Source organism: Crocodylus siamensis, chromosome 12 (assembly GCF_052110815.1).
Source record: "Crocodylus siamensis isolate JL-2025a chromosome 12, ASM5211081v1, whole genome shotgun sequence".
NCBI lineage: Eukaryota > Metazoa > Chordata > Crocodylia > Crocodylidae > Crocodylus > Crocodylus siamensis.
Genome location: NC_143406.1, coordinates 21348080 through 21489479, shown reverse-complemented (window position 1 = coordinate 21489479; position 141400 = coordinate 21348080). Strand labels below are relative to the sequence as shown.

Genomic DNA, 141400 nt, shown 5'->3' with positions numbered 1-141400 from the left:
ATCTCTAGAAGCCTTTAACAAAGTTAATATAAAAGCGACCCTTAGGTAAACATTCCGAGAGATCGAAACCTAGGGGCTTTTGGAAAGGGGTTGGCAAGAGGTCACAGCAGTGGTGTGGAAAATTTCCCAAAGACAACCCAGGAAAGGACTCTGGTGGGTAAAAGATACGAGCCCAAATTTGGGAGTAGTGACAGGTTTGGGTAGGAGAGGCCCAAGACGGCAACTCACCCAACAAAAACTGTAACCTACAGTCCCAATTTGGAAGTAATCTCACTTGCAGAACACTGAAGGAAGAATCGCAAGTGTAGGCCAGATCAGACTGATCACCTGCACCACCCTCTCCATGAACAAGAACTCCTGCTCACGCTGAAGCTGCGGAGCACCCAAGTGGGACTGAAGGAAGGGGACTTGTTCCTATCACTGCTGAGACCAACCCTAAAACCATAACTAAAGAATGAAACTATACCTGGGGATTTGGTTTCTAGGAATTCTACGATTCATAGTTTCATAGTTTCTAGGGTCGGAAGGGACCTGAGTAGATCATCTAGTCCAACTCCCCACTGTGGCAGGAAATAACACTGAGGTCAAACAACCCCAGCAAGATGTTCATCCAACCTCCTCTCATGGTAAGTATACCATGAGACATAACCTTTACTTGTAATTGTAGTTGTTTTTGTAATACTAATTCTTATAGCATTGTTCGGGAAGAATTTCTTAAACCTAAGCAGTGTTATATGTGTAGCAAGGAATTTTAAAATAAAATTCTATTGTATGAATTAAGCGTGCAATCATTGTGAAATCGTGCAATCGACCAAATACTCCCCCAGCCAGGCGCATCAAACGAATCAGTAAATTGTGTGGGATCTTTCTCTGTTCCATAACCCATTAGAGATATCCTGGTAGGAGTGAAGTGAGAAGAAGAAAGCCTGCTCAAGAGTAGAGGCTGAGAGGAGCCTCTAGCACAAGGAAGCTGAACTCCTGCTAAGGAGGAGGGGGTGACACTCCATGCAGAACCCAGAGGGATGTTGCCTGACCCAGGGAAACAATGCAAGCTCTAATTGTGAGTCTGTTCTGGAAAGTGGAAGTTTGGGGCTTTGTATCAATTGTAATGTTGTTAAGTGTAAATAGAATTAAAATATGGCTAGGTTAGCCCTGCTGGGCACTAATAAAAGCCCCATAGGCCGTGAATTAAGGGGTAGAAACCCTAACTACTGAGGCTGAGAAGATGCAAAACTTATAATTAGATACAGGGGCCAGAGAATGGGCCTGATGCCTCCCAGCTGTGTTAGAGTAAAAAATGACCTGCATGCCCAGTGCAGAGTCCAGGCACAGATGTTCAGCCAGACATAGCAATGGACAGGACAGGAAGGGGAGAGACTCTCCCCAACATAATTAGAGACTACTAACTGGGATCAAGTCCGGCCAATTGAGGGGCTGGCTGATGGTACCGTGTTTTCACCTGATAGCCAGCAGCCTGGCAATGGAGTAAGAGCTGGTTGGTGTAAGGATGGGGTTTAAGGGGAGGCAGAGCCCCAAGGACCAGTAATGTAGGCCACTTGTATAGGCAAGCGTTATCGATCAAGTATCCTCCTCTCTTCTTAATCAGAAGACCTGCCAGGTGGGACGGAGGGTGTGGCAGAAAGCCAGCTTGGTTTCTCCCCAAAATCTCTGTCCTGTGACAATGTGATAAAATCTCTGTGCTGTGACCATTTGAGTAGGGTGGGCTCACCAGAGGAGACCACACCCTTACCCTGTCTCTTTAGGTAACTTGAGCTGGCTGCATTCCTGAGGGAGGGGGAAAACCTGCTCCCTCTGCCTATGCGACTGGTACCTGGGTGAGGGGCATCTACCTGGTGGGCTGGAATCTGCCTGGTAACAGATGATGTATTTCAAATTGGTTGGCTGAGAGCCAACCGGGGCTGGCCTCCACTGGACCAGGTGAATGAGGTCACAAGGGCTGTATAAGTTAGGATGGGCGAGGAGGCGGTCTCTTTGGCCATGAGGTGAGGCTGGAGCCATGAGGGGGGGACTCAGAGGAGCATAAACATCTGAAAGGGCCCTCTCCCACAAAAACTCATGAACCAGGAACAGTCGGATGCTAGAAAGGATCTCACCAGCTTCTGGATGAAATGTGTGAGTAAGCTACTCGAGATCTGATAGATATCTAGCTGGCAGTAACTCAGATGCGTGATCAAAAGGCTACCACAGCCAGACTGAGCAACATCCTAGAAATCCTAAAGAGCAAACAATCTTGTACCCTATTTTCACCCTACCCCCGTAATCAATAAAGTCCTCCTTTGTGACCAGTGTGGGAGACTTATTGAGGGGTGGGTCTAAATTATGCCTAAGAGACCCCTTAGGTCTGCGGACTAAGGGAGACTGTACTTTTTGCCCCCGGACTTGAGGAAGTGCCCCAAGTGCCTGTACTGGGTCGAGCACCCATAGGACATTAGGCCTGTGTTTCCCCAAAGACACAGGGCCGGGAGTGAGTCCATTCTTGGGGTGGTGGCAGCAACGTTACCCCCAGGCTAGCATATGTGCTCCAGGAAGGAGTCGGGCCGGACATAAGGCGCCCTTAGGGAGGCATTCGGAGCCTGGCAGGTGGTCGGGCGCAGAGAGGTGGGCAGCTCAACACAGGAGCGCCCCCTACTGGCCTGCCACAGAGGGTGTGCCCTGTTAAGGAGTGAATTTAAGCCAAGCTGTCTGGTCCCAAGAGCTGGCACTCAGTGAAAAGGAGTGCCAGATCTCAGCAGCAGAATCAAGTCATGCATTGCCATCTACACCAACCCACTGCTGCCACTCTGAAGGCCGGAAGGAGGCAGGCTTTCAGAGGTCGTGTGTCATCAGACCAGGTAGGCTCTGTGCTTCCACCTCCATGGGGCTCCCAGCACTCCATCTGGGAGCCCCATGTGGAGGCACTGAGCTTGATGGTGTGCAACTGGACAGCTGGTGGGTGGGGAGGGGGCTTTCCCACTATACACTCCTCCTCCCCCACATAGCCCTCACTAGTACATAGCCCTCACTAGTAGCAGCAGCAGCTGGCAGTAGGTCCTTGGGTCACTCATGGCCCATGATAGGCAGAACACGCTAGCACTGTGCAGCTCCAGCTAAATTCTGGGAACTGCACATGGCAGCATGGAACCAGCTCAGCCCAATAGCTGGCATGCACTTTTGAGCTCAACTGGGCTGGCTCCATGCCAGCACATGGTGCACAGCTCCCACCTGCAGTGCTGGAAGCCCTATCAGGCCAGCCCAGCTTTGTGCCTCCACATGGGGCTTCCAGCACTCCAGTGGAAAACTGCATGTGGAGGCATGGAGCCCACTTGTCCTGAAGGTGCACAGACTGGAAGACTTGGTGAGTCACATGCCATCAGGCCAGCTGGCTCTATGCCTTTACGTGCAGATCCCTGCTTGAATGCTGAAAGCCTCACATGGAGGCATGGAGCAGGGTCAGCTTGGCTGAATGGCATGTGGCTCCAGCTGAGTCCCAGGAGTTGTACATGGCAACACAGAGCCAGCCCAGTCGGGCCAGAAGGTGCATACCAGCTGGCTAGGTCAGGCTGACTTTGCACTGCCACATGCAGTTCCCAGGACTCAGTTGGAGACACCCCCCCCCCCCAAAGGGCTCTGCCTGCTGTGGGCCATGAGCACTCCAAGGGCCCACAACCTGCTGCCGCCTCTGCTGCAGCCAATAGCAGGGGCTGTTCACCAGGGGGGAGGAGGGTATATAGCAGAGGGGCCCATACCCACCCACATACACTCTACAGACCTCCCTCACAAACCCCCCAGCCCTGCACACCCTCCTCACAAACCCCACACACCTCTTCACAAACCTCCTTCATAACCCTCCCCCCCAAATAATAGAGTAAGACTTTTTTTGAGCCATTATGAAATCACCTATATACACATTATGCAAATGCATGTAAATCAGGACAAATATTTTTAAAAATAAAATTTAAATTAGGTGTGCACCAGTAGCTGATTTTTATCAGCCCCAAAAATCTCTATCGGTAAGGAGGCATATTGGCTGATACTGATCTGATTTCTGATACAGCATGGAGAGCTGCACAGCTGGTAAGTCTGTTGTGCTGGAAGGGAGGGGAAGGGAAGGGGTGTGGTGGGGTGAGAAGGTCAATACAGCACAGTGGACTGGAGCTGGAGGGCCCAGCAAAAGAAAAATGGCGAAGGCTGAGAAGTCCAAAGCCCTGACAAGGGAGCAACTGTACAGTAACACCTGTGCAGTATGAACTTGGCTGTAGGGGAGGTTGGAGACTGTGAGTAGCTCTTAAGGCTACAGGTGCCCTGGGGGGAACAGATGGGTCAGGACTGCAAGCTTCACTTGAGAAGGGCAGAATGGTGGGAACCAGGTGGGACCTGCTTACAGCCAGAACTGGGGCTTGTTCTATGACCCTTAGGCAGCCTCCCTTTTGATCAAACCATTGCATCAAAGTGTAGCAGACAAGGAGAAGGGGAGGATCCTAGAGCTGGAGTGAGGGGGGATAAGGGTTGTATAGTCACCAGGGGGTGTTACAGCCACCCCAAAGCCCAAACTTGCTACAACACACACACCTGTGATCCCAGCCCTGGTCCTGGCCATCCCACTCCCAGACGCCACTGCCTACGAACAACGTGTGCCCCCAGAAGCTGGGGGGCACGGCGACCATCCACAAGCAGCAGTGGCAGCAGCAGGGAGCTCCTGCAAGCAGCTACGGTGGTGTCGGCGGCAAGGCAGACTAAGCAGGGAGCTCCCACAGGCAGCCGTGGCTGCGTCAGTGGCAGGGGCAGGGGAGGTGCTCAGTGACAACTGCTCGCAGGTGCCGCTGGCAGCATTAACAATGCTTTTTGCAAGGGGTGCACATGCACCTGCCTGCACCCACTACACACCACCAATGCCACTGCCCACCCACCTGTGGCCCCTTGGATGGGCTGGTGTCCATGGAGATGCTGCTTATTCTGTCCAGTGCCCCCAGCAGTGGGTATGGGTAGGCAGGCCTGGGACTTGACAGAATCAATTTCCCTACCCCCTGTGGAGAAAAAAAAAATCAAACTTCGCGTTGTGGTTGAATCAGAACTGACAGAGCCAGCTTTTCTTTATTTCGGGCTATACTGTGATCACAGGGAGAATTCCATACAGCAAGGGGAATCATCCACTTATCTGTTTCAAAGGATTTCTCAGACTCTAAGTTTACAAGCGTATTTATACTTAAGACAGAGAAAAAGATAAAAAAATACAACCTTGGAGAAACAAAACAATAGTAAATTACACAGAAATTTAGGAAGTTTACGTAAACTTCCTATCTATACACAGGGCAATATATCAAGATAACCTAAGTGTTAGAAATATTATTAAAAATGCATTATGAACAGTGTTGTTAGAACAGCACAGCTGCCAGCTCTCCCTGGTGGGAGGAGGAGGTAGAGAAGAAACACCACCAAGGACATCTTGCTAATTTACTATCTCTTTGTAACACTAAATCACACATACCTTCAAACTCCTCTGCCTCTACTCTTGTAAACTACAAAGGCTGTGATTTAATTGGCTGTGTCCTTGGGAAGAAGGGGGGGGGGTTGAACTTTTGGTAACCTGAAGAGCTTTCTGAGCAGGCGTAATTAGCTAATGCATATAAGCCTATCCGCCCCGCATACTTAAGTAGTCAATTATAATACACATGCGACGGATGACGTGACGTCATTTCATATATGTTTGTATGAACCGGAAATGAGTTGTAAGAGTTCCTGCTTTTGCACACGTGCCCAGGAGAGAGGGGATAAAGCCCGCTGAGAAGTTTCCCTCGCGGGTAGAGTGTGGTCTTTTGTCTTCGCTCTGACCCTATTTGCAAATATACCTTTTGTATTGCTAATAGCGTGTGTCTGAGAGTTCTTTGCCTCCCGAGAAATGAACTGTAGCAATTTCTGCAACAAATCTGGCGACTCCGCCGGGACCTTCTCGTGGACTACCCCGAAATCCAGCAGCGGAGCGCCTCCGGTACCAGGGGAAGTGCGCACCGAGCCGACTTTTTGGACTCGCCCCTGGGATCTGAGGCATGAGTCAGGATTTTCGGGAAGTTAAAGGATCCCGTGCAAATTTTCAGTTTTTGGAGAGGCCAGACACACTTTGGTATTTGGATTGAGATCTCTGGGGTATCTGAGTGAGTATACGAATTCCCTTTGCCCAATTTGGTTCTGGATCCAAAACAAGGGGGGTAGAACGATCACTGGGAAATTTCTGGCTCAGCTTTCAGTAAACCTTCTGTTACAATGACCTTTTGGTATTTGGCGTGCCTTGGGCGCACTCTTGTGGGCAAAATGGGTACGGTTAGCTCCCGTGTAGAAAATTCGGATACTCCTCTAAAATTTATATTACGTCATTTTAATAAATTTGCAAAGCCGGCCGATTACGGAGTAAAAATGAAAAAAGGTGATTTAATTAAGTTTTGTCAACTCGAGTGGCCAACATTTGGGGTCCACTGGACCCCGAAAGGATCCTTTGTGCTAAAAAGAAGTGATAGCTATCCATGAAATTGTTATGCAGAACGGGTATTGGAATCAGTTTCCTTATATTGATTGTTGGTTGTGGGTGGTTCAAAATCAGCCACCTTGGATTAAGAATTACTTAGCAAAGTCTCATGTGATGGTTGTTAAGGAAAAGACTCGAGAGGGACCGCCTGTACTCCCTGAGTCTAATGAGGGAGGAGATCCTGAATTGGCTGAGTATCGGACCCGCGCTCCGGTTGCCCTGTCAGGTAGCGAAGATGAGTCAGACGCCTCCTCGGGATCCAGTCCCTCTGCACCACCGCCCCCTCCCTCATGGAGACCACCACCGGCGTATCAAAGCATACCTAATGATTTAGAGCGTGAGCCTCAGCCAAGTGCCTCATCTGAATCGGGGAATAAGGGTTATTATTTGCGCAAGCCTGTAGAGTTACAGCCGGTGCTGAACTGCCTGATGCGAGAGGTTATTGGGGAAGGGGGCAATGCAACTTTTGTCTACACCCCATTTAGCACTTCACGAAAAGAGGGGCTCTGATTCTTCCAGTTAAATAAATCTGAAGACCCTGAAAAGATGAGGGACCTGTTTCGATCTATTGGGCAGACTCATCGACCCACTTGGACTGATGTCCAGATGATGCTCCAGACCCTCCTAAACCCGGAGGAGAGGAGATTAGTGTTGGGAACAGCAGAACGTATTGCAGCAGCCAGAGTTGAGTCAGAGGGTGCTGCTGGTCGTACTCTGCGTGATACCTGCCCTGTTGAGAAGCCGAGATGGGATAATCATACTGCAGAGGGAAGAGAGCTGAGTGCACGGTATCTGGGAATTATAGTGGAAGCAATGGGAAAGGCAGTGCCTCGGGTTACTAATCTGTCTAAGTTGTATGAAGTGAGACAGGGAAGAGAGGAGGATCCCTCAGCTTTCCTTGGGAGGCTGTATGAGGCGTTTCGCAGGTTTTCGGATCTGGATCCAGAAGCCCCAGATAACCAGCGCATGGTAAATCTTATGTTTATTGGTCAATCTGCTGCTGATATCAGTAAGAAGTTACAGAAAACTGAGGGAGGTGCTGGGAAACCGATTTCAGAGCTGGTGGAAATTGCATATAAGGTGTATGGGAATCGTGAGCAAGTGCAGGAGCGCAAGGAAGATAAAAAGGCTCAGCGACAGATGGCAGCACTAGCAGCTGCTATAACTGGAGGTAACCCTGGAAAGGCTGGGATACAGAAGGGGAAAGGAGAAAGAGTGGGAGCAGACGTTTGTGCTTATTGCAAAGAGAAAGGACACTGGAAGAGGGAATGCCCAAAGTTGAAGGAGAAGAGAGAGAGGGAACCGAGAGGTCACCTCATGCGGGCAGAAGACAAGGGTGAGGACTCAGAATGAAGGGGACGGGGATCTAAGACCACTACCCTTCGGGTTGGAGCCCGAGAAGATCCCATGGTAACCATTAGGGTTGGTGGCAAAAACTTTGAAGCCTTGGTGGATACTGGGGCTACATTTTCAATGATTCCAGAAAAAAAACCCTGTGCAGGAACTAGTGAACAGCATGTACTTGTGGAAGGGATTGAGGGAACGCAATCCCGACACCCTGTTTGTAAACCACTCCTCACCAAAGTGGGGGACCATTTGCTCGAGCACTCCTTTGTGTATTCTCCAAGTTGCCCGGTTGCACTCCTTGGGCGGGACTTACTCACAAAATTGCAAGCTGAGATCTTTTTCAGAGACGACCAGATGGTGGTCCAGCTACCTGTCAAGCAGAGCTCGAACTATCAGATGGCTCTCCTGGAGGACCGATGCCCTGCAGTAAGTCCAGAAGATCACATGATTGGAGTAGACCCCTCGGTATGGGCTGATGGAACCCCTGCGCGAGCTAAGTCCGTCTCCCCGGTAAGGATCGTACTCAAGGATGGGGAGGGGCCCGTTCGGGTAAAGCAGTACTCACTCAGCCGAGCGGCCAGAGCTGGACTCAAGCCGTTAATAGAGAAATACAAGAGGTGCGGATGGCTAGTGGAAGGGTCCTCACCCTATAACACCCCTATCCTTGGAGTGCCGAAGGCAGATGGGGTCTCATACAGACTGGTCCAAGACTTACGGGCAGTAAATAAGAAGGTCCTTTCAGACCATCCTGTAGTCCCGAACCCTCACACAATTTTGACACAAGTACCGGGGGAAGCTGAAATATTTTCAGTGCTAGATTTGAAAGATGCTTTCTTCTCTATTCCCCTTCACCGAGAGAGTCAAAAATTGTTTGCTTTTGAATGGGAGGATCGAGATACTTTCCATAAAGCCCAACTCATGTGGACAGTTCTCCCACAAGGATTCGTAGCAGCCCCCCATATTTTCGGACTTGCCCTTCAGAAGGACTTGGAGGAGTGGAAGGGATCACACCCCACAGTGACTCTCCTCCAGTATGTGGATGACCTCCTAGTTGCAAGCCCAAACTTGCAGCTCTGCGAGGAAGCCACCAGGTCACTGCTAAACACTCTGGGGGAAAAAGGATATAAAGTCTCTAGAGAGAAAGCCCAAATATGTCAGCCTGAAGTCACATTTTTGGGATATAAACTCTCAAAAGGAGTCAGAGCCCTGAGTGCAGATCGCATACAGGCAATCCAAGGTCTAACCCCACCTAAGTCACCCAAGGAGCTGCGGGCATTCCTAGGGCTAACTGGGTTCTGTCGATTATGGATACCAGATTACGGTGGGAAGGCTAGACCACTGTATGACTCACTGACTAAGGAGAGTCTCACTAAATGGAAATGGAATAAAGAAATGCAGCATGCCTTTGATCTGCTGAAGGCAGCATTAATTCAGCCCCCTGCCCTGGCCATCCCAAATAGTAAAAAGCCATATCGATTGTATGTTCATGAGAATTGAGGGGTTGCATCAGGGGTGCTGACACAGCCATCGGGCCCGACCTGGAGACCTGTGGGATATTACTCAAAGGTTCTAGATCCAGTTGCACTCGGGTGGCCAGCCTGTCTTCGGGCTGTGGCAGCCACAGCAGTGGTTGTTGAAGAAGCCCAGAAGATAGTCATGGGTGCGGATATGGAAATACTCACTCCTCATGGAGTTCCCCAGATCCTAGGGACTGAGGGAGGGAAATTTCTTAACCCCTCCAGACAATCACGGTATGAGATATTTTTGCTCTCTAATCCAGGACTTACTTTCAAACATACTACAGCCTTAAACCCTGCAACCTTGCTGCCGGAGCCAGGGAAACCGACGCATGACTGCCTTGAGGTCCTGAACCAAACCACGCAGGTGCGACCTGACCTTGCTGAGGACCCAATTGAAGGTCCAGATGTTGAATACTTCGTAGACGGCTCCAGCTCTGTCATCGATGGAAAAAGACAAACAGGATGTGCAGTGGTAACCTTGGATAAGTTGTATGGAGGGAGTCATTGCCGAGCTAATACCTTTTGTATTTCTAATAGCGTGTGTCTGAGAGTTCTTTGCCTCCCGAGAAACGAACCGTAGCAATTTCTGCAACATAAGGATAACCCAAGGCATGGAGGATTCCTTATCTCAGAACATTTAACTGAATTAAGCAGTATCAGCACTTCTGGTCTTTGTCTGTTTTTCTAGTCAAGTAAGCCAACTACTCTTACACCCCCCACCAGGCTTGCCTGGGTCAGCAGACAATTCCCCTCCCCCCCACATGCCCAAATAATTGCCCATCCCTGCTATATATATTAACTTAACGCAGACCATAAGAGTACACTGAAGGTTTGATCCAGAACTCCCTAAAGTCAGTGGAAAGAATCCTACCAACTTCCGTTTACAATGGATCAGACCTGTGCTTGAAGCTGGTGGGCTGGTGAAACCAAGGGAGCAGGAAACCCAGGGAAAGGGACACCACACGAGGAAAGGGTGAAACAACAGCAAAAGGTGAGGAAGAAGGAGAAAGGGGGAGTGGAGGGATCTGCTGGAGCTGGTCCTCTCACTGTCATGGGGCATTTTCATTTGGTCTTGCTCTATGGGGGTTTAGTTGTGCCTTTGGGTTTCCAGCTTTGGGCCTATTTGTTCATGTTTGTCTGCCTGCCAATCTAGTCTATACTTCCCCCTTTCCAACCATGGTGTCAACTCTCTGTAGATTTCCGGCCCTTTCTGCTCATGTTGTATGGAACTGGTTCAAAAGACAAGTCCTTTTCTCTGCAATTCAAACAGAGACTGAAGTAACTTACCATGCCAGGAAATGCTGCTATGAAGTGCACTGCACTGCCCTGGCTGAGCTGCCTGCTTGAAAGTAGAAGCAGCATAGCTACATCTGGATAGTGCTGCAATCAGGCTAATAGGCACTACTGAGTTGTTAGGTCACTGGCATGACAACTTGTTTCATGAATGACAGAAAGGCTTTATTTACTACAAGTATTCACTGTTAAATGAATCTGAAGCAGAGCAAAGTCCAGTATTTAGCTGTATAAGTGATAATTTCTCACCAATACAGGCAAAGAGGCAGTCTGTCGGTCTTGTCAGCTTTTCTAAGGTGTGGATCCGATCACCCACAGATCAGCTGGGCACAGCAGCCATTCTTGTCAGAATGGATTTTCATTCTTGAAGTGCATGCTGTCAGCCATCTCACTTCTCTTTTATACCCTATGTGACAGAGGGTAAGCTTGGGGCTGAATCATATGCTAGCCTGCCCACCTGTCTCTGTGGGGCAGCCCACTCTGTCTTGCCTGCCGCAACTTTGCTGTTCCCGAAACTGGTGGTAAATGTGGGAGACTGCCCATTACATGCCTTGATGCCAGGGGGCACTATCTGCAGCTCCAAACCTTTCCTACACTGCAGCCCATGCCTCACAGATGGCATCCATGGTGTCATTATACTCCCAGCCTAGAGCCAGGCCAAGCTTAGCCCTCACTGTCAGGCCTCTTTCACATGCACATTCACACCACCCTCCTCTCACCAGGGCCTCTTGCACTCCACCCCCTCTCGCAGTCTCCCTCTCACATTGAGAACTTGTTCTGGCCTGCTCCCCTAGGTCATAGGCTTTATCTGACTTACACCTTGGGTGGCAGACAGTCTCTCGGGCCTCTCCTATGACCCTCACCTGAGTAGCCCCCAGTCAAGGTCCTGACCTGAGCCAAGCTTGCCCTGGCCCCTCCTGGGGCAGCTTCACATAAACATATACAAACATATTCTGGGCCCCTGGCAGCACATACTAGACTCCCAGCCCTCTGTTCCTCTTTCCTGGGGCTCCACACTTCCCTCAACTTGCTCTCCAGGGGTTGGCCCATGTGCTGCCCTTCAGGCTGTCCCACAGCCCTACTCACCACACCCACATATAGTGCCCTTAAGGCTGATCCTCAGCCCTACTCAACCCTCTTCCAGGCCCTCACTACCACCCCTTCTCTGGGGTTACACATCTACCCTCTCCTTTAGGGCTCTGGGGCTTCCCTCCCCTGTGGGCACCACCTGGGTCTTATACCCTCGTTGGGCTCAGGTGGCCATAGCCAGGTCTGGCCCCCTCATACCCAGTGTTGTGGGCTAGGGTTTAAGGTGCTGTGACCTGCCTTTCACCAGGATGATAACTAGCCTGGCATTTCCTGGGGACTCCCACACCGCCATGATGCAAAAAGCAGTTCGTTTCTTTGGAGGCTTGCAAAGAATCTCAGACACACACTTATTAGCAGCACAAAAGGTGTATTTGCAAATAGGGTCAGAGCAGAGTCAAAGACTCAGATTACTCCGAACCCCTGAGGAATTTTTCAGCCGGTATTTATCCTTTTGCTCCTGGGCACATGTGCAGAAACAGGAACTCTTACAGCTCATTTCCATTTCATACAAACATGTGTGGTTACATCACTTCATCCATCGCATGTACATTATGATTAACTACTTAAGTATGCAGGGCGGAGAAGTAAATATGCATCAGCTAATTGCACATGCTCAGAAAGTTCTTTAGGTCACCAAGAGTTTAAATCCCCCCCCTTTCAAGGACACAGTCAGTTGAATTCCAGCTTCTGTAATCTGCATGAGAAAAGCTAGGGGGAGGCTGGGGGAGAGTGTGATTTAGTATAAGAAGAACTGTGGCAAGGCTGGCCAAGAAAAAAAAGTCCTTGGCAGTGTTTTTTCTTATCAGGTACGAGATGCAAACTGTGCATTTCTAACAACCAGGAGCCCCACCAAGACACCCATCCCCAACAGGGTGCAGTTTTAGGTCATACCCAGGACCAGGAGCCTCCAAATCATCCCCATAAGCTCCCACCCTTACCACCAAGATGTTTCATACAGCCTTTCAACCAAATAATATTTCTACCCAGCTACCAATAGTAAACTGCTGCATTTATATAGGCAGCCAGTGTTTTAAAATGGCTGCTGCAATCAAGCACCTGCTGGCTACTTGACTCCACCCTTAAAGAGGCAGGCACTGCAAGTTCACTGCTATACCCTTTACCTCAGTGTCTTCACAGCATTCTTGTAGTAAACCAAGAGCGTCCCAATAACCAACAGGAAAATTCTGTTAATCAAACTGCTCATTGTTGGTTATCAGAAAGTCCCAATTTAAATAAATTACCTTCCTCAGTGACAAGAGGTTATCCATTTCTACTAAGTTTGGAACATATCAGGAAATTGATTAACAACCTGGAAAAATACAAGATTTTTGAGGAGTCATCCTTGGGAGCCACTAAAGCAAAACAAGAATAAATTAGGAGACATCTATCACATATAGAGAATGACTCTTCCTGCACATAAACATGAATTAATTGCAAAATAAATGATTACCATACTAATTAATCAAGGATAGACATTTCGTACAGTTACATACCAGACAACCCAGAAGCCTGCTTAAAATCATCATGAATATAGTAAGATAAGCTGAAGTGATGCCTCATCATTTCTTTTCAGAAGAACCAGCTGCAAAACTCACATCCTCTTGCACTATGCAATTGTCATTAGTATTTTGTATTTTAACTTTTGCGAGTAAGCCGAAGCTCAGACTGAGTTTCACAGCCATCAGTGATGAGGCCAACTAGCCTATCCGCCTGCTAATTAACTCATAGTGCTGTGTGGACGCAGTTATATTAGTGTAGGTGAGCCAACATACTCTGCAAAGCAGGTTCCTGATGAGGTTATGTGGGTCCTCTGAGGGCAGTTAGCAGGTGTCTATGATTCCCAAGTGCCTGTCTGTTTAGAGCTTTACCCTCAGAGTCTCCTGAAGCAAGTGACTATGATGAGCTTGTATATGAAGCAGGCAGACCCTTGGCAGAATGTGGACGGTGTGTGATGACTCTTTCTGTGACAATGGCCATCTGGGTTGCTGCTCCTGTACCAGTGAGCTGTGCTGCATGGAAGGTTGTTGGTTGTGCCCCAAGCCAGACCAGTGCTAGCAGGAAGCCATTGGCTTGGATCAGGAAGCAGGCAGACCCACGTTCCTGCAAAGCTCATCTGGGCTCCCACATAAGTCAAGCTGAGCAGAGATGTTTCTAGTGTTCCAGTAAAACCAGCCAGGCTGACTCAGAGCCGGGGAGAGAGGTGTCCTAGTGCTTTTACAAACAGGAGCAGTCTGATCTCTGCCCCTCCCCTAGCCCTGCTCCTGCTCCCTGTTAGTAGGGCCTCTGCTCCAGCCTGATTTGCTCCTGAAGTAAGAACTACTCCTGTGCTAACCTTGGCTCCTTGGGAATGCTGATGGAGTCTGCAGATCCTGTCTGTTTTTAGGCCAACCCACAGACTCTGTTTAGCAAAGGAATGTGAGACCTTAGTATCAAAGGAAGAAAGCCAGTGAGCAGCCACAGAGACTAGAGAAAGCCAGAGAGAGAGAAGTGAAGAACTCTTCTTGAGACCTACCAAGCAGCTTCATGAGGTCTGCTCTCTGTTTCAGAATGAGCTGGGTGAGGAGGATGCTGTCCTTTTGCTTTCTTCTGGCTGTTGCCTGTCTGCAGGGAAGCTTGCTGCTGGAGGCTGGACCAGGGGAGCCGCGAAAGCCCTTCTTTGAGCGGTTTAGGAGACTCGAGGAGCAGGTGATTACACAGCTCTTTTGAAATGTCTTTACTGGAGAGGCAAAGCCAGTTCCATTGACCTCAGTGGGGCACTTACTCCCAATGGTCTGTATTTTGTCACCCTGATGTCAGGCTGTACAGCCATGCATTTCTACAGTATCTACCTAGGGAGTTGCTCCAGCTCTGTAATACATGTATGTATGGATACATATAGTCTCACAGTTTTTACTTAGGCAAAACTTCTATGAAGTTTCCCTGAGCCATGGGATGTAGCTGTGTACCCACATCCCTTGAGGGTGATGTATGTGTATCTGTGTAGATGGATGGATGGGTAGCTGCTGTTTATATCCATCAGAGACACCCAGCCTGCATTCTCCATGGCAGACCAATGGAAGTTGCTTTAGGCCAGGCTTGTCCAACATGTGGCCCATGGGCCACCATGCAGCCCGCCAAGCCATTTTCTGATGCCCAAGGTCCTCCGCTCGGGCCAGGCTGGTGGGGGAGGGGAGGGGAGCTGTTCACCCACGCAGGGGCCAGGCTTGTCATGTGAGCCGGGTCCTGCTGCCACTGCCGCCCCAAGGGCTGCATGGCACGGGGCTACCCCAGCCACGCCTGATGGGACGAGCTGGGGACAGTGCTTGCTTTTAGTTCTCTTCGGTTTGGCCCCTTGCCCTTGGTGTCCTGCCCACCTCCCGGGACCTGCCAGGCTCGGCAGCTGCGACGCGGTCGCGGGATGGGGATGGGGATCTATTTATTTCTCCCCATCAGTCTCTGGGGCAGCAGCTGGCTGGATGCAGAATGGGTCTCTCTTGCCTCTGCCCACCAGCAGCTACCATGAACCTTGCAATAACAGGCAGGTGCAGTAGGGCTGCACAGGCAGGGTCTCTCTGGCCCAGGACAGAGAGTGTTTGAATATGGCTCGCCAGACCACTGAGTGATAAAAAGTTCATGATCCAGCCCCACGTTCAAAAAGGTTGGACGGCCCTGCTTTAGGCACAGCACCTCTGAAGATGCAACTGTCTCTTGAGGTGCCTGGGTAAGGATAGACTTTAAAGACTCTTTTTTGAATGTTTGTACCATTTGTGTAGGGCACGGGTGGGTAAAATGCGGGCCGGATGTGGCCCACCAGGCCATTCTATCCAGCCCACAGGGCCCCTAAAAAATTTAGAAAAGTAATATTTATCTGCCCCTGGCTGCCTGTCATGCGGCCCTCAATGGCTTGCCAAAACTCAGAAAGCGGCCCTCCACCTGAAATAATTGCCCACCCCTGATGTAGAAGAAAGTGAGTGCAAATGTCCAGGTTAGAGCACTTTGAGATCCTAGTAATTAGAAGTGGGATTAGAATAGCTAACTCAATGAATCCAGTTCCCAGCAAAGGCAGGAGCGAGCCTTGCTGCACAGCTGTCTGGGTCTTTGGTAACTGGCTGGCTTATCTGCCCACCAGTTAGAACCAGCAGTGCTGACCTGTTGAGCCATTCTTTGGGGTGGGCGGTATAGGGGACTATCCAGGGCGCTGTGGTCAGGGGGGCCCCCAGACACCCTCCCACATGCGCACACATGCACAGGCACAGGCCATGCTCTGCCACTCATGGCAGGTGTAAGCTACTGGGGGACTTCAGTGGCAACTAATCCTGGGGCTCGGCAGTGAGGCCTGCCTCTCCTGGCTACACCTGGAGCTGACTGGAGCCAGCTGGGGCAGCAGGATACAAAGCCCCCTGGGTGGCAGTGGTGAGGAGGGGCTGCTCTTGGCGCTTGTCTTGCTCAGCCTGTTGGGGTTGTGCCCAAGCCCAGCCCCTGCCCCCCCCACTATTGGTTCACTTGTATACAGGGTGGCTCCCGCCAGGCTCCAGAGAACCCCAAGTGCCCAGGGACCTGCTGGGCCCCCATATCCAAATGCATGCCTGGCTGCTGCATGTCATGGCCAGGTAGGCGGCCAGGGTACCATGAAGACTGCTGCCCTCCTCACTCGCTGATGGGGACAGCAAAGCTGGCAGCAGCCTGGAGGTACCCAGTCACCTCCACCCACAGCAGGAGCCCAAGCCTGGCAGAGCTTTGGTGGCAGTGGCAGGCTCAGACCACAAGACTGGTTGGGAGGGGGGCATCAAAAGCTGGGCCAAAGGCAAGGCAGCAGTGCACAGCGAGAAGGTGGTGGGGCTGGGCAGCCCTGGCTTGAGTGCCAAGGGCGTCACTATCACCCACCTGCTGGGGTTGGAGACTGAGCTGCAGCTGCTGCTGCTCCCCTCTTCCCTTCTGCCACTGCCACCAGTGTAGTGGGTGCAGGCACTGGGCAGTAGTGCCCCACTGGTGGGCTGGGCTTCCTGTGCAAGCAGCCCTGCCTGCTGCCCCCACACCCTACAACACACCACTCCTTAACCCCCCCACACACATTCCCACACACCCCAAGGACACACCCAACACACACAGTGATGTGGGGAGAGAGGGACAGTGATGGGGGAGAGACGGGAGAGCAAAATACAAGTTTGCCCAGGACTCCATTTTCCCTAAAGCTGGCTCTGCTGACTTGAGTTCTGTTATATTTTGGTCATCTTGTGTGTTTCAGCTGTTGCCCTGTGGAGTCAGGCCAACTCTCAGGATCAGAATATTGCCCTGTTAGAAGGGAGGGGGTGACACAATTGCATATATACAAACACAAGTCAATTAGGTGCATACACACATACATATTACCAACTCAGGCGTATACACATCCAAACCAGCCTAGACACATGCATACTTATCACCAAGTCAAGCACACTACACACCAAAAATTAGACAACAATCAGTTGTGAATACTCACATGCAGTTGTGAGTACACATACACAGATCACTAATTCATATGTCACGCACATGATGACATATACACGTGTATGCGTATATTTACCAGTTCACACATACAACCCACCTACACACACACAGGTGAGTTCCTAACTTGGATGGTACGGTATGTATGTGTGTGTTTGGGGTACTTGGGATACCTGGTGGAAAGTTAAGGTGAGAGAGAAAGTGTACGGACTGAAAGTTGCTGGAACTGGGATTAGAACCAGTAGACTAGAGAGAAACTGGCTTAGGAAATGAGGCTTGGGGTTACTTAAGGTCAAGTGGCCCCAGGCTTACTTGGGGTCACCTGGTGCCAGGGTGGAAGCAAGGGAAAAAGCTCAGTAGCAGGGAGGAAACAGCCAGGAGACAGAGGCAGAAAGCTTGGAGATCAGGGGAAAAGGCAGTAGGGACAAGGCAATAACAGTGGCAGAGATCAGGAGAAAAGGCAGTGGAGATGAGACCGTGGCAAAGAAACAGGGGTTTGCAGGCAAAGAGGAGCTCAGGACAGCTGGAGCCACAGGAGCATGGGACAGGTGTTGGAGGTAGCAGTGAGCCAGAAGCAGGAGAGGGAGAAATGAGACAGAAGTTAGAGCAGAGATTGGAGCAGGGCCGGAACCATAGTAAAGCAAAACCCAACTCAGGGGTCCAAATAACAGTTTTATTAAATGAACACTGTACTGGACAGCTTGGTTCCTATACACACTCCCACACACACAGACACAGAAGCACTCACAATGGCAGCAGGAGAAAGAGACTCAATGGAAGGGTTGGAGTCCAGGTAGGGAAGAGAAACAGAGTCCGAGTCCCTGGTTGAAGAGGGTGGGGGTGATAGCTACCTATCCAGGCTGAAAAAGGGGTCTTTGTCCAGCAGATGTTGTCCAGAGGGGCATTGCCAGCAGGGCCTCTGGGTGGATACGTGGTGTGGCATGGTGCTGGTCCAGATGGAGAGGGTGTCCCAAGGAGTCAGTCTTCACTACCCCTTTTTATGGGGCAGACTACCTCTAATCTCCTGTGGGGAGGGCATGTCCAGGCAATCTCAGTCCTATTCCAAAGGATTCCAGGTGTTCTTACTGAGCATGTACAGCCTTGGCACATTGGTGGGTTGCCTCATTTTTGTTTCTTGAATGCTGAGGGTGGTTCCAAGGGCTGGGTTGTTGGTCCAAGTATTGGTTTTGATGGTTTGGTCATTCAGAGGGAGCTATGTTTATACCTACTGCCATTGTCTCTCAAGCACCCTCATTTATCCCCATTCATGCAGGAACCAAGTTACATAGGAGGGGTAGGTGTGAGTCATAAGTTACACAAAAGGGCATGGGGACAAGATGGAGACTTGACAAACAAAGAAGAAATTTGACATGACTTATGCTAACTTACGTATATAGGCCTAAATCATATAGTATCAGTAGAACAGTAATATAGAACAGTAAAAATCAATATAAACATAATAATTATACAATATAAAGAAGGAGAAAAAACAAAACAAATACAACTTGCTACCAAAATACAATGCTGAAGCTTATCCTATGTCTTAGCTCACTTACACTTCTCTATAGGGAATAGAGAGGGAGAGAAAAAGTGAGAAATGTTTTTTATTACGTTCCCTCCCCTTACACAACCAAAACAAAAACTGGGAGTTTTGCTACATATTCCCCCCTTGACATCAACCTTACACAAGGGTGATGTTACTATACTGTTTGGGTTATTGAACACCGTGGTCCAGCTATATAGAAAGGAGGTGTGTCATCTTCAGCTGGTTTGAAGTTAAAACAAAATTAAGGCAGTTAAAAGAAATTAAAAGAGAAAAACCTTGGGGGGGGTGGAAGAGAGGAAAAAACCATAATAAGGTTGCTTTAAACAGTTACAATGGTATAGTTATCTCTTCACTTATTAAAATAATGTTGAATTAAATATGACTTTAAATGCAGTTTCTTTTTACATGCATCTTGTTATACTGATATCCTAAATAGCATTTAAATCCTTGAGAGAAGTAAAAGAAAAGAAAACAAAACAAAACATGTTATCAGATAGTTTAGAGAAGAGGGGAGAAAGAGAAAAAAACAAAGCAAAACAAAATACACATAACCTTTAATAAATATCATTTTGGTAATCAAATGGAATTTAAAACTTTATATGAATTGCTGCCCTTGTTTTAAATATTAGAACAACTTTCCAGTCCAATCGGATGAAAGTGTTCTGGTCTGGGATCTACAGACAGATTCAATTTTTAGAGGGTGTATTTCCAATTATTTTTATCGTATCTTTATGATATTCATATGTATTTAAACTGACAATTTAAAACAGACCAAACAAACACTGAACATATAACAAGACAACACAAACAGACAGGACAATTTTTTGTAATTTTTGCCATGGCTTAGATGAGGAAGACGCTGGTGGTGGTAATAAGGCCTCCTGGTCTATCAGTCACCTTTGATTACACTGTGGTTTCTGCAGAAGAAAACAAACATACACAAACCTGCCAAGGAAAAATCCTTGCAGTGGCTGATAATTCATATTTACAAATGTACAATGCTGATGTGCAGTGGCAGTGCATACATCATTGCCATTCTTGGGGTGCTTTTCTTCTATACTGAAAAAGTGGAGCAGTTACCTACAGGAGGGTGGCCCTCATAAGTTGAGGATTTTTATGGCCTTTTCCTGCCTCCACATTCCGGTGGCCACTGATCAGCTCATTCCATGTGTATTTTCTAACAGCTCAGAGCCATTACTTCCTGCTAGCCAGGAAGGGTGGCTGGCAGGATAGAGAAGACTGTTTACCCTATTCCTTGAGAGTCAGGTGATTTATTGAACAAGGGGGCTCCCAAAATTAATTGTTCAGTGGAGCCCTGGCGTTGCTGTAAATGTGAGATTGAGGGATGCCAATACCCTTGTTACAATTAAACCAAGTTGTCATTTTAAAGATGAGTTTTTCCTTTAGCGGGACAATTTCTCCCTCAGAATGTTTGCTTAGAAAGACTTTTCCATGTTCTTTTTGCTGGGCATTGTGAAATCTTTAGGATACTTGGGGTAACACGATACTGTTGTTCCTTGAATATACATTTAAAATTATACCAGCACTTTTATACCAGGGAGATAGAAAACAAAACAAACAAAAATAAAACCTGCATTAGCCAAATTTAATACTGAAAACCATTTAGCCCTCCTGATAAAGCTGCTATGATTGCAGGGTACTTCGTCTTTCAGAAGAGACCAGATTTCAGATCAGGGAGTCTCACACACTAAGCATTTGTACTATCATTTTCTGACTTAACAAACTACTTACTATGAGCTATAATCTTATTTCAGTTTCCAGTGATTATTTACACTGCATTGATGGGGGAGGGTTTGGTCCTTCAATTAAGATGCATGCCTGTATTTTGCCACATTTTAACCTTTTTTTCTGTGGGAACTTTAGGAAATGCCTTCATTCCATTTTCTGGGTTAACCCCATCATTCACTCAATCACAGCAAAACCTTAACAGCTGCTAACACCTTTCTTTCTAGGGTACCTATATTATACCAACACTATTTCTAGATACATCTCACCCCCATTACCAATAAGAGTCTACTTTTATGCTTCTAGCAGTCTCTGCCTTGCAACACAGGCGCAAAGCAAACACACAACACTTTTGCACAAACACCTCAACAATCTCTGCAATCTCTTGGCTTTACTTGTGTTACAAACATTCACAGTTTCTAGCACAGAACTTAGTCTTCTCTACTACTGACTTCTTATCGGACCAGCAATATAAGTTGTTGTACTTAACCCAAACAGACCACAGCATGATCTTAGGGACCTATGAGATCAGGACACAACTTTTTCTTAAAGCAACTTCATTTTTTCCCTGCTCTAGAGCAGTCATCCCTAAAATTGCATTCTTACTTTGCTCCTACCTGCTCTAGCATTCAAACTTTGTTAATCTTTTATTCTCTCCTCTCTTTCTAAACACTTTTCACATCTCTCTCTTTAACAGCTGCCTCACAGCCTGTTTTCCCACTTCCCTCTATCTTTTTCCTTTCCCTCTATCTATTACAGCTCCTTGCTTTCTGAATCTCTCTACGTAAGGAAACAAACCTTGAATGAGTGATCCATGCATCTTTCCTAGTGAAATTTTCTTTAACTCCCTCACATAGGGCTGTAACAATACAGGCACCAGCTGTGGGGGGCAGTTTCAATCATAATGGTTTTCAACCTGTCCAGACCCAGCACTTTCAAGAACTGGATCTCCCTTATGTCCCAAATCTGGCACAAAAGAGGGAAGTCAGAAAACCAGGTTGCTACCCTTTCTACTCAGGTCTAAATACTGGACTATACTAGCTCTTCACAGAAAAAAAAAAAACAGTGTCTGACACCAAACACTAACTTACAGCCAGCAATAAACTCAAAACTCAAAATCTCAGAAACATCAAAGCTCAAGACACAAAATCTCAGAAGCCTCAAGACAAAACAATCTTACAACCATTTCTGCTGGAGAGGACCTGCCTCCTCTTTCACCCAGTTAGCCCTATGATCACTTATGCCTGGTGTTGGGGTCATCTGCCTGAACATACTGGTTCCTGGACTTCTGTGCCCTACAACAACAACAACCACAACGATAACAACAAAAGTTGGATCACTAATTTGTATACATATATATATATGTCATCATGTGCATGATATACAATTTAGTGATCTGTGTACGTGTACGGAGTGTGTGGGTATTGACAACTGATTGTTGTCTAATTTTTGGCGTGTAGTGTGCTTGACTTGGTGATAAGTATGCATGTGTCTAGGCTGGTTTGGATGTGTATGTGCCTGAGCTGGTAGTGTGTGTATGCACCTAATCGATTTGTGTGTTTGTATATGTGCAATTGTGTCACACCCTCCCATCTAACAGTGCAATATTGAGATCCTGAGATTTGGTCTGACCCCACAGGGCAACATAGCAAGTATTGTGTCTGATGCAAGGTATCCCACTCTTGGTCACCTGGATTTGCCAGCATAGGTCACCCACAAGGGGAGTTAGAATTGGGGAAACACCACATGAAGTCTTGTTGATTTTTCAGCATTGGATCACATGTCAAATTTGCCTAGTCTGTGTAAAGCCATTGGCTTTTTATGCAGCTCTGTGTCTTCATGGATGTCTCATGAGGTGCTGCATATATCCATAGCATGGTATAAAAAATATCAACCAGTGCCAAGTGCTATAAATCAGTGACAGACTGCACAGACTGCTGATGTCCAGCTGGAGAGATCTGAGGAAGTTACTGGAGGGCTCAGCACCAGGAGTACTGTATTTTAGTTTTAGCTCTGCTGCTGCCTCACTGAGTGGCCCTGGCCAGATCACTTTGGCACACAATGTGTCAGCTTTAGGATGCCCAGACTGACAAACCTTGGGGTTGGCTAAAATTAGTGGGAGCTACTAGTATCTGACACTGGGCAACTTGAAGCCAAGGAAGCCAAAGTGTGACCCTAACTAAGGTGACTTAGTTTGCCCTAGGACACTCACAGAATGGTTAAAGCATCTCATCCAGCTCTGGGCTTGTGGTGAAGTCCATAGTGACCCAGGTCTGCAAGGCCCCTGGTCATCTAGGCTGGGGAGTCTAAAGTGTCTGAATGTGATGCTGGTCATGTTGCTGCTTGTGTGCTGCTGGCTGTAGAAACCAGTTTGCCTTAATCACATGAGCCCAGTGGGCTGTTATGTTTGGATGGACCTTCCAGAAGGGATAAAAATGATTGTTCAAGTGCCTGGGAACTGGTGGGGTGTACAAGCTAGAGTTGGTGATGTCCTGTCTGGACACAGCTCCCTTGTGCAGTGCAATGACTTCTGCAGTTGCCTTGGTGTCTTGCAGTTCCGCCGGTTCCAGGAGGTGACCCTGATGCGTCTCCAGGGCATTGCAGGGAACTACAACATTTCCTACAACATCGACACCCGGTTCCAGCACTTGGCAAAGCAGTACAGCGGGATGGTGTCTGCCCTCAATGAGTCCCACACTGCTCTGCAGGGAGACCTGGACCACTTGAAAATCTGGATGAAGAAGCTGCAAAAGAAAACCAGAAAACTGGATTTGAAGATCTCATCCCTGGAAGAATCTGTGAGCAAACAAAGCCAGCAGAGGACTGGGGAGAAGCAGCAGCAGGTTGCCCACCTGACCAACCTCACACTGCAGGTCACAGGCCACAAGGAGGCCATCAGCTCTCTGCATGCCAGCAGCAGCAGCCTGCAGAAAGAGCTGGTGAACCTCCAGGAAGCCAGTCAGAGCCAGGCAACCAAACTGGGTGCTTTGGAGCATCTGCTGCAAAGCACAGCACACAAGGAGGCACTTTCCCCTCAGCACCTGCCTGCCACTCAGCTCCTGAACCAGGCTCCCCAGGGCAAGCAGCTGGAGGCAGAAGGAAGCCAGACACAGAGCCTGAAGAAGTTACACACCAAGCACAGACAGAGAAAGAAGCTGCAAGAGGAGAGGCAGCAGCTTCTGGCCCAGTCCGCAGGCACAGGGCTGCAAAGCAGCCTACTCCATGAACATGCAACCCCCCTGCAACCAAAGGAACCAGAGCCACTGACCAGAAGAGAGCCACAGGCTGCCAGGAAGCAGCTCTCCAGTATAGTCAAGGTCTCACAAGAGCAGAAGCGGCCATCAGCCCCCAAGAAGCCAGGGACAGGTATGTAGTGGTGTTTTTATTTTGTCCCCTGGGGATACCCACGTCAGAGGTGATCACAGGGAGGAATGACCCCAATATTAAGATTACCTAATGCTCTCTTCCTCCTTGTATCTTTTCTTCGATACGAGAAGCTCACGCCTCTATCTTCAGCAGGTCTCTGATATGCAGAAGGGAAGAACCCCTCAACCCACAGAGTGGTTTTTCCTTGTTTGTAAAATCTGATCCACTGTAGCCATAGGACCGACTACGTGAGGTACCAATGGCCCTGGCCCCCCTTTAACCATGCCTAATTGGGTGGAACAGTTCCAAAATGGGAACATCAAGTCTCAGTCCTGGGTTGCATGACTCTGGGACAGCATTTATTTTGGATTCCCAGCATCGTGCAGGGATCCAGATTTTCTGTTCACTTGGCTCTGCTCCAGCTGTGCCATGGGGGGAGGGGCATATCTTAGCACCTCCCCCGTTCCCACCCCTGCAAAAATAAAAGTCAGGGCCTATGACTGTAGCTGAAGTGCACAGTTAAAAATCACCGTTATCTGAACTTGTCTCTCTTATGGGGCTGCCAGCTTTGCCTGCCAAGCTATGTCAGCAGGCCCCCTAGTGGAGACACATCACTGAGCGGGTGGCTGTGGAGGAACAATAAAGGAAGATGCAGGTCTCCCTGTAACCCCCCTCCCACCCCATCCCCTTGCCCAGACACTGCATGTAATCCAAGCAATGCATTTTCACTACCTGAGGTATAACATACGGTGATTAACCATTTGGACACAAAACATCAAGGCAGGAGCCCATCTGAACTTCCTCCCTCCCTGATGTATGGTTCCAGTAACCCATTCCCTTTTCATGCTAACAGCTAACGTATTTAGCCCCATGTGTCACTAGCTGTCAGCCTCCTCCAGTGCTAATGGTTTAGGTTCAAACCAGCTGACAGTGATGGGGAGATTTTTATAGTTGCAGGTAACAAAATTTGGTTTTATTTTGTTTTTTAAACAACCTAGGAAGTTTCATACTAAAACAGCTGCATTGGAACAAGCTTGTTTAGGTTGCAAAATCCAGCCTTAAAAGCTTGGAGGTGCCAGATTTACAGGTAGCCTGCCTCATAATTTTTAATTACACGGTCACATGCTATTTTTCCACAGGTCCCTTCTACCCTCCCTGTGCAGATTGGAATTTGAGCAGAAGTTGTGTGAGCAACTGTCAATTTGGCATGTCATAATTTTCACGTGCTGGAGTCTGCTAAATAACAGCCTTCTAATGTAGCAGTTTCAAAAGATACAGGTGGAGAGAGTTATGGGGCATGTACATGCACAGCATGATAGCAGGTGCCTGAGAGCACCTTCAAGCATGGATGTCAATATATGATGCTAAATCCTGATTTTCATCTGCTGGTAATTTTGTCAAACACGTTCCTTTGGGCTGAAATGTTCCCTGGCTAGATGCAAATTCCCCTTTCTGTTCAGGTCCTCCTGCCTGGCTCCAGCACCAGTGAAAATGCAGTTTTTTCCCACCTGCTGGTGGAGAGGTTGAGCTAAACCTTAGCATCACACAGGATTTGAGCCACTTCCTTAGCCCCGGGCTTCTGGAAAGCATCAGCTACTGCTGCCTTGCTCAAAACAACTGCCATAAAGAAATCACTTTCCTCATACATTCCCACCGGCTATTTGAAATACACATGGCCCCGAACAAGAGTTTGGCTTCTTTCCTAGATCTTGTGGGGATTTAGAGAATAAGTAAAGAATATGAGGAATTGGCTGGGAGATGTCCACACTGCTGGGTTTTGCAGACACATGCAGCAGGATTTTCTGTTAGGCTTCTAGTAGGGCTGTATGAAATTTCACCAACTGTTTTGTTTCAAAGGTGTTTCAACATGTTTTGAGCTCGAAACAGTAAAATTGAAACAAAACAAAAAGCACTGAAATAGCTTCTAAACGAAATGAGGCCACTCGAAACATTTTGAAAATTTCAAAACATTTCAAGTTTCGAAGCAGCCAGGTGGTGGGATGCAGGGGCAGCTCCGCGGCCTCATACGGCTCAGCCCTGGCTCTACCCGTCTCCCGCTGCCAGGCTGTGCTCCGATCGGCCCTGCCAGCCCCATGGAGCTCAGCTTGGCAGTAGGAGGCAGAGTGCAGTGCCGGCTCTGCCCGCCTCCCACCACCAGGCTGCGCTCGGTGAACGGAGGGCACCACCAGCTCTGTCCGCCTTCCGCCACCGGGCTGTGCTCTGATTGGCTCTGCCAGCCCTCCATCTCCCCTGCCCAGCCCTGGGTTCCATGGAGCTCAGCCCAGCAGTGGGAGACCGAGTGCAGCCCAGGCTCAGCCGGGCTGCAGGAGATGAGGCTGGAACACAGACGACCTTGGTTCTGGTCTCAGCCCTGGTGCAGATCAGTACCTTGTGCTTGATTCTCCAGGGTGCTGAGCAATGCATCATGGGAGCAGCAAGCGCTTGGCAGTCTGGAAATGAGGCCCTTTTCCCTCTGTCCCCTAGGTCTGTACCTGAAGAATAGGGAGTATAGCACTGAACTCCATGCCAGCTAGGTGCAAGACATTGTGGAAGGGTTGACAGTCTAGTTTTAGTAATAATAAGTTGTCTAACTTATTTGGATTTGTATAAGATGGTTTGGATAAGGATGATCCTGCCTTCCAGCCCTACTTTTCTATGAATCTATGATCTCTCATGTCATACTTGTGGAGTGCTTGTGCTCCCCAGTGGAGGTGCTAGAGAGGAACAGGGGGATTTCTCCTTGGAGAGGCTTAGTTGTGGGCAGATCTTTTCAGCATGCTTGGTGAAAGGGGTGAGTGAACAATTGTGCAAGCAAATAAGCACCCTGCAAGAGTGTCACAGGAGCACTGAGGTGCCCTGTTCCTAGAAGTGGAGAATGGAGCTGCCAATCTCCAGGGGCAGCTCAGGTGCCGGTTGCTGTGGCAACCAGGCAGGCCATGTGACCGGAAGGGGGCAGGGCCGGGCCTTTATAAGCAGCCCAGGCCTGAACCTAGGTGGCAGTTCCCTTCTAGCAGGAGCAGGAGAGGCTATGGCATGGTTAGAGAGCCAAGGAAGCATAGGCCATATGTTATAAGGCAGGAAGCTTCTTGGTGTTATGTTGCAGCTGTTTGGCTCATGGTTTAGTTATCGTTAGACTGGTGGACCGGGTGAGGCTATGAGGGGCGGAGGAGGCCTCATAGGGACCCCGCAGTAGCGTGGGAAGGGGTCCTGGCTCTGTAGAGGGCGCAGCTTTGATAGGGGGCAGCAGGAAGCCCTGGAGTGAGAAACCGGAGGACCGGGTGAGGCTGTAGGGGTGTGAGGAGGCCTCATAGGAGCTCCCCAATAATCTGGGGGTTCCTGGTGCCCAGTAAGGGCACAGCAAGCGGTGCCAGGGTGGCACAGTGATTGCCGGCATAGTTGGCACAGTGAGCGAGCGCCAGAGAGGCGCAGTGTGTGGGGTGTAGAGACCCCAGCCCGTGAGGGCGGTGTTTTGCCCAGTGGGGTGAACGACCCTGAAAAAGGTTAGGGGGCCAGGCACGGCTACGGGCCACCTGAGCCCCAAGCGTGGGAGGAGCGCGAGCTAGGCCTGAGAAGGCAGGTTTGGGGGCCAGGCAGGGCTATGGCCACCTGAACCCAAACTTGGGAAGCCCGAGTGAGGGCGAGAAGCGTGGGCAGCGTGGCATAGGCCCCAGAGAGGGGCACCGAAGGGTAAGGACCGGATAACATCCAGGAAGAGCTGCGAGGCTTGGGGCGTGCTAAAGGGGAGGTAGGAGGCATAAGGCAGGGGTGCATTGAGGCACCCCGCTCGGAACGGGGAATAGTATTAGCGCGGTGTCCAGGGTGATAAGAGGCAGCCTCCCATATTAAACCTCATAACATCGAAGATGTGCCGGGCGAGTAGAGGATGCTGGATCACCTAATTGACATGGCAGGGGGCGCTAGTGAGCTCACGGCCGCTCATAGGCCCCACCTGTGACAGAGACAGGGGTGGGGGTGGTCTCTGCTGGTATCCTCAGGGAATGGGGGCTGGAAGGGCAGGAGACAAGTCCTCACAGGACAGGGTTCCCCAGAAGAGGTGATGATTGCATCTTTCTCTCTCTCTCTTTCTGTCTAGTCTGCAATGTGGGTTCAATGCTGCTTTTCCCCAACGTTTCCACTGAAAACTTTGCCACCTTGACCCCAGGCTTCAAGGCCAGCCTGTATGAACTATCCCTTTGCAGCTGGGTGAGCACCCCCTCTTCCTACCTGGGCACTATTCTGTCTTATGCAATGGAGGAGAATGACAATAAGCTGGTTTTGCATGGCAGGAATGCCAGGGTCCATGGCTCCATCCACTTCGTCATTGGAGACCCAGCTTTCCGGGAGCTACCTGTGGGACAGTTGTTGGACAGCAGGTGGCACCACCTGTGCATCATCTGGTCCTCTGTGCAGGGCCAGTACTGGTTTTACGTGAACAGGAGGCTGGTATCCATGGGCTCCAAATTCCAGAAGGGCTACGTGATTCCTCCTGGTGGCTCACTCATCCTGGGCCAGGAGCAAGATGTAGTGGGTGGGGGGTTTGACCCCTCAGAAGCCTTTGTAGGACATTTGGCTGGCTTGGCCATCTGGAACCGTGCACTATCACCTGGGGAGGTCTCTGGCATTGCCACAGGAAAGGGCCTGCCCCGTGGCGTCATCTTGACGCTAGCTGACATCTCTCTGCATGGAGGAGTGCAGAAGGTGAACTGCACTTGCCTGGAGCATTGCTTGTAAACAAAGCCCTCCCTGCCCCAGGCTGTACCTAACATACATGAATCGCATGCAGCCCAGGATGCCCACCACCAGGTAGTTACTGACACTGGTTTGTAGTGCCAGGAAAACTCTGACTAACCTGCTGGGCCATTTCTTTCATGAGGTAGGGAGTGGGACCAGGCTCATTGTGACTCAGCCACAGGGCTGCCAACTCAAGTGTTTTTACTGACACTCTGCAAACTTTTTATTAACAAACTTTTTTACTGACTGCTGTTTTATATAATAAAAATGTAACCTTTCTGCCAGGCCCTGGGCAGCAATAACAAGGGGGTTCAAATTTGGGGGTTTAACACCAACTTTCTAAACTTGGCTCAAGGTCCCACCCAGAAACTTGGTAAAATAAATTTTTTAACTATGTTCTAAAGTGAGAAAAGTCCCTATTTGCAACAGACTTTCAGCTAAAACAGGGTTTTACTGCAGCGGAAAAAGAGAGAACCTTAACCATTAAACATTAAGTGAAAACCAAACAGTTAATCAAGGGAGCAGGCACCCAGGACTGCCTCACTGCTGACGTGGCCCCACCTATGTCTGTTCACAGAGGGCTCTGCCCCATGTGCTCAGCATCTACCATCCCATACCATGCAGACTCCACTACCTACCTATACTCACTCCTTGTTCATCAGCAGCACACTGGAGTCCCAGAGGCTCCCTGCCAGTGACATCAGGCCTCTCTGAATCTCTGGCTCTGCAACAGAGCTGTCTCTGAGCTGGTCATGCTACCTGGCACCAGGTCCTGCTCAGCTGCCTTTGTCATTGTGGCAAGCAGTCATTGGGTCTGTAAACAAGTGTTACAGTACCACTGTCAGGATCAGGGTGTGTGGTCTTGTGGCTGCAGAGGCCCTGGTTAGTCCTGGCAGTCCTGGGGCAGGTGGGACTGGGCAACATGAGCCCGCATTGCCACCCAGCCTGGTCAGGCCTGTGTTGCCCTTGAACAGCTGGCAGGAAGCTTCCACCTCCTGCATGCATGCCCTCATTTGGTGCCCACACCTGCAGTCCTGTTCCTGGGGACTTCATGGGCACCTCCCTATCATTGGGGAAGCAGGTATAGAGTGATTCAATCCAGAAGGGCTTAAACTCCAGTCCTGGGGATCATCCAGGCCCCCCTCTTCTACCAGCACAATACCAGGGCTCTGGCCCCCAGCAGCACTTCAGGCCCCAGCACCAGCTGCTCCAGGAGCTGGCACTCAGGAACAGGTATAAATATGGCAGCAGACACCTGAGTCATAAGTACCAGCCTGTACCAACATCCCCATCTCCCCAGGCTGGATGTACCCGCTGGTCCAGCCCCATACAGTCCTGTGTCAGCACTGTGCATTTCCCATGCCCTAGTACTGCAGGGGTCTGGGTCAGATCCACATGCTTCTGCCCCTCTCACTCCCCCAGGATCTGGGGCTGGAGTTTGGCTGTTATTGCAGGGTTTCCTGTAACATGGAGTTTCACTCCTGCTGTCTCCAGAGGACACCAGAGTCACATGTTTCCACAGGTGGGTGTGCTCAAGCCGCATGCCATGGGTGCTCTACACGGGGTCAGCCAGGCAGGGGGCTGGAGGGCTGCTGGGTTATGGCAGAGGTTCCCTGGTGGCATTAGCCAGTCAGCAGCCACAATGTCAGTGTGAGTGCTGGGCCTCCATGTGGCTGCATGGACCTCCCTGAGTCCTGGCTGAGTTAGGTGGTGGACCTGATTTTGCATCAGAGTGGTGCAGGGAGCACAGAGCACTCCAGCAAGGCCTTGGGGCATTGGATCATTGTGATAGCCAAAACCAAAGAAATTAATAAGCAATACATATGTGCTTCTTGGAGGCATTTGGAACTTTTGTTTAATATGAAGCTTGTATTTTTGTAACCCGCAAATGTAACTTGTAACTGTTCGTGGAACTGACTAGGGGCACAAAAAGACAAAGCTATAGCTGTGAAATAAGCTGTCCTAATAGTTCTTTCTTGCTCAGAATTTAGCCTTGATGATGATAAAAACTGGATTCAACTGCCTAGCTTGTTATTTCTTGAAATGTACTGGATATCTCAAAAAAGCATAGTCAGAGAGTTTTGAAGGGGCTGCTGGATTTAGGCAGGCTAATGTTAATTTCAAACCTGAAGATGATGTGTTGCAATTTGTTTATTGGATAAACCCAAGCTTGGGCAGTAACTTATTATAATAATTTCTAACACATTTTAACCCCAAAGGATAACAGCTATAAAGCAATATTATGAATGGCTACATAACTAAAAAAAATAGCATAATTAGAATATAAAAGAACACACACGTCATAGTAACCCTCGGAAAGGACAGAACAGAAGGGTCATCACTGTCCCATACCCCCACGGATCTCTCTTACTCCTTGTGAGAGTGAGGACCAGATCCTGACTGAGGGGCTTCCACAGGTTCTCCTTCGGGCAGCCCAGTTCAGAGATGTCTGACTTCGCTGATTCAACTTGACGTGCATCTTCTAACCGAGGGACTATCGATAAAGAAATTAACCAAGAGTTCCCACTTGGTTAGTAACTTATCTGTTTTATTATCACTGTCAATTTTAATCTGTATTGTTGTTTGTTTATTAGCTTAACCTTTTTATTAACTATTATATATGCAAACTATATCTTTTGTTGTCATAAGTAAAATTTATTCCTTTTTGTAAGTGAAACTTGTCATTACTTTCTTTTCCAACATAACCTCCTTGATCCCGAACCAAAAAGTCCAGTGGCTAATAAAGTTGCAGTGCTCAGTCAGTCTGCAACTAAACTGATATACTCACAATGCCCAGCTGGCCTGTTACAGATCTTTCCTGTAGTGCTTGACAGAGCCAACAAACACTGTCTAGATGGACAGGGCTGCTGTGCCCAGGAAGATGCCAGCCCTGCCCTTCTCTTTCCCCCCTGCCCACAGCACACATCCTTTCCCCCACCCTGACTTGCCTGCTGTCAGGCTTTTTTGACAGAGGCAAATCCTGAAACAGCCCCTGATCCAGAGCTGAAAGTCCCTGCCTGGAGTATCCCACCAGTGGTTCCATTTCTGCCTTTGTCAGCTCCCTGGTCTTCAGCACCTTCCAAGTGTCCATCTGCCACAGCTGCATCATGTCTGTCAGGGTCTTTCTAGCCTGTATGTGTGGGGTTGAGGGGCGGGGTAAGAACAACCCGTGTAACATGTCTGAGATGCACTCTGGGGCAGTGGGTGCAAACACATGCGATGGCATGAACCTCACTCTCCGGAGCAGAACTGGAGAAGTTCTTGGCTATCATCTCCAAACCGATCATGCTGCCCAGCACAGAATCCTACTTGTTAGGCCATGGCCTTGAACCCAGAGCCCTAGCCTGCCCAGCACAGCTGCTCATCCTGGTCTACCAACTCCTCAATAGACCACTGGTATAAACACAGGTGGCTAGAACCCTTGATCTGGACCTAGCCACACACCCACTTGCTGCCACTGCAGTGGCCAGCCAAGGTCAGCTGACCCTCATCCCTTCCAATATAAACCCCTAACCTGGAAAATAAAGTGGCCAGGTAATAAGGTTTAATCTTGTACCTAGGCTGTTGCACCCTTGGCTTGGCACTCTGCTGGATTCTCTGGATACCTGACCTGGCTTGCCCACGGATCCTGAGTTTGGCCTGACCTTTTGGTGGGCCGAGTGGGTGAAAGGCAGCAGAGAGCTGGAGCCAGAGCCACAAGTTGGGGCAGGAGCTGCCTGGCTGAAGCTGCCTCCTGGAACACCATAGTAGAAGCAGAAGGAGGAGCCAAGCTGCTGCTGGAGGCAAAGGGAGTGCAGCACGGGAGTGTCTAGGCTCTGCTGCATGTGCCCCCTGCCCCTTCCTCACCCCTGGACAGCTCCCAGGACCTAGCACCCAGGCAGCCCTCCCACCCCCTCCTCATACACCCACCCTTCTGCACACACCCAACACTGCCCCTGCAGGGTAGAGGCCATGATCCTGGCCTTGCCTGCCTGTCTCGTTCCTGAACACTGCTCACTATCTGCCCATAGTCCCACCCCATATAGGGAGGTTTTGTGAGTTGTGCAGGTGCAGGGTGTTGACCCTGCTTGTGACAACTCGTCAAAACTCCCCATGTGGATCCTGGGCCCAAATAATTACCCACCCCAGATTTAAATCCTGCTTATAAGCTTGAGGATCATTTTTTCCCTAAAATCAAAGGGTTAGTCAGAAGTACATTCCAGCCCCAGGGCAGTGCAGTCATGGTTTCTTTCCACACCCTAAAGGTCCCATCCTGATGGTGCTGAGTCTCTAACTCCCACTGATACCAGTAGGGATTGAATGCATCTGACACCTTGACTAATTACTCAGTGGCTTGAAGGCTGGAACCCTAAGCCCTGTCACTGGCAGATGCTTATCAAGTGCTCCTGAGTCAGAAGGACTGTGAGGATGGAAACATCAGTGACTGCAAAGGAACCACAGAACCCAAGGCCTTTATTTTCCCTTCCTCCCTTCCCTGTGTCTGCAGCTATCTCCTAATTCTTTTCTTTTCTCCTGGCTGAGCTCCTACAACAGCTGCTCTGCTCTAGTGACTGTCTCATCCTGCTGACCCCATGGTGGGGTGCACTCCTTAGTTTATGCTGTTCTCACTGTGTTAGGATTGCTGCCAAAATTCAGAACCTGGCAGCAACAGCTCTGATCAGTGGGACCTTTGCCACCTCTCTATACCCCATTTCTAGGTACCTCACTCTGTGGGTTCCTGTCCAGTTCTGTGTCTCCAGAATGGCTAAGACAGCTTGAGGTACACTAGAAAAGGTCCCTGAAACCTCAGCATTGATTTTCTTTGTAAGATCTGATCCCATCCATGAAGTTCTGAGGGATTGGGAGCAAATGCCAGCCTGCTGCTTCTTGGCTACCTCCACTAGGAAATCCCTTTTGGGCTGGTCCCCTTCACAAACCAGGTTCTTGACAAGACAAACCAAAGGACTTGGGTCCTTCTGCTCCCTAGGAAGTTTTTGATTATTAAGAAAGTGGGGCGGTACCATGTCCTCTGCTGGCTGAGAGTGACAGTACTGTACTTCCTGGTGGGAGATGCATGATTCAGCTTCCGACAGAGCCTGCATTCTCTGGGAATGGGGAAGGAAAGCCTCCAACACATAGTCACCTTTTGTAAAGTGATGTATATGAGGAACAAAATTAGTTGAAAACAACATTCCTTCAGCTTGCTTTCATAAATTGCTCTACCTATAGCACCCAAATGACCTTTAGGTCAGGTACCAGGCAAAAAACTAGTTGTTCTACATGTAGTGGGCCCCTCTATCCATCGTGGGGGGACTTCTATTTTATAGTGGGTCAAGGCCAACTGTCATTGTATAAGGAACAGCCCTGTCCTTGCCGCGGCAGCACATTGACGGTGCCTTCATCCCCTGTTCCACCTGTGGCAAGTTAAAGAAGTTTTTGATATTTCAGGCATCGTAGGTGCATGTGAGGGCTGTTCCTGGGGACTCTAAGAACAGTTTAAGCCAGTGATTCACAAGTGAGGATTCCACAAGATCCTTGTAAGAGTGCCATAGACATACCTCCCTATGCAAGGAGGTGTTTGCAACTTCATCTTCTAAGTGGCCTATGCCCGCTTCAGGATCCCACAGGCAAGCAGCACCTGCAACTGCTTATCTGATGACGACTCCTGTCTCTTGTTCCCTGCTGGGGGGGCAGCACGCTCTGCTGTTGGTGGTCTGTGCACTGATGCTTTTCACCCTGGCTAATTCCCCTGCTCTTCCATGAGGCTGAAATTCGCTCCTTATTACCAGTTACTCCTGGTTCCTTTTTCAATGATAATCTTTATAAAATTTAAGGTTGTCAATAATGAATTATACATTTTAAAGAGTTAGAATTTCATCAAAAGTGTATATTTACTAATAAAAATATAAAATATCATGTATCAATGTGTATAGTTCTTAATAAAGAGCTGAGATTAGACTGGGATTATTGGACAAAATCCTTTTGATTATGGGGCAAAATCCCCAAACCACGCACCTTTCCCCAAACCACACGCCTCCACTACCAGAGAGTATTTCTGAAGAATTCTGGGCAAGGCAGTACCCAGCCTGAAGCTCAGTTTTCATGTACCAGCCTGCCAACTGACAGTCCCCAGACCTGTGTGCAATGAATGTTGCCTTAAATAAGGAGTTGAGTTTGGGCCAAAATTATGAGGCAAAACCCATTTCTGGTCACCACAAATTATATGTCTCTGTGCCCAGGGGACTCTCCTGAAGGATTATGAGAAGGTCCCAGCCTGATCCAAAGCTTGGTTTTTGAGTACCAGTCTGCCAACCAATGGCTCCCCAGGCCTGTGTGCCATGTTCATTGCACTGAATAAGGAGCCGTGTTTGTGCTAGGATTATGATAAACATCTTTTTAAGATCACGCCAAACCACACATCTCTGCCACTGCAAGACTCCCCTGAAGAAGTCTGGTCAGGTTACTGCCTAACCTGAAGCTCAGTTTTTGTGCCAGCACCAGGCTGTCTACTGACAGACCTATGCCAGACCCCTCTCCACCATATGAGGTCCACCATTTCTTTCCCGTCATCCTCTTTTGTCTTCCTGTAGTGCCAATATATTTCACTTAGTTCCATTTTAATATAGTCCTTGACTGTGGGGTCAGAATGTCTGTTTATGAGCAGGTTCCTGGCTTTCCACAGTGCAGACCTGAAGTAGGATACGAACGGGTCGAAGCGAGCTGTCTGGTCAGGTGCCCATAGAGAACTGCTTTCCTGGTCAGGTCACAGAAACTTGCCACCACCAGGAAGAGCGCATGGATTTTCTTCCACACCTCTGTGGTATATGGGAAGTCCCAGAAGAGGTGGTTAATTGTTTCTGCCTGCCAGTGGCAGGTCTGTCACAGGCAGTTGGATGGACCTCTGTGCCTTGTGCTGTTTCTCCATGCCTGTACAGGGAGTGCCCAGTGGGCTGCCTGCCAATTCAGGTCTCTGGGCTCTTTCTGTAGGTCCTTGGGGAAGATTCACTCCCACAATGGCCTGGCAGCTGTCACCAGGTAGTAAGTCTACAGGCAATATGGTGTCCCTTACCACCTCCTGCATCTTGCAGTTCTTCACCAGGGTCACAAGGGGAGCATTGTGCAGCTTGTATTTCTCTCTAAAGCACTTCAGAATCTCATAAAACCATGGGGAAACCATGGTCCACAGGCTCTCATTGGTTGTCGTGTGCACCTGCCACTGTCACAGAAGCTGCTCTGCAAAATACTTAACAAAGCTGGCTGTTTTAGATTCCACCCCTGTTGCCAGTTTGCAAACCTGGCTCATGTATTTGGCCCAAAAGAGAAGGATGTCTGGCATTCCCTCTGCCTTTGGACTGTTTCTCTTCGTACAGCTTGGTCCTCACCGCTTTCTCCCAAGTGGAGTTCCAAAAGAAAATGCACATGGCTCTTTGGATTCTGTGAACGACTTGTTCAGGGGCAGCCTCTCTGAGGGCAGTGGGTGGGGGTACAAGTATAGAGATAGATGCGTGGATACGTGGTGCAAACTGTGTAATGGGTTTTTAATGGTTTAACTGTCAAAGTGTGCTTTGATCTGCTAAGTGAACCATAAGGGCTGCTTGGCGGAGTGTTGGAGGTAAAGTTATATAACTTTTGGGGGGAAAAAAAGGCTGTCCACCAACAGGCCTGGAGGCCTGTGTGCTATGTACAATTGCCCTGGATAAGGAGCCGAGTTTGGGCTTGGATTATTGGGCAAAATCTCTCTCAGATCAATCCAAATCACATCTCTCCACCACCGGGGACTCTGCTGAAAAAGACTGGGCAGGCAGGCCCCTGCATGACCTGAAGTTCAATTTTTACATGCCAGCCTGCCAATTCATGGCCCCACAGGCCTGTGCGCTAAGTGCATTGCCATGATCAAGAAATTGAATTTGGGCTGGGATTATATATCAAAATAATTTTTGGGTCGCATCTCCGCCACTGGGATAACCTCCTGAAGAAGTCTGGACTAGTCCTTGTCTGACCTGAAGCTTGGTTTTCATATCTGACACCTGACTGACTGACACCCCTCCACCCAGACCTGTGCTAAACACATAGCCCCAAATCAGGAGCTGAGTTTGGGTTGGGATTACTGGGCAAAATCCTTTTTGGATCAACTCAAACAACACATCATGCTTCACTTCTCTCCTGAAGAAGTTTTGGCAGGTACCTGCTTGATCTGAAGCTCAGTTTTCGAGTGCCAGACTGCCAGTTAACACCCACCCTGTAAAGCTTGTGTGTTATTTTTCTGCCAGGCACTGGACAGCAGTAAGAATAGCTGCATACAAATATAGGGGTTTTAACACCAATTTTTCAAATTTACCTTGAGCCTCCATTTTACTTGGTAAAGTAAATTTGAATTGGGTGTTCTAATATGAACCAACCTACCCACTTGCAAGCAAAGGTTAAATTAAAACAGGTTTATTACAAGGGGAAAAGGAAGCAAGGGGACACCTGAAGCAAGACCATAACTATTTAATCTTTAATGATAGCTCAAAATTGATCACAGTCATAGTCAGCAGCAAATCAACCTAGGGGGTTACCACCTAGCCCAGTCACTGCCAGGGCTGCCATTCAGGAGCTCTGCCACCTGCACCAGTTTAGCAGTAAGTTCTGGGTAAGAGGGTCCACCCTGGAGGCGCTATTGCTTCCTACTGCCAGGGATTTGCTGCCCTTCTCCTGGGGCTGTACTGCCTATGCCAGCCAAAGTAGAAAGGGCTGGATAGGGAGGCCCAGGAGTTACTGTCACTGATGCTGTAGAGCAGTGCTAGTGTGTGATGCTAGGGAGGGCCGCTGTGGATGCTTTTTCCAGGGGTCTCAATTGGTCTGCTGGGGGTCTTCTCCGCTCCTCCATGTCACCAGGCCTCTCCATCCCTCTGCCGGGGGGGTCTCTGTGGCAGGCCAGTAGGGGGTGCTCCTGTGCTAAGCCATCCACTTCACTGCGCCTGACCACCTTCCAAGCTCTGAACATCTCCCTGGGGGCACCTCACGTCTAGCTGACCCCCTTCCTGGAGCACACCTGCAAGCCTTAGGGTAACGTTGCCACCACTCATGAGTCTTGGTCTGTTAGTGGCTGTGTGCCTCGTGAGGTACATGGACTTTACAGACCTGAAGGGGGTACTTTACCCACTGCAAGAACTTGAGGTGCCTCCCTTAGTGTGAAGCACAAATAGTGGTCTCCCTTAGTCAGCCAAACCAAGGCCCCCCAGGCATAATCTAGACTTTCTCCCAGTAAGTCTCCCATGCTAGGTACAGAGGAGAATGTTACTGATTACAGGGAGTAGGTTTGGAATAGGATACACGGTAGAGCAATCTCAGAGAAATACCTTAGATCAAACAGTGGCATGGTAACCTTTGATCATGCATCTGATTTTCTGTAGCCTATATATCTAGGTAGATTTCAGGGAGCTTACTCACAAGTATCATCTAGAGGCTAATAGAGCTTTCCTCTGGAGGCAGGGAGTTCATAGGGTATCCATGTGTTTCAAGAGATAGACAGCTGCTGAGGCTCAGCTACTCTCAGTGTCTTCATTATGGCTGCCATCCCTCCTCCTGGGCAGTCTTCAACTTATACAGACTTTATGATCTCACTCTGGGGTCCAATGGAGACTAGCTGAAGTTGGCTACAAGCCAATCAAGTGGAAATGCATCACTGGTTACCAGGTAGAGGGACAGTGGCTTTTGCCTCCCCTCCTAGCCTCTAGGTCATTGCTTAGAACCATGGAGAGTTTAAGCACCTACCCCCAGATGTGTGAGGCCAGTTACTAGGCAAAGGGAGTAGGTTCCCCCTCTCCCTCAGGAATGTATCCAGCTCAGGTTACAACTCAGGGTTACCTGAAGCAGATGGGGGCAGGGGTGTCTGCCTTCTGCAGTGACCGTGGTAACCAAGTTGTCAGATAGGTAATAAACAGCTGACTGGCTACAGATGCAGGCTAATTCCCTCCTTAGGCCTGCTGCCACAGTAACCTTCACCTGTGGGTTCCTGCCTGACTGCTAGGGCCCTCTCTCTAGGGAGTTTCTGCCCTTAAAGGAGCAGACACCTTAGTGCCCTGTGACAACCCCTTTGAGGTTAAGATGGGAGTTAAGCAAATCTGCATAATCACTCCAATGTTCTTCCTGATATTCCTTACCGCAATGCTACATCTGACCACTAACATGCTACCAGTCAGAGGAGCTAAACTACCAAATAGATGGTAAGCTGTTTAATCTCAGCTGACTCCAAGCCAAAACAAGACTACTCTGTCTTCAATCACTGAGCTCCAGTATGCTGATGATGCTGGCACTGGCGAAAATGGGACTCGCGCTTAACATTCAGAAGACTAAGGCTGTCCATCAACAAGCTCTTAATAAGCAGTCCCCAGCTCCAGAAATTCAGATTTATGGTGAGACTCTGAAGAATGTTGAGTATTTTCCTGTACCTGGGAAACCCTCTCTTGCAGAAGGCTAACATCAACAAAGAAATGCAACATCGCCTCAAATGTTCAAATACAGCCTTCAGATGTGAGGAAATAGGTGTTCAAAAATTGTGCCACCAGATTCCAAACCAAGCTCATGGTTTATTAAGCAGTCATTATCCCTACCTCATTGTACATGGCTAAGTTGTGGACAGCTGTTACAGAGAGCTTGGGGCACTATGTCACTTTAAGACAAATAGGGCATAACTGCAACTGGATCCCCATGGAGACCAGGCTCAGCAGATGCTGCTGGGCGGGGGGTGATCCCCACTCCCCCACGCTGCATGGGGGGGTCTGCATGAGCCCTGAATCACACCCGCTGCTCCCTCAGCGACAAACACCTGGCTGATTCCATCTGATCTGTTGCTGCTGCCTCCAGGGAGCAGGGCATGGGGGATCATCGCTTCTCCCTGCTCTATCCCCTGTGTCCGCACCATCATGGTGGTGGGCTGCCTTCTGTCAGAGCATAGATAAAGCATTACGGACAGACAGACATTTAGGCTTTTATGATGTTAGACTAATATTAAAAATACATTTTTGATGAAATTCTAATTCTTCAGCATGTCAAATTCATTAAGAACTTTAAATTGTGTAAAGATTAGCATTGAAAAGGAAACCAGGAATAATGAACTGAGAATTGGGGATTAGGAACTATGAATAAACAGCCTCCTTGTTCCTCCCACGCTCTTGCAACTTGCAGGGAGGGCAGATGACTGGCTGCTGGGTTGCAAATCCCTGGAGAAGTAGCTGCAGTCACATTAGTCCCCTTTAGTACAGTGAGACGAGAGAGGGGGCAGACAGCAGAAAGAGCCAGGCACTGAAGAGCGAAAGGATTTGCATTTGTGGTCATTGAACCCTGACTTCCACTACATAAAGGGAAGGAGTGCAGCTTTGTACATTAACCTCTGCCTGTGCCACTGTGGAGGGGTTTTTCTAGGCTGTGGAGGCCCAGAGGGAAGTAGCTTTATACATTTCGGAAAAAGAGACATAGCACATGTAGTCTTTACACATACTAAATTCTGAGCCTTGTCATTTACCTGCTGCCCCTGCCACCCTCACCTATATCTCCAGTAGTAATGCCATCCCCTTTCACCTCCTGCAGGTTCAGCTGCTAAGCAGCTCTTGCCAACACCAGACACCACTCCCTGCCTGCCTGTTGTTGCCTGCCCTGCCACTGTGATGTCCATCCAAGGGTGCAAGAAGGAATAAGAAAAAAAAATGTAAGAATTAAATATCTGAAAGGGGTACCACTGAATGCAGGCAAGTCATGGGGGGTGCCTCAAGTCCAAAAAGGCTGAGGTCACTGGATTAGACAAACTAGGCTTAGGCCAGGATCCTGACTGGAGCAGGGGTTGGAGAGAGATCTCAGGATGCCCCTTCTCCAGCTCTGCTTTCTTGTGACTGTGCCTGATCAAGCCCTCAGTGCCGGGGCAAGCGGAGGCCCAGGGTTACAGCATGGGAGAGCTCCTTGGAGGGACCTCCTGCCTCAGCACCGCGATCCCTGGCGCGGGGCATGAGAGACGCCGTTCGAGACGCCAGCAGCAGGGCTGGCCGCGCTCTCCCGGCAGGAGGAGCCGCTCCGCAGAGCAGAGGCTTGGGGTCAAGCCCGTTTTTTGAGAGATTTCACCGAAAAAACCCAGCCCTGCTGGCGCCCCGCTCCGCCTCGGCCAGCAGCTGCCAATCCCGAGTCCGAGGCTCAGCGCCGCAGCCGCCGCGGGCGAGGGGGCGGGTCGGAACTACGTCTCCCAGGATGCCGCGCGGGCCACGAGCGCCGCCGAGTCACGTGGCGGCCGGGCCGGGCCGGGTCACATGACGCCGATGCGAGCGGCAGACACTGAGCTGCGCGCCGCCCGGCCCCGCATGGCCAACGTCGCCAAGAAAGTGTCGTGGTCCGGCCGCGCCCGCGACGACCCAGAGCCCGAGCCCGAGCCCGAGCCCGAGCCGGGCGAGGCTACCCCTCTGCTCAACGGCGCGGGCCCGGGCCGCCCCCGGCGCTCGCGGCAGGTGGGCGATCGTGCTCGCGGGCTTGGTCCGGCCGCGCCCCCGCCCCCCACTTCGACTGTTCGTGGGTCTTCGCCAGGCCGGGGCCGGGGACAGCGAGGGCGGTATGAGGCCCGGGCTGAGCGGAAGCGACGGCTCGGGCGCAGCTGCCCAGCAGCGCCTCCGCGGCCTGGGCGGCTGCACCTGCGCGGCTCGGGGCTCCGCGGGGCTCTACCCTGTGGCTGTAGGCCGGGGCCGCGACGTTGCGTTGCGCCGCGCCCCGCGTAGGGGCAGCCGTGGAGCTCGGAAGGGGGCGGCCTGCTGCTTGTGTGCCGACCTCCGGACGCTGCTTCCCGGAGGAACTCTGGTCCCGCCCCGCGACCTCCAGCCCCACTGGGGAAGGGTGTTTGCTAAGGGTGGAGTTGCGGGCACTTGGGCTTTGTATTCAGGTCCCTGAGCTCTAGGGAGCCTCCAGTGGGGCAGCATGTGGCACAGTGGTGGGTAGGGGAGAGGGGATGGCAGTTCTGCTGGTCTCTTCCTCTGGCTGAGGAGATACTTTGTGTTCCCAGTTGTAGTCCAAGTTCCCCCAGACGCTGATTCAGTGGGGGAAAGCTGTTCTTTCTGTGTCCAAGTTGGCTGAGCTGGAAACGCTGACTAAAAAGCAGAACCTTGGTGGTAATGAGATGGCTGGGCTCAGATTTCCTATGGCAAGAGAGAGGCTAACAGAGCTGGAATTCATGTACAGATAGCCAGGTCCCTTGTAAGGGAGGGACAATGCTGCATGAGGATCTGATTCATACAGCCTGGTTTTCACTTTGTTCTGACAAGCGTCTAGCTTGGGGGTGTCAAACATCCAGCACACCAGTAGTCCAGCAGGCTACTGAAGGTGCATCTCCTCGGCTCTGTGCTGCTGCATGCCCCTGGCAGCACAGGCCTGCCAGAGCTCCATGCCACCATACAGCAGCAGGGAGCGGAGGGTGTGCATCTGCACAGAACCACATTCAGGTAGTATTACAGAACTGTGGCTGGCTGGCAATGCCAGTGCCATGGCATGTAGCTGTACTGAGCTACATTTGGGTGGTGCTGGGGAACTATGGCCTGTAGTCCTGGTGTGCAGCTCTGTACCAGTGCTCAAATGCACCTCTGTCCTGCAGCAGGCCCCTGGCTTCTCACTGCTGCATTCCCCCAGCTCTGTGCTGCCTGACTCAGTGCAGCTGCCTGGCCTCAGCCGACACTGTAGCCTCAATGTGGCCTCATGGTTCCAGCCCAGGAGGAACCCCTGTGGTCTGGATCTGTTCTGGGGCCTGGGGTGATTTGACACCTGGTTTAGTTGATGTTGATTCTTTACTAATACTGTTGATATGTTTGTAGTGTTGTCATTAGCATGACAAGGCTACTAGTGTAGAAATAAAACAGACTGGACAGATACTAGACGAGCACTTGCAGTTGCTACCACCCATTTCTTATGGTGTCTATTTAATAATATGTACAAAAGAAATCTTCAAATTATTTTCCATGCCAGAAGATGACCAGCAGGTCCCTGAACCATCATAGTATGACTTAAGGTAGAGGGCTGTCCAACTTCAGAGTAGCCAGTGGTTGTACGGTGCACTGGTCATAGGCCCTAGGTTGCACGCCATGTAGACCATGCCCATTGGTGCTACACAGGCTCCTTGAGAGCCCTGCTGTATGCAGCTTCCCTCCCCCCCCCCCACTTGTTTGAGTCCCACTACTGCCACCTGTACTTAGGTGAGAACCCCCCCCCCTTCACTGTACTTAAGTTGACACCCCCCCCCACTGCAGTGCAGGCCTTCCCCTCCACCTCCTGCTGGTGCTGCCCAGTAGCTAACAAGCTTGCCAGACCTGCCATCCCCCATAGTGGCAGAAACAATGAGGGGAGGGCACATAGTAGCCTGCTGGCGATGTGTGAACTGCTTCCTGGCCGGATGCTGCCCACAGGTCACCAGTTGAACAGTCCTGACTTACAGTATAGCTAATAAGAAATTGGTCTTATAAACACAGAGAACAGGGTAATTGTAAGAAATGTTTGGGCTTCTTGTCCTCCTGTTTTCCAGACGTACCTGCCAGATTTTCTTGGCATTTGCAGCTTGTGTCCAGAGCACAAAACTGTGGATGCTATCCTAATTTGTCAAAACACATTTTTGTGTGAACCCGGAAGACTGTTACTGGGTCTCTTTCTTCAGCATGAGGCAGTGACTTGAGTGTATAAAACACTTACTGTACACCACACTACCTGTTAGAGTATCCAGAGGGGGTCCTCCAAGTAGGAAGACCTTTTTCATCACACTCAGTGCAGGTAACAAGTTTCATCCCAGTAAAAGTTTTTTTGTAGTTGTAACATTGGTATGTTTTCAGATGGGGTACCAGGAGGCAGATGGGCAAATCGGAGTGGCTTTCTTGAATTTCCAGAAAAGTTTTATCTCAGGTGGCCATGACTTTTGGTTTTATGTGAGAAGAGCGCCCCTTGCCACCCATTATCATGGGCATCTTGTCTTGTGTAATACTGTGTTTCATCTGGCTGAGAATGCCTTATGCAAGTTAGAACACTGAGCAAGATAGATGGAGAGGAACCTTGGGCTGTTGAATAGGGAAGCTTCTAAACAGATGAAAGAATAAGATCACAGGATGCTGAACAGGCATGATTATTCCTGCCTAGTCGGTCTCTGTTGAGCTTCAGCTGTTGCCATAAAATGCAAAAGGAAAAAACTGCAGACTTACGCATGTACAATCTTTAAAGGATCTGTACTAGAGGACTAGGTCAGCTACTTAGACAATGGAATGAATTCTGTGGTGAAATCCCTGGTGAACGTAGTAATGAGAAATAAGAAAAACATCTCTACCTGTGGCTTTCTGGATTATCAATAAGGGTATCTCAAAACAGGCTTGGCATGCAGGTGCTGCCAGCCCTGTCTGTGCTGCCATGTGGTTGTGTTTATCTACTTGTACACTCCCCTTTGCATCAGGGAGTAATTCAGGCCTCAGATCCTGTTGTCCTGGTTATACCCTTTGGGAAAGCACTAAATCAGGCTTGTCCAACATATGGCCCATGGACCGCCATGCGGCCCGCCAAGCCATTTTCTGAGGCCCAAGGTCCCTTGCTTGGGACAGGCAGGTGGGGGAGAGGAGGGGAGCTGCTCAGGCTGGGCTCATCATGTGAGCCGGGTCCTGCCACTGCTGCCCCAAGGGAGACGGATACTTTGAACTCATCTGACACTTGAAAGTGGCGCTGACTATTGCTTACTAGGGCTGTGCGAAGCTTCGGTCCCTGATTCAATTTGGTGGAGATTCAGCCTCATTTGGTGGCCAAATCTCTGAATCTGAATCAAATCAGAGGACCCTTTAATCTTTCTGAATGGAATCAGAACCCTCCAAATCGATTTGGAGAGATTCAGAAAGATTTGGCAATTTGGACATAGAGACAGCTTTAAATGCTTTTTCTACATACCTCTAAGTAGCAGGTGGCTTGTGAATGCTGCAGTGCTGGGGCACAGGCCCATGGAGCATCCCACAGAAGCGCAGGGGGCTCCCCAGTGCACTTAGCAGCAGAACTGGAAGTGGACCAGAAGCACTTCCAGCCCCACCCCAGCTCAGCGACTGGTGCCTCCTGTGTTGTGGGGCAGGACCCACTCTCTGGTGGACCTGGAAGTGGACTGGAGGTGTTTGCAGTCCACTTCTGGGTTCGCTGCCAAGCACGTGGAGGGTCCCCCTGCACTCCTGTGGGACGCTCCGTGCGCCCCAGCATTTCAGTGTTCACTAGCCACACTGGTACCTCAAGGTATGTAGAAAAAACATTTAAAGCTGTGCCTGTGTCCGAATCACTGATTCTCCAGATCAGCATCAGATCTTCAAATTACTGAATTGATTACTGAATCACTGTCCGTGATTTGGGCCGAATCGGAATCGAATAGGGCCTGCTTTGCACATCCCTATTGCTTACTGCTGAGATGGTTTAATTCGCACTACAGTGGAGTTGCATCTTACATGGAGGTTAGGTTCTAAAGTCAGCACATAAGGCAAAAATTGCGTATAGTCAAAATTACTCTTGGGCTTGCCCAGTGGTACAGTCCACTCCCTCCCCCATCCAGTGGTACAGTCCCTCCTTGCTCAGGGCAGCCTGCACCAAACTCCTGCTGGGCCAGTGTGCACAGCTTCCCAGCGGGGCTGCTCCCAGTGTAGCTGCTTGGCCCCATGCACAGCACTGTGGGGGGCTTCTGTGGGCTGAATCCACACAATTGGCACTCCGGGGCATGCGTGTATGATGCGACTCCATTGTATTGACCTAGAACTGTGATGATTTTGTATCCTACTGCCAATCACTTCAGTCTCATCACTATTAAAACACCATAACTGCAAAAGGCAACAGAGTCAGTGTTTGACAAATTGTATGTCCAACTAGACATTCCACAGCCCAAAGGAAACTGTTACTGGGGCAGCTGTAACAGACAACAGGCAAGCATAAAAAAATAGCTAAACTAAGGAGAGACCAAAGAAGATGAGGGCTGCTCACAGATGAGTAGGTTTAGGGGTTACGATAAAAAGATACAGCTTTGTCCTTTCTTATGAAATGTGCATTCAAAGAAGTGGAAGTCAGCCAATTTGTAAAAAGGAAATAGTAGGTTTGGTGGGAGCAGGTTCCATGGGTTCACATTGGGTTTAACAAAGAGAGAGGGGGTGGGGATGTGTGCACCTTCATGTGCATGCATATGTATGTGTTTGTAATATCCATAATGTATGGATAAGTATATTTGTAGTTGCACAAGCTGCCCGTAAGGGAGATGAAGATTTCTGCTTTAGGACAGAAGCTATCTTCTGATTTGCTGACTTGCCTAGATCTGACTTGGAGTCTATGGACAGTTCTGAAGCTACTGTAGGGAGTTTTTCAAAAGTGATATTAACAAGACCCTAGTCATTTTCACTTCAGCCTTGTAAGCAGCTGTGAAACCAATTACAACCATTTCTCTATAGCAAGAGTGCAAGACTGAACTCTAAGAGGCAGACAACTGGGTTTTTCAGGGGACAGGAACCCAAAAAAATGGTAGAGGTAGCATTTCGGGTAACTGAGCTTCGCCCCATGACTGTCTGTGGCTGTGGAACTGAAGGTACGAAGAGTGAGAACTTCCCTGAGCTGGTAGTCATGTTTATCAGCTGTTTAGTGCTCAAAAACTGGTTCCAAAGATACAAGTCCCTTAGCATGGTCAGTGGACAAACCTTAGAAAAAAATTCAGACACTCCTCTGCTCTGAACAGCCTGGGGATATCAGGGTCTCTGTCATCCAAGGAGACTGGGTTGAAAAGAGGGTATCTTGCTTTCCTGTTGGCCTGCAGCCAGTAAGTGAAATCTGCAAGTCAGATGTCTCTTAATCTCTCCTTGTGTTGGTGTTTGATACACACTTTGAAGCCCACTCAGGGCTGGATTATGACATGCTGGGGCCCTAAATTATGTCAAGCTTAAGAGGCCCCATAGCATTACCAAAAAACATGAAACACTCACAAAATCTGGCACTTTCCCTGCCGCTTTGGGACCGGCTGCCACTTCCCCCCTGCCGGCCCAGAAGTGGCGGGGGAAGCTTGCACATGGCTGCTGCCACCTTCATTAAGCACCCTGTGCCGCTGCTCTGCGTGTGGCTGGTGCTCTGGGACCAGCCACCGCTACCCCCCCCCCCAAACCTCCCCAGTTCTGTGTCCAGCTGCAGTGCCAGTTTAAAAAAATTGGCATTTTCAAATTTCCAGCATGTGCTTGGTCCTGAGCACACCGGATTTGTAAGGTTTTACTGTTTGGTTTTTTTTCATATTTAGAGGCACCTCATAATGTGAGGCCCTAAGCTGTAGCTTACTTAGCTTGTGCCTGAATCCAGCGCTGGGCCTGATGGAGCTGTGCTTGTTTGTAAGAGAAGGGGACTAACAAATAAAATAAGGGACCTTGTCACCTGTCCATTCGGTGTTGGTGTAATACATTTTCTTTTGAAGGTAACAGTTGTACATCAGTGCATCTTTGCAAACTAGAGGTCATTTTACTTTCAGAGTCCTCTGATGAGATGTTACAGGCCAGAGGTGTCAAATTCATTTGATTTTGCAGGCTAGATATGGATGCCGCAGTGGTAGGGTGAGTAGTAGTGCAGGGGGTTATGCAGCTGTCATTCCTCCCCAGTAGGGATCTAGATTTTGCCAGCAGGCCCCACCACTTAATGCCCAGTCTGTCTGGATCTCTATAGACCATACATTTGACACCTTTCTTAGCTGGCTATGACTCAAATGGTCCTGAAGACTGTGGCAGACAAGGTTTTTGGGTAAATATGATATCTTTTTATTAGACCAGCTACATAGTTGGAAAAACAGTCTTTGCAAGCTTTCAAGCACAAACACTTCCTGAGGACTGTGACCATTTACCAAAACTCTTACTTTCCTCTTGGTTCTTATACAATATGCCTGTTGGACAGGTCTTCTTGGTGTGATTTATCATATTGCTGGCCTGTGCCACTGAGACAGTTTCCTTTTAACATGAAAACAGTACATGTCTTCAAACCCAGACTCTTGGTATGTGATGAAAGAGAGACATTTTGGAGGGTGATTTGATTTCTGAGGAAGGGTCACAGGTAGGAGCACCATTTTGTTTCAACTTCCATTTCACCATTTTAATGGGACAGTGTTTTGTTTTGTTTCAAAGGCAGTAGTCCGTTTCATTTCGTTGAAACGGTTTTGGTGTTTTGCCCATAGGCTATAATGGGGAAGTATGAAACTGTCTATAACTTTTTCATTTCTTGCCTAATTCGGATGAAACTTTCAGGGATGATAGCAGGCTTCATGGCTTCTGAAGGAGCTAAGTTTCAAGGAGGTAGGTGCAGTGGTTTCTGGGAAACTGCACCTCAAGCTGCTGACAAGCAAAACTCATGATGTGTGTGTGTTAAAGTGCAGCGGTTTTTCCGTCCCTCCCCCAGAGCACTGGGTTTGGAAGCGACCTCAGGGAAGGTTCACAGTCACTGGTCAGCTATACAGTCAATATCAGAGCACTCTTCCTCCTCCCTCTCCTTAATTTCTACTTCCCTGCAAGCGGGTCCAGCTTCACATTTGAAACTCAAAATGTTTCAAAACTTTTGAAACATTTTGAGTGCCCTCATTTCATTTTGAAGCTGTTTCAAAGTCTTTTGTTTTGTTTTGATTTCACTCTTTTGAGCTGGAAACAAGTTGAAACGGTGTCAAAAGGAACACCCTGCAAAATTTTGCACAGCCCTAGTTGCAGGGCATTTGTTACAGTAAGCCCCTGGTAATGGCCTTGTTTACTCATTTACATAAAGGCTCCCTGGTTAAGTCAAGTCAAATGCTTCTTGTTTATGGCTCTTCAGGGTGAGGTTAGGAGGCAATGAAAAGTTGCTGTGTACACAGTTGTGTTGCTTGTTCTGTAAATGTTTTGGGTGGTTTGTCCTAATTGGAGTCATTCTGTTGGTGGCATGTGGGGGTCACTGCCAGTCAGGCAGGATGATAAAATGCTGATCTGGTCCTAACTGTATACAACAGCATACGTTACGAAGCTTGGATGAACACAGACCAGATGCTTCAGCATGAATCAAACCCTGTGGATTCTAATTGTCAGTGGTTATAATCTTCTTCAGAGAAGATTCTTGTCCAGCAATGATCCTGCGCTGAGGGCAGGGAATTGGTTGTACACAAGTGCCTGTTGAGCAAAACCAATATTTTAATTGTGCTGTGGTATTGATCCCTGTGGTGCTCCAACTGTCTGTCTCTGGTTAGCTGACCTCTACTCGAGATCATGTGGGGTAAGAAGTGATTTGAAGGGCAGTTTACTGTAGCTAATGAGCTTCAGCCAAATGCCTCTTTCTGATTAGAGGTGTACCTATAGATTTGTTGTAGGTTCTTTTAGAAATGTTTTTATAGCGGTCAGCTGTTGGACTAAATCCCCAAGCAATGTGACCCAAGTCACCTGCAACTAGCAATAAATTGGCCATTTGCACTGGAAATCAACACATTATGAGGTGCCTCTAAATAAAAAAAATAATAATAATAATGCCATTATCACATGGGGTAAGAAGTGATTTGAAGGGCATTTTTTTAAAATCAGTACTGCAGCTGGTCACAGAGCTGGGGAGGGGTGTGTGGGGGGATAGTGGTGGCTGGTCCCAGAGCATCAGCCGCACATAGTGCCCCTCACTCCTGGCCTGCTGCCCAGTGCCCCTCTCTCCTGGCCTGCTGCCCCCACACCCAAGCCCCTGCTCCTCAACATGTGGGGCGGGGGGGGGGGGAGGCCCCAAGCAGCCCCTTGCATGCTGTAACTTTTCTAGCCTGCGAGGGAAAAACCACGGTTTCCCACATTTTTCTCGTTTAAGGAGAATCCATTTTTAAAGTTTGTTGGTCCCCTTTTAAAATTGGTCCATGACCCTTTCATATATTCTTATGACTCACTTTTGGGTCATGACCCACAGTTTGAAAAATGCTGATCTAGATGCTGAAATTGGGTATCCCTTGAAGAGTTGGTTAACAATAGCATAGTGATGCAGACATCCCCTGGAGCGATGGGGTCCGCAGGGAATAGGGGACACTCTGTTGTTTACCAGGGCACCCTCCTCCCCCCCCCCCCCCCCCCCCCCCCCCCGGGTTACCAGAAATAATGGCCACAAACTGAAGGAGAACAGATTTAGATTGAACTTAAGGAGAAAATCTTTATGGTAAGGGTTGCCAAAATATGTAATGGGCTTCCTAGGGAGGTGGTGCTTTCCCCTACCCTGGAGGTGTTCTAAGAGGAAATTAGACAGACTTCTGGCTGGGGTTACTTAACCCCAGCGCTCTTTCCTGTCTGAAGCAGGGGGTCAGGCTCAGTGATCTACCAGGTCCCTTCCAACTCTAGAAATCTATGAAATCTCTAGAACAGAGCACTCTAGAACAGGGGCTGTCTTGTAGGTGAGTACCTGTCATGTGCTAAATAATTCTCAAACCATACTCGCATCATAGTTATGGAGCTGAGCTCAAAGACTGCTGCAGTGTAAATGAGTCTCAAACACCAGCTTTAAGGACTAGGGATCAGGGTGGATTTGATTTAAATCACTGGTCAGGAAGCCTTGATTTTAATAATTGTTTTCTACAAAAAGTGCATTCTTGTTTGATATCCTCTATTCATTTAACTTCTTGAAACTTTGCACTTTTAGAAAGAGGTAGGGGCTTGACTCTGTACACAAACTTGCAGAGAGACAATAGGACTGATGGGTGGGTAAATCAGGTCTGTTACCTCTCATCTCCATAGACTGCTGTTAACAAGGATGTTATCTCTGGAGACACAAATCCACAGTTTGAGACCCTGAAACTAAGCATCACAGGGATGCTTCATGGGATCTTCTAGACCAAGCACTGAGTCTCACTGAATACAGTGGTTTTAGTAAAGATTAAAGACTCTGTAGAGGAGCCTCTGGAAACCTTATAAAATTGGGGCGCTAATCAAGTCCATGGCCTGTTGTGACCTATTTATAAAACTTTTCTAAAAAGATTACGTGTTTATTTTGTTTTAAATAGTACATAATTAGAAGTTATAATCCCTTTTCCGTGATGATATATTTGAGCCTTAACGTATCTTAAATTAAAACTATTTTTATGTGGGGTTTTTTAAAAAGAATCTTAACAAAAATAAAAAATACGATTTTAAATAAGAAAATCTGATTTAAATAAAAATTAGACTAAAAAAAATTAGTTCTAGGGCTTCCCCATTCAGTGCTGGAGGGTAGGGTGGATGAATTGGAGCCCTCAAGCCACCAAACAAACTTCCTCTACTCCCTTTCTCCCCTCCCATTCTGAAAACACCTCTGAGGTTGGCAGGCAGTGTGGACACAAATTACAGAAGATGCTCTGCTTTGAAACATCTTCGTCTGAACCCAGATTTTTGCCCAGTCAGCCATTTTTGAAGTGGTCTGCAGCCATGCACTTTTGTTTGTTCATAGCTGTAAACCGCTTTCTTTGGCCAGATCAGGCAAAAATTGTCACTTCTGTTGGTACCGCTAGGTTCTCCTTTGTAACATTTGATTTTAGCCTCTATTTTATGTACCACTAACCATCTTTTCTCAGCACTCATCAGGAGGCTTCAACCCTACACATTATTTCCACAGCGCAGATCAACACCTGAGCTGCAGGTTTAAGAAAGATTACTATCCCTGAGGTGGGATGGGATGGTCTGGTTGCAGCAGATTTTTATTTTGGAGAATTTCAGGGCACAGGGGCAAGCAGTGGAGTTGAAAACTTCTGGAAAATATTCTTAAACTTTATAACAGTATTAAGCCACCAAAGTGCACGGTTTCGTACACACATCCCTATCAAGTGGAACACGCACTGTTCATACTGTGAGAGGGCAGAGGTTGAATCTGGCTAGTTTCTACATCCTCCTATCCCCCAGTTTATTACTACATTTTATGTCAACATGACTTCAGGCTTATTGTGAAGGTGTTAGTGGCTAAGACATGCCCAGGCTTTGTGATTATGTTTAATGATGTATTAATTTTTGTGTTTCCTCTAAAAAATAAGCGAGGCTGTTGCTCAACCAGTGTTTGTGGAGTTTGCTTCTGCAGAGGGAACCCTTGGGATGGGAGGGGGAAGGATCCCTGACAGACCGGCCCCTGCTTGGGTTCAGCTTTCTGTGGCATGGTACAACCCCACTTATGCAGGGGGTCGGACTCGATGATCTATTGAGGTCCCTTCCGACCCTAGCATCTATGAATCTATGAACTAGCAGCCTGGTTTAGAATCCATCTGGGGGACTACTTTTGGCTCCAATTACTTTTTCCCATTGTAGAACTTAAAGCAGCCCTCTCAGTGGGGGAAGATTTATCCATGTCATGTTCCCCACAACAGTGTAATGTGCATGTTGAGGGTGTTAGAGAAACTGCACATCACATGTAATCTGGTGGAATCCATGCCTCCATGGGTCCTGCCAAGGGAAACTAAGTGACTTGCTCAGGCTCACACAATGTCAGTGGCAGGGCTGGGGATTGAACCAGGTCCCACACTAGAGCTTTTACCACTAGGCCGCCCATCCTTCTCATTAGGGAAGACCAGAGTCTGACAATAGTCCCCAGTTGCATGGTCCTAATGGTGCTGCTTACTTATCTGATTGCATCTTGGTAGTTCATTGTCTGCTGTAGAAATTATTGCGCCTCCTTGAGACTGGACTGAACATGAAGATCTCTTCCTTCTGACTACATATGTTGGCACTGGCAGCTCTGATCTTCAATAATTTATCTCCCTTTCTTAGGCTCCCAAAACCAGAAGATGTTGCGTGGTTACTTTTGGAGTGCACTGTGGGATGCTTTTGATCTCCATCTCAAAAGTGCTGCTGAGACCAGAGCTGGGTGTGGTTGGTTCTGCTGTAACAGTGATTGCACAGCATGCTTTCAATGTGTGACACATGAGAACGGAGTAACAGGGCTTTTTCCTTAACAGCAGTTTCAGGATTTACATGGAGAAGGCATAGATGTGCCCCGAGGGAACTTGGCCCCAAAGACCTTAAGATGCCTAAAAAAGAGAGAAAAAAGGACCTTAAGCTGCCTTAAAGAGTAAAAAGTGACAGGCACCAAGGGTAGTAGGACCCAGGGGACCTGGAGTTCAACCTGGAGGGATGTGGGCAGTGGGTTTCTGCAGGGCTTGGTCCTCGGGCCCACACTGTTCAACATCTTCATCAGTGACTTGGACAAGGGGGTAAAAAGCTGATTTTTACCCCCTCGTCCATCAAATTTGCTGATGACACTAAGGTATGGGGGGATGTGGGTACATTAGAAGGAAGGAATAGGCTATAATTGGACCTAGGCAAGCTACAGGGGTGGGCAGATGAGAATAGGTTGGGATTCAACACTGACAAGTGCAAGGTGATGCACCTGGGGAGGAACAACTGGCACCATACCTGTAGGCTGGGGAACTCCCTTCTTGTTAGTGCAGAGGCAGAAAAGGATCTTGGAGTCGTCATTGATGCCAAGATGAATATGGGCAGATGGTGTGGGGATGCAGTCAGGAAGGCCAACCACACCCTGTCGTGCATCCACAGATGCATCTCAAGCAGGTCCAAGGGGGTGATCCTCCCTCTCTGTGTGACACTGGTCAGGCCGCAGCTGGAGTACTGCATCCAGTTCTGGGCACTGCACTTCAGGAGGGATGTGGACAACATGGAGAGGGTCCAGAGGAGGGCCACTGGCATGATCAGGGGGGCAGCAGGGCAGGCCCTACAAGGAGAGGCTAAGGGACCTGAACCTGTTCAGCCTCCAGAAGGGAAGGCTGAGGGGGGATCTAGTTGCCTGTTACAAACTAGTCAGAGGGGACCAGCAGGCATTGGGGGAGTCCCTGTTCCCCCGAGCACTACCAGGAGTGACCAGGAATAACAGTCACAAGCTGGCAGAGGGTAGATTCAGGCTAGATATCAGGAGGCGCTGCTTCACTGTCAGGGCAGCTGAGATCTGGAACTAACTTCCAAGTGAAGTGGTGCTGGCTCCTACCCTGGGGGTCTTTAAGACAAGGCTAGACAAACACCTTGCTGAGGTTGTTTGACCCCAGTACTCTTTCCTGCCATGGCAGGGGGTCCGACTTGATGATCTGCTAAGGTCCCTTCCAACCCTACTAACTATGAAACTAAATCCTTGGCATGCTCCTGCACCAGCAGGGGCTTCTGGCCTGGGACCACGTGTCTGCCCCGGCACAGGAAGCTCAGGTAAGGAGTGGGGTGAGTAGGGCAGGGAAGGAGCTGGTGTGGAGCACATGGGAAAAGCAGCCCCTCCCCTGCCCCATGGCTGGTGCTCCCTGCTGCAGCCACTCGCAGCCTGTGCGGAGCTATCCTGAGCAGGCACGGGCAGCCCCAACGGGCAAGCCCGGAGCTGGTGCGGGGCCAGGTTACAAGCTGAGTGCAGGGGAAAAGTGGCCCCTTGCCCGCCCTGTGGCCAATGCCCCATGCTGCAACTGGTCGCAGCCCACGTGGGGCTGGCTGCCTGCCTGTGCCTGCTCAGGACAGCCCTGCGCAAGCTGCAAGCAGCAGGGTGAGAGGCCTAATGATACAAAGATGTTGCCAGTGACACGTGGATTTGCCTCTCCCCATTAGTGCCTCTCTAATGCCCTCTCTTGCATTCTAATGCTTCACAACTGGATGAGGTATTATATACACCCCTACTGACTGCCACAAATGCTTTCAAGACCAGGAAACTTCCCAGCCTGGTTTTATGTAATGAGTCTGCCTTGGTACTTGCAAATGGGACTCATAAAAGTAGAGGACAGTTGAGGGCGGGCTTGACTGTTGGCCAAGTCCTTGCTTATGTTGGCTAATATGAGAAGAGCCCAAAATACCTCAGAAACTCCTTTGTTATGCAATGCTGCTGACAGTAATCATCAGTCCTGCTTCTGTGAAAAAAAAGCCTATCCTCCCAGATGAGCACTTCTGCCTCAGAGCACTTACATGGTAGTTACTCTAGCTTGGCCATGTGTGGCTGTGGTAGACTTCCTGAAAGTTGCTTTCTGTAATGACACTGGAATTACCTGCTCCTCTCTTGTGCCTTTCAAGTGGCTCTGAGGTTTCAGATGTAACACAGTCAGAGCCCAAGTGGGCTAAAAGCTTTTGAGCATGATGGCTTGGAATGCGAGACTGAATAAACTAACGTACTCCTCCATCTCTGGCATAGAGAGTACAGCAAAACATGCTACACCCTAGGGCTGTGTGAAACAGCACTGTTTCGACTTCTGTTTTGCCATTTTGATGGGACAGTGCCTTGTTTCAAGTTTTGTTTCATTTTGAAAGCACTGGTCCATTTCATTGAAACAGTTTTGCTGTTTTGACCCTGTTTTGGCCTTGGCTATAATGGGGAAGCTTGAAACAGGCTATAACTTTGTCATTTCTGGTCTGATTTGGATGAAACATGCAAGAATGGTAGCCCCTTGTGAGGGCATGAAGCCTGCCAAGTTTCAAGGAGATAGGTGCAGAGGGTTCAGGGAAACTGCACCTCAAGATCTTGAGAGCAAACCTCATGTCACATGTATGTGTGAAGCCACAGCAGGGTCAAAACTGCAGGCAGGCTAGTCCCTGCTGAGGCCACGAAGCCTGCCAAGTTTCAAGGAGATAAGTGTAGGGGTTTTGGGGAAGCTGTACCTCACGCTGTGGATAAGCAAAACTTGTGACATGGGTGACACTGTGTTTATGTTAAGGCGCAGCAGGGTGACAGCTGCAGGCCTGCTAGCCCCTCCTGAGGCCATGAAGCCTGCTAGCTGTCAAGGGGATCAGTGCAGGGAGAGTCTGGGTTCTGAGGCCCTGCATCTCTAGCTGCTGATCAGCAAAACTTATGACGTGGGTGCTTGTGCAACTGTCTGTCTGTCTTGGGGCAGAAGGGTGTGAAAACTGCAGGTCTGCCAGACCCTGCTGTGGCCACGAAGCCTGCCAGCTGTGAAGGAGGTAGGCACAGGGGGAGTCTAGGTTCTGGGGCCCTGCACCCCTAGCTGCTGACATGCGAAACTCATGCCATGGGTGCTTGTGCAACTGTCTGTCTTGGGGCATTGTGGGGTGGGGGGAAATACTGCGGGCCTGGCTGCTAGGCCCTGCTGCAGCCACAGAGCCTGTCTGCTGTCATGGAGATAGGTGCAGGGGGGTTCTGGGGCCCTGCACCTCTGGCCGCAGGCAGGCAAAACTCATGACACGGATGGGTGACTGTGTGTGTTCAGGTGTGTCCTTCCTGGCACTGGGGCCTCTGCACAACACGGCACTGTGTCGCAGTGAGGCTGCCTCCTCCCTTACAGCCTTGGCCCGGTCCAACACTGTAAACAGCAGCAAGTAAAAATAACCTAGGTGGCTCAGCACCGGTAGCATCAGCAGCATCTAAGGTAGGCAAACAGAACTGTCAGGCCCTTCTTTCCTCTCAAGTAGGAACACCTAGTGTGTGTCTGTTAGGTGCGCCCTCACTGTGCAACTCTGTGTGTGTGCGTGCGTGCGTGCGTGTGTGTGTGTGTGTGTGTGCGCGCCCTTCCTGGCACTGGGCCTCTGCACAACACGGCAGTGTGCCCCACTGAGGTCTCCTCCTCCCCTGCAGCCTCGGTCTGGTCCACTACTGTAAACGGCAGCAGGTAAATAACGTAGGTGACTCAGCAGTCAGCACCAGTAGCACCAGCAGCATCTGACTGAACTGAACTGAAACTGAACGGTCACAGAGCCTTTCTTTTTATAAAGGATTTGACATCAAGAAATAAAGATGTTGTGCTGGATATAAGTTCCTCGTGGTGTGTGATGGCTTATCTTGGGTTTTTATGTTTATTATGAAAAAATATGGAATAGTTAGAGAAATATATCTTAGGAAGCTTTCAGGTTGAAAAAACCCTTTGTTAGGCTGAGGAAGTACCTGCAGTTGGTGCGTCTCCTGGTCCTGAATGGAAGGAATAGTAAAGAAGCCAGGGGTTGGCCTGGCCCGCAATGCAGGCAAGAAAGCCAGTCAGTGAAAATGGAAATGGAGGCATCAGGGGGTGAGGAACAGGTGGGGTGGGGGGTGGAAGGGGGACGTAGCAGCGCAGGTGTGCTTTGATAACAAGGAGTCCTTTTTAAAATACATAGGGGGTAAAAAGAAGGTACCGGGCAACATGGGGCCTCTGCAGGACACACTAGGAAATCTGGTAGTCGCACCAGATGACAGAGCTAATCTCTTTAACAATTTCTTTGCCTCCATTTTTCTAAGCAGGGACCGGGATCCCAGACAGAGCCAGGGGAGGCACAGCCAGGTCCAGGGTCAGTGTTGACCTAGTCAGGGAACTTCTGGTGGGTCTAGATGTATTCAAATCAGCAGGTCCTGATGATCTCCACCCCAGAGTGCTGAGGGGAATTAGCAGGGGTCATTGCAGGACCCCTGGCACGGCTTTATGAGAGCTCATGGTGCTCTGGTGTGGTGCCAGGGGACTGGAAAAGGGCCAATATGGTCCCCATTTTCAAAAAAGGGAAGAAGGAGGACCCAGGAAACTATAGGCCCATTAGTCTTACCTCGGTCCTGGGGAAGCAATTTGAAAAAATTATCCAGGAGCACATCTGTGGGGGAACAGCAGGGGAGATCATGCTTAGGGGCAGCCAACATAGGTTCATTAGAGGCAGGTCCTGTCATACCAACCTGGTGGCCTACGACCAGGTCGCACAAATCCTTGGACAGAGGTGTCACGGTGGGCGTAGTCTTTCTAGACTTTAGGAAGGCCTTCAACACTGTCTCTCACCCCATTCTCATTACAAAATTAGGCAACTGTGGCATCAATGCCTACACAGTCAGATGTGTCACAAATTGACTGGAGGGCCACATCCAGAGAGTGGTAGTGGATGGGTCATTTTCGACCTGGAGGGATGTGGGCAATGGGATTCCCCAGGGCTTGGTCCTCAGGCCTGCACTGTTCAACATCTTCATCAGCAACTTGGGCAAGGGGGTGAAGAGTACCTTGTTCAAATTTGTGGATGACACTAAGATGTGAGGAGAAGTGAGCACGCTGGAGGAGAGGGACAGGCTGCAACTAGATCTAGACAGGTTACAGGGGTGGGCAGATGAGAACAGGATGGGTTTCATCACTGACAAGTGCAAGATATTGCACCTGGGGAGGACGAACCAGCAGCATACCTACAGGCTGGGGAACTCCCTTCTCATCAGCACAAAAGGATCTTGGAGTCATTATCAAATCCAAAATGAACATGGGTTGCCAATGTGCGGACACAGTCAGGAAGGCTAACCGCATCTTGTCATGCATCCACAGATGCGTCATGACCAGGTCCAAGGAGGTGATCCTCCCCCTCTGTGTGACACTGGTCAGGCCAAAGTTGGCATACTGTGTCCAGTTCTGGGCGCTCCACTTCAGGAGGGATGTGGATAGCATCGAGAGGGTTCAGAGGAGGGCCACTCACATGATTCGGGGGCAGCAAGGCAGGTCCTACGAGGGGAGGACATGGGACCTGAACCTGTTCAGCCTCCACAAGAGAAGGCTGAGAGGGGATCTTGTGGTCATCTCTATAAACTACCCAAGGGGGACCAGCAGGCAATGGGAGAGTCTCTGTTCCCCCGAGCACTACCGGGAATAAGAAGGAATAATGGCCATAAGTTGACTGAGAGTAGATTCAGGCTAGACATCAGGAGGCACTACTTCACAGTCAGGGTGGCTGGCATCTGGAACCAACTTCCAAGGGAAGTGCTCGCTTCTACCGTGGGGGTCTTCAAAAGGAGGCTAGATAGACACCTAGCCAGGGTTGTTTGATCCCAGCCTTCTTTCCTGCCCATGGCAGGGGGTCAGACTTGATGATCTGCTCAGGTCCTTTCTGACCCTACCTACTATGAAACTAGGTAAAATTGCAGAGGTACATAGGGAGTCAGATGTCTGGCAGGTCGCAGTGTACCAGAATTCCACTGCCTATATTGAGTCCATGAGTTTTTGTACCTACTACCCAGGAGGCTGATGAAGTAAAGTTCATAGGCCCAGCTCTGAAAAGTGGTTGTAAATTCAAACAAGCAAGTAACCTCATCACCTGAACTCAAGCCAACTTCCTGCAGCTCAAAACACAAAACCTGACAATCTCCAGTACCGCCACAAACTGCGCACCAGAATCCATCAAAGACAACAATACCCAACTACCTGTGGGGACACATTCCCCACCAAAAAACCACCCTGTCTCCAGTCTCTCAGCCCTGATCCTAAAAGGGAATGTACAAACCACTTTTCACAGCTGAGCCTATGAACTTCACTTCTTCAGTCTTGCAGGTACAGAAACTCATAGACTCAATATAGGCAGTAGAATTCTAGCGTGCTGCAACCGGCAACACGTCTGACTCCCCAGGTACCTCTGCACTTTTGGCTGTGCTGCTACTCCTTTGCTCCCCACCCCCCCCAGCCAGGACTGTCTGCATACATGTGTTAGCTGGAGGTTATGGTGCCTCCTACCCACCTTTCATCAGGGAATTGTTGGTCCTGGCGTTTACAGGGCTGCTGTGCTGCCAGAAGTCCCACCAGGCCTCCCTACCGGCAGGGTGCAGTTTTAGTGGTCATGCCCAGGACCTTCTCCATAGCCCCAGCCCATACTTCCAAGTTCATCCTGGCATGGGAGTGAGCTCAGCAGAGACATGTTCTTCCCCTGCTGGCTGGTGATGCAGTGAGTGTCCCCTCCAGCTCTGACAGCGGGGTAGTAACTGGTTTTAAAAAATGAAAAAAGGAAATAGGTGTGGACGGAGTGAGGAGGGTGGCACTTACTCCATCTGTACATGGAACTTGGAGTACCCCAGCAGCGGGAGGTTCACCTTCAGGAACACCAGCTGCTCCACCAAACCATGATCCAAGGAGGTGTGGGGTGGTGTCACTGCGTCCCCAGCGATGCTGAACACTCTCTCGTTCGGAACACTGGTCGGTGGACAGGACAGGTGCTCACGGGCAAATGCGGCCACATCTGGCTGCAGCTTGCCCAGTAGACCAAGGGGTGCATGGCAGTGGCTCCACATCCTCAGCAAGATAGGCAGCCACCGAGGCGTGAGTGCTACCTGCCTGATGGTGGGGGCTGGTGGCTCTGGACCCCACTGTAGAACCCCTGCCCTTAGCCCATATTGGCAGCGCCTGTGGTGGAGGACAAGACTGGCTGGTGGACGGTATACTAGCATGGGACAGTGGATCCCCCTGTTCCATGTCCCCCTGCCTCTGCTGTTCTTCTTCTCTGACTTTCTTTACCAGTGCCTCCATCCACTGATTCAGAGTTTGGCTGCTGCATACAGTGTCCTTCACCCTTGGGTCACACATGGCGGCCAGCACATGGATTGTAGAGGACCGCGAGGGATCAAGCCATTTCCTGATGCCCTCCTTCAGCTGCCTCACCAGTGCCTGCACCTCTGATGACAATGGCTTGCCCCTGCCAGGAACATTGATCCCCTGGAAGCTCTCCATTTGGCTCTGAAGTTCCCTCACTATGGGGATCAGCTGGCTAAGGAAGGCATCAGCAGTGCTGAGGCTCTCGGTGGCTTCGAGAAAGGGCTTGAGGACCACCAAGATCTGGGAGATGGTATCCCACTCAGCTCTGTTCAGGGGGCCGCTGATCCTGATCTCCCTGAGCAAGGCCATCTCATGGATGGCCATCTGTTGCTCCACCAGCCTCTTGAGCATCAGGTATGTGGAGTTCCACTGAGTTTCCACATCCTGCATGATTTTTGTGCTGTGGGATGTTCAGCTTTATTTGTTTATCTGGCAGCATCTTGCCCACCTTGATGCTCTGGTGGAAGTAGCTTCCAACCTTCCTGCTCTTTGAAATTAGCTTGCTGGTGGTACTGGTGCCATCACCAGCAGCCGTGTCAACCTCCAAGGTGTCCCTGACATCAAGGTGCAACTTGTGTGATGCACAGTGGATGCCAACAAAGTTGGCATCACGGACCACCTAGACTATATTAGTCCCATTGTGGCCATGAACCCGTGGCCAGCCCTGCACCAAGTGGTTCATTGTCCCCGTTATCTCTGTTGCAGTGTGGGACTCATCCATCACCTTGGCTTGAAGGAGAGCCCACCAACCACCTTGCTGGGCACACCAGTGCCCTGTGAGGGAGAAGTAGGCATGATCTCCACTCCGGCTGCTCCAGGTGTCCAAGGTGAAGTTTAAGGCCACCTGTGGACCTGTTTTGTGCAGCTCCTCCCTCAAGTACTTCATGCATACCTCATACAGGGATGTCACCATGGTCCTACTGAAGGTGGTGCATGTGGGCACTTGGTATGATGGGGCCACGAGTGTCATGAGCCACCTGAACTCTGGGTGCTCAACTAGGGAGAATGGCTGGCCATCGACAGCAGCATCTCCCCAGTGCTCTGGGTGATCTCACACGCCTTTGGAACATGCCCCCCTTTCTATCCGCCTTTCCCACACTGCTCCAGGGTGGCCTGCCTCTGCTTTGGAGGGATGGGGGCTTTGAAATGAGAGGGGGACTTCCCTTTGGGCACGTTCCCACTGGTGCCAGTTTGAGGAAGAGCAAGGCCAACGGGGTGGGCCTGTGGAGATGCATCAGCATCCGCATGGTGCTCATATGTTTTGTTCCCTTGCTCCAGCTGGTTTTGGATTGGCAGTGCAGGCAGATAGCATACGGGGGATCATCTGCCAGCTCAGAATGATCCCAGACTACACCACCCACTCACTTCTAGGGTGCAGGTGTATCTGTGGATGCTGCTGCACTTTCCTCCTCTTCTTCAGCAGGCAGAGGCACAGCAAGAGGAGGAGCAGAATCAGCTGAGCCGCTTGCCTCCACCTTTACACCAATCTCCTTCGAAGTGCCTTCTGGGGAAGGAGAACTGGCTGTAGGGGAAAACTTGAGGGGTGATGAGCACAAACTCAGCTGATTCCCCCTTCTTCCCCAGAATTTCCCTTGCTAAGACACTGAAATCCAGATCCAGCGCCAGCTTTTCCAGTGCTGAGCACTGGAAGGCTCAGCATGGGAAGTGGAATAGGGGTGGAGTAGGCTGCTGTGCTGGTACTGCTGCTTGTTGCTGTCATGGTGGTAGGTGGGGCGGGTTATGGCTGGTGCACGGAGATGGGATGCAGTCTCAGGCACAGGCAGTGGCAGTGGCACTGCTCCCCTCTTCTTGCTGTTTGTAGCAACCTCATCCCTTTTAGTTGGAGGAAAGAGGCTGTGTCTCAGTTTGGTGGGGGGGGTGGAACTTAGAGCTCTCCCTCTTCCCCCTCTTCCACCCGTCCCTGAAGGCTGGCCAGTGTGGCTACCTGCCTTTCCACCACACTTCATGATGTTTCATGTCTTGTGCAAATAAGAAATGTTAAACAGTAAATATATGGCTTAGTCCCTGCATAAATTCAAAAAAGTGTGGCTGCAAGAGCGTTGGTAGGTGTGTGGTGCAAATACGAAATGTATAAAGCAAATAGAAGTATGGCTTTGTCCCTATATAAATTCTTTAATGTATGCTGCATAGCTTTAAATGTATAGAAATAAAATATAAATCTATTTTGCTTCCTATATAAATTAAATCCTACAGTAATCCTATCTAATATAATTATAGAATTCAAAAGAATGAATCAATGATTATAATAAAAGAGCCTCAAAGAAAAAAGGTATTCTGAATCTGAAATCCCTCTTGCTAGCAAGTAGGGAATCCTTTAGTAGATCAGTGCTGCTAGCCATAGTTGTCTGATGCTGAGCTGCTGGAACGTACAGCTCACTAACTGACACCAAGGCAGAAAGCAGGGCAGTTCAAACAACGCTGCCTTTTATGCAGGTTTTCCATCCCTACCCCAGAGCACTGGGATTGGAAGGGACCTTAGGGAAGGAATACTATCATTGGCCAGCTACACAGTCAATAATGAGAGCACTCCTTCCCCCTCTCCCCCTCCTCCTCCCTCTCCTTACTTTAGTTTCTCTTTCCCTAGTGCAGGTAAGCCCAGCTTGAGCTTCAAAACTCAAAATGTTTTGACTACTTCACAGTTAAGGTGGCTAGGATCTGGAACCAACTTCCAAGGGAAGTGGTGCTGGCTCCTACCCTGGGGGTCTTTAAGAAGAGGCTTGATGCCTACCTAGCTGGGATCATTGCCTTGCTTTCCTTACTTCAGGATTCCACAGTAGGAAGGGGAGGTGTAGGGCAGGGGAAGGTGGGGTTAGTAGTTATTCCCTGTCTGGTACAGGGCTTGCTGACCTGTGGAATATTCATGCATTGAACTAATTTTCCATTTTCTTCTCAGTTCACCCACTCCTCTTTCTTACGCATTGGGCAGCTGAGCAATATCGATCTTCATGATGATGCACATGAGCTGGTGAGTGGCACACAAGAAAATGAGCAGTTATTGTGAGAGCAACCCACAATTGTCCAGGAGACTATAGGTGGTTGCCTTCATGTGGGAGGTGGCTCCCTTCCCAAAGCAGTATTATGGCCCTATTGGAAATCCAGCAGTTAGTGCAGGGTGTAGTTCTTCTCTTTGCAATCCTGTCTTGTTACTTTTGATCTTATCTTCCTGTTCCCAATTCCCCCCACTCCTCCCTACACACATGCACACCCTGCTCCTGCCTAGAAATTGCCATGTGGGAGCTCCTGCCAGAGGAGATGTCTCTAGGAAAATTTGGGGCCTATCTGATAATGATGTTTTGGAGAAATTAGCTTTAAAAAATGACAGACTTCTGTGTGTGTCAAAAAAAATAAAAACCATCTCCTTCTTCCCAGCCCACATGTTACCCAGAGCATGGGTCTGGGATCTGTCCCATGTGTTTACTGCTGAGGCTGGCAGTGGTACTGGGATCTGTGGGCCCATGTCAGGGGCAAGAGGGGAACAGCTGCCAGTTGCCATTTTGGGTCCAGTGTCTGCTATTCTGTGGCTTGTAGCCACTTCAGTGCACCATATATGCTATGAGCCAGGATGCTGGCTGCCTGTTGAGTGCTAGCTAGCTCACTGAGGACTTGTTACACAGAGTGTGATTTCTGTTCCACTGGGGTGTCGCTGTAGTCTGGACTGACAGAAGTTTGGAATGAAAAGGTGAAATTTCCCTTTGCTTCACCTCACTGCAGAGTGGAGGGGCTAGAGCAGGGGTGGACAATTACTTTGGGTGGAGGGCTGCTTACCCAGTTTTGGCAGGCTGTCGAGGGCCAGCCCTTCCCCTTGATAGCACTGGTGGGGTCCAGAGCAGGGTGCAGGCTGGCCAGGGTCTGTGGAGCCGGGCTGGGCTGCACCAGCAGGGAGAGGGGGGACCTGGCCCAGCTTCACAGAGCCCCTGATGGCCAGGACCCTGTACTCGTGCTGCCCTGCTCTGGGCCCCGCTGGTGCTGGCCCTGGGACACTGGTGCAGGGCCTGTGCTCCTGCACCCACTCATTCCCAGTGCCTATCCAGCCCCATGGTACAGGTTGGGGGGCAGTGCACAGTACTGACCCCCTGCTTGCCGGCAGGGAACGAGCTGGTGCTAAGCATGGGGAAAAGTGACCCCTCGCCCATCCCATGGCCCGTGCTCTGTGCTGCTGCTGCTTGCAGCCCGTGTGGGGCTGTCTGGAGCAGGCAGAGGCAGCCCCGCACAGGCTGCAAGCGGCTACAGCGCAAGACAGGTGAGGGGCTGCTTTTCCCCGCACTCAGCACCAGCTTATAACTCGGCTCTGGTGCCAGGCTGGGCCCCGTGCCGGCTCTGGGCTCTCCCGTCGGGGCTGTGCGCAGCAGCAGGAGCTGTGACCCCCCCCCCCTTGCTGTGTCAGGCAAGCTTGCTGCTGCCCGCCTGGAGCTTACGCATTGGGGCAGTGGCCACAAGGCAGGTGAGGGTCCACTTCCCCTGCTTGCGCTCAGCTTTTGCCTGGGCCATGTTTCCCCGGGCTCCTTCCCTGCCTGGGGCCTCCCCTGCCCTTCCCCCCCCGCCCCTTCCCCTTTACCTGTGGTTCCAGCGTGGGGCAGCCATGTGGTCCCAGGCCAGAAGCCCCAGGTGGGGCTTCTGGATGGGGGGTAGGTCTGGGCGGGCCCTGCTGTTGTGGGAGCCTGCTGGGTTTCCCCTGGGTCCTACTGCCCTTGGTTACTGTCATTTTTTTTCAGGACCCAAGGACAGATAGATATTAATTTTCTAAATTTTTTAGGGGCCCCATGGGCTGGATAGAATGGCCTCGTGGGCTGCGGGCCATATTTTGCCAACCCCTGGGCTAGAGGCCAGTGCTAAGTCAGCACAGGAGCTGGAGGTAAAAGTGCAGCACAGGAAGCATAGTCACAAACAGGGTAAACTTGGCTAGCTCAGCAATGCTAGTAGCAAGGAAAATTAACTAGAACTTTGGGTACCTGGGCAGTTAGTCTGTCTTGAAGCCCATGTCCCCACCACTTCTGTCCTGAGAGAGCTTAGCCACAGTGCTCCATGCTCCAGCGCAGGCTTTCCCATGCTCTGCCCCTCTAGGGAGAGGAAGCAGAGAGCAAGGGTTGCATTTACCTCCTATGGCTTTTCCTCCTTTGGGGCAGTGTTACATGTTCTCTTTCCATGCTAGCCTGGGATTTGCAGGACCAAGAAAAGCCAGCAGGATGTTTGTTAATAGACTTGGTAATTCCTCTCTCTACCAAATGAATGCTTGCTGTCTTTGCGAGGTCATTTGGCACCATCCTTACTTGATAGGTGTACCACAAAATAGCCCTGTGCCCTCCCAGCATGCCACTCTGACCCCTTTCTCCTGCTCTGTCTTCTATTCTGCTTTCTGCTCTATCTGCTGCTCTGCTTTCTGTTCCCTGCTCCATCTCCCATTGTGCTGCCTCCTCAGTCTGTTGTATATCACTTGTGGTATGTGTGTTTCAAGTTGGCCACCCCAAGGTAGGTCAGATGGTATGTGCTAGAGAGTCATCTGTCTGCTCCCTGCTTCTGCAGAAGGAAAATGTTCTTGGACTCCATGACCCAGGTAGAAAACTTGACTATTCTTTTGAAGACCTTTTGTTTGGCTGGGACTTTTCTGCAGCACTATAGGACATGCTCCCAGAGAGTACGTTGAGCCTGTTTGAGATGGTCTTAGTTTTTGTGTCTATGCCCCAACTCCTGCATTGTGTAGCTGCTCCTACCCCAGCTCCTGGAGTCATGTGAATACATCAGATTCTGCTTGCAGTTAGTCATTGTTTTTGTTTCTAGCCCTCTCATTTGCTGATAAAAGGCTGAAAATGTAGCCTTCTTCCTTGGCGCATGAACACCAGAAGGCAAATGGAGACTCCTAAATCTAGTAACCTTTCTTGCCAGGAATTTTAAACTGTTTCTGGGAGGAGAGTCCTGTCTCCTGACTTAATCTTGGGAGTTGGCAATAGTGTGGATCACAAGGCAGATCCTAGTGGGGTGTGGACCTGGCAGAACAGCTTCCATGGGTGAATTCTTTTCTCCAGCTCTTCATAGACTGCCAGACTCATGCAGAGTCTTGTTCCTGGGGTGGTAACCAATCCCATGGAAGTAGCTATATGTGTTGTATGGGTAACCTGTAAGGGGCTGTGCCAGAATCCATGGAAGCAGATTCTGTCCTTTCCTCCCTCAGCTAAATGGATCACCCCTATTCCTTGTCCCTCTGCACTGTAATTAGGAGCCAGCTTCATTCTGTGGCTCAGGGCCTGGGAATATGATTACACTGAGCCAAGCATTGCTGGAGTGCTGCCTCCAACCTTTGCTTGCTGCTTAAGTACCTCAGAATAAGGTCACAGTCACTGATCCATAAATGGATTGTCATCACAAAGGGTTGCATTATTCCTGAGAAAAGACCCCCCTCCCTTCCCCCCAGATCCAGGTCATCTAGCTGCAGGCTCTAGCTCACACAAGCATCAGTTCATGGGAATGTGCAGTCAGGATAATGCTGTGCTCTCACCTCCTGCTTAACAAGGCAGTGCATTTGCAGATCTGAACATGCCTCCACAATCAGCATTTTTCTAGCCCCAGCCTGTGACATTTAGGTAGGCAAAGGCAGCCTTATGCAAAGGAGGGAAGCTTTTCCTGGCTACATTATATACAGAATGAAGCTCTGGACTGGTGACATTTGTTACATGTTAAAGCTCTCCCAGCTGCTTCTTGTATTGGTAGGTCTCCTTATATTACTGTCCTGCTACTAGTGAGCATGGGGGTTTTACTGTTGTTTCTCTTCTGATTTAATGGGTGTCTCAGAACAGGGGTTTGTGCAGGAGGTGGAGGGTCCCCTTCTGTTTGATGTACAGTGATCAACAAAAGCTTGCAGTTGCATAGACTTGTCATATGGGTTGTGTCTGACTGCAGCAGAGAAAACATTCTTCCAGTTTACATGGAGAGAAAGGTCTTGGTGCCCTCACTGTTTTGCTGCTCCTGCCTCCTCTTGATTTCTGCTGGAAATCCAACTGGACTAGGTCATTTCCAGAGTATGTTCTTTGTATCCTTTCCAGGAGCCTATATCTGCTCAGGGAATTATTGTGGTTTGATCCTGTCTAGAGCCAATTGAGGCAATAGCTGTAGAGAGGCTGCTTCAAATATCATCCAGGCTGCCAATTTGAGATTAGTCTCTAGTCATAGTTTTCAGCTTAAAATACCAGCCAGCTGACACCTCCCTGAACGACCATTTAGAAAAGCTACCCTACTACAGGTGACAGCTAAAGTTGAGGAGAAGAGGCCACGTTTTAATATTGTGATCCAAATGCATGTCTGGGGAATAACAGCTTTAAGCAAAAGCTGAGGGCAGTCTGACCAGCCTAGTGATCATTGGCAGCCAGAGAAGAGGAGCTATATCTGCTTTATGGGAACTGTGTCCTGGTCAATCTAATGTGCACTCCTTTGTCTTCTAGGAAACAGAGGTCTCTCACCAGTTTCCCAATGAGATTCCTCACAACGAGAAACTCCTCTCTCTTAAATATGAGGTGAGCATTCAGTTCAGCTTAACTATGTTACCTGTCACTTAAACACCTTAGTCATCTGAAAGCTGTTGGTGTCCAGGCCATAGAATCATAGGGCTGGAAGGGACCCCGAAGGATCATCGGGTCCAACCCCCTGCATGAGCAGGAAAGACATCTGGGGTCAGGTGACCATCCAGTCTTCTCTTGAAGACCTCTAGGGTAGAGGATTGCACCACCTCTGGGGGGAGATTGCTCCATAGTCTGGACACCCTACTTGTAAAGAAGCTTTTTCTAATGTTCAGCCTGAAACTGTCTTCTAGGAGTTTGTGGCTGTTGTTTCTAGATTTCCCCCAGGGTGCCTTGGCGAACAGTTGTTTGCCATGTCTTTGCCATGAGTGCGCAAGGGGAGCTGGGGAGAGCAGGAGGTGATTTGGTGGGGGATTACAAGATGTTGGGATGGAAAACTCAACATGGGGATTGTCCTCATGGTGTGGAGGTAGGAAGTCCTTACAGCAATGGTCTCCAACAGTTTTATGGTGACTATCACCTTTTAGTATTAAAGGGCACCCCAGGACCTAGTGCACCCCTCACCCCTCCCTCTTCTCCCCCAGTCTGCAGAGCGTCCCAGACCTGGTTGGGCCGGGTCAGGGTCCAATCCCAGTTATGTGCTGTGGCTGTACTGAGCCGTGCCTGCCCAGTGGCCAGATGAAGGTGGTGTTGGGCCCTGGCCCAGCCAGATCTGGGATTCTCCATGGCCTAGGGGTGTGTGGGGAGGGAGGGGCTCCTGCTGCTGTGTGCAGCTTGGTGGAGGCCCTGAGGGCCTGTGCCCCCCCACCTATGCTCTGGAGGCCTCAGGGGCCCATTCCTCCCACCTATACTCAGGGAGGAGGCTGCTGCTGCTGAGGGTTGCCTGCTGTGTCTGGAGCACAAGTCAGGGGGCACAGACCCCCAAGGCCTCCTCAGGGCTGTGCCCAGTGGTGGGAGGCCCCCCACCCCCACACATACCTGGGCCGTGGAGAGTCCCAAACCTGGCCGAGCTGGGGCCCAGTGTCACGTTCATTTAGCTGCTGGGTGGCTGTGGCTCAGCGCAGTGGCAGCACAGATGTGGAATCAGGAACCGGCCTGGCCGAGTCTGGGAAGATCTGGTCGTCCAGGGGTGCGTGGCAAAGGTGGGGAGCTCCCGCTGCTGGATGCAGCCTGATGGAGGCCCCAGGGACCTGTGCCCCACCCCTCTACCACCTGTGCTCAGGATGAGGCAGCTATGCAGGCTGCCTACTGTGCCTAGAGCATAGGTGGGGGAGGGGAATGGATCCCCACGGCCTCTTTCAGCCTGCGTCCAGAAGCAGGAGCCTCCCCTGCATGTGCCCCTGGACAACCAGATCTTTCCAGACCTGGCTGGGCTGGGGCCACCCCCACATGAGTCTCTGCTGCTGAGCTGAGCTGTGCCTGGCCAGGCTCCAATCCTCCCACCACTCAGCTGGTCTGGGGCCCCACTTGCCTTCCCGTGCTTCTGGCTGGGCTGCATGGTCAGTCACTCACCGTGCGGCCTTGATCTGGCTCCCACCCCCACAGACTGACCTGCTGGAGGTGAAGGCAGCAGGTGTGTGCATGCATGTGTGCCCGGCTGTCCCACCAGCCCAGGATTGGCCCAAAGAGGCTCTGGGATCTATCTATCTGTCAGGATCCCCGGGTTGGTGACCACTGCCTTACAGGGTAGCGAGATGCCTGTTTCCAAAGTAATCAGTGAGATTCTAAAGGGCAAGAGGTGGAGAAGTGGAGTTAGACCATAATATTGATAGGGGTATGTGGCACAGTCAGGATGAGGTATGTTGTGTTGGGGAGGGTGGAGCAGAGCTGAAGGCTCCCTTTTCTTCCACATGTTGGCTAATAACCACCTCTCTGTTCTCCTGAATCTAGAGCCTGGATTATGACAACAGTGAAAATCAGTTGTTTTTGGAAGAGGAAAGGAGAATAAACCATGCGGTGAGCATGCCAGAACCCTAGTTCTGAGTAAACCGTGTGTGCACAGTCCTGGACTGAGGATCTGATCCCACCTCTCACAATGCAATCTGGTCAAATGCCACTGCAGGATAGGGAGAGAGAAACAATTTCTCAAGAGCTTAACCAGCTGCTTATGAAAACAAATTACCAACTGAACCCACATGCAGGTTAACCTCTGTGTGGTGCTACCATTGGACAGAAGTTTGTTCCTCAGCTGTCTGTTACTGAAGTGCGCACACAAACAAATGACAACCCCCTCAAGGAGGGGCAGCAGCAAGCTGCCCCAGTGAACCTAAGCATAGAAGGGGGTATTTACACAAAACTAATTAAAAACCCAAACTTCCAAAGTGATGACACTAAACTCTGTTCATTGTCTGAAGAAGCTGCTGTAAGTCATCACAAAAACACAACACCTTTTTAAAAAAAGGGAGGGAAGGTCAGGAAAAAGGCCTCTTGCAACTAAACATCTCCAGAGCTTATTGGGGCCAAAGCAAGTGTTATCTGGATATGATCCCAAACCCAGGAGAGATCAGTAGGAAGAACCATGTGTCATGGCAGGGGATATGTTGGCAGGAAACAAGGAGGGGAATTGTAAATAGCCAGCTGGAGGGGAAAATGCCTAGATTCTCTAAGTACATCAGACATAGCTTGTGTGAGAAGCTGGTAGGCCTACTGCAGCACCCAGGAGTAAAGGGGGAAACTTCAGAGAGTGAGGGTGCTGCAAAAGGCACAAGAATGTCTTTGTGCCTGTACCACAGACTGTGGAGGTTCCATTCCAAACAGAATGTGATATGGGCACATACTGGCAAGTTAGGCCTTAGTCCTTGCACCCACAAGTAACTCTGTGCAGGCAGTGCAATAGAAAATACTTTTCATGGGATGCCTGACTCTTAATTCCTTGGTTGTTAGAAATGGAAACAAAATGCTTAAATGTGTTAGTAGTGGAATAGGAAACAGCATGCTGTTATGTGAATCAGAAGTACATCCTCCGCTAAAGGAAGCTTCCTCTATGGGCAAGCCATTTCTGTGGGAATACCACTGAGTGTATGTGTGAAGTCCCCAGCTCTGGGGGATTTCTAACATGTCCTGCCCACAGTGAATATTTGGATGGTTAGGGGTACTCTCTCATGAGCATTTCAAGGACTAGGAGTCTGATGTCTCTTGCAGGCATTTCAAACAGTGGAGATCAAACGCTGGGTCATCTGTGCCATGATTGGGATTCTCACCGGCCTTGTCGCCTGTTTCATCGATATTGTGGTGGAGAAGCTGGCTGGGCTGAAGTACAAAGTGGTGAAAGACAGTATCCTTCTGGCTCCTGCCAGGTGTGCTTTGCCTGTGGACTCGGAGAGTGAGTGGTACTGGGGCAGCTATGGAGGGGGCAGGGCAGGGATCTTCATGAGAAGGAGTGAGGGGCTGGGAGAGCAGCCAAAGCAGTTGAGAAAGTGAAATAGTTGGTGGCTCTGCAGCAACCATAGGTAAAGCTTAAAATAAAGCACCTCTACCATAAGGCACGCATCTCTGGTGAGATCTGAGAATGCACTTTGCCACTCTTAAGTACTCTGGGAAGGAAGTTTCCTTCCAGTGGCCTTACTGCGTGGAGCATGGCCTCCATCTGGTAGCAGCTCCTGGTCCTGTTAACTCTTGTGATGTCTGACCTTGTGTTATAGGGCTGATGGGCCCAAGAGAGCAATGGGAAATTGACCTGAAAGCTGAAGGCCAGTGTTGGAGCAAGGGAAGTTCAAATTTATTAGTGTCCTCCTCAGACCTGCCAGTCTACCTGTTTTTGGCATGTTCAGATGCTCTGTATCAAAAACCCTGTTGTGGCTGTTGGGTGCTAAAGTGATTTGTGCACAGAGTATGGTTCAGTTCTGTATGGTGACTGTCAAGACTGTGGCCCTGTGCCCTGCAGACCAGCCCCCCTGTGCATGAGCTGGAGTTGTGGCAAGACTTGCTGAAATATACTTCTGCCTGGAGCTGGAACTCTTTGGACTTCCAAATACAGGGGTTTTTTTGCTTTTAATGAAAAACTGTCAGTTATTTTCTGTCCCTTCTCTCTGGGTCAAAGAGGAGTGGGCCTGTAGAGTTTAGCTCAACTCCAGGTTGGAGAGAGAGGCAAGGGTCTAACTTAACTCTTGTACCTTCAGTTGAGTTGTTTAATCTCAGTTACCAATGCCTGCACACACCCCACTGCCTGTGCTGGCTGCTTGGATCTCATACTCCTTGGACAGGAGATGCCCCTTTGCTACATCTGCTCAGCATGGGGCACCCTGTCTTGGCTGGTGCCTCTAGGTCAGGGGTGGGTAAAATATGGCCCATGGGCCAGATTCAGCCTACCAACTAATTGGATCCAGTACATGGGGGTGGTGTCTGCCAATTGATTGGATCCAGCCAATGGCTGCTCCCTTAGCGTTCTGCATGGGGCCCAGCCCCACCCAGGGCAGCCAACACCTAGCCCTGGCCAAAGTGGTCGTTCTGCTTTGATGTGAAATTAAAGTCTTAACATTTTCTATTGCAACAATTTAACATCTGAACCATAAGAGATGTTATATGCTGTTCAGTTGGGGGAGAGGCCCCCAGACAAGGAGGGACTGATGTTAGGCGCTAGTGAAAGTAACACAGAACTCACCAGCTGAGTTGCCTGCTCACTCGATTAAACCTTGTAAGAACATATTTCCTGCAGTGTGGAAGTCCTTTAACGCTTTGCCTGTTGCCTGCCACTTCCTGAGCAATACATTTAAATGTGACAGAACTTCCTTAATTGACCCTCCCAGATATTGACAAGTTCACTGAGAAGGGGGGGCTGTCTTTTTCCCTGTTACTGTGGGCAACACTGAACTCCAGCGTGGTGATGGTTGGCTCCATCATTGTTGCTTTCATAGAGGTAAGAGTTCAAAACTTCCTGCACGTAGGTGGCTCTTTGTGTTCCCTGTGTGCTGTCTCTGCGGTTGAATGTGCAGATTCACCAGGTTTGATGTCCTGTTCCAAATTCTGCTCAAGAAATAAGAAGTCACCATTTCCTGTGATGCTGTTGTCAGCTCTGGCACTTCCCTGTCTTCTCTGTTCTGCTTATCCTGCTGGAGCATGAAACATTACAAAATAACTTGGCCTGAAAAGCGTTTCAACCTGAACAGCTGAATAGAATTACAAGTCTTCCTGTAACTGATGCAGAACTATCTTGACTATGGAATTGCCAGTTGATGAAATTTCTTTGAGGGATTATTATACTGATTTGAGGAGCTGGTGTATTTTCATAGGAAAATATGTGAAGATGATGGATATTGATTTATTTCTGCTCTTTCTGCTCCCGGTTCCTCTGTGGCTGAGCACATCGCAGTACTGGCTCAGGGTTGTGACACAGGGTTTTCTCATTAAGTAATGCTTAGATGACAGTATTAAAGTAGGACGATGCTGTTTTCCAGCTCAGCCCTAACTTTGCTAACTGCACACAGCCATTAATGGTAGCTGCTGAGACTTTGGGTAGGAGGAATCTAGCAGATGTTGGAAGCATGTGTAGCCAGGTGTCTTGGAGGAGGCTCTGCAGAGCAGCAACAGTAATAGGGACTCTGAATCTAATCCTGAATTGATATAAATAAGTGCTGTTCCATTGACTTCTTAAACCTGTGCTCATTTATACTTGCTCTGGACTCTCACTGCACTTCTAAATTCCCTATATACTTCAGCATTCAAGCAAAACTAAGGAAGTTATTCTCCCGTTCTACTTGGCATTGGTGAGGCTGCAGCTGGAGTACTGCATCCAGTGCTGGGTGCCACTTCAAGAAGGATGTGGAGAAGCTTGAGAGAGTCCAGAGAAGAGTCACTCTTATGACTTGAGGCCTGAAGAGCAAGCCATATGAGGAAAGGCTAACAGATATGGGACTGTTTAGCCTAGAAAAGAGAAGACTTCATGGGGATTTGGTGGCAGCTTACAAATATATCGGGGAGAGTATCAGGGGCCAGGTGGACAACTATTCACCAAAGCGCCCCAGGGGAAAACCAGAAGCGCAATGGTCATACACTCCTAGAAGAAAGTTCCAGACTGGATATAAGGAAAAATTTATTTATGGTTTATGTGACCAGGCTCTAGAATAGACTTCAGTCAGGGGGTGGTACAAGGTACCTACCCTGGAGATCTTCAAAAAGAGACTGGATGCACACCTTACTGAGGTTATTTGACCACAGCAGTCTTTGCTGCCTAAAGCACGGGGGCTGGATTCAATGATCTCACAAGTTTCCTTCCAGCCCTAAACTTCAGTGAATCTGTGAAAACCTTAGGTAGAAAAAATGCTGTTGAGATAAATGGAAGACAGCAAAAGTCAGGGGTTTTCACTGAGCATGCATTATTGCTTTACCAAGGTAACAAATTGACCAGTAACAAGGCAAATGAGTAGAGTCTCAAAAGTTTTTTATCAGGTTGGTGATACATTAACCAAGCTGGATGGGACCATGCTTTGCTCTGCATTTGCTTTGCTTTGTGAGGAGGTTTAAGAAATACCCTGTTCCTTCTAAAGAGGGAGGCATCTCTTCCCATTGCAGTAGCCTTCTGGAGAGGCAGAATGCTTCACACATGGTCCTCTTCCTAGGATTTCTTGAGTGTATATTAACAACACTTACAGAAGCAATACTTTGCTCACTAGGGTCCCCCTGCTTAACCTGTGGCAGACTGTGTTGTGTCAGAGTTGACTGTAGTTTTTGCTATGAGGTTAGACAGTGGATTTGTATAGGATGGTTTGTATAGTTATGATCCTGCCTCAGGCAGGGAGTTGGATTAGATTCATGGAGGTCCTTTCCAGCCCTACTTCTCTATGAATCTGTGGTCCGAGTGCTGTATGCTTGTATCAGCGCCCATTCTGCTGTTTGCACATCCTTCTCAAGAGTGGCCTGAGTGAAAAGTGGTGGTATAGTTCTTAATGACCAATAGTCAATACCCAATTAAGGAACTCCCACACATTACAAGCATCGAGCAGCAGTTGAGTCTAGCAAAGCCTTTTCTCTGTTAAGCATCACTGTCCTCTAAAGCACAGAACTCTTCCTGTGCTGTAGAGGGAGACAATGGAAATGGTAACCTACAGTGCTGCCCCTATTCCACTCCTCAGCCAGGGGGTCTGTACTGTCTCTGGGGTTAGCTTGGAAGAATGGCTTCTGGGAGAGAGCCTAGCTTCTTGGCATCTTTCCCAAAAAGGAATAGTCATGCATCCGTTATGGACCAAGCCAGCTCAGCCTACTCAGTTTGTAGCCTGTTTGCTTTCAGGCTAGGGAATGTAGTTCTGCCTGAGGTCAATTAAGATGTTGCTTTTAAAGCTGCTGTGGAGATGGCACCAGAATCTTTCCACAGAACAGTCCTGTGACTGCAAGTTTGCCTCGAAGAAAAGAACTGCCCGCTGCCCAGGGCCTATCCTAGGTCCAGCAGAAGGGGTTATGGGAGCAGGATTCCTTGGAGGGAAGGGCATGGTGAATGCTGATGCTCTTCCTTTTGCTTGCAGCCTGTAGCAGCTGGCAGTGGGATTCCCCAGATCAAGTGTTACCTTAATGGTGTGAAGATTCCCCATGTTGTCCGGCTCAAGGTAAAACGCGGCAGGAGATTGGGGTTTGGCTTAGGGACAAGAGTACTCCTGCACTTCCCCAGTCCAGCCTGAATTAGGGAATCTCCCTGTCCGTGTGTGTGTGGGGGGGCGGGTAAGTGCAGATGGTTATTTGGGTGGGCCTTTCTGGCATCCTCCACAGCAGCCCTTCTACTCTTGTGCTGGTGTCCCAGGGCTGCTAGGCACTATTCACCCATCCTTATGCTTGTCATGGTCTGAGTACATTCATGGGACAGCTCTGCTAGAATAGCCCTGGACTCTTTCTTTTTTAACACATACAAGCAGCGGTAGCTGTTGAGTCCTCAGGTTCCAGCAGTTGCATTATATCCCCTGCATTTTGAGTGACCCTGGGGACCATTTTACCTCCAGGTGCATCTGCTGTAATTGCATCTTTTTTAATCAGAGTTCTGTGGGCCATCTGATAAATTGTGTGCCTCTTTATCCAGGGGAAGAGGTGGTGAGGGGGTAGGATGCATGCTTTGACAGTGGGGGAACGGTTTTGTAGGTGAGCAGGCCCATGAGATCACAGTAACACTGAGCTCTAAATGGCACACAGGATGAGGAGGGTCTTACTGACATTGTGTTGTCTGTATGTGTATATGGGACCCTCTGTGTAAGCAGCAGGGCTTTGACGCATTTGGGGTTTTCTGCTCTGGGCACTTTCTGGTCCCTGGACATAGCGGGCTATTGGCCTGTATGCCAGGATTTCTACTGGCTGCTGCTACAAGGGTTTATATTTCAGCTGTCAGAGAGGCTGTTGCAAGGCAACTTGTACTGGACAGGGTTAAGAAGCCAGCTCCAGGCTGAGCAATGACCCTCAGTCAAGAGCCAAAGGGCTTGTCTTTGACATCCTTCATTTCCACCCCTGTAGCCGGAAAGGTACTGGGTACCTGCCTTAGTTGTTGCCTGTTGCTTGTGATCTCTGGGAAGGTGAAGAATGGCTGAGGCAACCAGGCGCTTTTCCTCCTCCCCCTAGATCAAAGTGTCTTTGTTGCTCATCTCCCCCACTCCAGCATGGCCAGTGACTTGCAGATTCCTGTGCTAGCAAAGGACTTTCCTTTTTTTTTTTTTTTTTGCAGACTCTGATGGTTAAGGTCTGTGGAGTGATTCTCTCAGTGGTTGGAGGCCTGGCTGTGGGGAAGGTAATCTGCTGAGGAAGAGAACTGGACTCTCATCAACCCCCTTCACAGAGTGATCTTGGCTCACTGTCAGTGCGCAATGACCACCCAGTGCTACACACTCCCTTCCTATATTGCTTGTTGCATGTGTCCCAAGATTACTACACCGTCATACACATCCATGTGTTTAGGGGCAGCTCCCTGTTTTCAGGGGAGAATTGTTTTCCTTGACTCCAGAGTCTATGCTGAACAAGGCTGAAGGCAGGGGCATAGCAGCCTATGGCCTTGCTGGGCTCTTACAAGAGGCCACATAGGAGATGAACCCTGTAAATTGCTGCCTGCTATACCAGAAGGTGCCCTGCCATAGAGCCCCATTGGGACCTTAGCAGGCAAAGGTGCAGTCATATATGTAACTTCTGTGATTACAAATGGCAGGTCTGTGTCCTGGAATCCAAGGGTTCCCTGTTAACTGCTGTATTTGTGAGCATACCTTTTCGCTGTCTGCTCCAGGCAGCATGCTGGTTTGTCTGTGATCATCTGAACCTGGAAGTGTCTCAAAAACCACTTGTAGAATTAGGAAGTTGGGGGTTGCCATAAGACTTGCATTTCCTGAGAGGGTATTTCCTTTCCTGGAGCTAGGGCTAATGAAATAGTATATTCCCACTCTCAGCCTCAGTGTGGCCAAAGTTCTTGGGGTCCAAGTCTGGTAGGAGCTAGTTCCCTGCACATATTACCATCTCAAGCCAGGTTCTTAAAGGAGAAATGGGCTTTTTGCCTAATGTCTGCTTTTCTGTTCTTAGGAAGGGCCAATGATTCACTCTGGAGCAGTCATTGCAGCTGGGATCTCACAAGGAAGATCCACATCTTTGAAGCGTGACTTTAAGGTTAGTTAGTTCACCTGAAAAGAGGGTGGTGAGCATGTGCATGCTGGGAAGGGGATGTGGCTATCAAGTCCTCCTCCAGAAGAGGAGCCAAGTTTTGGACCACCTTGAGTTGCTTTTTTCTAAGTTACAGCAGGTGCCTGTCACTTTCCCAGTACAATCTATGGCCAGGAGAATCTGGTCTATGTGAAAGGTGGTATGTATCCTGAATAGGATGGAAAGCCACTCTGTTAGCTGTGAGGTTCACAATAGGTGGCCAAACCATATGTGACAGAGGAGGACTGGGGGGTGATAGCCCCATCCTAGCAGTGGGAAGGGTGCATTGGGTCCAATACACAGTTTCTCTGTTGCAGGTTCTTTGTGTTTGAATCACTTTTAAGCAACCTGTGCAGAGGTAAAGTCCCCTTTGTTGCGTTTCAGATCTTTGAATACTTCCGCAGAGACACAGAGAAAAGGGATTTTGTCTCGGCTGGAGCTGCTGCTGGTGTTTCGGCTGCTTTTGGTGCCCCAGTTGGTAAAGCATCATAGTTCTTCTGCTATTGTATATTCATGCACAGACCAGCTCCTTCCATAGATTTCATAGATTTCTAGAGTCGAAAAGGACCTGGTAGATTATCAGGTCTGACTGCCTGCTCCAGGCAGGAAAGAGCGCTGGGGTTAAGTAACCCCAGCCAGATGCCTAGCTAATCTCCTCTTGAACACCTCCAGGGTAGGGGAAAGCATCATAACCGTAGGAAGCCCATTACATATTTTGGCAGTCCTTACCATAAAGGATTTCTTCCTTATGTCCAATTTAAATCTGTTCTCCTTCAGTTTGTGGCCATTATTTCTGGTAACCCCTGGTAAACAACAGAGTGTCCCCTATTCCCTGCTGACCCTATTACTGCAGGGGATGTGTGCATCACTATGCTATTGTTAACTACTTCTTCAAGGGATACCCAATTTCAGCATCTAGATCAGCGTTTCTCAAACTGCGGGTCACGACCCAAAAGTGAGTCGCAAGAATATATGAAAGGGTCATGGACAAATTTTAGAAGTGGATCAGCAAACTTTAAAAATGGATTCTTCTTTAAAGGAGAAAAACATGGGAAACCATGGTTTTTCCCTTGCAGCCTGGAAAACCCTTGGAGACATATTCATCCCCACCCACACTTTACCCCGCTGCCACTCCCTCGTGGAACTGCCTTGCAGTGATCAGTACAAGATCAGTCAGAAAATTAAGGCCTTTCCTGTGACTGCTGGGGGGCAAGGGGAAGTAGGTTGCACTTGATATACCTTGGGCAGCAGCCCCCTTCCCCCACCAGCAGTTTTGGGTGCTGCTTGTTTCCTGTTGAGCAGTTTCTGAAACTGCAACTTTCAAATCTCCCCCTGCAGTACTTGTTACAGAGCTTGGATAGCGCTGGAACTGAATCCCTTTCCCCAAACTATAACTTTCCCTGTCCTCTTGGTGGCAAAATACAAAGTTCTCTACCGTGGCAGCTTGTCTCTGCTGAGATTATGTCTGATACTCTGACAACTCCCTCTTTTATTTTTCAGGTAAACCCCTGAGAAATAAGGTGTGAGGGCAGGGACCTGTGAAGTACAGATACAGCCATAAGACATGTGTGCTATTCAGGAAGTTATCTCCTCCACTGACTTCACTTTGAGCCTTGAAAAAAGAGTCCCAAACAACTTGGGTGGAAGAAAGTATGATGTGCCCTGGGTTGAGTAGAGCTAAAAGGCCTGTCAGCCCCACCAAGTCCCTCCCCTTCACAGTCAGCCATAGCTGAGAGTATACATATAGAGGACACGAAAGGTCTTCATGCTGTGTTCTTGTCTCTGCATGCCCGAATTGGGTTTGTGAGATGTGATTTGCTTACTGCATATATGCAGAGCTTGTAAGCGAAGGCTGTTGCTCCAACTGGTGCCACAGCTCTGGTCCATGGTAGTCCTTGAAAAAGGAGGTTGTAGGTCACTGAGCAGGCTTTTTCTAATGGTGGTGTGTTTTGTGTTCCCAGGGGGAGTTCTCTTCAGCTTGGAAGAAGGAGCTTCCTTCTGGAATCAGTTCTTGACATGGAGAATTGTAAGTGTCAGAAACCCAAAGTGAGGAGGCAGAGGCAAGGTCTGCTTGCATGCTTATGCAGAACCTGGTGCCATGGGACTGTGGGCACTTAGCACTTGTAAAATACCACCTCCTTGAGCACTAACTTCTGAATTGGCTTTTGGTGTCATAGCCTTAGTTTCAGCTACCCATTTCCCCCAGGTTACCTGGACTGGGGAGGGGCAGAACTGCTCTGCCCTGTGTCCTGCATATTGGGTTTGTGGCTGGTGCTCCATTCAGAATGAAATGGCAGAGTGAATCTAGGGCAAAGCTTTCTTGGCACAAAGCCTGAGATCAGAAGGGAAAATGCTGTTTCCCTTCCCAAGGAACTGCCTGGAGTTGTAGGAGGCAGCACTGGATCTTTGGCTTGGATAAGAGGTTCTGCCCTATTTCCAAAGGAAGACATGGCTCCTGCCCCATGGCACTTCTGGTGTGTACAGATTCATGGATTTGGGCACTGTGCCTTGGTAGGCATACCCAAAAACTATTTTTTCTTAGCTGTCTTCAGCCCTAGAGTGACTTCTGCTGCACAGCTCTCTGAGTGTCACAGAGGGTGGGTTGAAGTGGTAGGGAGCCCTTAGTGAGTGAAGAAGAGGTAGAGGGTGTGGTGACAGGTAACCAATGGAGATGGAAGAGTTGTGGTCTGTCTTATGCTATGAAACTCTGTTCCTTGTCTCTGTAGTTCTTTGCCTCCATGATCTCTACGTTCACACTGAACTCAGTCCTGAGCGTTTACCATGGGAATGCCTGGGACCTTTCTAACCCAGGGCTTATCAACTTCGGCAGGTTTGATAATGAGGTGAGGCATTGGAGGGGTGCTACCAGGGTGTTGGATGTCCTATGCCCATGCCTGCCCTTCTGGGCATCATTAAGGTTACTGAGACAGTCAGGGCTAGCTGTCCCCATTTGTAACATTTCCCTAGAAGTTTTGTTCTGGGATGAATACTGGGTAGCTCTGTCTTTCTGGAAAGCTCTAAGCTCACTACATGGTGTGTCATGACAGCCAGAGTTCTGCAAAGACCAGGGGTTCCAAGATCAGCACCTCCAATTGTGAACCTCTTCAACCAAGCAAGTAGTCCTTTTACAGCTACTTCCAGGCTCAGATTCCACAAGGAAATATGTAGGTTATGTGGGTGTTGGGGCAAGCAGCTGCACTGCAGCATTTGCTCTCCAGTGATGGTTCTGCAGCCATCAGATGTGAAGGTTGGTGTTCTTTGGGCAGAGATGATGACTTGGCTTTCATGTTGCTGCCATGCCAAAGGATCTCAAAACCCTATTTTTCTTTGTTTACAGAAAATGGAATACACGATCCAGGAAATTCCAATCTTCATAGTTATGGGAGTGGTTGGTAAGGTTGTTCTTCTCTTTCAATGTAATTAGTCTGGGTCATCTCCTGTTCCTTGTCTGAATCTTACAGTTTCCTCATTACATCTCCTGAGGAGAATGAGAAATCCATTAAAGACACTGAAGCAGAAGACTTTTGTTGAGCTTCTTGTTTAAGGCTTCCAAGGGCTGTAACTAGTTTATCAGGACAAATTTAAGTTTCTTGGTAAAGGTGAAGACTCTTTAATTCTGTGTTCCTCTGTTGCTTGGTAGTATTTGGAGTGTGACAAGGGCTTCCAGAAAGCCAGGGGAAAAAGAAAGTGTGGTGTTTAGAAGTGGCAGGAGGGCTTCTGGCTATGAATTGTAGAAGGAAGTTTGGACCAGATAAGATGTAAAGAATAATCTGATAAACCATTTCTGTTCAGATGCTACCTACCACGCACGACACAGCGCACATTTAAAAGCCCATACTTCATTTGTAGCTTTTGTTGTTTCTATCTTCCTCTGTGTTGTCATGTGGTCACTAAACAAACCAGCTCTATCATGGCTGTGACTGCTCAGATCTGTCTGTGGGGTTTTGCAGATGTTTCCCTTTTGTATTTGCAGGTGGAATTCTTGGAGCAATGTTCAATGCCTTGAATTACTGGCTCACCATGTTTCGCATCAGGTGAGAACTAAATAAAACTCAGTCCCTTGGTATTAGCACTGGTGCTATTCAGGCAGAGGCCTGTAGAGTTGAACATGAGAAGGCTTCTAGATGCACCCTGATGCATCAGTAATTAAGCTGGGACAGTTGGCTAATCTGACACATCAGAGTACAAGCCCTCAAAAGCAAGAAAACCAGCAGTTATGTATGTCATGTTTCCAATTGTCCATGTGTGATCAACCCTTCATTCTGAAGGACAAAAAAATCCACGTTTGTTCATTCCTTCCACTCTGACCCAAACGTCTCCTTTCATTGTAAGCCCAACTATATAAATCAATGATCCTTTCAGAAAGACTTTATTATGACACATGTACACATCAATAGCTTGCTGATCAGCCTCAAATATTTTTAAATATGTTCGCAGAGAGACAGTTTCCCACTGAGCAGCTGCTCCTTGAACATCTTGTATAGGTATTTAATTAAATTATCCTGGCAACTTGTCAGTTTATTAACTGTAATTCCTGTGTAGCAGTATTCTTTTGAAGGGAACATTTTGTTTCTGAATTCCCATGAGAGAAAAAAGACTTTTGAACAGATTCATGGCTCAGAATTAGGTTTGTTGTGTTATGATATAATTGGAATAACAGAGACTTGGTAGGATAGCTTGCATGACTAGAGCACTGTTATGGGTAGGTACAAACTGTTCAGGAAGGACAGGCAAGGGAGAAGAGGAGGAAGAGTTGTACTTTATGTAAAAGAGCTATATAATTGCTCAGAGCTCCAGTATGAAACTGGAGATAGGCCTGTTAAAAGTCTCTGGGTTAGGGTCAGAGGTGAGAGCAACAAGGGTGATGTTGTGATGGGTGTCTGCTATAGACCACTAGACCAGGAGGAAGTGGTAGAGAAGGCTTTCTTAGAACAGCTAATGGAAGTTTCCCACTCACAAGCCCTGGTTCTCATGGGGGACTTCAGTCATACTGATATCTGCTGTGCACAATACAGCAGTGCACAGGCAATTCAGGAAGTTTTTGGAGAGTACTGGGGACAACTTCCTGGTGCAAGTGCTGGAGTGGCCATGCTCTTGACCTACTGCCTACAGACAGGGATGAATTAGTGGGGAATGTAATAGTGGATAGAAGCTTGGGCAGCAGTGACCACAAAGCTGGATAGAATAGCCTGGTGGGCCACATCCAGCCCCCGGGCCATATTTTGCCCAACACTGATCTATGATCAGGTGACTGGCTCTATGGATGCAGGGAGACCAGTGGATGGTGTGATGTATCTTGATTTTAGCAAGGCTTTTGATACAGTCTCCCATAACATTCTTGCAGGCTGGGTGAATGGACTGTAAAGTGGATAGAAAACTGGCTGGAGCATCGGACTTAAAGGGTAGTAATCAATGGCTTGATGTGTAGCTGGCAGGAGGTATCAAGTGGAGTGCCCCAGGGTTCAGTCCTGGGGCCGGTTTTGTTCAATGTCTTCATCAGTGCCTGGAAGAAGGCATAGAGTGCACCCTCAGCAAGTTAGCAGATGACACCAAGCTGGGGGGAATAGAAGATATGCTGGAGGGTAGGGCTAGGATTCAGTGACCTAGACAAATTGGAGGATTGGGTCAAAAGAAATCTCATGAGGTTCAACAAGGACAAGTGCAAAGTTGTGTACTTAGGACAGAAGAATCCCATGTACCAGTACAGGCTGGGGGCTGGCTGGCTGGGCAGCAGCTCTGCAGAAAAGGACCTGGGGGTTACAGTGGACAATAAACTGAATATGAGCCAGCAGTGTGCCCTTGTTGCCAAAAAGGCTAATGGCATACTGGGCTGCATTGGTAGGTGTGTTGTCAGTAGGTCAAGGGAAGTGATTATTCCCCTCTATTCAGCACTAGGGAGGCCACATCTGGAGTAGTGTTTTCAGTTGTGGGCCTCTCACTACAGAAAGGATACTGACAAATTGGAGACAGTCCAGCAGAGGGCGACAAAAATGATTCAGGGGCTGGGGCACATGACTTATGAGGAGAGGCTGAGGGAACTGGGCTTATTTAGTCTAGAGAAGAGGAGACAGAGGGGATTTAACAGCGGACTTCAACTACCTGAAGCAGGGTTCAAAAGACAATGGAGCTAGACTGTTCTCAGTGGTGGCAGATGACAGAACAAGGAGTAATGGTCTCAAGTTGCAGCAAGGTAAGTTTAGATTAGATATTGGGAAGAATTTTCTAGGAGAGTAGTAAAACACTGGGACAGGTTACCCAGAGAGGTGGTAGAAGCTCCTTCCTTAGAGGTTTTCCAAACCCAGCCTAGACAAAGCTTTTCTGGGATGATTTGTTGGTGATGGTCCTGCCTTGAGTAGGGGGTTGGACTAGAAGACCTCCTGAGGTCCCTTCCACCCCTAATTTCTATTCTAATATTATAAAAGCCTAAGTTTATCTGTCTGTCTGTTTGTCTGTCTGTCCATAGTGCTTTATTCACACTCTGATTGGCTGACAAACAGCTAATCGGAGTGCAAACAAACGTTTGAACAGGAGTGAGCTGGCGGCTGGTGGAGCACCACCATGATGGTGGGGACACGGGACAATGGACGACATCAGGTCCCTAGAGGCAGGGGCAGTGGAGCGGAGGGAACAGAGGGCAGTGATGGCATGGAGGTGGCAGTGGCAGTGGCGCGGGGGGGCGAGCGAGGTCGGGATGCTGTGTGGGGGTGGGCAAGGCCACAGCTCTGGCCCCAGCCCACCCCTCCCCCCTTCCGTTGTCGCCACGTGCGGGGCTTGACGCGGGATGATGCGGCGGCGGTGGAGGAAGGAGCAGTCCCAACATGGGTGGGGGGAATAGTGGGTGAGGGGAGGGGTGGGCCCAGGCCCCACGCGGACAGAGGGGGAGCAGTGGGCCCAGGCTGACCCAGTGGTGGCAGAGAAACAGGAGGAGTGGGCTTGGAGCCAACAGGGGAGGAGGGGTGTGGGGGAGGAGTGGCCCCGGGCCTGGGGTGGGGAAGAGGCTTGCTCCTCCCCTCCCCCAGCTGCAGCTGCTGCCGCATTGGGTCGGGCCTGCTGCTCCCCCCCACCGCCACGGCAGGCTGCCTCCTCCCCCCCTTGGGCCCAGGCCCAATCCTCCCCCATGGCTCTGAGCCTGCTCCTCCCATTCCCCTGCCACTGCCAGGTCAGCCTGGGCCTGCTGCTCTCCTCACAGCAGCAGCAGTGGCGGGCTGGCTTGTGCCCATCCTCAGGCCAGTCCTATCCCACATCAAGCCAGGGCCCGCTTCTCCCCTCCTGCCACCGCTGCGGAGGGGAGTGGGCCTGGACCTCATGCAGCCGGAGGAAAGGAGGAGTGGGCCTGGACAGTGGGGCACAGGGTTCCCTCCCTGCATGCTCCACCCCCATCATTCCTGATGGGCAATTGGCTAGTAGTTCTGTGAAAGACATTTCATTCTATTATGTGAGTATTTGAACAATGTAAGATCTATGACTGACTTAACAATCAGTTTCCTCGCTTTTAAATGCTAGGGTTATATGATATATAAGCTCGTCGAGTACCTGTGCAGGGAGGCTGCTCTGATGCCTTGTAATTACAGCATGTCAGAGCAGACTCTATTAATTAAGTCCTGCTGCAGTGTGATATTTAGTGTCCTCCTGCAGCCTCTGTGTCTTGTGAGTTCAGCGTCCACATGCTTCAAAATGGTGGTGGGGCACTTTAACTAAAGTTCATTCAACAAGCTTTAGTTAAAGCATCCCCCCTGCCATTTTGAAGTGCAGGATGCTGAATACACAAGATGCTGTAGACACTTTAATTGGAACAGCTCTTGGAGCCACTCTAGTTAAAGCACCCCTGCCCCCTCAGCCTCCAGAGCACATGCAAAGGCACCTATTAAAGTTTTGTAAATCTTACCCTGAGTGGCTTATGCCCGATTTTCAAAATCAATTTTGAAAACTTCAGCACCAAGTCACATTGCTTCAAAGATCTGCTGAAGTGGCTGTGTTCCATGTTAGAATTGTTGTCCACTTACCCAGAAAATCTGTTTCACAATTATCTGTTTGTGCACCTTGCGTTTCATTAACAATTAGCTCAAAAAAACAGCAGCTAGTGCATATTGGGAAGAATACCATGTCGTTCCGCAGACAGAACACAATGCAGAACCAGGGGATTTGGAGCAATGGAAACTTCTATTGCTCCATCTCATTGCAGCCAGAAGTCTGTAACAACCGTTAAGTTTGTAAAAAAAAACAAAAAAAAAACAAACCCAACTTGCTTAATAAAACTGCTGGACTCTTAAGGCCCTAGTTGCATCCCAAAAGGTCTCCCTTAGGGAGGAATCACTTACAGGAACAGAACTGAGGAAGTGTCTTGTTACCCTTCTGTGGCAGCATTAGGGAGTTGAAGAATATCCTGTCAAAAGATGGGGTCCTTCCAAAAAGTGGCTGCTCTGGGTTAATGGTAGGTATTTGCAGTTTGAAATGTTTGTCCAGTCAGACTGTTTGTGGTAGTTCTCTTCAAGGAAAGGCAGGAGACCACCCATTTCCCCTGAAACCTTCTGTCCTCCTCCTCTGACTCCTTGTGAGAACAGTTGATGGGAGAGGCCTATTTCAGAGATGTGAGGACAGCCCAGAGTAACTACATATAAAGCTTGTCTTGCTTCTGGCCTCCCATGCCTTAGCCCTACACAGCAGTTTCCAGCATGTTCTTGTACTTGCATATGCTCAGGACATTGTCACCAGGGTTCAGTCTAGCAGTGGGATCCATAGTGGCTTCTGCAATATGCCTGGGAAGGGGTCGAAGACTGCATCTATCAGGTTGGTGGGGTGTGTCCATTTCAGCAGAGGAGACCTCCCCTCTATGAACATATCTCTTACATAAGTATATATGTGTTGCTGAACCCAGTGACATAACATAAAGTCTCCTGCTAAGGGCACTGGGGCTGAGGCACCAGTGCAGGCTGGCATCTAATTAACATACCCAAGGTTCTTGTTTGCAATGCAGCCCCATGTGGTGCCTCTGGGACAGTGATGAAGCTAAGCTGTATGAGACGGAAACAACAATTCCTCAGCCTCCTACCTACAGCCCCTTTTATATTGATCCATTGCAAATGTGGCTGACTGCACCTTGAAATGCTTCCTCTGTGGTGGCCTCTGGTTGTAGTGTTTGTAGTACAGCATGTACAGCCACAGATTTCGCTGGAAGAATTAGATGGCAGCACCTTGGCTCAGATCGGTGCTGTGATTGGGGTACAAAAAATGCTGATGCATCAGAAGAGAGCTGTGGACAGAACTGGTGGGCTGTTTGGCGCTTGGGCTCCTGCCAGCTGGTCCCTGGGTGGCAAAAGGCAGTGCTCTGTGTTCAGTTGGCATGTGTTGTTCTCCTCAGGTACATCCACCGCCCATGCCTGCAAGTGGTTGAGGCCATGTTGGTGGCAGCAGTGACAGCAGCTGTGGGATTTGTGATGATTTACTGCTCCAGGGACTGCCAGCCCCTCCAAGGAAATGCTGTGGCCTATCCCCTTCAGGTAGGAGACAAGGCTGTAACATGGCCCCAGCGGTAAGGATGGCTTCTGTTCAGAAACACCTCTGAATACTGTGTTACACAGCTTGGCAAGGTGATCCCAGGGCTTCTTGGGATCAGGCCTGGGCAGGGTGGTCTTAATAACTTTCCTGCTCCTAAGGAGAAGTGGTAACTGAACTTGGAGCCTAGAAAGGCAGGGGTGGGGTCCAGAGTACAGAGAGGTGAGGGTAATTTTTTTAATGGGCAACCAACAAGGCAGAGATGTGTATCTGGTGCTAGAACGGTGGTTCTCAACCTTCTTAGACTCCAGGCACCCTTCCAGAACTTCCTTTAATTTGACAGCATCCCCAGCTGAGAATCACTGCTGTCCTGTCTCTCCTTATTACAGTAGTTCTCAACCAAGTGGTGCCACCAATGCTGTCAGGTGGAACTGCCCGTGTGCAGCTTGTGCACAGCCAGGTAAGCCTAATGTAGGCAGGAGCATCTGCTCTTGCTGCAGCCCTTTTTGGTCTGACCCCCCTGGCACCTCCTGGAAATGGAGATGCACAGGGTAGTTGGAACTTCCTGCAAGCCTCTGTTTCTGGGAGGAGTGTGCAGGAGCAGACTGGGAAGGGCTGTGGCAAAAGTGGATGCTCCTCCCTGCATTAGGTTTATCTAGCTGTGTGCAATGTGTGCCAGGGCAGTCACTCAATTGAAAACCGCTGTCCTAGAGGAGGGATCAGCAACCTAAGGCCTGTGGGCTGGATCAGGACCATGAAGAGACTGGATCCAACTGCCCTAGCTTGGGAAATTTTGTAGCAGGCTTCAGCCAAAGTGGCAGAGGAGACTTCCCCTGGGTCCTACGCCTGCTGTTCACTTTGTCATTTGCTGCTGTGCAGGCAGCACAAGCATTGTGTCTCAGTTCCTGCATTTTGCCTTGTTCCATATTCCCTGTGCAGCATCTGCTGATTTCTGGGTCAGATGCAGAGATTTGCAGCCTTCGGCAGGGGCTGGGTAGCAAACATTGTCCTATGGTAGCAAAAAGATTGCCAATCCCTGTTCTAGAGGAACTGGCTTCAAACCTGATACTGGGAGCTTCGGCATTTCTATTGTTGCCAGTCCCTTCTCACTGGTAGGACTGTGGGCAGGCACTAAAGTGTATGCTGAATGAGGCAAGGCTCCACTGGGGTTTGTGTTTTGCTGAGTACAGTGTTTAGTAGGGGTCCAGCCAAGGACTTCTGGGTTATGGGATTAATGCAGAAAAGCAGATCAGTTCATTCATATTCTGTTAATAGAACTCACAGCATCCAACTCAAGAGCTTGGAAATTGGGGAATGGCAAAGGAGAAGTCACCAGTACCACCTTCCTTATCTTGGGTGCAGATTATGAAGCATGGCAATTGGCAGGTCAATGGCTCTCTAGTTGCAGTAATGCAGGGTTTTAGCAATGTACCTGAGAATGTGCAGTAGGGCTGAATAAAGGCTGTGTTTGTGAGCAGGGTTATAACCGGGGATCTGAGTTTTCCATTTCCTGTGGAAAAATAGAGAAAACCATGGATTTCCTAGTTTCATCAGAGAAAACCATGGATTTTCACTTTTAGCAGGGAAACCTGCAGATTTCCCCCTTTTCTAGCTTGCAAGAGCTGTTTGCAAAAGGGGCAGGAAACCCCCAACCCTGCCTGGAAGGGAAGGGAGAGGGGGAAAGGGCGGGACCTGACACCAAAGGCTGCCTCAGGATACCTCTAGGAATGAAAGGTGAAGTGGGGCTTGAGGGTTGTGAGGCAGGGCTGGCAGGGAAGCTGGCTGGGGGCTGAGGGAGCAAGGATGTGTTGGGGGAAGACATGGAGTGCCTGCCAGCTGGCAGACACTCCTGGTAGGAGTTTCCCCAACACCTTCTGCTCCCTCAGCCTGAGCAGGTGGGGAGAGGGGGAGGGGAACAGAGTGTACCCCAGGGCGCCGTGGTGGAGGGGTGCTGCCAGCCCCTCAGCTCAGCTCACTCTGTGCCCGCTTGCACGAGCAGGGCTGGGGGGTGAGGGCAGCAATGTCCCTCTGTGGGCCATGCACACTCACGTGGCCAGGGGGAGGGGTGGCCCGCATGCAGTGGCTGCCACCACACCTTGCACCATTTGCCCGCAGCCAGCAATGGGAAAGCTGCATGGTATGTGGTGTGGTGCTAGCTGCCACATGTGAGCCCCCCCCAGCCAGGCAGGCATATGTGTCCCAGTGCAGTGGCAGCTGCTGTGTGAGCTGCACCCTCCCCCAGCTGGACAGCACTTGTGTGGTCTGCAGACCGACACCACTGCTGTCGCACCTCCCCCCCTGCTGTGTCCCTGCCCCCTACCCCAGCAGGCACAGAGATGCACTCCTCCCTACCATTCTTGTTCTGCCTACCCCACAATGCCTTCCTCCCCACCCCCAGCCCCCATACACACCTACCTGCTGGAGTGTGTGTGTGTTTGTCTGCATGTTTGTGTGTTTGTGCCTGCATGTGTGGGGCTGGGCGGCTGTTGTGTGGGGTGTAAGGGGCATGAGCAGGGCTGTGGGAGGGGTGGTGAGGGGCACTAGCAGGTCTGTGGGGGGCTTTTAATTTTAGTCACGGATTTCAAGTTTGTGATTTTGTATTGTGGAAAACCAGGATCCCTGGTTATAACTGCCTTATAGGTTTCCACCCTTTCCCATGCTGCCTCTGAACAAATTCTAGTGCTCTGGAGGCTTTTCTGTACTAAGATTGTGTGGGCTTTCCCAGCTCTAAAAGAAACACTCAGTCATTTTCTTTCTTCCCCCCAGCTCTTCTGTGCCGATGGCGAGTATAACTCGATGGCTACTGCCTTCTTCAACACACCAGAGAAAAGTGTCGTCAGCCTCTTTCATGACCCTCCGGGTTTGTTACTGCTCATGTAATGGGACCTGAGTTATGGGTGGAACAACATGAGCAAAACTGGAGTGGGGCACTTGTTACATTCCTTGCTTTGGTAGCAGTAGCAGCTCTCCCTTGTGGGGCACAATATACCACCCCCTTTCCCTGATGCTCCCTGCTCTGTGGGCTGAGTGCAAGTCAGTAAGAGTTCCAGAAAAGACCTCCCTCCCTTCTGGAGAAGAGCAAGGCTCCTGCCAGACATGTTGTCCATCATTTATACACAGTGAAGACCATACTGTGCCAGGTGCTGATGAGGGCAGTTCTGGCCAGAACAGTGCCCACTGAAATCTGTAGGGGGAAGGGTATTTGTTACCACTCTTTATCTGCTAAGTCTTGCTCACTATAGCTGTTTCTCTCCTTCCATCCCTCTCAGCAAAGCTTTAGAAGCTGAAAATAGAGAGTGTCATCATAAGCCTTTTACAAAATCCTTTGTCCCCAAGTTACTTGGTGCACTAGCCAGTCTCCACTGACTCCTTGTCAAAACATCAGAACTTTCTGCATTGGTCTTGCTTTACTTGCTTGTAAAATTCTGTAACTTGGGATGGATCTTCTAAGTTTTGAAGAAAAATCAGTGACCTATTTCAGTTGGGGTTCACGGGAATCTGCTCTGGGTTAGCTGCTGTTTAACATTTTTATTTATGAGTTGGACGAAGCTTGCTCTTCCTGCTTGATCAAGTTTGTAGATGGCATACCTGGGAGGGCTTTAAAAACTTGTGAAGATAGGAGGAAAATTCAAAAGGATGCCAGTAGATCATTGAATTTCATTCTGTTATCTTGTGTGCAGTTCTCCAAAGGCAAATGTAAGGGGCTAAACTTAAGGAGGGAAAACCAAAACATAATGGGAGATGGTTGGCTAAGCAGTAGAGTTGCAGAGAAAGACCTTTGGTGTGAGCAAGCAGTGTGACATAATTGCTGAAAAAGCAAATGCTGTTTTGGGTTGCATTAACAGGAGTGTAGCATGTAAAACATGGGAGATGATAACACCTTTCCATTTAGTCTAGCTGAGGCCTAACCAGTCTATGGTGCATAATTCTGGGTTACTGTAACTTTTTTAAGTTTAAGAAGGATGTAGCAAAACTGGAGAGGATCCAGAGGTGATCGACAGAGATGATAAAGCGATGGGAGTGCAAGTTATATGAGGAAACATATGGTTAGTTCAGTGAAAAGGAGATTGGAGGATAGGAAATAATAGCAGTATTTAAACTTTGGAAAGGCAGTCATAAAGAGGAGAAAGAACAACTTTTCTCCTTTGCTGCAGAGGGTAGGACTTGAAACAATAGGTTTAGGCTGCTGCAAAACAGTTTCAGATTAAATCACAGTAAAAATTTCCCAACTCTCTGAACTATAGGACAGCAGAACAAAATGCCCAGGGAAGTTGTGGAATCCCTTTCACTGGAATTTTTCAACAAGAGGCTGGACAGGCATCTGTCTGGGGTGGTTTAACAACAGCTTATCTTGTATCGCTGACTAAATGACCCTTGAGGTCCCTTCCAACCCTGTGATTCTTTGCTTGTAAAAAAGTGGCATAGGCCCTAGACAGATGTGAGTAGGTTGAGTTTGAGTGATCAAAGCCTTATGTGCAGCAGGAGCCAATGACATGAAGAGTTCACATCCTCTAGATCAGTGATTCTCAACCAAGGTACAGGGCACCCTGGGGTACTGCCAGATCCTTTGAAAGGGTGCTTTGAGGTGTGAGTAGATAAGCAGATAAGCAATGAAGATAAATGCAGGCTAATGCTTGTCCCTGCCTGAACAACCCTGCTACACCCCCACTGCCCTGCCCCTTTCCAAGGAGGGTAAGCACTATACTGTATACATTTGTTTTTGAAATTGGGTGCCACTTAACTCACAGAAGTCATGGAGGGGGTGCCTTGAGTCTAAAAAGGTTGAGAACCACTGCACTACATTTTATCCACAAGTTCTTCTTTTACTATGGCATCCTTGAAAATTTCTGCCCCCTTCCCCTCCATCCCTGCTTTATCTAAGGTTAGTGTTATACCCCCTGTGCTCAAAGGGGAGGAGATTCTGATGCTGATGAAAACTTTGGGAAGTGGCAATAGTCCACAGAGACCTTGTGGTGACAGAGTAGTAAGGCCTTCTCCATTCTTCAGTCTTTCTGAGCTGTTTTACACATTCCCTCTAAAAGCTGCAATTCTTGGCTGCTACTTGATTGATTACCTGGGTGTCTTGCTCATAAATGAATTTACCTTCTGGATGTGAATTTCACTCTTTAGATTGTCTGTGAAATAGGATTTAATTTTGAGTGCCCCAGAGAGTCCTATCTTTTAATCTAAATGACACCTCTACCTCTACCTCTCCTAGAACAGCCAATTAAATTCCACAGCAAGCCTTTTGATACAGAATCCAAGTTGTAGACACTTGATGGCAACTACAGAAGAAGTAGTAGTGACTTTTGTATATAGAGAAAACCCATGGTACCCAGGGAACCTGCTTTAACTTTAAAACTTGCGTGGTCCATGACCACTCTCCCAGCTCTATATTGTAGGTCAGAGTCCTCAGTCGGTAAAGATGATAAAAGCAGTCAAACTAGGATGCTAAAGTTACCTGGCAATACTAAATGGTTATTGCCTAGTACTGTATGTCAGGAGAGCGCTGGTGGGGGCTATGTTTAGGGAAAGGGCTGCATTTCAGGCCCTGCAACAAGGGCCTCCATTTTATGCAAGTCCTTGTACAGTGGGGCAGCTTCATTGTAGCTATCAAAACTTTCCTTCCATTTAATTTCAAAAGACAGAAGGGCTGTTCATAGTAATTATCGCAGGAACCTTTCCTGCGCTGAACTTGGTACAGGATTTAAAAATGAAACAGAGCTCTAGAGGAGTGTGGGATGATGGTCTAACCAGACCAGCTTCTCCTGAGAAAAACTGCACCTAAGTTTATTAGAATTCCTCAACTCTCCCAGTAACATAGAAAGGACTGGTTGGCACAGCTAATCTGGGGTTTCCAAAGTGTTAGACAAATCCTTTACAGGTGTCTGGTAAGGAAACAAAATCCTCATGAAGCATGAGGCAAAGGATTATTCTGGCGAAACAAAGCAACAGATTAACTGGTCAGGTAAAATCATGGCAAAAGCTTAGCAGCAGGAGATTTGAGATCTGCACTAGAACTGGAGTTTAATATTAATGAAAAGAGGAAAGAAGTGCAATAGTTTGCAGCAGGAGACACAGAACTTCAGGTTAGTTGAGACGGAAGTGGACTGAGAGACTGCTGAGGTGCGTATAGGGGGTGGGAGAAGGGAAGGAGGGTGTATGCTCAATCTCCACCATCCCTTGGAATGCAAGCCTGGGGGAACTTGACAGGATTGAAAGTCAACAGGCTTAATACTGATGGGAGGAAAGTGTTTTTCCTGCAATTCATAATTCATCTATGGACTGCTAAGAAACGCCAGCAGTTCTGCTTAGTGGGTTCCAGCAGTAGGAGGTAGGGCCACTGTGTAGTGGGAAAGGCCCTCCAGGGTTTTATTATTTAACATTATCACCATCATCTTTCTGAAGCTGTCTACCAAGAGGCCCCTGCAAACCTAGGGCCAGGGAATGGTTATTTTGTAATGCCTCCCACACTGTGCTACCCCTCTGCCAGTTCTTTGCCTTTCTATTAGGAAATACTGATTCTCCTTTGAGACTTTCCGTGCATTGTTTCCCTAACTGCTTTAGCTGCACACAGAGGGGCATTAGCCTGGAAAGCAATCAGGCTGGTGCTGACGTGATGGATGGCAGATGAAGGGCTTGAGATGGGGGACAAATCCCCATCCTGAGATGCCAGGGAGATGCTTCTGTCTGCTTGGGGCTTCAGTACCTTGAGTGCTAGTGCTCATGTGCAGATGGAATTGGCTTGCTTGACCAGCATCTCCTTATTGCATCCAGGCAGTGGCATTGATATGATTGCCCTTGCTGGGCTGACATTTGCCCTTTCACACTGCCAGAATTTGATCCATAGAAGTATGTGAGCTCAAGGGGCAGAAGAGGCAACATGCACTGACATGGCCTCCTTTCTCTGCAGGCACTTACAACCCCATGACCCTAGGGATGTTCACGCTGATGTATTTCTTTCTGGCCTGCTGGACCTATGGCCTCACAGTGTCTGCAGGGGTCTTCATCCCATCCCTGCTGATTGGTGCTGCGTGGGGAAGGCTCTTTGGCATTTCATTGTCCTACTTGACTGGATCGGTGAGTGTCCCTGTTTGCTTGCTCAAGGTAGGAGCTGTGATGTGCCAGGAGAAGGAAGCCTTCAAAAATGGAGGACCAAGAAACTTGCAGGAAGTCCTTTTCCCTGACAGTACAGTCCCAAGTTCTTTCAGTGAGCAACCTATGGCCTGGCAGACCCAGGAGCTCTGAGGCTTAGGAGAGGACTGAGGGATGCAGACAGAATCACAGAAAAATAGGACTGGAAGGGACCTCATGAGGTCACCTAGTCCAACCCTCTGCCTAAGGCAGGATCCCTATCAAACCATCCTAGACAAATGTTTCTCTAACCTATTCTTAAAAACTTCACAAACAACTTTCTGGCACAACTATCAGGCCCACCAAGAGGTTTAAGGAAGAGGCCGCTACCCAGGGGTATGGCCATATTACAGAGGAAGGTAAAAACTCCCACAATTAATACCAATCTAACAGTGAGGTAACATTCCTTCCTGATCTCAAATGTGATGATAGGTCTGTGTGGAGGAGTAAGACCCTTAATCCAGAAACCTCCAGATTTTAAATCCCAGCAGAAACATTACCACACCTGAGTCAAAATCCCCAGGACTGGCTGCAGCCAACACTCAAGGCTTCTGAGGAAAGGAAAAAAAACTGTTACATGTAGCAAAAGGAGAGAAAAAATTCCTTCCTGGCCCCACGTGAGGATCAGCAAAGCCCAGGAGCATGTAATAACTAAGTGATTAGAAGTCTGAGAGACATGACTTAAGTGTAAAAAGGCTGAAAGAACTAAGATTACTTAGTCTGGAGGAGAGAAGACTAATTTGACAACAGGATTTGATAACCGTCTTTAAATATCTGATTATAAAGGGGATGGAGATAGATAATTCCCTGTGGCTGTAGGCAACAGGTTTAGAAGGAGTAGTCTCAAACCGTAACAAGGAAAAATTTAGGTTGGATATTAGGAAGTGGTTAGATGGATGGGCAAAGAAAATGATTTGAGAAATAGAATTCTAAATGAACTAAACTGAGTGATGTGTGTAGTAGACCACAAAGGAGCAGGTTACAGTATTTTAGGTAATATATGAGGAAAGAACAAATGAGTTTTTGTAAGCCAAACAGAATTAAATGGCAAGATCCTTTAGAGTTGTACCTCTAACCTCCTCTTAAAGACCCCCAGGGTAGGAGCCAGCACCACTTCTCTTGGAAGTTGGTTCCAGATCCTAGCCACCCTGACCATGAAGTAGCACCTCCTGATATCTAACCTAAACCTACCCTCTGCCAGCTTGTGACCATTATTCCTGGTGACTCCTGGCAGTCAGTGGGGAAACAGGGACTTCCCCAGTGCCTGCTGATCCCGCCCTGCAGGGGTGTTAAACTTGTCTGGCCCTGCAGTCCAGATTAGCGGTGTAGGACAAGTCTACAGGCTGAACGAATGGTGTGGAGCCAGTCTGGCAGGCCAGATCAGGCCCATGTCCCCTTTTCCCCCACGTCAGATCCAGTGCATGTGGCACCCACTCCAGGACCCAATGGAAAGAGGCCCAGCATCCCTGGCTGTCTGGCTCCCACCACAGGAACAAGCCACTGTGTTGGGCCTCTTTCCCACAGTGCTACCAGGGCTTCAGTGCCACTTCTCTCACCTGGGTGCTTAGCAGCCTTGCCAGTAAGAGACCCAGTGGCAGCTAAGCCCCCAGGCAAGAGTTACAACACTGGAACCAAGAGCACCACAGCTCCTATCCACAGCAGCGAGCAAGTGCCTGGGTGAGAACTGTAGCTCTGAAACCCCAGCAGCACCACAGGAAGAAGCCCAACATCGCAGGCACTTGGCTGCTGCTCTGGCAGTGCCAGACTTCTTCCCGCAGGGCTGATGGGGCTCCAGCACCACAGCACCCAACCAACAACTTGTCTACAACCACAGAAACAAGTCAAGGTGCTGCTGGGGTTCCAGTACTGTGGATCTCACTCAGGCACATGGCTGCCACCACAGGAAAGTTTTCTATTGCAGCCAGAGTTGCTGCAAAAGTCTGTGGGCTGGATGACCTGGCACTGAGGGCCAGATATGGTCGGCAGGCTGTATGTTTAATGCCCCTGCTGTAGAGGAAAACACAAAAACACCATCTGTATATTTGTAGGAGAGTGGGGATTATTATAGAAGTTACATATGTCACATGATTGGCTCCTTGAAAGTACTCTACAGCTGTGCCCTTACAGAAGCACACAGCTGAAGAGCACTTTAAAAAATGCCTGATTGTGCAACAGTCTGAACCCTCCAAAGCAAAGCACCTTCATTAACTTCTATCAGTATATGCCAGGAGCAGAGCTGGGCTGATACAGCCCAACCCAGCCCCTGGTTCTGTCTTCAGAATGGGAGGGGAAAAAGGAAGGGGAGGGAGTTCCATCTGAGATTTGCCCAGCCTGTGTTGGAGAGTTGGGTGCGTGGATTGGAGCCCCCCCTCCAAGAGACTGAACTTCCCTCCCTTCCCTTCCCCCCCCTCCCATTCTGAAGATGCCACTGGACATGGGAGGGAAGTAGGGTTGTGGAACTAGGGGAGAGTGGCTGCAGACAGGCTGCTGTTCTAAGGAGCTGCATGTCTGTCAGTGCTCTGGGTGTCATGGTTGGCTTTCAGTCAACTGAATGAGCAAAACAATGACAGGATTCAATACTGCAGCTTCTCAAGCTAGAAAGGTAGAGCAGGGTTTTGCTTGGTGACTTCCTTTCCTACCTCGGTCAGCAGCAGCAACTCATGAGCAAACCCTAGTCTTCCTCCCAGTTGGCCAATGTGGCCCTCTCCTTGGGCTCATGCATCTAGGCATGAGCTATGCTGTGTCATCAGAAGGCTTTGTCACTCTGCAGTTTTGGCTCATGTAGTAAGTGGCCTCTGCAAGACGAGTGTTGTCAGCCAGGCTAGCTGGCTGCCTCTTCATTCTGGCTGCCTCTCCATTTCACTTCCGTGTCTTCTGTCTGTCCAGATCTGGGCTGATCCTGGAAAATACGCTCTGATGGGAGCTGCAGCACAACTGGGTGAGTTGGACTTTCTATTAGGAAAGCTTATGACACGAAGGACTTGTTCCATCCTAGGATACTCGCCTGTTTCTCAGTGTCTCTCCAGTAGGAAGAATCTGACTGAAAAACTAGCCCTAGAATCAAAACTCCTGTTTGATTCGGGCAGGCTTTGGCAGTGGACTTGTCATAGACAATGCCTCCCTTTTAATCGAGAAAGATATTTGCATGCACAGACCATCCTGCATCTGGTTTGGGTTGTGGCATGGGAACTGAATTAAAGTGGCCAAGAAGGGAGTATTCTTCTTTTGCTCTCTGCATGTAGAGGTGGGATGTGAGGGCATTCCTAGGGGTGCTGGTACTCGGGCATTGTAATGAGCTTACTGGAATACAGCCATTTGTGTAGCCTGTGGGTGCAGTCTTCAGGCTGCAGATGCAGGGAAGGCTCTATTCACTATCTGAAAATGCCTCACATGCTGGTCCATTACTAGCTGGGAGCCTCTTAAGTGTGCACAGGCAGCTCCTATTGCCTCCAACAGAGTACCCTGTGGGTTGGCGCTACATCCTTCAGTCTGTCAGCATCAGTACTGGCTGCTGTGTCCCCAAAAGTGGGAGAGTTCCTCACGCAGAGACGAACTCCAAAAGCAGAGCTGTCTGCATAGGCCCTGAAGGAGTTCTTGATGGGACCTGTCAGACTGCTGGACTGTAGGCAGGCTGGCTACTGCCTGAGCCTTGCCAAGAAGTGTCCTGCCCTCCTAACAAGGCCTTCCCAGCTTAGCAGTGTTTGGGCAGGTAGGCAGACTGGCACTTTCTAGTTAGGCAGGCACTTGATTGAGAATTGGGAGATGAGGGCTCAGTACGTACCTTTGCCAAAGACTCTCCATGTGACCTTGGGCAAGTCACTCTCTCAGTCTGCCTGTAAATACCACTGAGACACAGCGTCCTGGCATCCTCTCAACTCTCTGGAGGCATCTGGTTCTTTCAGAACCTGCTAATTCATCCAGTGGCTGCCAGTCTCTATTCCAAGCCTCAGTGCAGGTATCCATGTGTTCTCAGCAGTGAGGGGCAACAACAAGCCACCTGAACAAGGTCCCTGGGTGCCCCTGCACTTCCTCCACTCCTTCCCTGAAGTCCCCTCCCTGACTAGGAATCATGTCTTTTCCCCCTCAGGTGGGATAGTGAGGATGACACTGAGCCTGACAGTCATCATGATGGAAGCAACAAGCAATGTCACCTATGGCTTTCCCATCATGTTGGTGCTGATGACAGCTAAAATTGTTGGGGACTTCTTTGTGGAGGTGAGTGGCTATGTGCCAGCCCAAGAGTGGGGAAAAGGCAGTAACAAGAGGCAGGAGCCCTGTGAAGCAGCTGGAACTTGCTATCTGGTCATACATGAGTGTGGGGTTGTACTGCTGCACTGAGCATGGACAGGCTGCTGAGTCTGGCTCAGTGCACCTCCAGCACAGAACTTGGCTGTGGCAAGCATTTGGCAGTGGGTAATGGTGGTACCATTGCCAGCTTCCATATTCCTCAGTGGAACAAAATTAAAGACTCAGTAATCAGCTTCGGTTGTTTCCAGGTCTTTTAAGCCAAGAAGCTGTGTTGGGAGCCCAGGGCTCGGCTAGCAGGGAGTAGGGAAGGGCTATGAGCTGGGAGTGAGGGGCGTGAGCAGAGCTCTGTGTGGAAAGCCTAATGCTGGGGCCCAAGCCATGTGTTGTGGGGGAAACTTGCAGTCTGCATGTGCTGCGCCTGTTCCACGTAACCCAGGCCTCTCCTGATGGCTTTGTCTCCCCACAGGGTCTGTATGACATGCACATCCAGCTGCAGAGCGTTCCTTTCCTGCACTGGGAAGCTCCAGTCACTTCTCATTCCCTCACAGCCAGGTAAATACCCCCCGTTGACCTAGCTGTGTTCCTTGGAATGCCCCTTGTCCACCCCATCTCGCTGTGTGCCATAGCAGTCAGACCATGGCACCTGCAGGCTGCATGAATGAGATCCAGCATCATCCTGGCAGCTGCAAGCATCAGCTTCCTAATGCTTCCCCATTAGGGGAATGTCCTGCAGGCATCCAGTGTGCCCAAATGCCAGCACTGCCTGGCTGGTGGCTGTGGGGGGGTGCTGGAGGTACATACCCATGGGCCTGGCCACCCCTCCCCACATACACACTGGCTGCTCAGCAGCATTTCCCCAAACCAAGATATTCCGTTGCACTCTGAGTTGTTTTACTAGAAAGAGTGGTGGAAGCTGTTGGGTCTGGAGAGTGGCAGTGGGTGAAAGGACCCTCATTTCTAGGCTAGCAGTGCCCCTGACCCAGAGGCACAGGCTGTAAGATCTGGAATGGCCTGATGGATATCTGGACTTTAGGCAATGCTGGGTGCTCATATGACTAGGTCACAGGTGACCTGTGCAGGGGGCTGGATTGGCTGTAAGAAGAGCACTGTCCTCCTGCCTCTCCCTCTCCAGGGAGGACTGGACACAGACTATCAGCAGCAGGGGCAAGTGCCTCTCTGGTGGGTAGCACACAAGCTACATGGCTGCCTGCCTGGTCCCTGGCCCATATCACAGGTACAGTGACTTAGGAGGTTCCTATTTGAAGAATTTCCCAAAGCCACTGAGGAAAGAGAGCCCTACTCTCTATAAAACATGACAACTGTAAGACTGATGCTATGAGTACTACCTGGTGCTCAGAACTGTAGGGGAAAGGTGCCCCCTGCTGTCTGACAGAGCGAAGCAGCCTTCTTGTGCTCTTAACTTCATGATTAGCATAAAAGTGTGCTCTGGCAGCATGGTAGGGATCTGAATTTGCTGTGCTAATAGCAGGGTCTGTCACCAGTGGTAACTGGTGCTGCACAGACCCCCCTGAGAGCCCTCTTGTGTGTCAGTGACACTAGGTAACATCCTGAATCAGTGTTTTTTTCTGCTCCTGGTTAATGGCTCTATGAATGGTCTTTCAGACTGGCTCTCTGGCAACAGTCCTGAGAGACATGCCCAGGGATGTAAAGAGCCTGCAAGCTCCTCTTAGCAAGGGGAATGAGATAGAAAGTCTGTGGAAGCATCTGCCAGGGTGAACCCTGGCTGCAGCCCACTGGACCCCAGCCTCAGGGCATTGGTCTTACCTGGCCTTGCCTTTCCCTTCAGGGAGGTCATGAGCACACCTGTTACCTGTCTTAGAAGGAAGGAGAAGGTGGGAACCATCGTGGACATCCTCAGTGATGCATCTTCCAACCACAATGGATTCCCTGTGGTAGAGAATGAAACAGACACCATGCAGGTGGGTCACACTGATTCCAGAGATTCCTTACTCAGGCGGTGTGGACAGTAATGCACCATCACAGACTGGGGATTCAGGGTCCTGGACTCCAGAAATGCAACCTAAATCACTTAAATTGGGTCCAGCATTTAGATCGGTTGCTGGCTCTGTGCTCTAGTCAGCTTGGACTGGTGGTTGCTGGGAGTCTCCTTTTTCCCCCTGTGAATTAGGAGTAGACATTCTCATACATATGCATGCTGGTGTGGCAGAGCTTGTCTTGCATTGGGCACTCTGTGTGTGCCTGGCATCAAGCCCTGGGATTATCTGCTGTGAGCAGGGGCAGATCTGGTGGACATGGTGCTCCTAGGCCCAGTGCCAGCTGGTGACATCTGTGCCCTGCAGCTCCAGCAGTGCTGCTGCCATTTGTGGTGGAGGGTATTGCTGCCCTGGGCTTTATTAGCTGGGCTCAGAGTGGGTATGGTGATTGCATAGCACTCCTCCGTGCTCATGCTGGCACTAGAAGAACTGTGGGTAAGGCAGTGAGACAGCCATATGTGACTGCAGTACCCATAGTATGCAAGGGTGCCTTGGCCTGGTAAAGCTCTGATACCAAGAGTGCCTTTCTCTTTGCTAAAATGCCCTTGCGTGTTCTGTATGTGGAGCCATCCCCTCATGTGGTGGGTTCAGACCTAAGCACATCAGTGCAACTAAGAGGTTGGGATTACCCACACAAATAGTGCAGGTGTGGCCTTGGGAGTTTCCCCTTCAGTGACTGTGCTGCCCCATCCCTCAGTACCCAGCCCCAGCCTCTGCCACCACTCCATCCAGCACTTCTATGAAGGGGCTTAGGCTTGCCCTCACCAGACACTGCACTATTGGCCATCACTAGCAAAGGAGCACTGGGGGCCTCCCTAGTGGCTGTCTGGTAGGGCTGTGTGAAATTTTGCCAGCTGTTTCGATTCGACACTGTTTCGACTCATTTCAAGCTCGAAACAGCGAAATAGAATTGAAACAAAGGGCTTCGAAACAGCCTTGAAACAAAATGAGGCTAGTTGAAATGTTCTGGAAGCGTCGAAACATTTTGAGTTTCAAAGTGGCCAGCAGTGAGGTGGTGGGAGACGGGAGAACTAGGGCTGTGTTCCCAGCAGCAGCCAGGAGCACAGCCCTGGCTTTCCCCATCTCCTGCTGCTGGGCTGTGGGAAGCTGATCACAGCACAGGGGAAGGGAACTGAACCTGGGCTCAGTTCCCCTCCCAAGCGTTGTGGCAGGCTGGGGAAAGGAACTGAGCCCAATTGCTCAGTTTTCCTCCCCAGCCCTATGATCGGGCTGGGGATGGGAAGTCAGCCCATCCTCAGCTCAATCTAGCACGGGGGATGGGAACAAGATCGGGCTGGGGTTGGGAAGTCAGCCCAGCTGGGCTGAGTTAGTTTCTCCAGCCTGATGGTCAGGCGAAACAGCCACACTGTTTTGACGAAGTAAAACGGAACAGCTGTTTCAACTTGAAATGAAATTTGAAACAAAACACTGTTCCGTCCGTACCTCAAAACTGAAGTCAAAACAGAACAGTGCTATTTCGAACATCCCTATTGTCTGGCTTGCTGTGGCTGAGCTCTGCCCTGGAGGGAAGTTCTGTGGCAGCCCACCTGGCAGGCATCACATCACCCATAGAGCCCTCTGTTACAGGTGGCTGGACTGAGAGGCCTTATCCTGCGCTCACAGCTGATCGTTCTTCTGAAACACAAGGTAGGACTTGGAAGGCATGCGGCCTTTTACCACTCTTTGCCCATCCTCTGGGGAGGGTGCTGCTGGATTGTCCAGCTTCTGGCAGGCACTGAACAGGGTGCCCCACCCACAGTAAGATGGCCAGTGACGATGGGGTGTGTGGCTGTGGCACAGCCAGTTCTTGCAGCTGACAGTAGAGGTAGGCTTTGCAGTGGCCACTGCTGTTTCCCACCTCACCCCTGCATGTGGTGAAAGAGCCGGTTCCATTGCTGCCTAGAGTCTGCTGTTCATGCTGGTGGCAAAGGGTAGCTCCTCCTGAGCTGCAGCCCAAAGATCAGCCTAGCATATGAGTATGATGTACTGACCCCACTCCCCAGGAGATGACTGTATGAGCCCACTGAACTAGGCCCTGCCCCACGCTGCTGCTGAGCTGGGGCAGATCCTTCCCCTTTGCTGTCTTCCCTGCCTGCCTCCCTGTCAAGAGTGTCACTGCAGGACCATTGTGTTTGCAAATCACTTGCAGTCAGAAGAGCCAAAAGTTAGGACAGCTGGTAATGACCTGATCCTGTGTACTGTTCTCGGGTGAAATGGACCTTTGTTTGCACTGTTAGGTTCTCCAGCCCCCAGTGTGAGTGGCTGCTCTCATGTATACCGCAGACTGAAACAGCTGTCCCTGGCCAGGTTTCTGGGCTCTTGGATGCTCCAGTTGGTACTTGAGATGGGAGGCCTAGCTTGCAGAGCATGGTCTGCTGGGCTGGGAGGTGGCTGATCTCCAGGGCAGGGTTCCACCAGCTGAGTCAAGGGAGCAAACAGCTTCTTTTCCTAGGTCTTACATAATGGAGTCTGCCTTTTCCAGGTCTTTGTGGAAAGAGCCAACCTGAGCCTGGTTCAGCGGAGGCTGAAGCTGAAGGATTTCCGGGATGCCTATCCTCGCTTCCCCCCAATCCAGTCTATTCATGTCTCCCAGGATGAGCGTGAATGTATGATGGACCTGACTGAGTTCATGAATCCATCACCCTACACAGTGCCCCAGGTAACATTCCCTACTGTTGCTCAATCTGAGAGTCACAGCATAGCAAACAGACTGTCCTTTCCACCACTCACTGGGGTGATCTAGGTTCAGCACTCAAAGCCTGCTACTGGGGAAGAGCTGGGTCTGCTCTTTTGGGTGTGGTCAAGCCCAGCAGACCCAGCTGCAAATCTGCCGCCTCCTGGGGTACAGGTCAGGCTCAGCTGTGACAGACCAAAAAGAACTCTTCTACCCTGGGGTGAGTTGGGAGCTGGCTCCTTCACTGCCCATCCAAGGAGCATTGTTCATTGGATGCCCCCAAACCTGTTTCAAAGGCAGGAGCTGCTTCCAGCACTTGGTTGTTGTTTTCCATCCCATCCATGCCGAGCCCCCCCGGGTAATATCTAGGCACACTGGGGTCTTTGCTCCCTGATCAGCCTCCATGATGATACCAGCATCCCCCGCTCGCACTACCTCAGGATGCTCTGACTGCCAGGCTTTATTGTGAATTGCAGGAGGCGTCTCTTCCGAGGGTGTTCAAGCTGTTCCGGGCCCTGGGCCTGCGGCACCTGGTGGTAGTGGACAATCGCAATGAGGTGAGTGCATGGTGGGCAAGACCAAGCTCTGCTCTGGGTTCCACACTGCTGTGCCTCTCTGAAGGTCTGACAGTGCCAAGCTAGCTGTGGCTCTTAGGCATCTTTGTGGCTTCCTTTCTGCAGGTGGTCGGGATGGTAACCAGGAAGGATCTTGCTAGATATAGACTAGGCAAAGAGGGCCTGGAAGAGCTGTCCCTGGCACAGACGTGACACTCTGGTGGCACTACCCATTGGAAATGCTTGCCGGCGTCCTGGTGTCCCCAGTGCTCTGAGATCGGAAGTCTTGTTTCCTTGGAAGTGACGGAAGGAACCAGTCCCTGCAGGCTGCTGTGTCCAGAGGTTATTTGGCACAGAAACCCAGCCCCTGACTCTTTTGTTCATAGCTGTATTCTTGTTTTTTAATGGTTTTCTTTCCTCCATGCCTTCTGGGCTTCACTACCCACCTCCTTTCTCTGTTTGCCCCAAGGAATCAGATATCAGTAAGCTCCTATTTGCCTCCTCTGTGTGCTGATGTCAGGCTGGAGAACACTGGTATATGAGAGAGCCAGGCAGAGCAGCCTAGAGCTTTGGAGAGCACCACCCAGCTAGAGACAGTACCACCCTGCGGCAGCCCAGCCCATTGCAACCCCTCGTTGTTGGGCTTTGAAAAGCAAAGCCAGGGTGTTGTGAACCAATCTACAGCCTCTGCTGCCTCTGGGTCATGTCTGCTACCTCTGTGCTATGCCTCTTCTACCCAGAACTTGGCTATGGGCCTGCTCTGCACTGCCACTGTCATGTCTCCAAGCCATGACCTTGCAAAGCGGAGCTCCCAAGGTCTGGTTCAGCTGCTGGGCTGCCTTTGAATCCCATTGGCTAAGGGAGAAACATCTCTCAATTTCACAGCCTTAGATGTCCAGTCAGGCGAGTCACCTGGTCCTTGTTGCACAGTGCAGGCACCTCAGAACAGGCTGTATCCATGTGTTCGAGGGGGACTGGCCTGGGAAGGCACCTTGCTGGGCCAGCCTCTTCTGTGTCCTGTGGCTAGAATCTGCTCTGATGGCCAAACAGCTGGCACTGCCCTGCTGCAGCTGCTCAGGAGCAGCTTGCACAGAGCCACAACACATCTCTGCCTGCACTGTGGGGCCTGGCAGGCTGCTGAGCCCCTTTTCCCATGCCTGCTCTTCCCTGTCACTTCACGTGGGTGGCTCACAGCGGGTGCCTGCTGGAAAGCTGACAGCAGAGACTGAGCATCCTTGCACCCAGGGCAGAGGGTGGGGGCAAGTGTATGGCAAAGATACTTCCCAGGAAGCAGTAAGGATGCAGTTCTCTTTGGATGCAGGGCAGTTGCCCAGCGCACAAACCTAGGTCAAAAACCTCAAACACTAGTCAGACACAGCGAGCCGGGGAGCCTCAGCCTGTTCCCCGTGGGTCCTATGCTCTGAGGGTGGGGGATGTGGCATAGAGCTTTGGTCAAGCTCCGTAAGGAGTTTATGCCATTGTCTGCAGGCAGCCAGCTCCTGCCACAATGCTGCAGGAAAGCATAGCCCCAGCCCAGTTCAGCTACCCTGGAGATGGGCCCCCACAAGGGAGGGGTAAGGAGGGAGTTACAGGCAGAGGGAGCGGGCTCCTTGGGAACACAGCAGCTCCAGTGTTCTTTGTCTCTGCTCTGGGGAAAGTGGCAGCCTCCAGCATGAGCTTGCTCCCACTTGGATCTTGCTGATTCTGCTTCATGCCTGGCTGGGGTGCCCAACTTCTGCTGACAATCTGATGTCCCTGTGCCCACACAGTAAGAGCCAGGGCCCAACAGGCAGGGGAGGGGCTGAAACCAGCTGCACTGGGAGAAATAAAATTGCTGGAACCCAGAGGCTGCAGCTGGACCTGATTTTCCTCTTCGGGCGTGGCCCAGGTGGAGAACTGTTGGGGCTCAATGCCCAGCTCCTCAGTGGGTTACTCAGCCAGGCCCTCACTGCCTGTGCCAGTGCTGTGGAGGGTAATGAACTCCAAAAATGGCCTAACTTGAATTCTGGAGACTTTGGCCTAAAAATGGCCTTTGTGCAGCCACCAAACCTCTAGGACTTGGCATCTTTGGCCTTTGCACCTCAAAACAAAGTACAGGCAGCTGCTGATGGAACTCATTGCCAAGTGTATGCAGGGGAGGGAGAAGTACACAAGACCTGTCTTTAGGACATCAGCTAGGCACCATCATCTGCACAGTGTTTTGGGCACAGAGGATACAATCCCCACTGGCTCCCTTGTGCCCTGGTAGAGCTGTTACAAATCTGCCCTGATGGGGATGTGCTGCTCTGGTAGCTCGCTTGGGGCAGTCTTGGGGGGGGTGAGGTGTAGGGGAGGGCAAAGCCCAAGGCAGCCTTCAAGTCACCAGACCCAGGTGCCCATGTTGCCATGTGCTTCTCTTTGTCCTGCTGGCTGTCTGCACCTAGGAGTTTAGAAACTGTGTGGCCCCTGTGCATCATGTGCTAAGGCAGCAGGTCACCCTGTAAGAAGGGCTGAGGTGGGTCCCTCTGGTGACTGAAATACCAGCCCCATGTGAGGGTTTGGATTGTTGCTGGTGGACAAGTGTTTTTTAATTGTGCTAGAGCTGCAGCTGTGCTAAGGGCTATGATGTGAATCTGGTGGGGAAGAGGTCTGCACTGCTAAGTCTAGCAGGGACTTGGGATCATGCTCCCTGGGTTGCAGGTGCAAACTGGGCAGCAACTGAGCACACATGGTCTCCCCTCTGCTCCAGATCCTGAGGCTTTCAGCCTGCTGACTTGTATGTGCAACTGGCTCTTGCACAAATGTGCAGTGACCTGGAGATGCTTCCTGTGAGCTCCTCAGCCTAGCATGTACCTGCAGCCCCCAAGGCAGGGCCGGGCTCCTCACAATGGGAGGCAGAGCAGAGTCCTGTGAGGCTACAGTATTAAGCCAGGCTCCTGCCCCTCCCCCCTTCACTTCAAATTCTCATCCTTCAGTAGCTGCATTTTTAAGTGGTTGCAAAACCCAGGCATCTATTTTGGAACCTGTGAGATTTTCTATGGAGCGTGTGAGACGGGAGATATTTTTGTGCTGAATAAAGCCTGTTTCTACTTTCATGCAGGTATTGGCTGCTTTCTCTGCTATGAAGGCCCCTGTAGCCAGGCCCAGCCCAGGCTGTGATGCTCCTAATCTGGCTTGTCTGGGTCTAGGCAAACTGGGAGGCAGGTGCCTGCTGGGCAGGTATTGGGAGGGGAGTTGGTCCTGCCACCAGCCCCAGGTGGCATCTTTGTTCACAGGCAATGTTTTGGCCTTAGTTTGTGCCACTGATGGCCTGGGAACCACTAGGGCTGAGGGCTACATCCTTATGCAGGGAGCCAGTGACATTGCCTGCCCTGTTCTTGTCTCTTGCTCCCAGCTAAGGCAGAGCTGGATGAATGAGGAAACCAGATGGTGAGCACCATCCTACCCTTTGCCATCCCATCATTGTTTAGTTCCAGCAGGCAGGGGACCATGCTGGCAGCTGCTGCATGGTTGCTCTGGAAAGCCAGGGGGGCACTACTCTGCCACGTGCCCCGGAGACACTGAGCTTCCCCATCTCTGTACGCCCAGTGGAGCAAGGAGGGTGCAGGCTGGAGGGAGCCAGCAGGCCTAGCGTGGGATGCAGGTCAGTGTAACCCCGGGCCAGCAACTGAGGCTAACCTGCACCATCCCCTCTCTGTGCCCAGCTCAACATCTGGTGCAGCAAGGCAGTGCCACTTGTAAAGTCCATTGAGATGCAGAGCTCTTCTGCGAAAATGTCACTGCAGCATTTTGCCCCACATCCTACTGGTACCTGTGGGCCAGAGATTCTGTCAAAGGGCACCAAGGCATACAAGTGCTGCTTTCCTGCTTAACTGGCAGCAGGCATGAGGTTGGGGCCCAATCACCACTGCTGCTAGGCACAGCCTGCTGCCCTCAAAGGCTTCATGACTGAGGCTCCAGCCTTCCTGGAGAAGTTACAGAGGAAAGTTAAGACCTGGGCCTGACTAAGGCTGCCCCAGCTGGCCAAGAGAGATTCCTTGGGCCATGGCACTGAAGCTTGGAGCTGGCAAGAGATTCCCACAACTGAAACGAATGACACGAACAGCCAGAGTGCCAGCTGCTGCTGTTGATTGCCTCTGGCCCCTTCTTGCCCAGACAAACTGGCTGGTTGCTCTTCCCTTCCCTTTGCTGGCCTCAGTCCTTCCTTCCACCTGCTCTTGAAGTAAGCCCCCTCCTTAGTAAAAGCAAGGAGGCCCACTGTCCCTGGACTCGCTCACTCTGGGGGGTGTTCAACCTCTCTGGCCACATGGCTTCAGTCAGCTTTTGGGTGCAGAGCCTGTCTGTGCCCAGAACAAGCACCCCAGTTGCCAGCGTTGGTTGGTCCTTGCCTGTAAACAGGATGAGTAATGTGTCTGCCCTGAAAACTGCCAAGTGGTGGCAGGGGGTGGTTTGAACATGACAGTTGTTCCACGGGCTGACTTGCTGCTGGCAGGGAAGCATCTGACTGATGCCTACCCTGTGTGGCCTGCATGGTGAGTAACAGGGAGTTCTGCTCCTGTCTGCTATCTTGGCAGACATAGCTGGCAGCACATGGTGTGGGCTTCCAATGCTGTCTCTGCCTCGTGCGTGTTCTTCCCCTGGCCCTCCCTTGGCCTTTTGCATTTCCTTCCCAAGTATGGTCAGATGAGCAGGCTGCCCTGCTGGCCATTCCCTGGAGGCTTTGCTGCCTGCTAAAAGGGTCCACACTGGAAAAGTGAATGCTTAAGTCTTGCCATTCACCTGTGAGCACTAACATGCAGCGTTAACAGGACTGGCAGTGGTGGGAGCAGTTATGCTAGGGCATGGTTCAGGCTGCCAGTCCATGCAATGGATGCCACTGCATTCATCCTGCTTGGGCCATGGAAGAGCTGATCGCAACTGGGAGGCATAGACACCTACTTAAAAGCCAGAGGACGCAGGCCCTGACTCTCCTGTGCAGCCTGCTGACCTATTTGTGGTACCCAAGCTGCCTGGCAACAGGCCTTCTGTGGTCTCATGTAGGTACCTGTGTGTTAAGTGACAAGCATGTGTGCCACAAGAGGCTAACCTGCACCCAACACAGTACCCTCCAGCCAGCCTGTCTGATGGGTTTCTAAAGGCCACTCTGGCCTTGGGGTGCTGTGCTGAGTCCAGCTGTCTCTGCCCTGTCTGAGCACAGCAGATTGCACCGTAGCTGCAAGCAGCTGCTTGCAGCTTGAGGCAAAATAATTTCTGCTCTTTGGCCCCATCCTGCCTTCTCCAGGAGGTGTTTGGGAAGGGCTATGGCTGCTGCCCCTGAGCAGGCTTACAGGCACCTGCTACTGCATGCGGTTGTGACAAGACTTCACAGCAGGCCCCAGCAATCAGCCTCTGCCCCCCCACCTCCATTCCCAACACTCTTCTGGCTGCAGCTGCTGTCTCCTGGCCCTAGTCAGGCACTCCCACCCCTCAGGGGCAGATGCTATGTGTGCACTTCTCCCAGCAGCCAGTGCTGTGCAGCTTCATAGAATATTTTTTGCAATTGTAGAGTAAGAGCCTAGCTGTAACCCGTGAGCAGAGCATGAGTGCATATGGCTCTGTGAAGGGGGTTCTTAGTTTGTCAGCACACCATCCCCCCTGCACACCCTGCCCTGCTAGATCCTAGATGTGGCTGATTCACTCTTACCACAGGGAGGCTCTAAGGGCAGCCCTCAGTGTCTCTGCTGAGGTTGCCCATTGGAGAAGACCCTCCCAATAAGACAGCTGTATAGCATGGAGCTGAAGCCCCCAAACTCCTCATGTATCAGAGGCAACAAAGCCATTAAAAGGGAGCAAGTTTTGCATTCTTGATGTGTGACACACTAGTCCCCTACAGGTGCTCGGATGCCTTTCTGCCTTGTGCCACCCAGTGACAACCAGCAACCTCATACCTTGTCTACCAAAGCAAGTACTGAAGCCAACCAGCTGGGCCTATCTGTGGCTAACACAGGCAGGTTCAGCCCTCTGTTCACATTTGCATATGTCTGCACACAACAACCCTAATGCAAGTGCCTTGCTCTTTAAGGGGACAGCTCCCACCAACCAGGATCCATTCCCTGGAAGCTGGTCCCCACTATTTTATGCCATCTCCTGCCCTCCCTCCCTACCTGGTACAGGAACTGCCACCCTGTACGTTCCCCACCCAGCACATCCTGCTCTCTGCCCTGCCAACAGCAGCATGAATCCAGATCCCATACCTGTACCCTCCTTGCCTGCCACCCCCCACAGCCCTGCCCCCACAAGCACAGACCTGCCCACCTCTTGCACCCATCCCCCTTCATATCTGCCCTTGTAGTGTCTCCCATTCCCAGAGTCATACCCATACCTCCCTCAGCCCCTTCTCTTGTTGTCTCTGGAACACGTCCTTCAGCTCTAGAAAACTTACAGTCACCTGTAGTGCCTTCACTACTTCCCCTGCCCCTGAGCTGTCCCCAGCCCTAGAGTCCTACATCTGAGGATGCCCTCTCACAGGGAGGCCTCTCCTCAGCTTTCTTTCCTGTGTGGAGGCTTTGGGCTTCTCTTCTGCTGCTCCTGATGCTTCCAAGCCGCCTCCTTCCCCATCTCCGTTTCTTTCTAGAGCAGCTTGTGCCTGTCTTCCAAGCAGTGCAGCATAGAAAAATGGGGTTGGAAGGACCCTCAGGAGATCACATCTAGTTCAGGCCCCTGCTTGAGGCAGGAGCATGTTTGACTATGCCACTCCAGACAACGGTCTGTCTAACCTAGTCTTAAATCTGTGCACCAACACAATGACCGAAAACACCAAGAACACCCCAACCTGCCACGGGTAAAGTAGGGATACAAGGACACAGTCAGTGTCCTACTACTGCAAAGATGGGAAGTTCTTGTTAAATTCACTCAATACTACAGAGGTGGCAAAACCTCACAGCCCATTCCAGTCTGACCTGGGGGAAAACTTCCTTTCTGATCCTAGATGTGGCAATCAGTCTGACCCTTAGTCGTGCCTGCCAGCCCCCTGCGCTCATGGTGATGCCTGATGTGCTCTCTGCTCCTCTGTGCTCACCTCACTCAGCTCTGCTCCCTTCACCCTCCATGCTGAAGCCTAGCTGACCAGCCAGTAGCTCATCCAATCCTTATCTCAGCAGTTTGGGCCAGCTTGCCATCATGGTTGGGACTCAGGTTACACCAAGCACATTCTCTGTTGCTGAGTCCCCTTGTGCCATCCCATGGTCTCTCAGCATGGCCTATGGCTTCCTCCCCATACCCTGGCATTCAGCTTCCCCAGGACATCCACTACCCAGCAGTGGTGGCTTCCAACACCTTGTAGCCCTCTCATCCCTGGATGGACTGGTTGCTTACCTCCATGTTCCATGCTCCTCTCTCTTCTTCCCATTTCCAGGTCCCTCTTGTTGGCCCAAGCCCAGAGTTACTCCAGCATCTGGATCTTGCACCTGCTGTCACTGGTCAGAGTGCTTCAGAGACTGAGTCTTGCTAGGCAAAGAGGAGTCTCCCATGAGCAAGATCTGATCAAAGCCCCAAGGATTTGCAGTGGAGAAAGGCCCTGGAACTTGGGTTACCTCAAAGCAACTCCAGAGTTTATCATGCCCTGCTCCACTGCCCTCCACCCACAAATCACAAGCACAAGTTTCCCCTCCACTCTCATCCTTCCCCTCTTCTCCTTGTCCTGCTATCCCTTTTATGCTCATACCTTCCTCCTCCTCCCCGCCAACCATGTTCTCTTCTGTACTCTTCTTCCCCCTTTCCTCTGGCTCCTTCTCACAAGTTAAGCATGCTGGAGTGTCTTGACCCCTTTGGCCTTCCATCAGCCCCCATCTCCCTTTCATCTCTCAGCACGCTGAACATGCTGTCTGCCACCCCTGCCTGGAATTCCTTCCTCTGGCTCCCTTCCAGACCTGCTCCCATGAGGTTTCTGGCCTTTGCACTCAGCTGAGGCTATTCCTGCCAGGGCTGGTTCCTGTGGGCCTGTTCTCAGATCCCACTCCCATCCTCCCTGCCCTGCAGCTGCCTTCAACCCTGCTGCTCTTAGGATATTACCCTTTTTGTGCATCCATGACCACTCTCCTGCCAAGCAGCCTTCCCATCTCAGCCCTCCCTTCCTCTGCAGAGAGCTCACAGGGTCCAGCCTTGGCCCCCTTCTCTTACCTTAGGCTGATCTCACCCCTGGACACAAATGCAGCTCCCTTGTTTGAGCTGATGCCTTGCAGAGACCCCATCTGCTCTGGACAAAGCAAAGTTTTTGACCAGCCTCTAGCATCTCCCAGAGGGTGCCTAACAATCAGCTATCAGTCTCTAGTGGGGGGAGAATTGGGGCAACCTCCCTGGGCCCTATGCTTTGGGGGTCCCACAGAGCTGAGTGGAGTGGCCGCAGCTGCAATTTAGCCCACACACCTGCCAGGTGGGTTGGATGGTTCTTTCCAGCTAGAAGTTCTGGCTGCCACCCGTCGTGCCGCATCTGTTGTGCCAGGGCTTTTGCTTCCTGGTGTAAGTGTGCCGTGGGATGGGGAGGGGGACCCTGTGCAGGCTGCTTTGCCCTGGGCCTGCTGGGATCGTGTCTGGCTCTGCCAGAGTTCTTCATCTCTCCCCACCCTGAACCTCCTGCTCCCACCTTTCCCAGTCATATACTACCACCATCCTGCCACTCAGGCCCATATACTTGATGCCACCTTTTCTTGGCCTCTCCCTAGAAGCCAGGCCAGGTCTGGCTGCCTTTGGCCTTCCTGCACTTCCCAGCACACTTGGAGAGCCAGCTGGCCTGTAAAGTGTAAGTCTACTATGTGAGGGCAACCCAGGGGGAGGCAGGTCCCTGTCTGGCTCAATTTGGGATGGTCACATCAACCCCAAGAGCAATTGGAGATGGGCCCTGGCAGCTCTGCTGCCTGTGTGCCAGGGCCCAGCATAGTCTGTGTAAGGGTGCAGCTGCAGCCTCTGGGGTGGCGGGGAGGGTCCAGTAAGTAGCAGCCTAGTGAATGCTCCCAGGGTATCACCTCCCAGGACATCCACAGAGATAGTGGCAGCATATACCTTGCACAACCCAACCCTAGGAAGCCCCGGGGGGGGGTGGGGAGGATGCTCCACTCTATTCACTCCTTTGCACTTTGACAGAAGTGTACCTGACCCACAACTCTGCAAAATCCTACCAGCAAAGGCTTTGCCTGCCCCTGGCCTGTAGCGGGTCTGGATTCCAGCAGTTAGAGTGACTTGAGCATGGCAGTGACACGTGTGCCTACAATCACCAGCTTCTCAGGGCACTCTGGCTAAATGTGCTGTGTGCAACAGCCCCAGGGGAGGCAGGCACAGTCCTAGCTAGCAAGCAGCAGTCTCCAGGCAGTCCTGCACCCGCTCCCACAACCCCACAAAAGGCACTCTGTTACTGTGGGGGCTTACACTGAGGCTATGCCCCGCAAAGATGTGGGATTCAGAAAGGTGTCTGGGGGGACTCCAAGCAGTTGGGCCAGGAGTGGGACAAGCAAGCCAGGATGTACAGTGTGGCTTAGCTCCCAATGCCCTGGGCACAAGGATGCTCACTAGGTACTAACAGTGCAGGCCAGCTAATGCAGGACAAAGCTGAATAGCAACGCAGCCTTGTCAGCTTTGCAAATAGAGACACTGGCCCTTCACTCTCAGAGCAGTACCCAGTACACAGCACAAAGCAGTTTGTGGGGGGAGGGGGAAAAGGAGAACAAGCGTTTATCACTCATAAACAGCATCTGAGATTCCTCTGCTGCCAGGTGTTGCTGGAGTTCTCCATGTACCATGCTCCACAAGCTCTGGGGAATGGCTGGCAGAAGGGCACACCACAGGGTTGGACTGGACTGGGGGCAGCCATCCTGCACAGCCCTTTGATGCCAGCCTCTCCTCTGTGCACAGCACTTGGCTTTCACTTTCCGGCGTTGGGCTGCAGGAGGGCATCTGTCCAGCCCACCATATCCCTTCACCCAGCCAAAATGCTCTGGCAATGGCTCTCCCTCACTCTTTTTGGCATCCAATCCAGGGGCAGAGCAGGGCATCTCCTCCACTCCCCTGTGAGTAGAGTAGAGTAGAGAAGAGAGCAGAAATGGTGACGCGGCTTCATGCTGGCTCTGCCCACGTGAGAACTGCATGCTGTGGCAAAAGTACACTGAGCACAAATCACCAGCCCAGCTGATCTGGAAACAGGGCATTTGAGATAGGAAGTGTTTCAAGTCTCTGCACTGGCAGAGCTTGGCATTTCTCACTAGGCATTGACCACAGTTGTCAGAAGGAAAGTCCATTTGAGCCCAACAGGCTGCCTTAGTAACAGCATACCAGTTTCTACAGTAAACAGAGCACGAGGGAAGGGTGTGACTAGCAACATATCCAGCTGCCTTTGACCTCAGCCTGAATGGCCTGGTCCTAGTTATCTGGATCAATTAGGGACAGCCTTCGGCATGAGCCCAGAGCAGCGCTTGAATCCGCATCCTGAGGAGCCGTAGCGAGACACCTTTACAGCAACATGCCCACACTCCATACTGTGCCTAACCCCTAGGTACCAGGGGAGGGAGAATCTCCAGTACTGACAGTCCCTCAAGGAACCGAGCAGGACGCAACATTTCTCCAGAACTAAACAGCACTTTGGCATCAGATGCAACAGTCCCTTCTGGACATGGATGCAGAGCCAGCCTTAGAAAATAGTACACTGGGCAAACTTGTATTTTGGTACCCACTCTCCCTTATGCCTCCCTGCCCTGGTGCCCACCCCCTCCCCCATGCAGTATCCCCCAAAGTCACGGGTGTTGAACAGGTGGGCAGTGTGTAGGGGGTGGGAGGGTGGGCTTGGCATGGGGTGGGGTGGGGTGGCAGGCAGGGCAAGTGGGTGGACAGCAAGCAGGTCTGTCCACACAGAAAGGCCAGCTCCAGTGACAGAGTGCCACACACACATCTATATATAGATATATATAGATATATATATATATCCCAGGCCAAATTAGCCAAAACTAATTCCAAATCCAAGAGTCCAGAACCACAAGTGGCCCTACTACTGGCAAACATCCTCCATCCACACCTGGGACTTCAGATCTTTCCAAATCCTTTGGTGGGCATCCTACTTTTTTTTTTTGTTTGCCCTTAGCCATAAGGGCCTTGGAGCAAGCTAGGGAGGAGACTCCCATTTCCATAAAGTGGACTTAAAGCCGCTACACCTCAGTGGGTACTGAACCATGCCAGAAGAGCAGTTCTTCCCAGGTTGTACTTTAGGAAAACTGCCTTTATGGACACAAATACATCATATTTCCTCTGCCAGGTTAAGAACAGGCACTACACCTGATCTGAGCCCACCAGCCACCCACACTCACACCCTCAGTAGTTGTGGGTGGCTGCATTTTGGCCTCCAGCCCCAGCAGGCCAGTGATGGTGAAGACTTTGGCATGCATACCAGGGCCAAACAGACACACTGTCTTCTTGCTGGGCACCTGTCTTTAACCCAGCTCTCATCACCCTCCTCCTGGCCCATCTTGCTGCCAGGCAGTGCTCACCACTGCCACTACCCAGGGGGTTTTAATCCCACTGCCCTGGCCAGCAGCTCCAATCAGCTCTGGGTATGGCCAGGGGAAGCAGGCCCTGCTGTACAGCTAGGGTGGCCATCATAGAAGACATTTCAGTTTTCTGCTACTCTGTTCTCTGTCCTCTCTTGATACGAAACTGGACGCCTTTATGTCCTTCATTTTTCTCTTCAAGATCCCAAATCCCATGATGGCTCCTGCCTGGCACAAGCAGCGAAGTAGGGCAGGGCATATGTGTGGCACCCCTCTGACCACAGTGCCCTGGGCAGTTGCCCATGCTACCCACCCCTAAGGCCAGCTCAGCATGGATGCATTCCAGCTTCATTGCACTCACACCGATCCAAACCTTATTAGTGACCTCCTGTGTTTTGAATCAGTTCTTCCAACAGAACAGGCCCTGGGCTGCCTAGATTTTATGCCTTGGGGATGTCATTCTGCTTTAGTGTCACTAAGACAGGAAATGTAACAGCTTTGCTCATGATATTGCTGGGTTTTTATCACTCTAGTTACCTGCCCAGTGATTCTCCTGTTCTCCTGTGGCCCCACAGACTGCCCAAGCTGTGTGCACAGGATCAGCCATGGGATGAAGTTTTGGTCTGTCAGCCACCTGTCACCCACTGCGATCTTGTGGCCTGACCTCCTACATGAGAACCTTATGCATCAAGCCATGTAACCTGGACTCTCCCACCCTACCAGCAGGCTATTGTTTGCAGTCCATGACGGTTGCACCTAATCCACATGCACTGTTCCACAGGGCGCCCTGTGTTAGCATGCAGCCCTGCTAGCTGCACAGATCAGATCCCTCATTAGTGAATACAGAATCATTTGTGCCATTATGGATCCTCACTGTGTGAGCCTGCATGTTTCTGGCTCCTCCAGGGTTTGAAAGTAGCTAGTTAAGCTGAGGCTCCTCTGTCCCTCCAGGGCAGGGGTGGGCAATTATTTTGACTGAAGGGCCACTTAACAAGTTTTGGGGAGCTGTCAAGGGCCACATACATAAAATTTTCAGAAGATATCATTTTAACTAATTATAAATTAAAAAAACCCAAACAATAGACTAAAAAATCAAACATCTACTGTAACATTTTAAAATATTTAAAAATAGTTTTAGTTCTGATTTATGGTTTTTTGAATAGTGTATATAGAGGCAATTACATAATATCTCAAAATAAAGTCTTACTCTTGTATATTGTGTGTGTGGAGGAGTGGGTGTGGAGGTGTGAATGTGTGGTGTGTGAAGGGGTGTGGGGGGGTGCATGTGTGTGGGGGGGCTGTTCATAGATTCATAAATTGTTAGGGGCTGGAAGGGACCTTGCAGATCATTGGGTCCAGGCCCCCCCCAACTCTAGGCAGGAAGACAACTGGGGTCAAATGACCCCAGCGAGGTGACTGTCTAGTCTCCTCTTGAAAACCTCCAGGGTAGGTGACTGCAGCACCTCTGGAGGGCGTTTATTCCAGAGTCTGGACACCCTGACTGTGAAGTTTTTCCTGGTATTAAGCCTGAAGCAGCCTTCCAGGAGTTTATATCCATTGGTGCTGGTCTTCCCTGGGGATGCCCTAGTGAACAGTTCTTCACTGAGCTCCTGATGCACTCCTCTGATATAGCGGTAAGCCGCTACCAAGTCCCCTCTCAGCCTTTTCTTCTTTAGGCTAAAGAGGCCCAGGTCCCTCAGCCTTTCCTCGTATGGCTTGCCTTGCAAGTCCGTAATCATATGGGCGGCTCTTTTCTGGACCATCTCAAGTTTTTTCATGTCCTTATTGAAGTGCAGCGCCCAGAACTGGATGCAGTACTCCAAGTGTGGTCTCACTAGTGCTGAGTACAGAGGGAGTATCACTTCCTTAGTTTTAAACAAGATGCATTGGTTGATGCATGCCAGTGTGTTATTTGCCCTGCTGACCACTGCCTCGCACTGACAGCTCATATTCATGTGATGATCAATCATTACCCCTAGGTCCCTTTTTGGCCATGGTGCTAGGTCCCAGGAGCAGGTGGAGGGGGGGAGGGCAGGGAGTTTGCACAGAAGAGCTTGCCTGAGTGGTGTGGTGAAGGTATGGTCCCCCCCCATCTGGCCTACATCTGTCTCCATAGTGCTCCACATTGGGCCAAACCCTGCTGGCTCCTACCCAATCCAGCCTGCACTGTGCTCCCACCCATATGTACCCTGCACCTGCTGACAGCACTGCCCTGGCCCTGGCCCTGGCCCTGGCCAGTGTGCACAGCTTCCCAGCCAGGGGACTGCCTTCCACCCACTTGACTGTCCACAGGTAGCTGCTAATCACGCCAGGTGGCCGAGTGGATGGAAGGTAGCCAGGAACTAGAGCAGGAGCCCCGCACACTGTAGTAGGACCTGCCCAGCTGTAGCTCCCCTCCCCCCGCCTCCGACCTGGCTAGGCATGTGGTGTCTGATATGCATCCCCATGACCACTGGCGCTTCCCCATGCTACCTGCTGCCTTGAGGGTGGGGGTGGGGAGCTGAGCAGTTCCTGGTGCAGCCACCAGGAAGCTGTGCCAAATCCAGCCTGCATGCTGTATTTTATCCATCTCTGCTGCACAGTGAAATACACCCTGCAACCAACTGTCTTGTCCTGATTCTAGGATGCACTGGCTTTGCCTTCCATCTCATTAGGCCTCAGTGCTTTTCTGCCTGCTCTAAATGGAAACAGTGTAATGACCACAACAAGGTATGTAGCTGCATGATGGATGGTGAGCAGGGCAACTAGAGTCGCAGCTGCCTTTTCTAGCTGCCCTTCCCCAGTGGAGAGATGGTTTGTCTATCATGAACCTACTGACTCCCTGGCTAAAAGGGGAACTAGGAGGAATTTTCCTGCAGATAAGAGTCCTGTGGAAAGGAGAGGTTTGCTTAGAAGACAAATGACTGTTTATTGTTCTTAATCATTGCCACTTGGTGTTTGCTCCCAGAAATTCCTTTAATTCACCCACCGTCTCCCTCTCTCCTTCCCACCTTTTTGCTTTGGCATTTTCTCCTGGTCTCTCTGCAGTGTTTTCTCCCAACAGGCAGCAGAAACTGCCTGCCTCCCCACTGACCCAACCAGGCTTGGAGGACATTAGCTCCTGAGCCTTGGCAGGGAGCCATCCTGGAGAGGTCAGAGACAAACCCCAGGGCCTCTGTCACAGAGGCAGGTTGGAGGCAGGGAGGGGAGGTTGGGGTCAGGGCTACACAAGCAAACAGGCCAGTCGCTGGGGAGACTGATGGGTGCCCTAGCTGTTCTTCTCACAGCAGGACGGCAGTAAGTGAAACCCAAGGATCTGCATGGTGAACAAGTGCCGACTCTCCCCCAAATCCACACATGTGGTCACAGCCAATCTCCCACCACCAAGGACCTCACCTTGCTCTCATATTTTATGCTCCTCCCAGCCCCTTGCTGCATCTCCTCCTCTGCTCTCCACTTGATGCCTTCACCCAGACAGCCTCTGCAGCCAATGCCTGTTGCTTTACCAGAAGCCTCAGGCCCTCCACTGCAACCTGCCCTTCACAGCAGTGAATTTCCTTGCCAGCACCTGCTCCACTCCGTCTGTATTTCTCCCACTGATCCAGGTGATGAGATTAAGGGGCCAGCCTAGGATTACTATATGTCTGGGTTTTCCTATACATGTCCTCTCTTTGGGGTCCTTTTTGGGGCAGCAGGCAGGTTCGGGGAGCAGGGAGCTGTGGGTTGGGAGTGAGAAGCACCGGCAGGGCTGGGGATCCTGTGGTTTGGGAGTGAAGGGCAGCAGGGGACTGAGGATCAGGAGTGCAAGGTGCTGGCAGTGTCAGGGGTCTGGCACGTTAGGAGTGAGGGGCACCAGCATAGACTGGGGATTGTGGCTTGGGAGTGAGGGGCAGGGGCAGGGCACTGGCATATCACTGCTCCCCAGAATCATACTACTGTCCCCCACCCCAACAGGTGCCCTTTTTTGAAACTGGAAATATGGTAACCTTAGGCTAGCTCTGGAATACCTCTACTATGCAATAAGCTCTGCTGCCGTCCCTGAGAGTCTCCCCGTGAACAGAGCTGGCTTCTGGGAATGAGAGTTCTTAGGATCTGGCCCTTCTACCCTGAGTCCTGCCGTGAAAGGCACGCATCTTCTTTTATGCTGTCCTCTTCTCTTTGCTATCTTCAGTGCAACAGAGCCCTCTTCAGCAGGAACCTTTGCTGCACTCACACTGCCATTGCTGTGTTACATCATGATGAGCTGCAAGGGGGGAGGACCTCAATGTACAGTATTGCTTAATACAATCTAAGCTTGCCCCTAGGCAGCAGAAAAGGGTCTCCCCCACTGAACAGGCAGGCAGCTGTGCTGGGCCTCATTTCAAGCCAACAGCCACCAGCTGCAAGCAGCTCAAGGGAAATGTGTTTTTGCCCTGATAATTACTTACCTGGCTGGGGAAATACCATAACCACCAGGGTGGTTTTCCTCTTCATACGCGGAGATAATTGCTTTTCTGGCATGGGGTAGTATCTGTGGAGGTAATGTATAGTAACCCTTCCGCTTGCTGCTCGGGTGGGAAAATTTTGGCTTTATGCCCACTTTATGGAAATGGGAGACTCCTCCCTAGCTTGCTCCTGCCACCTTATGGCTAAGGGCAAGCAAACTTGTGAGCATCCGAACCCCAAGCCTCTGGGCTTGGACCTGCACATAGGATGCCTGCCAAAGGATTTCAAAACACCTCAAGCCCCAGCTTGGGTAGATGTTTGCCAATAGTAGGGCCACTTAGGGTTCTTGACTGATTTATGGATTTGGAATTAATTTGGCTGATTTGGATTGGAACATGAAAAATTTTCTTTAAAAAAATTACTTTATTTCTACTGTAAGCTCAGCCCTTCTGGGGAGCTGAGGAAGTGCCAGTCTGCCTGCCACACTTGGCCAGCCCACCCAATACAGCCTGGTCTCCAGCTGAGTTGAACAGCCCATTCCTACCCCTGTTCTCATAGAGTCCATGGAGCTGCACCCTTCCCCACCAGGCAGGACAAGCCCTGCCTCCTGACCCCTCACAGCCCAAGCTCAGACATCGGGTGCTCTCTCTGCCTCTGGGAATCTGGAGGTTTGTATATGTTTTCTGATGCTGCTTCCTTTCAAATCCAACAAAAAAAGGAGCTTTCGCCACAAAGATGGAGATAAATGCCTCGTACCAGCCCCTGGTAATAGATGGGAGTAGCATGCACTAAAAGAAGTGCTGTGTGGTATCTAATGCAAGGGGTACATGAGGCTGTGTTCTCTCCTGAGGCACAGAAAAAGTGTGCCACTGTGGAGTGGATCACACCAGCTGCACCAGGCAGGTTCAGGCAGGAGGCAGTGCAGCATTTCAGTGGGCTGTGTGGCAGGAGGCACCACTCCAGTTGATGGGGGAATGCACCATTGCCAAGCTTATGGCATGGTTCCCTGCTACAAAGGACACTTGGGTCTGCCAATGTGTGCCCCAGCTATAGACTACTCCTTCTGCTGCAGGCAAGCAAGTGAAGTGGAAAAACTTGCTAGCCTCTGGGTAGTGGAAAAACACCTCATGTCTTCAAGGGATCAGGGACTCATGGAGATAAGGCTCCATCCTGCTTCTGGCACCCCTCCCCCACTCCGAATCCTCCACACACAGCAGTTGGTACCCGACCCAGATCCATTAGCTTTGTGGCAAACTCAAGGTCAGCACTCACTATGGCACCCCATCAGGACACTGACACATTGGTAGCTGCTTGTATGGGATGGTTCCTTCCCTTCCAGAGTGGGCTCCCGTGCTTGAGTGTAATGGGGAGGTGTCTCTGACAATGGGCAGTGTTATTTCAGGAGGGTGTGGGGGGAAAAAAGAGCCTACATGCTCTGAGACCTCTCCAGAGCATTTACAGCTCTCTCCTTGGATTGCATGTGGGGGAGGAAGGTCCTGGGGACCCAGCTGAGCAGCGAGCCTTCAGATGTTTGCCCATCCCAAGACACTGCAGCTGTGCGAGTTGATGAGGTGCCTAGGTTACCCTTTGTCCTTATACTGCTGTGATAAGCTGATCAGATTCACTGACTTTGGCCTAGAGAGCAAACATGTGTTATTGGCTCATTTAATCAGCTCATTATCCATCCCTTCCTGCTTTTTAGATAAAGGATTTGCCTCTCCTCCCTGGGCGTCACTGAAGGGTTGATGGCATAGTCAGGAGGCACCAACACACCACAGAGAGCAGTGGTCAAGGCAGCTGAATGCAACCTACTGCCTTCCATGCTCTGCCTGGCGCAGGGCCTACTGGGAACTGTGCTGACCTGCCCCAACAGTTGCAGCCAGTGGGGGCAGAGGGGAGGAAACCCCCACTTTCTCCAGCTGCATCCCCCATCTTTGCCCTCAGGTTGTGCATAGAGGAGGAGTCTGTCTATGGGCTCCAAGCCCCTGGGGCATGCCCCACCCTGAGAGCACTGTGTAGGGGAGGGGGGGAAGGAAGTGCATTGCCAGCCCACAACTGCCTGTTTCCTGCCCAGCAGTCAACTGTGCCTCCAGACATCCCATCAGCCCTGCCCACCCATCCTCTGCTCAGGTCTTTTCACCCCCACCCAGGCAGGGGGGCCTGTAGTGGGACCTCCCCCCACCCTCAACTTCTGGGCAAGGGGTCAGTTTCAGGGCAGAGGCAGGAGAGCAGCCCTGTACCGCAGGCTCTTGTTTTCCTCTCGGGGTGGGAGATGGCTGATTGGCTGTAGGCGGATGGGTCAAGCAGCCGATTGCAGGCAAGTCTCCCCTTGCTGTGCCTCTTGGGGGTCCCCCAAGCTGTGCAGCAGTGGTATGTCCTGGCTCCATAGACATGGAGTGTCATGGCAAATGGTGGCTATTTCTTCAACCACACTCTGGTTCCCTCTCATCCCCCTGCAGACTTTCCATCGGCCGGATGTCCCAGCAGAGACATCTGAGGCCTGGCTGTTCCTTAAGGTGTCCAGACTGGTGTGCCTAAAGGGCATGATCCAACCTCAAAACCAGGGGCTCCCCAGGGCAGGACGTGACTCCCTCTGTGCCACGGCCTTGCCATCAGTTGCAGCCTGGGTCCCCCTGGCTTGGGTGACTTGCAAAGGCACCACTGACACACTCAGCCACTGCAAGGAAGGGTTTATTCACCCTAGTCATTCCTGTTACAATCAGAGGAAAATAAAATTAAACATGCTCCTTGCTACATCAGCTCTCAGGCCTTGGCACATTCCAGCTGAGAAAGTCCATTTCCAAAGCCCCACTGACACCATTAGAACCTTCTTTTGTAAAAGCAAAGCCAGTTTTATCATTAACCAAGGTGGCACATGGCAAGGATGTGGCGGCAGCTGCACCTTGGCACTGCCCAGTATCCCTGCCATCCCTACAGAACACACAGACATGGGTAGTTTGATGGGACCGGCACAAAGGCTGATGCTGCAGCTGACAGAAGTCCAAAGCCCATCATACTTAAAAAGCAGGAACAAGATAAGGTCCAAGGTTAATGTGCCAGGCATCAGCCTGGTTCCTGCGTGCTGCCTACAAACTAGAATGGGGCTGAAAGTGGGCACAAGAAGAAATATGGCACTCTCACCCACAGTCACTTGGGACAGGGCAGGTGGCAGTGTGTGTGAATTCCCATTTGGACAAGCCCTTGGTACCTTAGGAGCATGTAGCTTCCTTCCAGCAGCCCCTAGCTTGGTCCCAGCCCGTGGGACTCAGTGAAGCTGACTGGAGCCCTGGCACCTCTGCCTCACAGCACGTTGAACTGATCAGCTTCCATGGCCTGCCGGCCCAGCTCACTGGCCAGCTCCCTGCTGGCATTGGGCAGCTCCTGCCCAGGCTCAACAGTCCAGTTGGCAAGGAGGTCACTGAAGTCGGGCGTGTTTGTGTTGAGGATGCCTGCAGGGCCAGGAGAGGGCTCTTTCCAAAAGGATGGTGGCAGCTTTCTCCTGTGCATGGGGGTGATGTGGGCGTACTTCTTCTCCAGCCGCAGCCTTCTGCTGTCAGAGTCTGTCTGCTTGATGTACTGCCTCAAGCCATATTCGAAGAGCTCAGCCAGTGGTCCCAACTTCTGCCCTCCGTCTTTGTTACAAATGGACCTCCAAAGCTGCTGGTCTAGCTGCCCCAAGGGCACCTGAGCACTGTGGGAGTCCTCAGCATCCAGTTCCCCACTCTGGGCAATGTGCATCAGGTCTGCATAGTACAGCTCCCGCCCTGATCTTTGTGGGGAGAAGCAGTCCTCATAGATGTTGCAGGAGTCAGGGTCCTCCTCCTTGGCCTTTCTCCCAAAGTACCTCTGGATGTCACTGCTGATCAGCTCTGAGAACCTGAGGAGCTGTAGGGTCATTTCTGCATCTTGTAGGCTGGCAGTGGCTGTGACTTCTTGTCTCTCTCCACCAGGAATGGGAGCAGTGGGATTGCCCTGTGATTCTACCTCCTCCATCTCCTCCTCCTCCTCCTCCTCCTCATCTTCCTCCTCCTCAGACAATTCTTGAAAATCCCTATCCTGATGGACAGCAGGGTGGAGAAATGAGTGCTGAAAGGAAGTGGGCAGTCTGAACTCTGCTGGGTTCCTGATTACTCCTGCAGCCATCTCAGCTCACTTAGAGATGGGCACCACCGGACTTTGGACTCACTCTGCAAGGGAAATGCTGTTAGGCCATGCTGATGGAACATGCAGGGAGGACTGTGGTGCTGCAGGTCCAGCCACACTCCAGACTGCATTGGCATTGTGCATGGTGTGAATGGTTTAAACAATTAGGCCTATACTTGTGTATGAGAACTGCTACCTTCCCATTATCACTTGCTGGCATAGGTGATGTGTAGGAGGTGCATGGGGGTCCACGTGCACTCCTTAAGAGCGAGCGCACTCAGCTTAGGTGACGGGCAGAGGGTGCAGGCAGAGCGCTGGTGCCTCACACCCAAGAATTACCACTGGCAATTCCGGGCTCAGCAGCTGGCTGCAGTGGGACCTCCCCCCGACCACTGACACTGCCGCGGCAGCCTGCGGATAATCCCCGCTTGGCCCACCCTCGCTGCTAACATCAGCATGGCTGCCTGCAGGAGGTCCCCACTCGCTGCTGCCATGCCCTGCCATCAACACCGCTGCTGCCACCTGTGGGGGGTCGCCAGCCCCCCAGCCTCAGGAGGCACACATTGCCTATGCATGCTGGTTTCCCCGACAGTGGCAGGGAGCCATGGTGCTCAGTGTGCTTAGCCCAGGCGGGGTGTATCTGTGCGAGTGAGAGAAGACCTGGGCCCGCTCCTGTTCACAACCTCACAGCATGACTCTAGGGCAGTGAATGGATCATCCTTGCTGGGTCTTGCTCTGCTCTTGCCCAGTGTACTGTGGGGCTGGGACCCTAATGCTGAGAGGAAGCAGTTCAGCAGTGACCTGGGTTTTGGATCAGGGCTGCATCATGGGTGACAGAGCCCATAGGCAGTTGCTGTGCAGCAAATGAGTTATGCATAGGATAAGAGCTTTATTGCACAACTGGAGTTGGAGCTGGAGGCAGCCATTGATCTCCTGGATCGTGGTGTATGCATAAGTCTAGTCAGGCACCTGATTAATCCACTCGTATGGAGCCCTGAGACCAACACACCAAGACCTTTGACACATATGTCTAGGCAAGAGTATGGAGAAGTGGAGGCTGCCCAATATCTACCATCCCCCTTTTAGACCATTGAGACAGAATCCAAAGGCCAGACCGAGTCCAGATGTTCAGCGCCTCAGCGGCTGTAGCTTATGCTTAACCTGCTTAAACAAACAAATAACCCCCCAGCATCTGCCGGCCCCGGGAGCAGCACAAGGCCACACAGGTGGGGTGGGGGGGAGAGGGGATTGCCATGCAGCTGGGCATGGCTTCCAACCACCAGACTGGTATGTGCCTGGGGAGAGGGACCTTTTGGGAGCAGAAGGACCAGCTCTGGAGTTCTTCTCAGGACCCAGGCTAGAGGCAAGACTGAGCCCTGACCTTCCTCAGTCTATGAGGCAAACAGCATCCTTGATTTCAGAGGCAGCCCCTGGCTTGGTTCAGTGCCACAGAGATGCCCCTTCTCATGACTCACTCATGCCACAAAGTCTTTCCATTGCCCAGTGCCCATTCATATACTTTGGGGCAGGGGGCACTCCTATGCTATTAAAGCACAAGCCTCTGGAAGGGCTGCTAGCCATGGGTAGCACTGGAAGGAGGGCAGGCACTGATTCTTCATGTTCCCAGCATGTCACAGGAGTGCTAGGATGGAGGGGCAGCTGAACTAAATGGGTACAAGTGATCAGGACTCTGACCCCACAGCCCCTTCCTCCCATGCCATGAAACAGAGCAGCCCTACCCCTGCTCTCAGTTTGTTCTGCCCACCTCAGACTCCTGCCACCTGTTGGTTTCCACAGCTGCTCCAGAGGCCTTTCCATCTGCTGCAGGCTCTCCTGAAAAGGGTCAGTGTCTCAGGGAGCTAGTTTTCATATCCTGGATGCTCTCCAATGCAACTCAGGGATTTCAAGCCTAAGGCGGTACTCCCTGTGCTGCAACAGGTCAAAATGTAATGGGACTGAGAAAACCCACAGCTGACTGTTAAAGAATCAACTCCAGGCTGCTTGCAGGGTGCCCTGCAGTGTTCCCAGAGCAGCTGCCATCTTCAGTGAGGGTCGGTGTGCATGGGAGCTGATGGCCTGTTCCCTGACCCCAGTGGTCCACAGGCCCCTGCCCACTCTGCAACCCAAGCGTACTGTGAAAGTGTGATCCTGGCCAAGGGTCATTACTCTGTCTTCCCCCACACTCCCACATGCAGTGCTCTGAGTTTCCAACAGCACATAATGCTTCAGCCTGACATTTGCCTTGGGAGCAGCTGGTTCTGGGCAGCCAGAGTGCCCTGTAGACTGCCAGATTCTCTCTCCCTTACCTCAGTCCCTCTCCCCAGGGCAGGTCCCCCTGTGCTGCAGTTGCCTGGCTGCACTGCTGTTGTACAACCTGGCCATGCCTCCTGCTGCAGGCCCTGACAGTCTGTGTGCTGGCAAAACTCACCCCATGCAGCTCCATGGGACTGGAATGATGGGCAGGGCCCTGGCATTTGTAGCACTCTGTGGCTGAGGGTTAAAGCACTTGAGTCTGGCCTGTATCCACTGCAGCTGCCATGGGCAGAGCCGCCCACCTCTACAGTCACCACATCTGCTAGCAGCAACCCAGCTGGCACGGCACCCCTGTGCTATGCCCCCAGGGGTGTCTGACTGGGCTTCTTCGCTCCCCAGAACATTTCATAGCAGGCCAAGTTCCCAGCAGACCTACCTGTGCCTACTGGCCCTGCCCAAAGGAGCTGGGGCCGGCCCTCTCTTACTCCTTGTTCATTCAAGCATACACAGCAGTGTTAAAGCTAGAAGACAACCCTGGGGCAGGCTGGGAGGGCTGATGGGGGACACAGTTGTCCTGCAGCACAAGAGCAACAGCTGTTACTACTGCCAGCCCTGATGCTGCAGCTGGCCCCACCCCTGCATGTGCTTTTACTACTGCTGCCATGTAGGCCACAGCTCCTGGGTGTTGGACTCTGCACCCCACTAAGCCCCAGAGCAAGCTGTAAGCCCCACTTCCCCATCTCTAGGCACAGATGACAGGCTAGGAAGGTTCAGACACAGACCCTTGTTGCAGCTGCCCTGTTGCGGTGGCTGCCAGTTCCTGGACACCTGGTTTGGCTGAGTGGAGTAGCCAAGAGTGCTAGCCCCCAGTGAGCTGGAGGGCAGGGAAGGCTGTAGACCCATAGGTGGATCTGGGATTTTGAAAGGCCAGGTGCAGAAGGTGTGGCACATCACCACATATAAAGCAACACATGGGTGCAGATAGACGGGCAGCTCTCAGCTGTGACTCAGAAGGATTTTTGCAAACTCTTCTGAGTTACAGCTTACCCCAGACCAAATAGAAGTTCACTACTGGTTCCAGGAGGAGGGGAATCTAGCTGCCCACTAGGAACCTGCAGCCAGGTTCCCATAGCAATGACCATGGCTCTGTGCCAGTACTTCAGAATGGGAGGTGGGGAAGGCAGCAGAGGAAGCTCCTTCTTGGGTCTTCCCAGCTGGTGCTGAAGGGTGGGGTAGGTGAATTGGATGTTTTTAAGCCCTCCCCCCTCCAATACACCCACTCCATCATCCTGGGAGGGCTGAAAAAGTCAAGACTGAACTGCCACCACTCCCTTTCCCTCTGCCATTCTGAAAACTGCCACAGGCTGGGAGCTCTGCAGACACAAGTTACAAAAGACACTACATTTTGAAATGTCTTTATCTGTTACTTCATGCAATGAGAGGTCAGATTTTCACCTGATTGGCCATCTTTGAAGCTGTTTGCAGCCATGCATTTGTGTTTGGTCATGGCTGTAGACTGCTTTCTGTGGCCAGATTGGGTGAAAATTGTCACTTCTGCACCTGGGCCCTAGAAGGTTTCCTTATATTGAAAGGGGCTAAAACTGTATTATTTACTTAAAATCAAAGCAAAAAATAAACATAACTATTGGAATGTATGCTAACTTGCTAGAGTATATAGAAAGTTTAAAACAACACACCATCTAGGCAAATGATCATCACAGGATATTGTATCATCAATCTTGTAGTTATTCTAGTTAAATGTGCATCTCTTATTCAGCTTCGTAAAACAAAATCTAGCCTTGAGCATCTTGACGGTGCCTCCAATACTTCAGTCATCATTTCTACAGCTGAGTTAAGGTTTTAGCTAGAGCTAAAAATAGTCTGCAGGGCTGTAAAATAGAAGAGAGATTACCAGGAAGGGCTAACGGATAGAAAAACTGCAGAAGAAAGGATAGTTTGAATAGTGAAACATTAAGACCATTAGAAAGGAGAGAGGGTTGTTAACACCTGCAGAGATCAACAGGAAGGGAGATGACAGAAGTCAGTGGACTCTCTCAGCACAACAAATAGAAATGTCCTTCTCGTTTTAAAATGTGGGTGGAGGAGGGATCAAAAGGGGAGTGGGGGAGGTGCAACTGCACTTCCCCGTGATCTGCCTTTGTACAGACCCATGTTTTCTGAAGTCAGCTCAAGCTTCCTGTACCTTGCAAAGCAGAGCCATCAGCTCCTGCTTGTACTACCTTCCATGTCCATGTGCAGGGGACTCAGGATTGGTCCTACAGGAGCAAACACAGTGTGATCCATTCCCAGTAGTTACCCTTCATCTTCCCTGGGAGGAGCCCAAAGTTTTCTGCCAGCTGGTGCTCAGCCTCAGTGGTGCTCTGGAGGCAAATGACATTGCTGAGGAGAAGCTGAGGTACAAGGCAACAAGTGACATCCCTGAGAAGCTAGAAACAGCCCAGAAGCCCTAGCCCCAGCTTCCTCATCTGACCAGCAGCCAGCCCAGCACTCCTTGAGACAAAAAAAGACTAAGAGAAACAAAATGAGCAGTTACGCCCCAAGAGAGAAACCAATGGCCAGGAGGGGGAGTTGGGTGGCTATAATATGGAATCAGAACTCCAGGTATTAGTCCTTGTTTTGCTACTACCTTGCTATGTGGTTTTGGGCAGGACATTTCTCCTCTCTGTGCCTCAGTTTCCCCTGTATTAAACTCCCCTAGTTGAGAAGGATATAAATGTCACTGTGGTCTGTAGAAGAGAGTAGTATAAAAAGACTGGGCTATGAGATTACCCCCTGACCTCACACAGACTGTCCCACTCCTAGCTCTGAGAGCCCAGATCCCTAGTAAGCAGTCAGCACATGCTATGTGTGGAAGGGAGGGCAAGGACACATGGTGGGAGGATCTGGAGGGCTGAAACTCTAATGACCTGCCTAGAGCAGGTAGATGGATTTGGCTGGGAGCCTGGCCAGACTCTCACCCTTATACACTCACATGGTCAGTGGCCTTCCAGGGGTAATAGACCCTCACAGGGACCTGTGAACCCTCACTTCTCTACTGGGAGTATTATGGAATGGGCCTAATCATGGTCCCAGTCTTACTGGCCCTATAAGCTCCCCTGACGCCACTGGGGTCATTTGGCATTTCTACTGGTACAGATGAATTTGGAATATCTCGCATCACCCAAATGTGATTCCCCTCATGACTTACTGTTTCTCAGTGTGTGTCCATCAGAAGTACAGTAAACGCTCTGTTATCCAGGATCCATGGGGAATGGAGGATGCCGGTTAATCAAATATGCCGGTTAATCAAATATGCCATGTCTGGTGCACCAGGGCTTTCACTCTCTGGTGTCAGTGTGCCAGGGGACACAGGGGACAGAGAGGGGGGCCTTGTGCAGGCTGCTTTGCTCCAGGCCATGATCCACAAGGAAGAAGTGGGACTCGGCTTGTGGCAGCAAAACTGGGAGTTGGACTTCCGGTTTCACTTTTGCCACACCCCTTGGAAGGAAGATTTGTATTGACAGATGCCAGTTAGTGGAACATCCCGGATGGTAAAGTGCCAGATAACATGGCTCTTGCTATAGTACTTTTGTGTGGATTTCAGCATCCAGAAAGCTTTCATCTGTGACCTCTGTGATCCAGCAATAGGGAGGCAGGGCTCACTCCAGCCAGGACTTCTGCAAACCCCAGGACTGGGTGGCCAGCTCCTTCCCGGGACCAGTTTTTAGGGACCAAAATCTGGCACACAGGCAGAGCCACTCCACAGATGGCTGTTAGCAGCCCTGAAACTGTCAGGCATTGGTTTTATGGACCGATCATTGCGTTTGAGGTCAGGAGGAAGTGCCCATGGTCAGATTGGTGCAGAATGTGTGGGGTTTTGCCTTCCTCTCTGGCAGGGGATGTGGTCCTCTGTCTGGGATCTCTTGAACATGTATTGACAGCATTTCATAGAAGTGGGACACTGGCTGTTGTGATCCCTGCTTTGCCTGTGGCAGGTTTGACAATGGTCTTGTGTAGAGTTTGGATTATGGTTTGTATGGGATGGTTTGGATAGGGATAATCCTGCCTCAGGCAGAGGGTTGGACTAGGTGACCTCTGAAGGTCCCTTCCAGCCCTACTTCTCTGTGATTCTATGATTCTCCTTTATGATTCTATGATGGCAGCAAGTCAATTTCTGGGGCCCATGAAATTGCCTAGTTTGCTGATCCTGGCCCTGATGCAGGCACGTTCTGGCATCAAGCTGGAACCAGCTTTCTGAATTCAGGATGAAAGTCCTATTTCAATGAACCCTCAAAAATCCGAGGGCACCATCCCAAATTCAGAGCTGTCCTAGGAAATCCAAAAGGGCTGGTTGTCTTTACTCCCTGCCTTTCTTGAATTGAACTCCAGGAGTCTGAAGTGCCCTGCCTGAGCCACAGTCCCATCCAGCTGGGCCTTCCAGTAATGTTCACATCCATTCAGGAACTCCTAGGGCCAGGTGCTACTGTGGGATGGCTACAGAGCATCTAGGTTGGAGGCAAAATTTGGAAAGAGGCTGCCTGTGGCAGTGCACTGATGCAGCACAAGAGCTCCTTGACCCCAGCTGTGCACTGACTACCATGCACCAGTGTTAGGGCTTCTGGAAAAAGGCTCAGAAATGAGCCCCTGGTTGCTCATCCTGGGCAGGGAGCTGGAGAGATGCCCTGATAGTAGTGGTGCTGCAAAGAAGGTAAAGGGGACAGTGCTGCTCCAGAGCCTCCCTGAAAGGATGGCTTGGAGCCAAGCTGGAGCGGATTTCTCTCCCCTCTGGGCAGTCAGACGGGAACAGGGAACAAGAGAAGATTTGGGTAAAAGCCCCAAAATCATAACATCCCAATTACTTAATGACCTAGATTAAAGGCCCTGCCCAGCCCTCAAACCCAGTCCCTACCTGTTAGGTGTCATTGGTAGCAATCTCATTCTTTAGCTGCAACAAAATCATCCCCCTTTTTGTCAGCTCTGCACTCACCAAGCCGCCACAGTCCCGCCATGCATGGGCTCCCAGCTCCTGCCCCCGGCAGTCTTTCCATCTGGGGCCGAAGTATTTATAGTGGTGGAGCAGTGCTGACGGCTGGCAAATATTTGGTAGCTGTATTGTAATAGTAGACTTGGTAAACAGAGCTTTGGTTTGCTTTAGTGCCCAGCAACCAGAGAACACTGCAGAAAGGGAGCTGGGGGACGGAAGATAGCGCTCACCTTAATGGTTGACTACCCTGGGGATTTTCAAGTGCTGTTCCTGTCGATTCACCTATTAAATCCACAGTCACAGCTGCCAAACTACCCTGCACACTTGTGCCGAGGGCTCTTATCGCCACTGCTGATTGGAGGTGAAATCAAGCTTTGTCAAATAGGCATAAAATTAAATTTCATGCTATTTTGACTCCTGGAGTAGGCATCTTCTGAAGAACATAATGCTTATCAAACAACCCCTGTGCAAACAATAGATGCCTGGCCATGGTGGGAGCTTGCTATAGACACAAGCCTCCCCATTGAAAACAGCCTCCTGATTCAGCTGCGGGACTGGACACTATGGCCTCCTGAGACTGTCTACAGACCTCCATTTCCATCAGTACAGCTCTGCTGGATCTCACAGTCACTGTGGATTTCCATGGAGCCCCTGCCATCTCTTCAATCCCCCAAATCATCCCATTTCAACTAGCTGCCTTACTGGGCACAAGGGCCATAGTGTAAGCGCAGAGTACTGGGGCTCCTGGAAAAGCGCACTCTGAGCTTTGCTTTGTCACCATGAGCCACTCTTATTCTTTTACCCACAAGGCCTAGTCTCTGGCTTTTAAACTGTCCAGCTGAAACCAAGAGCACATTTAGAGCCATTAACTTATCAGTTCACTGCTAAAGAAATATTTCACCCCATATGCCCACTCGCTAATTAGTAGCTGAAGAATTTTGCTGGCCTCCCCAGCACTGTACCAGGGCACCCTGATGGCATGGTCATGAGCACCAGGCCAATGTGCTGGTGAGTGATTTATTGGTAAATCTGGGATCCTGGGGTAATTGATTTATTGGTGCTGGCTACTATTGTAAATCACAGATAACAGCATAACATTTTTGTTGAGAAAACTGTTGGCTGGAGCACACAGCAGCTTCGTTATTATCACTGGCTGGGGCTCTTTCACTTGCCAGCCATTTGCAGGGGAACAACCTGATCTGTTTCTGTTCATCTCAGGCAGGGTGCTGCAGAGCACAATGTGGCTGACTAAATGCCTTGGGTTTGGCCTTTGATAGCCCTTCAGCCTAGGCACCCTAACCTACCCCAGCCTAGGAAGAAACAGGCCTTTGCTCCATTCCCTGGCCTGCAGAATTAACCTTGTATCCAGTTCTTGGGATCACCACAACCCCACAAGACGTTTTTGAAGAGAAGCAGATAACATTCAGCAGGACAGCCGTCTCCGCAGGACCTCCTGGCTCTGGCATTCTTCTATCCAGCAGACCAGCAGCGTCTGAGCGGAAGGGCCACTAAGGGATCTCTCCATGTGCATGAATATGGAATTAATATTGCCCAAGTGCAGGGAAACTTTCCATACTCCAGTTCATATGCACAGCTCTGCATCAGGCACAGCCATACATACGTACCAAGGGACTATGCACAGATAAACCAGATGCAGGCTAAGAACCCCTTGTCCAGCACTCAGACACTTGGCACTGTCCTTTCAACTGTCTCTGCACACTACCAATCTACCACCCCCTATCTACTCATAAGACCTTCCTCATTACCACAGCTTCTGAGCACCTGAGCTTGCTTATGTTCACAAGCCCCTGACAGGGCAGGATTGTTATCTCCATTTCACAGCGGAAAAATGGAAACAGAGAGGCTAAACACCTTGCCCAAAGTTATGTAGGGAGTCTGTGGCAGAGCTAGAGACTGAAGCTGACACCCTGAATCCAAAGTTACCAGGGAAAATACCCAAAGCAGCACAGCCTCCAGCAAACAGCTTTGATTATATCAGAAACAAAAAGTAAAACTTTACATGCATTGGCATTAGCAGATTCAACAGAAAGTACCTTAGGATTCACACATGCAGATTCAACCCAATCACTGTTCTCACAAATCAAGCTTCCAGGGCAGGAGCCCAGACTCAGGTGCTGTTTCAGGTAAGATGGTCTCCAGCCCTGAAAGTGCAAAAAGCAGCAGCTCATAACATCTCTGTTCCCACCTTCTTCCATCCCTCCTGGAAACAACAGCTCAGCTCTTTTGCTTCTGCCCCTGCAACACCTGGCATAGGGATAGAGGTGTGGGAGCTGAGAGCCCCTGGAGCGGCCTCCTGCCTATACTGGGGCGAGGGAGCTCTGCTGCAGCTCCCTACCAGATGGGCCTGATTTGGTTCATGGAAGGGGAGTTAATATGGGGGGGAGTTCCAAAACCACCTCAATAGGTGTGGGAGACCTGGCAAAAGGACATGCCTCACACATGGAGAAGTAGGAAGTGTTCGAAACACCAGAAACAGGACAAAACTACAATTCAGGTGGTGAAAAAAGCTGGGGATTTTGTTTTTAGCCAATTTTGTGATTTCTGGATCTAACTCATGATTTTTGCTTAACAGTATCATTAGCTCCACCAAGAGGCCACCAGCAGCACTGACAGGACTCCTCCAAGAATGAGGCTGCTTTCTGGAAAGACACAGTCACTACAGCTAACAGGTGTCTGAAGCTAATACGGGTGAAATCTGAACCACCTGATCAGCCTTCCACATCCTGGAGGCATAGGGTAACACTCTATTCCCTTCCCATTCGTCTAAGTGTCCAATTTTGATGGCATTTTTGGCCATCTAAGTGCCAAAACTGCCACTTACCCAAAGGCAAGACTTCTATTCCTGGCTGCATAGCCAGTACATAAACTGCTGTGTATGCCTGCAGAATGGGCATGTGCACCAGCAGCAACATAGGCTACTCACTTGGGAAGCTAGAGGACTTGAGCTCTAGCCCCACCTGCCCTTGGGTGCCTTGAACCTGATTCTCAGTGGGTGTGTCTACATGTGCATTTGATACGGGAGCAGTTTACTCATGAGTAAACTACTTGAAGTAAATGCTCATGGACAGGTGTCTACATGTGCAGAGTGTCCCTGGCTCTAGGCTCTCCCTGGGTGCTAGCTGGCAGGGAGCAGCAGACCAGGAGAAACTGTCTCCTGACTGCCGCAGCAGCAGGGAGCTCCTGGCCCTGGCTTCTCAATCAGGGGTAGAGGACTTGGAAAGAGCTGTAGGGGAGGGGCAGGTCCCAGCCTCCTGCCCTGATCTTTCAGTGGAGCAGCTAGCAGTCAGCCACACTGGTGGACAGGGGGCTGGAACCTGCCCCAGCCCTGCAGTTCTTTCTAAGCCCTGTGCTTCAGTCACCCATTTGGGCCATAGGGCTAGGACCTGCCCCTGACTGGGACAGTTTCCAGCCTCTGCTCCAGGATCACAGGGTTGGGACTGGAGAGTTTGTTCCCTGCCCAGATCTGCAATCATGGAGCTGGTTAGGGAATAGGCTCCCCAGCCCCATCCAGCAGGGACCTCCCAGCCCCCGCTCCACAACTGGGGAGTGGAGAGAGCGGGGGCTGGGAGTGGAGAGACCAGGGGTGGGAGATAAGGATCTCCCAGCCCCAGTTCCGGGGTCATGGGGCCAATGCTGGGAGATCCTTATCACCCAGCCTGCACCCCATGGTGGTAGGACCTGGGCTGGAAGATCCTTATCTTCCAGCATGAGCTCCATGATCATGTAGTCAGCACTGGGAGATCCTTCTTTCCTAGCCTGGGTCCCATGACACAGTGGCCCTTGTGGTTCACTTGGCAGCTCAAAGCACACTAAAAACACACTAAAAACCTGTTATACAGTACATATCACGCTACCACTCACCTATCCCTATACCTGTACCCCCACCCACTGCCCTCCTCAGAGGGGCTAATCCTGAAAAAGTCTATGCCAGACCCCTTGAGGTTCCACCAGATGAGGTCTGCTATTTTTTTTCCTGTCATCCTCTTCTGTCTTTCTGTAGTACCAGTACATTTCACTTAGTTCCATTTAAATACAATCCTTGACTTTGGGGTCTATTTGTGAGCAGGTTCCTGGTTTTCCATAGTGCAGACCTGAAGCAGTCCAGAACCATAAGTGGCCCAACAACTAGCAAACATCTTCCACCCCCACCAGGGGCTTCAGATATTTCCAATGTCTTTTGGCAGGCATCCTATGTGCAGGCCCAAGCCCGGAGGCTTGGGGTTCAGATGCCGCCAAGTTTCGCCTGCCTTCAGCCATATGGGCCTTCAGCTAGAGAGGAGCCTCACATTTCCATAATGTGGGCTTTAAGCCCAATACCTTGGCAGCTACTAAACCATGCCAGAAAAAGTTAACCCTGGGAACACTTAAGAAAAACTGCCTTCATGAACCTAGGTACATAGTGTTTCCCCTGCCAAGTAAATACCTCTTCCCTAGTCAGGTTTCTGACACCTGTCACCACCAGGAGGAGCACACGGACTTTCTTCCACACCTCCCTGGTGTACAGACAATCCCAGAAGAGGTGGTCAATCATTTCTGCCTGTCAGCGGCAGGTCGGCCTTGGACAGTTCAATGGACCTCTCTGCCTCGTGCTGTTTTTCCATGCCCGCAAAGGCAGTGCCCGGTGGGCTGCCTGCCTGTTTAGGTCTCTGTGCTTTTTCTGTAGGTCCCTGCAGAAGATTCACTCCCACACGGCCTGGCAGCTATCAGGTAGTAAATCTACTGGTGACATGGTGTCTCTTGCCCTTACCACTTCCTGTATCTTGTGGTGGTTTACCAGGGTCACTAGGGTAGCATCATGCAGCTTGTATTTCTCTCAAAAGCTCTTCAGAATCTCATAAAACCATGGGCTCCCATTAGTTGTGTGCACCTGCCACTGTCGCAGCAGCTGCCCTGCAAAATACGTAACAAAGATGGCTGTTTTAGATTCTCCCCTGCTGCATGAGGCTGAAGTTGGTTCCTTATTCCTGGTTCCTTATTCCCGGTTCCTTATTCCCAGTTCCCAGTTCCTTTTTCAAAACTAATCTAGACCCAATAAAAATTTATTAATGAATTCCAGGTCATAGTTTCATAGTTTCATAGTAGCTAGAGTCGGAAGGGACCTAGGTAGATCATCTAGTCCGACCCCCTGCCTTGGCAGGAAAGAGCACCGGGGTCAGATGACCCCGGCAAGATGCTCATCTAACTTCCTTTTAAAAATCCCCAGGCTAGGAGCCTGCACCACTTCCCCTGGAAGCTGGTTCCAGGCCCTAGCCGCCCTGACTGTGAAGTAGCGCCTCCTAATATCTAATCTAAACCTACCCTCCGCCAGCTTGTGACCGTTATTCCTGGTCACTCCTGGCAGCGCACGGGGGAACAGGGACTCCCCCAATACCCGCTGATCCCCCCTGACCAGTTTGTAGCAGGCCACAAGGTCCCCCCTTAACCTTCTCTTGTGGAGGCTAAACAGGTTCAGGTCCCGTAGCCTCTCCTCATAAGGCCTGCCCTGCTGACCCTTGATCATACGAGTGGCCCTCCTCTGAACTCTTTCCATATCGTCCACGTCCCTCTTGAAGTGTGGCGCCCAGAACTGGACACAGTACTCCAGCTGCGGCCTGACCAGTGCCGCATAGAGGGGGAGGATCACCTCCCTGGACCTGCTCGAGATGCATCTGTGGATGCATGACAGGGTACGGTTGGCCTTCTTGACTGCCTCCCCACACTGCCGGCCCATGTTCATCGTGGAGTCAATGACGACTCCAAGATCCTTTTCCGTCTCCGTGCTGGCAAGAGGGGAGTTCCCCAACCTGTAAGTGTGGTGCCGGTTCTTCCTCCCCATGTGCAACACCTTGCACTTATCAGTGTTAAACCCCATCCTATTCTCATCTGCCCACCGTTGCAACCTGTCAAGGTCAGCTTGTAGCCTATTGCACCCTTCTAGTGCACCCACATCCCCCCACATCTTAGTGTCATCAGCAAACTTGAACAGGGTGCTTTCTACCCCGTCATCCAAGTCACTGATGGTCCTAAAGACAGAGAATTTCATTAGCTACGCATATGTACTAATTAATATGTAAAATAATATCCCGCATCAAGTACAGAACCCTAAACTAAGGTCAGATTAGGATGGGATTATGGGGCAAAATACTTCTTGGGCCACCCCAAATGTTGTGGTTATGCCACTGGGGGACTGGCACAAAGAACCCTGACCACAGTCCTGCTTGGCCCAAAGCATGGTTTGGCCGTGCCAGGCTGCCAACTAACAGCCCCCATGCCCACTGTACTAAGTATAATGGCTTGAATAAAGAACTATCTTTCAGGCTGGGATCTTGGCTAGAAATTCTGCTTGGCCCACCCATCATAATACCTGGTGCCACTGGGGGACTGTCCTGGACATCTGTAACCAGACATTTGCCTGGCCTAAAGTGCGGTTTGGCCATGCCAGGCTGCCAACAGACAGCACCCCAGCCACTGCACTAAGTGCACGGACCCAAATAAGGAACTGGATTTTGGACTGGGATTATACCCGGAAATCCTTCTTGGGCCACCCCAGACCATACCTCTGTGCCACTGGGGACTCTCCTGGACATCTCTGAGCAGAGACCTGGCCCAAAGTGCAGTTTGTCCATGTCAGGGTGCCAACTGACAGCCCCTCATTCCGACTGTACTAAGTGCATAGGTTTGAATAAATAATTGGCTTTTGAGCTGGGATTATAGCTAGAAACCGTTTTTGGGCCACATGTGACACACCTCTGTGCCGCCGGGGGACTCTCCTGGACATCTTTAACCACAGATTTACCCAGTCCAAAATGCGGTTTGGCCGTGTCAGGTTGCCAACTAATAGCACCCCAGCCACTGTGCTACGTATATAGACCTGAATAAGAAATTGAGTTTTAGTCTGGGATTATAGCTAGAAATCCTTCTTGAGCCAACCCAGACAACATCTCTGTGTCACCAGGCAACTCTCCTGGATATTTCTGACCAGAGATTCGCCTGGCCCAAAGTGCGGTTTGGTCATGCCAGGATGACAACAGACTGCACCCCAGCCACTGTGCTAAGTATAATGCCTCGAATAAGGAACTGTTTTTTGGGCTGGGATTAGAGATGGAAGTTCTTGTTGGCCCACCCCACTCTATGACTCTGGGGCACCAGTGGACTCGCCCAGACATCCCTGACCAGAGTCTTGCCCGGCCCAGAGCACAGTTTCTTCATGCCATGCTGCTAGCTGTAGGCCCCCGTGCCCACTGCACTAAGTATAATGGTTTGAGTAAGGAATTTCTTTTGGGCTGGGATTAGCGAAAGAAATTCTTCTTGGACCACCTCACGCCATGCTTCTGTGGCACTGGGGGACTCTTCTGGACACCCTTGACTATGTTTTTGTCTGGTCCAAAGAATGCTTTGGCCATGCCAGGCACCAGTTTACTTGCCATCCGCATGTGCTATTTACATTGCCACCAATAAGGAGCTGCCCTTCTGCTGGGTTCATTGGGCAAAACCCTCATGAAATCATCTCAAAACACGTCCCCACTACCAAGGAACCTCCTGAAGAAATCTGGGCATGTCCCTGCTCAAAGCAATACTAGCTTTTTGAGTGTAAGCCTGCCAGCTGACACCAATCCTTTAAAACCTTTATGTTGCTGTTCCACCAGGCAGTGGATGGCAGGACAAATGGCTGCATCCAAATATAGGACACCAGTGACAGGCCTCTGCTGTGGTACATGGTTATCATGGGAGACTTCAACTACCCAGACATCTCATGGGAAGAGCACTTGGCCAAATCTGAATGGTCGCAAAGCTTCCTCATGTGTGTGGATGAGCTCTATCTGACTCAGGAAATCCATGAACTGACGAGAGGCAAAGCGCTGCTTGACCTGGTACTGGCAATGTGGGATGACTTAATCAGCAACCTAATGATCGAAGGGAAGCTGGGACACAGCGACCATGAGCTGATCACCTTCACCATCCTCCATAAAGCTGGCAAGTCAGTCAGCAATGCAGAAGTCCTCAACTTCAGGAAAGCCGACTTTGACAAGAAAGAAAAGATTCTCTCTAAAAGATTCACGCTATTCCTCGAAAGTGAGGGGAGGTAAAAAAGACATTTCTCACCCCCTTTACCAATGAGATTACAGATACTTACACTTCCAGCAGTTTCTCTGCCTTGTAATACACACACAGAGCAAATATGCTATACTGTTCACACTCTCTGTTTTGTATTAACACCTTAACTGACTTTGCAAAGCCGCTTACTTATTAGGCTCCTTAGGCTCTACTTCTGTTACCCACATTCACAGTTTCTAACACAGGGGTTAATTTTCTTTGCTACTGACTTCTTATGGGACCAGCAATAGAAGGCATTTTACTTAACCAGCTCAGACACTCTCTGAGATCAAGTTACAACTTTCTTTCAAGATTGCTATATTTCTTCCTTCTCTAAAGCAATCATTCCTAAAATTTCATTCTCACTCTCTCCTCTGCTCTCCTCAGAGCCTCTGGACCCATTCAGTCCTATTCTCTTCTGATTTAACCCTTCCTGGACTCCAAGGTGTGTGTAAATGAAATGGGGACCCTAAATTGAAGCGGTGGGTTTTAAAAAACACTGCTTCAATTTAGGATTGATTAAACCCCTGTGTTGTGCACACACCCCACTGACTTACCTGCCTTGCAGGGCAAGCTGCCAGCAGGTGGAGCAGTCCATGGGCTGCAGGGGGAGCTGGTGCTTCCCTCCATGGCAGCAGTACCCCCACCAAGTGGAACGCACCCACAGGCGTCCTGAGCCCAGGCCCCCACACAGCTCAGGGAGGCAAGCAGGCTCCAGGTGGAGGAAAAAAAGGATCAGGCTCACTGCTTTTCTTGGGCAGAGCCTGCTTTCCTGGGCTGCTGCCAGACTGCCTGCAGGGCTTCCTGCAGAGCCACATGGGTGCACGGAGCTTGGTGCTTCACTCTGCGGCTGCAGGGGCAGCAAACTGAAACTCCTTGAGGGAGTTTTAGTTTGCTGTGCCCAAAGTCATTTAAGGTGCATTGCACTGCCAGATTTTCTACAGTGGCTGGAATTAATGTGCAATACACTGCCAATGTGTGCAAACACTGACACAATTACATCCGTGTAATAGCCTTTAGCCTTCTTTAATGTGTCATGCACTCTCATTTTGTCTACACACAGACTACACTAGTAGTGCTAACTCTGCCTCACACCTTTCAGACTGAGTGTCTGGCTTTCAATGCTCTCACAAATTCTGGCTGAGCTCTCCTCTTTAGCACCCACTCTCAATTCTTCTCTGTGGTCTGTGAGTCTGTTCTCAAACCCCCTTTAAAGAATCTCTCTTATTCTTCAACAGGTCTCTCAGTCATGGCAATTCTTTGTCCACTCTGATGGCAATACTTTTTCTAGCAGATTTTTCTCTAGCAGCTTTCTCTGGAATCCCCACGCTTCCTCTAGGTCTTACCTAACTTCTAGCTTTTCTCTTCTCTTACAAATCTTAACTATATCCTTTCTGGTCTGTAGGCTTCACAATCCATTCTCATCAGTGGCCATTCTTGCCTTGCACTTTGCAAACCAATAAATCCAGCAAATTTTGGTCTTTCTCTCACAGCTACACAATCTGTACTGGCCTTGCTTTCTGCAAACCCAAAACAATCTCTGACTCTCCTCACAGCTTGTCAGTTCTTACAGTGCACAAGCATCCAGCAAGCTTCATTCTAGGACTGAGGAAGCTCCCCCTGAAAGACTGTATGAGACAGATTACACACCACACACAATCCCCTTGGAAAAGCTCTTTCTGCCTCCAAAATGCCCCCCCCAACCATGCATCCCTAGAGAAAAAACAAAACATGTCTCTGCTAAGCTCACACTTCCTCTGCCCAGAATAACTCTGGACACTGTTTACACAGCTGTGCCCTGATGTTTCCCAAAACAAGAAGTTACACTCCTATAACAATCATTTCTAGGCTCTTCACTGTTCCTAGAGAGGTTGGGGGAGGGGAGGGACCAAGTTTCCCTCTTACTTCCCATCACAAATTCTCTGCCAGTGCCTGACCAGATGTCCAGTATCATACCCAGTCTCTTTCTCTGCCCTCTGCTGCCTCTATTCTCTGGGGCACACAGGATCTCAAAGTATCTGTAACCAGTAGGGCTATGCGAAATTTCGCCACCAGTTTTGTTTCAACTCTGTTTTGACCTGTTTTGAGGTTGAAACAGCAAAATTGAAATGAAACAGATAGGTCAAAACGGTTTCAAAACAAAATGAGGCAAGTTGAAATGTTTTGCTGTTTCAACTCTGTTTTACCCATAGGCTATAATGGCGAAAGACAAAACAGCCTATAACTTGGTAATTTCTGGCCAGATTTGGATGAAACTTGCCCCTTCTAAGGTCATATGGTGTGCCAGGTTTGAAGAAGATCGATACAGGGAGTTCAGAGAAACTGCATCCCAAAGTTTTGAGAGCAAAACTTCTGTCACGTGTATGTGTTAAGCTACATTACAGTCAAAACTACAGGAATGCTAGCCCCTGCTCAGGCCACAAAGCCTGCCGTGTTTCAAGATGATAGGTGCAGGGAGTTTGGGGAAACTATGCCCCAAAATCCTGAAAGCAAAACTCATGTCACATGTATGTGTTAAGCACAGCAGGGTCAAAACTTCAGGCGTGCTAGGCCCTGTTGAAGCCATGATGTCTGCCAAGTTTCAAGGAGATAAGTGCAGGGGTTTGGGGGAAACTGCACCTCAAGCTGCAGGCAAGAAAAACTTGTGACATGGGTGACTGTGTGTTAAGGCACAGCAGGGTGAAACTGCAGGGATGCTAGCCCCTGCTCCAACCACGAAGACTGCCAGCTGTTGAGGAGATTGGTGCAGAGGTTCTGGGGCCCTGCACCTCTGGCTGCTGACAGATAAAACTCATGACATGGGTGCTTGTGCAACTGTGTCTGTCTTGGGGCACAGGGGAGGGGAAACTGCTGCTAGGCCCTGCTGCAGCCACTAAGCCTGCCAGCTGTTGAGGAGATTGGTGCAGGGGGGTTCTGGGGCCCTGCACCTCTGGCTGCTGACAGGCAAAACTCCTGCCTCTCATCAGGCAGCAGGACTGAAGATCCCCCATCA

The 141400-nt window shown here is 50.3% G+C and overlaps 3 protein-coding genes across 4 annotated transcripts; 2 read left to right on the top strand and 1 right to left on the bottom strand.

Moving 5' to 3' along the window:
• The first annotated feature begins 14208 nt into the window (after positions 1 to 14208).
• Positions 14209 to 31274, top strand: PTX4 (pentraxin 4). Its single transcript, XM_090023819.1, has 3 exons — positions 14209 to 14451; positions 23077 to 23887; positions 27981 to 31274. The coding sequence occupies exons 1-3, from the start codon at positions 14290 to 14292 to the stop codon at positions 28616 to 28618; spliced, it is 1611 nt and encodes a 536-aa protein (XP_089879945.1). The 5' UTR covers positions 14209 to 14289; the 3' UTR covers positions 28619 to 31274.
• A 9601-nt stretch (positions 31275 to 40875) lies between these two features.
• On the top strand, positions 40876 to 106121 carry CLCN7 (Cl-/H+ antiporter 7). The gene is made up of 25 exons (XM_090023859.1): positions 40876 to 41070; positions 62731 to 62802; positions 67268 to 67339; positions 69233 to 69298; positions 70484 to 70616; positions 72088 to 72197; positions 74797 to 74877; positions 75975 to 76037; positions 76814 to 76897; positions 77315 to 77408; positions 78892 to 78956; positions 79657 to 79773; positions 80268 to 80322; positions 80904 to 80964; positions 86289 to 86427; positions 89189 to 89282; positions 93336 to 93502; positions 96443 to 96494; positions 97644 to 97771; positions 98271 to 98356; positions 99612 to 99744; positions 101407 to 101466; positions 102302 to 102478; positions 102970 to 103050; positions 103174 to 106121. Exons 1-25 carry the CDS (start codon positions 40876 to 40878, stop codon positions 103258 to 103260), a joined length of 2472 nt encoding a protein of 823 aa, XP_089879985.1. The 3' UTR covers positions 103261 to 106121.
• Positions 106122 to 122186: 16065 nt separating this feature from the next.
• Positions 122187 to 123239, bottom strand: PERCC1 (proline and glutamate rich with coiled coil 1). Of its 2 annotated transcripts, XM_090024561.1 has the most exons (2): positions 122689 to 123239; positions 122187 to 122625 (listed from the first exon to the last, which is right to left on the bottom strand). In XM_090024561.1, exons 1-2 carry the CDS (start codon positions 123075 to 123077, stop codon positions 122235 to 122237), a joined length of 780 nt encoding a protein of 259 aa, XP_089880687.1. In that variant the 5' UTR covers positions 123078 to 123239; the 3' UTR covers positions 122187 to 122234. The 2 variants fall into 2 exon arrangements, with proteins under 2 accessions (XP_089880687.1, XP_089880686.1); XM_090024560.1 differs by having other exon boundaries at positions 122187 to 123239.
• Between the last annotated feature and the right edge of the window lie 18161 nt (positions 123240 to 141400).

Bases quoted from the DNA above. Each gene is read 5' to 3' on its own strand.
- PTX4 (XM_090023819.1), top strand. From the start codon at position 14,290: ATGAGGTCTGCTCTCTGTTTCAGAATGAGCTGGGTGAGGAGGATGCTG. The intron at 14,452-23,076 runs GTGATTACACAG...GGTGTCTTGCAG, and splicing joins TTAGGAGACTCGAGGAGCAG to TTCCGCCGGTTCCAGGAGGT. The intron at 23,888-27,980 runs GTATGTAGTGGT...CTTTCTGTCTAG, and splicing joins CCCCAAGAAGCCAGGGACAG to TCTGCAATGTGGGTTCAATG.
- CLCN7 (XM_090023859.1), top strand. From the start codon at position 40,876: ATGACGCCGATGCGAGCGGCAGACACTGAGCTGCGCGCCGCCCGGCCC. The intron at 41,071-62,730 runs GTGGGCGATCGT...TTTTCTTCTCAG, and splicing joins GCCCCCGGCGCTCGCGGCAG to TTCACCCACTCCTCTTTCTT. The intron at 80,323-80,903 runs GTAAGGTTGTTC...TTGTATTTGCAG, and splicing joins CATAGTTATGGGAGTGGTTG to GTGGAATTCTTGGAGCAATG.
- PERCC1 (XM_090024560.1), bottom strand. From the start codon at position 123,077: ATGGCTGCAGGAGTAATCAGGAACCCAGCAGAGTTCAGACTGCCCACT.